We start from the raw sequence: 135,755 nt of genomic DNA, 5'->3' as shown, positions 1-135,755 counted from the left end.
CACGTAGAGCGAAATCGCGAGATCTCAAATTTTGGACTAGATTAAGAACGAGGAGATAACTAGCACAATTATAAATTCCAAGAACCGAATGGAACGAACGTCATTTACAATGCTGAGCCAATTAGATGAATTGACTCTTGAGAAGTTTATCTGAACATCAAAAAGACCAGACCAAAAACGAGTACTCTAGAGTGAAACCAATAAATAAGAATATTTCAGAGCATTCAAAACTAATACTTAGAATAATTCGCATGGAGAAACCGAACACTTCTGAGTACTTAGTTTAATGGAATTTAATATCAAGAATCCAAATGTCAGTCAAAGACTGAACACTATAGTGAACGAACCCTAAAGAGCTTGAACGAATGCTCGTATTAGAAAATTTAGCTTAAGGAGATAGAACGAGTGTCTGGTGTAAGACCAGACACTTGCTTAGGACGAACACCTAGTATAAGACCAGATGCTACTACACTTATAGAAAAGATGTTTGATAATTATACTAAGATACTATTGGAGTTGTATTTAAGAATAACTAAAATATACAATTTCATATATATATATATATATATATATATATATATATATATATATATATATATATATATATATATATATATATATACACACTTAAATTTATATCAGGATATCAAGACAGAACTATGCTTGGCCGAACGCTCAAGAACAGTATTTCGAAGTGTAGACGCTTGTCATCAACTCGGATTCTTTCTAAATGAAAGAACCCACTACAAATCCAAATTCACTAGAAAACCGAACGGTCAAGGACCGTTCAGTAACGTACGTACACTTTCTTAGTGGAATTTCTTACCAGAATCATTATTATTCAAATTCAGTTCTTAACATATAGTTTCACACCTTTATACCTTCATACCATAATCAATTTTTTTCATATCTCATACCATCCAATCATAGAAATTTCATACATTTCATGCATCATAACATAGCACAATCATTTTTCATATCCAATCAAATCAACGAACGTTCATGCAACACATAGTCATATAAATTAAATTAATAAGCTTCCCTTACCTCTGAGCGTGAACGTACGTCCTAGAGACAGAATTTCGGTTCGCCTGACTACAATCCCTTCTACCCTTACGTTCAACAATCCTTCAAACTAAATCAAATAACATAAAACCCACATTGTCTCAGACAAGACGAAACTATGCAATCAGAATTTGGTGTGCATGTACCAGATAACGAACGGTTAACGAGAAGAAAACTTACCAGTTCAGAACCCGAAACCGTTCGGTTCAATCTGAAGCTCTGGACGCCGGAAGTGCTTCTACGGTGCCTCAACGGTGATCGGAGAAGAGAAAGGGTGAGTTTTGGTAGAGAGAAGGGAGAGCTTTTAGAGAGAAGGAGGAGAATTTGAGAAAATCAGATTTTGGAGAAGAAGATGCATGCAGAGAGTGTGACGCGATTTTCAGAAAAATCAGTTTTGTTAAAACCGAACGTCCGCTCCTTTGCTGACACCTGCATTCCACTATCTGATTTCTGATCATCGTTGCTTGACACCTGACGTCCGTCATCTGAGTGTCGAGCCTCCCTCTTGACACGTGAATTCTACTAAAACGATACGTGCGTGAATTTTACTGGTTCTGACAGTTATAGAATTTATGTTTGTATTTTAATAATATATAATATATTTAGGAGTTAATTGTGCTCCGTTTGAAAATTTAAAACTATACACCGAGGAAAAAGAAGAAGAAAGAAGTATACCTAAACATTTTCAGCTTCTTTTATTGCAGAAATGATGTTATCTTGCCCGCTAGCTGGAATTGGCCTACGGTAGAGATCACCACCTCCACTTGCTTTATGGCATTCACCAAACTTTGGTGATCTGAATATAATAAATATAACGTCAAACTCTTCATAATTAATCGTCTAGTAGGAAAACAAAAACCATGGAAAAATGATTAAGGATTTATGCAATTAACTTACCTTAACAACATTGACACCGAGGCCTTTGAATTTGTCAATAAGATAGGATTTTGCAGGGTTTGAAAGTCTGGATTCCCTCGCCAAAAGAAAAGGTTCGCTTCCACGATGAACTTTCCTATGTAACCAGTGCTTCCGATCAATAGAATTCTGCTTCCCTGCCATTGCTCAGATTCCTCTTCTTACAACAAAAACTGACTCTCGATTTCACGTGGACACATGCATTTCCAGACATAACAAGGTAGTTGGAAGGGAAGAGGCTTGACTGTAATTTTTCCTTTCCGATCCTAAAATATTGTTAAATGTTTGTTTTATGAGAATGATATTTCGATGAACTGTGTTTGATTCGTCAAAGGCGTCTATTAAGCGTTTTCTAAGATAAGATGAAATTTATCATTTACACGACTCTTTTCCAAGTGCTGCTTGGAAAAGTAAATGTAATGTGTGGGCCACATCACATCACTCATTGTTTCAAAAGTAAGATTCATTCTAATCATAAATACATGATAATAATTTATAGTAATGTTAAATTTAGCTATAATTATTTTTTAAAATCATGAATACATGTGATGTTTAACAAAAGAAAGAGAGAAGAAACTGTTTTAAAAAAATTAATTAATTAGCATCTAAAATAGGCCGAGAAGATTTGGGGAAGTGGTTTGAGAGAATGGAGACAGTAATGGAAGATGAAGAATACAACTACAGAGAAGTGAAACTTCCGTCTTTGATTCCGGTGGCGCCGGAGCCGGAGTTGGAGAGGGAAACAGGGGAAAGGAGAAGAGGAAGGGACGTAATCATAGCCATAGATCACGGCCCCAACACCAAACACGCTTTCGATTGGACTCTCGTTCACTTTTGTAGGCTGGCTGATACTATCCATCTCGTTCACGCCGTTCCCGGTTTCTTCCTTTGCTTTTTTCATTTGTTTTTCCGTTTTCATCTGGAAACGAATTATCATTGTTTTTTTTTTTAATTTTTTTGCAGATTTGAAGAACCAAATTCTCTATGACACAAGCCAGGGGCTGATGGAGAAATTGGCTGTCGAGGCTTTTCAAGTAGCAATGGTTTGCATCTCTTCTTCTTTCATCAAGACTGTGATTTGAACCATGCGTTAGTTATACAAAATAATTGTTGATGTTGTTAATTGCAAAACAAATTGGAGGTTGGCCAAAGTGTTGCTAAGAATCATCTTGAGTCATATTCAAGGTTTTAAAATTTTTTGGTGATGTCTTCCTGCAATTTCATGCAATCTCAAGTTTTGGAACGATACCGGAATCCAACCACTGTTTAAAATCTTAGTCTGAATTTGGGTTATAACTTTGTACCAATTAGATCCCAAACTTGGAAGTAATGTTTTTCCGAAGGATGATTTTCATTCCAAGGTATGGCTGTTGAACCGCGGCCATTGACATCCATTTTCTAAGAAATTGAACATGGTTCAAATTTGATCTTTTCGGCCGGTGAGATGTTTCTCCTGGTATGTAGTATTAATTATTTCCAGCATTTTTTAGCTGAAAACAACGAAATCCATTTTTGTGAATGCAATTTTTTGATTGATATCAATAGATGATAAAGTTTTATCAAAGTAAAAACCGTCTTCCTGTGCTTATTCCTAATTGATATGATATAAAATTCAGGTGAAAACAGTAGCTAGGGTTGTGGAAGGGGATCCAGGAAAAGTAATTTGCCAGGAAGCAGAGAGGATCAAACCTGCAGCTGTAGTTTTGGGAAGCAGAGGCAGAGGCTTCATTCAAAGGTTTGATTTCATTCAAACCTGCAGCATTTATCATGCATTGATCATTGAACTGAAGCATCTCGTGATTTTCTTCAGTGTGCTACAAGGAAGTGTTGGAGTGTACTGCTTGCACCACTGTAAAGCAGCACCTGTTGTGATTGTTCCTGGAAAAGGTGTGCCTTCGTTACCTTACTCATTCTTTTCAACATTTTCTTACAGCTGATTTTTTAAGCACTTTCGTTTTTTGATCCACAGATGCTGGAGACGAGTCAATAGTCTAGTTAGTCACTGCTGGAATTTTGGTGTAAAATACTGTGTTATGTATATCGCCTTTCGTTTTACCATGTATCTAACATCAGTGTGGAGATCAAGAAAAGAAAAAAAAAGAATCACATGCTGTGGTTTGTTACATCTTTTCTGGAAAGTTGCCATTAATTAGTTGCTTATGTTTTCATATTTGAAAATCTTTACCTGTAACTTAATGTAACAAATAAAGAATTTATTGTTAGCTGTTTATTGGTTTTTAAATTGAACAGCCATTCTCGGTAATTAAGCTCTTTAAAATCGTGAATAATTGGTACAAAAAGACTCATGCGATCTTGATTACAACCTTTTGTGTTTTAAGTGTGTAGTGTGACGAATATATATTGGGTTAAAATGTAGCCAAAGTTCCTTCTTAAAATTTCCTTTTCAGAAATTGTAATTTATTCAGAAGTTTTCATTTAGATGGTACGGAGAAAAACATTTACCAGCAGTCCTAAATTACTAGGTTAGGTGAATATATTGTTGGTGATCTTTAAATTCAAAAAGTACTAATCTAAGGTTACCCTATATGTTCAAGGTTCTTAGTTATAATTGTGCTGCTCTTTTCTGCAGTGGTTCAATGAGACCGAGAAGGAGAAACAACGGCCGCTGAAGCGATGGTTTTGATGTTGGAGGTGTATTTAACAATTTCTTATTCTTATCAGTTGAAAGCCCAAACAAATTGGGCTCACAATACCATAAAATGAAAGCCTGTTTTCGTAAAGTCTATTTAAGGAGCATTGTATTTGTAGTTTACTTTTGTCTTATGAGTTTCACAAAAGAAATTCTATCATATAGGACGAATGATTCATATATAGGAAAATTTTGATAATATAATATTCATAAAATATTTAATTACAGTGGAGACATGTAAATTTATTTTTAAAAACTTACAAAATAAAAAAGTTAATGGGAAAATTCCGAGCAAAAGAACATGTGATTTGAAACAAATAAATTGGAAGTTTGGTGTAGAAAGGTTTGTAAAGAGATAAAATGAATGCTCTGATTTATTAATTTAGACGTGAATTATTGTCTCGTTTTTAGTTTTTTATTTTACCTATTTTGGTATCTATATTATACGTTAAGGAAAAGGTTAAATTATTTTTTCTTTTAATTTTTGTCAATCCGATTTATTAAGTAAAACGAATAAATTTAAAATATTATATATATATATATATATATATATAATTTTGTTAGGAATTCAATCATATTATATCGTTTAAATAAATTAAAAATGAGTGATAGTTTAAAATAATTTAAGAAAACAAGTCAATATATATGCAAATAATGCTCAAATAAAATTAAGCATGGTTTCATTCAACGAAGGCTACCTCACGTGACATGCTCAGTGGCAGCCGTACCTACATTAAATAATTAATGCTTGCACCTGCTCACCTCACTCACAATCATATTTAAAGTAAAAATAAAAACAAAAACTATTTTCTTTTTAGTAAGAATTTTTCTAAAAGTTTATAATATCTCACTGTACGCTTAACAAACTGAATCCTGACAAAATAAAACTAGCGGAGGGTAAAGAATTTTTGAAATAAACAACTTAAGTAATTTTTAATACAAAACTTTAAAATTTAATATTTATGAATTTTTCTGTGTGATTTTTAGTTTGCATTTGAAATTTTAATATTCTTCGTTTTACTTAGCTTTTATTACAAATTTCTGGCATCACAACATAACTTGAAAAGGTATTTTGGAGAGGGAATCTTTGTGGGTTTTGCTTAGTCTAAATAAGAATAAAAGTGGAGAAGGAGCCCCCATGTGAGTGAAAGGGCAGAGAGTGAGACATAAGAAGAGAAACAGTGAAGAGGGGCCACTGAAAGCAAATTCCTATATCATCTCTCCCTATCCGCAGGAACAAAGAATCAACAATATCTTTGCTATGAATGAGACAGCTCCACCATTGTCACCTCCCTCCAAGATAAATAACAAACCACTCCCCAATGCAACCAAACATTCAAAACTTCCTTTCATGCAAATTAACATAACACATTATTTATGTCTCTTCATTACTTCCACACCTACATCAACAAACTTACTAATCAGATTTTCATTTCTCATTATATTACATGACTACAGCCAGTATGAACCGAGCGATTCACATTCAGCAGCGAAACAATCAATAAACTGATTGATTGAATCATAAAAAAGATTAATCCTAAAACAGAGGTTATTGGTGCATAGATCCTAATTTAGTCCGTCCTAATTAGAAACCTATCACCAAACATGAATTGTTAAATTGTTTAAACAAACATGGATTTTCAGAACATTAAAGATCAAACTGTGATCTAAACTTGAAATCAGAAGATAATTTGGCCAAGAAGACTTAACCTCCGACTCCACAGACCAAAACACTGAAAAATGATAAATTTGATTGAGATTTGGGTTTTGGTTTCCATGAGAAAGAAACTGAAATGAAGAAATGGTAACATATCTTCTCCTTTTCGCGGGAGTGTCCTTTGTCAATACTGTTCTAAACATGAGAAAACTGGGGTGACCATGCATCCTTTCAACCATGGACACGTGATTAGAAAACGGGCTTTTTGGTTGAAATGAATGACAATTGTTTGGAGTAGTTGAGAGACAAAAGACCACTGCAATAAATTTAAGAGATGCAAATGTCTGCTCATCACCCTCTTCTCCACCCCATATTTAGACCTTTGTATTCATCATTCTGTGGCCTTCCTATCACTGTCCCAATCAAGAGGCCCTTATTCTGTCCCCAAAGGCCAAACCCTTCTTTCTTCTCTGTTTTCATTCTCTTTCACCTAACCAAAGTAACTCTTAATGCAGTCATACAGAGAAAGCTATGTTCGGTTAATTAATATAACTCGATTAAACAAATTTTTTAACTAGCACTGATTTTCGCTTTACCAAAACTTCTGAATGGAGGGAGGGTGACCGATGAGAAATGCAGATTAAAATCCTTATGCAAACTGATTAGATTTTTGGTCCCGGATTAGCCTGCGGCTGATCGTTATCGACCTTTACTTTTTTTCTTTTGTTTGTTTTGTTCACTGGTCTATATCGTGATTTGAACGTGCAGACGGTGACTGAAGTTAACAGGTACTAATAAATTTTATTTATATTATGGAGCAGTTACAAACAATTGATATATGCTATGTACTTGAAAAGAAAACAAAAAGAATCTTGATAAGTTGCAGAAGAAATAGAAGCTCTAGTCTACATCTCCATCTTTAGATGATTGCCAGCTTCAACCAGTCCTGCAGAGATGTCAAGCAAGCAACTTTTTCAGAATTTATATTGAATGCTCTGGTATAACTACTTCCAAAGAGTGTAAATATTTCAAGTGGTCTAAAAAAGAAAGATTGTGAAATGACAAGGAGAGACAGGTCCAATTTGCAATCCCCTAGGCTAAGATGTCATCAAGAAAACGATTGATCCTGGTCCTGCCCTATTCATCCAACTTGCCCAATAACAACTTCATTGCCAAAAGGGAACCTTGCTTCATCTTCAATATTATGCATTTTATTTCACTAATTATGACTAAGTCTCTAAACAACCTAGTCTCTTTTCCTTTTGTCATGTGATTAATGTCTTATCCTTCTCAGCGAGTTAAAAATAGACTGAGAAAAGAAGAAGAAAACTGCATGATTAAACAGATCAGTTTTAAGAAAACATATCTTTATTTTGATTAATCAAAAAGGTCTAATCGTTTATGTGCTGTTATCAACATCAGTGGGGCTTAACGTCTCTATCACGTATTAAAATCCACTCTGTTTACCTTTCTACTTTCTGCTTTTAAGATAGAAGGCTAAGGAAAAATTGATCCCACACGGCACAAAATTTTAGTTACCTGAAGACAAATGTGAAGGGAAAGATGTGGCTCGCACTTGATCAAAATCCAAATTGAAAACGTTTTGGAAATCACCTTCCCATGCTGAGGAGGGAAGCAATTGCTGCAGGATAAGAAAAATGAGATCAGATTGAGCAATATAACAAGAAGGAATAGGAAAAGAGAGGTGAAACCTACTGTGAAAGAGGATGAGTGAAGATATGTTTCAGGCACTGATGATAAATGGGCACTTATAGTTCTTTTTAGGCCCATGTAGGGAGGGTTAATCACCGTGTCTAATCCTCCATACGAAACCATTTCTTGTGGTGAATTGAATTGAACATAGCCAGAGTTCGTCAAATCCGATGACATTCCAATGTTTGGAAAATTCGCAGCACAAGGAAACACCTATAGGATCAGATCAAATATTTCAGAATCAGAAAATACAACCAAGACATAAGAAAAACTGTGACCGCATAATATTCCTTACCTCTTTTTCAAACAGATCATCAATACTGAGGTCAAGCCTTGGGTTCACAGCAGCTAATTTCATTGACAGAAACTGCATACGATGATCACATAATATACACAGTAAGTTTTTACTATCCACGCAAAATGAAGTGGGGTCCACATGAATTTCGGATAGATCAGTGTGAAAGGTAAAGAGGAAATGCACCCCTAACTCTTACCTCAACCTGTCGTTGAAGAGACTGAACATAGTTGATGATTTCATCAAGCATTCCAGCTTTTCCCGTGATTTTGTTGCAACCAGGTACTAAATCTTGCAAGTACTTCATTCTCTCGCTAATCTTTTCCCTTCTAACCTGAGTAAAAAGTTGAGACAGAAAGCCTGCTTTAAAATCCAAGAACCAAAATCCAGACAGAGAAACAAACCGAACATTAACGTAGAAAATAAAATGTTAACGAGTGCTCACTCTTTCAGCTAAGCTATGGCTATCGGTGGCTTGGCCGCGACGTGCGCGGACGTGAATGTAATCGGGCTTTTGGTTTTGAATCTCGGAGGCTTTGGAATTCTGCTTCGAATTTGAAGTATCTGCGCAAGTTTCTCTTTTGTTGCTATCAGTGTTCGCGTTACTGTTGGGGCTCCCTGTGATTTTGGATTGTTCATCGTCGGCACCCAGTTTGATCCTCTTGTCTTTCGTATCATTTTCTGTAACAAACTAAACAAAAACTCCAACCGTCAGTTTAACACAACGACACTCACAGAATGCACAACACGTTCTCTTCTCTCTTCTCTGTTCACACACCTTAGCATTGTGAAGCTTCTCGGGTTTCCTTTTCTTGGAACTCTCTTTCTCAATCGAGGAGCCAGTGGGCCTGGGCTCCACCAAAGCAGGTGGACAACTAAAAGTCCTTGAAATCGAAGAACTTTCATCAAACCCATGAACAGATGGCTTATTCATGGAGCGAGGCCGGGCCCGAGCCTGAGCCACCACTTCACCAAGCGCACAACCGGAATCAGCAGGCAGCACGAAGGAATCTTGAGAAGAAGAAGAGAAAACAGCGTCGAACGCAGAAAAGCACCCATGCTCTTCTTGCCACTTCATCCTCGCCCTCTGTCTTTCCCACACTGTCATGTCCCCAGCCAGATTCCCCGACGTGTTCTCACAGTGCAACATTTTCGCTTTTTTTTACGTTAATTAAGATTACAAAATAAGTAACAGTTATAGGTTGTTGTTGTTGTCGTCGTCGAATCGAAACAGAGGATTTTGCAGAGAGCGCGTGGAGAAACGGCAACACTTTATAGCAAAGCAAAGTAGGGTCCCACAGGAAGTTCTTGCGAAGCGAAGGAGAAATAGGAGAAGTGAAAATGTTGTTATGTTAGGGTTGGAGTGGAAAAGGAATGGGATATATATAAAGTGGTGGAATAATATAAAAAAATAAAAAAAAAGTGAGTGTGAATTAATTGAAGAGAGACAAGGAGAGGATTAGATTAGATGTTGAGAAAGAGAAAGAGAGAGAGAGAGCTGTGGGCATTGGACCCTATTGACATGACTGCCACGTGGGCATGTCTCATCCCTTCCACTCCCTCATACCCTACTGCTTAACACTAATCAACTATGCTTAACGCTAATCACCTACGCTTACTTCATCCATACCAAAAAAACACATAATTACATCTCTCTTTCATTCCCATCTTTCTTAATTCATCACAAAACTTGCAAGCTCCCTGTTCGAAAGTACAAAACGCAGACACTCCTGTTAGTCCGTTCCAAAAATAGAAAACCCCGTTGAAATCAAAGTTCATCTGAATCGAAGCTTGTTATCTAAGCCCCCTAGAGCTGCCCCAGCTACGGGACCACTTCAAAATCCGTTTTGCTGTGGATGCAGTTGTTGCATGGTAAGTGAGCGAGATAGTATTGTTGGAAGTCCCACATCGACTAGAGATAAGGCCAATTTATAATATATAAGTGAGGTGCAAACCTCACCTTACAAGCCGGTTTTGTGGGGTTGAGTTAGGCTTAAAACTCACTTCTAACATGGTATCAGAGCACGCACGAGATGTCCTTACAAGCCGGTTTTGTGGTTTTGAAAACCCACTTTCTAATAAAGTATGATTATGGTTTTGGAAAACAAGAGTGTGAGACATCTGGTTGCCACAACACGAGGCCCACGTCTAAACTACTTGAAATCAAAGACTCACTGGTCTAGATCATGCTTTGCTTGCACATTTCCACCTTCGTTTTTGCTTAATGCCCCTTGCATTTTCTTCATTTTCAACTTAATCCTCTATTTTAAGAGACGCACTGAGCAATCATTATGTATATCAAAGTAATAACTGGTAAATTTCATCGACATTTGTGGTTTGCCTGTACCCAAAAAAGGCATGCGTGATTTCAGCCAACAACACCTTTGAGTTGGATCGCGCTTATTTTAGATTTTGTAAATCACTTTTATGATTTTTTTTTATTTGGGGGAAATTTTAAAATATTCTCCATTACAAAACGTGACACGATTTTCAATAAGACAGACATTTACTTCAATATTTTTCCGATAAATACTGATAAATGACCAAAATAAAAATATATAGAATCAGTTTATTATTCGTAATGGTCTGCTGAAAAAAAAATTAACTATAAATTTAAATTTTACATATCAGATTTTATCTTATTGCCACTTCCATATCCTTCACACGATACATCTCAAAGAATGAGTAATGCCTTATAATTTAATCTTACCATAATTTTTTTTTAGAATATTAATCTTCGGTTAGTATTAGAAATTGAATTTGGATCAAAGGAAATGGTATTTTCCTTTATATATTTTAATCTTATCAAATTATTAGTCAATGTAAAACTTTCGTTGCACTTTAAATATTTCATTTAGATAAATTCAATAGATTTTATTAATAGTTATAGAGAAAAAAAATTATAAATATTTAAACTTTTCACAGGTGAAGTTTATTATTTTTTACATGTTTAATTATGGTATTGTAGTTTCTCTTTTTCTTCTTTTGATACACATAAATTTTTTATATATTTTTTTTGAAAAAATAAAAAAAAACATTATTTTTATAATTAGATTTAAACCCTTTAGTTGTCCTTGTTTACGTGGGATTTTCTTATTTTGATCTTTTCTTATGTAAAAAATAATAAATTTCACCAGTGAAAAGTTTATGCTACATTTCAGAAAATAGACACATCAACTTTCTATTTGTAAAAAAAACTTAACTCCGTTAAATAAATTTAACGACAAGAGCTTAATTAATTCAAATTAACACTTTTAAGAACTCAATTGGAGATTCTAATAAAAAAGAGATCAAAATAAGAAAATCACACCTAGGGACAACTAGAGAGGATTTAAACCTTATAATTATTTTACTTAACATGTGAAAAATTAATATAAGTGTGTTTCACTCTTTCATTACTCGGTTTATTTTGTATTGTCGGTTGAGAATCTGATGTTTTATCTGGCTCGGACCAATCACGCAAATTAAATCCCCATGTTTAATAATTGGTTTGAGAAGAAGTTCTTCTTATCCAAAAATAAATAAATAAACAATTAAATATAAACCAAATTAATAATTGCGAAGAAAGATGTGGCATGTGGCAACGCAGAAGCGCACCAGATCCAATGTATTGGAAACTATTCCTTTACTTAATATTAATGATAATAATATTAATATTAATAATAATAATAATAATAATATAACTAATAAATGTTATATTTAAATATTATATTTAGTGAGAGAAAGGAGGAATAAGTTGATACCGGATTTTCTTATGTATCAATTCTTATGGTTTATCTCTTTTTTAGTAAACAATGAATAAGTATAACATTGTCTACAGATTGTAATAAACATAGGATTATGATTTTTACAGAAATTCTTTTAAATCATACTTTGGATTATTCTTAATTAATTACTGTATGTCTAGAAATGGAAATTTAATCTTTACACCATTCCATTCTTCAATTAATAAATATTTCTAAAATATATCTCTACTTCTAAAATGTCTAACATAAATAAAAATTTACATAATTTTATTATTTCTAATAATATTTCTTGGCGATAACCTCTTTTTGACTTACAACATAACCTGACAAATAAATTGTATTTGAACACATTTTTAATAATTCTCAATTATTATTTACTTCACTGAACAGAACTAGTTCTAAAACTGTTTAAAAATTCAATAAATTTCAATCAATAATAAAATATACTCAAAATCGATCGTGTTAGAAAATTAGTTGCTGGATATTCTCAATCGCAACACAAAACTGAGTTCAAGCGTTCCAACATGACATTTGAATGTATTTATCTTTTCACGTCAGATATGAAGGAAAACGTAAAAGCCTTTTTTTTTCGTTTAAAACATACTTAAACGCCAAATCAATTAAAGAAAATGTGTTTCCTAGCACGAGTGAAACGTTGTACGATCGAGACTATGATGGGATTACAATACACTCTCACTAACCAATTTTACAAATAAGTGAAAGAAATAATTTTTTTGCTTGTTTCTAAATAACTTTTAAATATATATATCTTTGGTTAATCGTGCTTAAAATTATTCAGAAAAGATGCATTTTCTCCAAAAAAAAAATCTTTTAAAAAAGGTTGCTCTATCATAATATTATATATATATAAAGAAAAAAGTACTCAAAGACTATCACTAATCCAAAAATTAGACATTTTTTCTCTAAAGAAAAAGGAAAAAAAGGCTTTAGTCTCTTTTCCAGTTCCAATTCACGTTGGAACCCACACCTCCAAAATTTGCAGTGAAAGTTTCTACGTCTTGTCATACTAGCACTGGCACATGCATTGCATATTGCAGATACATAACGATACGTTCTACGTCTATAAAAGAAATTATGAAACACTCAAATTCATGGCGGCAGAAAGTGCTTTTGCTAATCTGGTAACGTATGTAATACATATATTTTATACATTTTCCCTTAAGATTAACAATTCCATGTAAAATATTATAAACTTTTTCTTATACTTTTATTTCTAAAATACTTTTAATAAGTCACATTTTGATCACATTAATCAAATTTCTTTTTTTTTGTTTATTTTGAAAACGTGACTCTAAAACAGTAGCAGTTGATAAAATAATTCGTAAGCATAATTGAGGTATGAGTACTCCATCCAATATGAAACTCGTGGTTACAGAGAAGCAACAAGCTAGCTGCCATGCACTATTAATTTCTCTCGTACTCTCCAAATTTCATCTAAATATATTCCTTTTGTTTTCAGTTTCTTCCCTTCCAAACATATTCTACATGTGCTGGATCTGTCTGTCACATAAGTGGATCGTTTACATGAAAATCATTTTTAAAACAGACATTTTTCTAAGAAAAGGAAAAATCAAATGCATGGTATTTGTTCTCTTTTGGTCAAATCCCAGAAGAATTCCCACATGGCTTCATAAAGTCGTTTCGTGGTTATATTCTCTAATTCTTCTGTTCATTTCACCATTCTGCGTTGGCAATTTTGTTTCAGTCTGAAAATAGACACTGTTTTCTAATTTGGAGCAGAGACTGATATACTGTCATGTACCTAGCTAGCTATCTATCTGCTACATTCATGAACTTTTACCCTTAAAGGTTTTTTCGCTTAGTATAAGGATAGGATCCATCCCTATATATGGTTATGTACACTCTCACTATAAGGGTTTAGATATGGAGTCTGAAATACGCTCAAACTATATTTTGTCTTCAATCCCACCCTAGCTAGCCATCAACCCTACTTCTGACAACATAATTCTTACTTTTGTTGTCTGTTTTTGACCATAATCCAAAATATATGAACAACTGATTGTAATGATCGTAGAGAGAGACAATTCACACCTCAGCAGTGGAAACATATACTAAACTTGCAATTGCTAGCAGTCCCACTGCAGCTGCAACTGTTCCTTTATCAGCCATCTGGGAGAAGGTGAAGTTCAACAAAACTTCTCTCTTCTAAAAAAAATAAGGAAATTAACCTTCTCCGATAAAAGTTAAAACAAGATTAGAAAGTTGTTTTGTGAAGTTCAGTAAGCCTAAAAAACACTTATTAATATGGTATGAGAGTTATTATTAGAACCTATTCCAACGAGATCTATGTGAGTATTCTGTTTTACCCATTGTCTGGTAGGTATCAAAGTAATAAGCACAAACGCACACAACATTGTCGGACCACTATTGGATCATCCATTAATTCTACTCTCACGTTCGAGATGTTTATAACTCGACATAAAGAGGATGTGTTGGAAATTCTGACTAGAGATAAGCTCAAATTATAATATATAAATGGTATGCAAACCTCATTTTACAAACCAGTTTGTAGAATTGAATTAGGCTCAAAAACCACTTTCTAATAAACAATTTAGTTTCTTTAATAAGTTAATCTTAACTTGGTATTTTTAGATGATACGAAAAGTTTGTTTTATTCTTTTTTTTTTCTCATAAATATTTATAGAGGCCTTTATCTAAACTTAAAAGATAAAAGCAGACGCCATTGTTCACAAAACATGCTATGCACAAACATGTATCAGAACATACTACGTACATATGCAGTAATAATACGACGATGGTGACAAGATGCCACGAGTCTCACAAGAGTTTATACTTTTCAGAGCATTTCCTCGATCGACCCAAGTTCAGTGCACAGGAAAATTTCTTAACTGAAGTAGCGTTTTGGACAAACACATTCAAAAAGCAATTAATTCCTTACCGATGCTTACATAACTCTTTTTCTTTAGGGATAGGATTCAAAAGTAGTCACCAAGAGAGAATATAGCACATTTTAGATTCAAATTATTATTCCAAATCCAAAAGTTGGTGATTTTCCCAGTGAATCGATATCATTTTAAAGCAGCTTTAAATTTAAAGGTGGAGCCATGCTGTTCCAAATAATTCCAGCTACTAATACCTTAATTAAAAGGGCAGTTCTCATCTAAATTCAGGCAAGTTTTTCTGCATAATGTTCAACAACTCTCACATTTCGATTTTAGAGTGTTCCTATGATCGTCCCACGACTTTAATGATGCTCCCGAACATAAATACAGTGAAGAAGGAAGCCCATGTAGGTTGAAAACTTAACGGGAGAAAAAAAAACGTGAATGGATAAAGAGAGGCAATATCACATGAAGGTTTTTGGAGCAATCACTAAGAACAAAGACACAAAAGACTGAGACAATATTACAATATAGAATTTTGGAGTGAGGAAGTGAGGGAGTATTGATAAGATTATGGAGTACAGACAAACGTGAGGGTGAAGAGAGAGACCGTGAGATCTCAAGCAGTGTCTATATTATCTATAGATGATGCATTTTATTCACAAACCATATGGGTTTGTTCCTGTTTCTTGCAGACACTAAACTAACTCATGTCATTTTATTCTGATATATTTTGTGTGCAACAATGTAGTATATGTATCTGTGTTCCCTTCCTAATAAAGATTTATACCACACTCTCTTTCTCTCTCTTTAATACACACATTTCAACAACAAATTTATTTCATGGTTATCTTGTATCTTCTTTATTAGCAAGTGGCAATACAACATGTCCTGAATGGATTAAATAAACCAGCAAGTAGCAGACACCTACTTCTTTTTCCCATATTCTAATGTTCCAAATGGGAAAAAGGAGATGGAACGCCATCAAGATTCATATATTCAACTACCATAATCAAACACGAGTGTTACTCTCTTAAAATCATTCTTAACTCAAAAATTACAGTGAAAACATTTATTCACACTTTTCTTTTAATTCTCTAACTTCCTCTTTTCGAATTATTATTCGTCTTCAAACTCTCAGTAAAACGGGTGGTACCTGTCAAGAGCATTCTGACCCTCAAGTAAGTTTATATTTGATCAGTTATCACAAAATTTTAAATTTACAACAAATACAATCACCTATCTTTTTACTTTACTTCTGTATTTATAGGTTTTGAAAGGTTTTGAAGTGGGTTTTTAATTAGAGTTTGCCTAATCACAACCCAAAAAATTCAAAAATTGATAAATATATTTATTTGTAAATATTTTCGATTTGCAATGTTAATACCTAAAGAAAGCATCACCTATCGACTTATTGAAAAATCATTCAATTCGCAGTATTCTAGAATTGAAAATGACCTTTTAATATTCTTCGAAAAACTTTGACTGTTCGATCAATGATAGATCGGTCGGTTTTACGATATAGTTATAATACTAAAATTATTCAAGTAATTAAAAACAGTTTAAATTACTTTAATAATCTGGTTAAGTGAACTGGAATTATGATACAGTTTCGTTTATCTAAATAAATATTTAATTTGATTATTTCCAACTTTTTGCATAGCCAATGACTATAATAATTTAAATTCATACATTTGTGGATGGTTAGTGGAATTATAAAAGGAAGAAAAGGTATATATATAAAGTGGAATTGTAAATAAGTGTAGATTTGAGTTGAGAATAAAGGGTAATCGGGAAGAATGGGAATGAACAAGTCGTTGGTTTGAATGAGTATATATATATGCTATGCTGAACTGGAATAAACAAAGTCAACATGCATAAAATTATTCATCTGTATGCCACTCCCGTAGGTGGAAATACATCGGATATTGTCGTCAATGTCCATTTTCAATATATGAGTGAGTTGATTTATAGAAGACATTTCATTTAGCTTCTTTACATAATTAATTCTAACTTATCCATAAATTAATTTAATTTATGTTTTTCTTTTTTAAATTTGTAACTAATATTTAAAAAAAAAATCTTCTGCAAGAAGAAATTTAGACTCAATATCTTTTATTTCAATGGATCTGATCTATCTAATTGTAAGAATTATATAAAAACAAACACATTAATTGCGGCTGTTTTATTTTAACAACTATCTGCAGGAAATTGAAGTAATGGCATAAGAAGTAACTAACCTTTATATTTCATCTTAAGAAAAGTAAAGTGAAGTCGCAGTGAATGCTTGCTAAAAGAAGAAATGCGACAGCTAGTTATTAAATCTTAAATCTTTCTCTACAATTAATAATTAAGGTTTTAATTTTCTCTCTAATTATTTTAGCGATTGATTCTTTGTACTCAGAGATCATTAACTCAATTTCTAGAAGAGGATTTTTTTAGTAATTTGACAACAAAAAGATCGCAGTTGTCGTGATGGTTTAAATTTACACGCTTTAAATTTAAAAGACCAAGATTACAAAATTATAATATCCGACACTCCAATATTTAAAGTTGGGCCAAAATCTTAAACTGTAAAAGGTGTTTATTTAATAAATTTTGATATAAAATATAAAGTTTTCTTCCTGCACCCCCATGTTTTCTTTCTGTACCCCAACTTTTGCTATAGTTCCCATTTTATCTCTATAAAATATATATTAAATAAGTTAAGGACTCCATTAGATTATAAAATTCGGTTAATGAAAATTTATATAATTAAATTTTAAATTTTGATAAAATAAAATCACATTTAATTAGATTTCGGAATCTAGTTAAAATACAATGAAACTTAACCAGATTTTAAAATTAAATAAACAACAAAAATCATAAGTAACTAAATTTTAAAATTTGATGAAAAAAAATTGACACTTAACTGAATTTCAAAAAGCAATAAATAAAAAATTCACACATAACTTAATTCTGAAATCCAATAAAAAAAATCCACACATAATAAAATAAAATTCACGTAAGCAAGTTTCGAAATCCATATAAGTTTCTTGGGTTTGGATTTGTAAAACCGGATTTTGTAAACCAGATTCTTCTTCATTTTTTTCATGTGGCATGTTTCCTTTATTTCCTTCACCACACACATCCACCCTTACATTCGTGTTGGCCATTATTCAACTTCACTCATCACAACAGGACCATTGTTTATTATTGTTGTAGGTTTTATATCGACTAGAGATAAGATCAATTCATAATTTATAACTAGATATAAACTTTATTTTACAAACCGATTTTGTGAAGATCGAATTAAACTTAAAGTCACTTCTAATAATCATTCCCGTCTTCATTTCTTGGTTTAATTGGCGTTATGAAATGAAAAAGTGTGTGGGCTGAATGTATGAATGGCAATATCATATTAATATGTGTAATGTTTTAAGCAAAAAGGAGAGACTATGAACATGGGAAAAAGAGAAGGCTGATGGTAGTCCATGTTCATAAAAAAACAAAACTGTAAATAAACATTTGGAACCATGTCTCAAAATATCTCATTCTTAACACCTCGGTGAAGTGGGTTACAGAACGAGTACTTGGTAAGAAAAATAAGTTTTTATCCGTTTATAGAAGATAACGATGAAGAAGAGGAAGTTTATTATGAGAAAGATAAAAAAGACGAAGATGACAAAAGATATGAAATCCAGAACCAGATTCATCAGAAACCGATTCCCATGATTTGGTCGTACCATGTTGTTCTTCATTCAGTGGTTCTAAAGCAGAAACTTTTGGCAACCGAGATTCGGCTGTGAGTGACCTACAACAACCCACTAATCTTCAACCTCAAGCCATTTTATTTATACGCAGGACCACACCACTTTTATGCTCAACCTTCTTTCTTCCTTCTCCATTTCTTATGGCCTCAACCACTTTCTCCAAACAAAAGCTTTCTGATTCCTTTTGGACCCCAAAACAGAACAAGGTCTTCGAAAAGGCACTTGCAGAGTATGACAAGGATACCCCTGACCGCTGGCACAATGTAGCCAAAGCAGTCGGTGGTAAAACCGTTGAAGATGTTAAGAGACACTATCAGATACTCTTGGACGATCTCAGACACATAGAGTCTGGCCATGTTCCACTTCCCAATTACAAATCCACACCATCTTCCTCTTTCACTAATTCACGTATAACATTTTCTTTTCATCTTTCATTTTCGCTTTTTTTATCCAAGTAATTACTTGTTCTTCATTTTGTTTCATTTGCTTGCTCCAGGCTTTTGAACCACTCTCTTCAAGCTCAAACTGATTTCAAGCAATGGCTATGTGTACTGTGAAACGAACCTGTATATCTTTCTACTTCTTTCCCTGCAGTTGTAATTGACGCCATTTTAGAAACAGTGTCAGCTCCTTCACCGAGCTCCACCTCTAACCACTTCCTTCACCAAAACTCATGCATGTATCTTTCTTAAATATGAAATTAGGTTATGTTATTACATTCTCAATTATAGCCCTCTTCTTCTTTCTATAAATATTTTTTTTTATTAAATTATACAAAACTTAAAATAATGTTTAAAATATTTAAATATTTTCTTTCTAATTAACTTGTATATAAAGCAATTTTAACTTCTTACTTTTATTCCTGTAAATATTTATTAAAAAGTTTATATATGTGGGTTATCACTAAGATTATACCGTTATTTACTAATCATATTTATATGGTATTAATTTATCTATAAAATGTCAAACCTAAATTATAGATGTCGTATAAAAAAGTTTAACTAATAAATTGAAAACTTAATTAAATTTTAAATTCCTAATAAATTTGATTATTTTCAATTAAATTGCTATTAATTCTTTTTTTATCTTTCGGATACTCCGACTTTTTATATTATTGGATTGAGTCCTTATAGTTATTATCTTTTCTTTTATTTTCATTTCTTGCCTAAGGAAGGAAAATATGCGACAATATAATACTTATGTCACGTAGTTAAAAGTAAAAATTAAATGACGTATACTTTAAAGAAAAATGTAACAATTTTGTCCTATAGCCTAAAATTTTAAATTTTCAAAGACTTGAAAGTAATTAAGCTTAAATTAAAATATAAATAATTTATACATAATGTTCAAAATTAATTAACGTTTATTAATTAAATGAGTTAAACATTAAAAGAAAATCTATATTTAATCAAATTTAACTTTTCTAGGTAGAAAGCGTAGAGAAATTTTTGTTTTTGTTAGTTCTAAAATATTAACTAATTGGATTTTAACCATAGAGTTGCAGTTTAGAGAGAAAATTAAAGTATTGGTTTTTTTGAGAGAAAATTATACAGTGGAAAATGATTGCGAGATAAATTACTAGAAATAAAATATTTGTGTATTTCATAATAAAAGGAAAATAAAGAATATGCCAATTTTTTGGTTTTATATGATTTCTTTTTCATTTGATATGAATGAAAAAGAATACAGAATTCCTAACACTATTCTTCTTCCATTTATTTAAAATATATACAGGAATAGCGTTCAAATTGATATATATTATTTTATTAAAGTAACTTAATATTTTTTTAAAATTTATTATATAATATATTTTATTCCTTCAATTGAGAGTTAGACAGTTCATTCTTTAACCAACAAAACAGGTGAAACTTTTTATACATAACAAAACAGGTGAAATTTTTTATAAATTGGTGCCATGACAACAAAGTAAAATGAATTAATTTAAAAAAATTATTATAATTAAAGGCTTAATCAAGATTAGTTATATTTGCCATAGGCCAACAATAATAAAAAAACCGTTACAAAAATTACAAGTAGAGATTCAAGTATGATAATAAATTATTCATTAATCACACATTTATTATTTTTTTTTTCTTGAAGATGAATTAACATTAGTTTGGAAAGGTCTTTAAACTACTCTTCAATTAGTATTGACAAATGAGAATTGAACTTTAAGATAGAAAGTAAACAAAAACTCATTGAAAATAAGAAAATCGACTCCCATACTAAAAGAGTTATAATTTTACAATAGTAAATATTTATAATTATTTATCAAAATTAAATCTATTAGAAAAAATATATCTTAATTTAAAAAGTTGTTTCCATCATAAAAAATTAATTAGTAAATTAATGTGCAAATAATTTGAGATTAGACATTTATTTAATATATTTACTACTTTTTAAAATAATATTTTTTTTCTTGATTTCCATGCCATAATTTCTTTTATTTATTTTTCTTTGTAATCGAACACGATTCATTTTCATGACTTTATGCTTGACCTTTTGTGATATCATTATCATTATAATACTTTAAATAACAGATGCTACTTTCGAATATAGAATATGCTTAAGTTAAACGCCAAGATAATAAATGCTAAATGTTGTGTCCTTTTCATGAACCATCTTTTCTTTTTCTTTTCTATGGATTACTTTCATTTAACTGATGATAACATTCATGTAATTGTGTGATTACATTTATGTTGAGTTATTTGGTGAGACAGCTTATAAATTACTCATTTTCTAACCCCCTTTTCTCTTGTTTTAATAAAGCTTATTCGGTCAGACTGAGCTAATTCATTTCAGTTAAATGGACACTTTAATAAAAAATTCAAACCGGTTCAATTCCCTTTTTTGTGGGTCAAAATAAATTTAGTTGAATTAGTTAAACCGTTTCCCATGTTTATGCAAAACAAAGTTCGTCTTTTAATCTCCTACCACCCTGTTGGGAACAAAACTAAAAAAATACTATAATCTTGTTGGTAGGTATTTACAAAGAACCACGATTCATGAGTATTGTTGGTGTTCTTGTTGACTTAAAATTTGTGGATTTGGGATTTTGATTGAATGTTGTTGGTTGGAAAATCTAAGAAAGAAAGAAATTTTATTGATGGTGTTGTTTCATCTATTTCATTTTGCACTCTAAATTTTTTTAAAATTCAATTCAAAAAAACTCTATATTAAATTTTTTATATTTCATCAAATGTAGGATAACCGTTTGTCTGAAAGTTCAGTGTGTCGAACGTCCTCCTTGTTCCTCGCTCCAGATAATCGATCGGTGTAGGGGGTGACCTGCCAAACACACTCTGATGCTCAAGTCAGAATTTTTCTTTGTAAGCCTTTAGTAACTCAATAGTGGGTAAAAGGTGAGTTACCTCGAAATTAAACCTTTATTTATAAAGTTGATAAAAATCTGATCAATTAATTTAATATCTGTCTTAACCAGCCATCAATAATCGTTACCGTATTGATTGCACTTTAACTGCGCATAATTGTTGGTTGGACCAAACAGCTGAGATTCCTACATGTTGACCGTTCGGTTCTTTTCAAGTCAGTAGATAATCGTACCTGATCGGTCAAGTCAAGTATAAGTCCATAGTAACATTATAAAAAAATTGTTTTTATTAAATTTCAAAATCTGACTGAGAGATTTTTTATTTCCTCTATCGAATTTTAAAATTCGATAAAGCCAAAAATCTTTATAGAGTTTTGAAATATGACGAAGAAAAATGTAGCTTCAAAAACTATTTTAAAAAATTGAAAGTTAATTAGAGATGCAAAGTGAAACAGTATTTATTAATAGCATATAGAAGCACTAATAATGAGGCAATATAATATTGACACCCTAGGTGGTGGTTGAATGACCAATATGCATTGTAAAAGTTATTGCCTACACCGATAGCCACGTCCATGTCTTTTAAAACTAAGTATACTCCTACCACGGAATTAGATGCTAATCAATATATCTTCCCTCACCAAACTATCCATTACTTCCATGGTTAAGATTAAAAGTTGATTAATTCTCTATGTACCCAAAAGGAACAAACATTATTAATATCTCAAAAACGTGAAGATAACCATTCTAGAGCCTTCTCTTTTCGTCACTTTACTGCTAACCAAAATAACCTACATCATCCAAAATCCAAAATATTAAACAAAATTTAGTCTTTTCACTTTTAAATCTAACTTTTTCGCATTTTCTACTTTTTAGTTACTTTTCACTTTTACAGAAGAAGATGTAAGTGGAGAGAAGTTGATATTCAAGAGAAAGGAAAGGTGTCTTCTTCTCCCTAACAAGTTGAAATTAAACAATTGTGAGTGAGATGGGCAAAGAAGAATATTATATTTTTTAAGGGAAAAATAATAATATTTTATTCAAGGGAAACATGCATTTCCAAAACGAGCAGAAATAATACCTAACCCAATCTTTTATTTGCCCCCCACTCATTTTCAATCTTATTTTAAATTTACGATTTAATCTTTGATTAAAAGAAGAAAGAGTTGCGGGAAGTAGTAAAATAAAGTGTTAAAAAATCAGGTTTCACAATCATAAAATTTAAATGGAGATTATTAAAAAAAAAATCTATTTGCTGACTAAATTTCATTTATTTTTTGTCTAAGACCGTAAAATTCTCAGAAAATTAGTAATCTATATATAGCAACTAACCAAGAGTAATGTTTGATATACGCGGAATCATATTTATACCTAAAATGAAATAAAAGACGCAGCTTGCAATCGGCATGGCCATGTGCCATTTTTTTGTTTTAGAAAGCGAGCCTTTTGAAGCTGTTAGGTTACGATATTTCGGCCATCCTCGCTTTTCATATGCTTAATTGGTAGGTACACTGCACTCATTTTGAAGACTCGTTGTTCTTCGCAATTCCACAATTTAATGCACAACAAGAACCTAATCTCTAGGGGCAGCAAAGTTCCAACAGATTTCTGACTAAATCCAAACTCTTGCACCAGTTAACACTGATCTGAAGATTTAAAAAAAATCATGTAATGATCATCATCATACAGTAATGTCGAAAGCTCAACTCAAGGAACAATGAAAACAGAACAATCGATGTCTACAATGGAGTTTGAAAAGATGTAGTAGAAGATGAGACATATATATCCCTGACGCAAGAAATCTGAAATCAAAACCCAGAATTTTTCAGATGAAACTATGCAATCTCAACTGGGTACTTATGAATGCAATCTTCCCAGGGACTCTTGGGTGAGGGATTCACGTATCTGAGAGCTTCCCACACCGCACTGTTACACTTGAATCCACTCCCAAACGCAATCTGCCACACTCTGTTACCCTTTCTCATCCGCCCCTTCGCCTCCGTGTAAGCCAGCTCGTACCAAATCGAACTCGACGAGGTGTTCCCGAATCTGTGCAGCGTCATCCTCGAAGCCTCCACGTGCAGAGGCAGAAGCTGCAGATTCTTCTCCAACTCATCGATAACGGCCCTCCCACCAGCGTGAATGCAGAAATGGTCAAACGCGAGCTTGAAATCAGGGATGTAAGGCTTCATCTTCGCATTGAAAAGCTTTTTCACAACGAGTGTGAGAAAGAAAAGAAGTTGCTCACTTATAGGCAACACGAGGGGACCCAAAGTGGTTATGTTAGTCTTAAGAGCCCCACCGGCAATTGCCATGAGATCCTTCGACAAAGACACGCCGGTTTTTCCGGCATCGTCTTGCTCCTGGTACACGCACCGAAAGGCCTTGTCATCCGCCCCTTTGTGAGTCCTCACCACGTGCAAAAGCTTGTATTTGGCTCGCCTTTTATCGGAGCTTTTGTTGGAGAGGAGAATGGCGGCCCCACCAACGCGGAAGAGGCAATTGGGTATCAACATGGCCTTGTTGTTCCCGAAATACCAATTCTGAGTGATGTTCTCGGTGCTGACGACGACGGCATAAGTATTGCGGTGAACCTGAAGCATGTCTTTGGCAAGATCGATGGCGATGACGCCGGCGCTGCAGCCCATGCCGCCAAGGTTGAAGCTTTTGACATTGCCACGGAGCTTGTACTTGTTGACGATCATGGCGGAAAGGGAGGGCGTGGGGTTGAAGAGGCTGCAATTGACGACGAGGATTCCGATGTCCTTGGGCTTGACGCGGGTGTTGGCGAAGAGGTTGTCGAGGGCGCCGAACATAACCTGCTCGGCCTCTTCCCTGGCGGCGGCCATGGAGGGGCGGGGGGGGATGGAGTGCATGGCCTCGGGGAGGTAGGTTTCCTCACCGAGACCAGAGCGGAGGAGAATCTTGCGCTGGAAATCGAGGGAGGAGGGGAGAAAGTCGCCGGTGAGGGTGGAGTGGTGGATGAACTTTTGGAAGTGAACGGTGAGGTGATTTGGGGGACGGTAGCAGGAGAAGTCGAGGAGGTAGATGGAGGTGGGGCGGGTCATGATGTAGAGGGTGGATCCCAAGGCGAGGATGGCGGAAATAGCGATGACGCTGAGGAGGTTGTACTGGAGGTGGGCCCAGAGCTCCTGAATGTCCTGCGCCTTCATCTGAGAGGCTTGTATGAGGATTACGGACATCAGAGGGAGCAGGCACAGGGTCACCAGGTGTGACATCAGGTAGTGGTACCCCAGTTTCACATACTTCAGCTTCACGCTCTGCGAAAAATCCGGTAACCTCTTTTTCGACTCCTTCGAGGTTGAGCTCGAGGTTGTCTCCTTCGTGTCCGTCTTCGTGTTGGAACTCATAATGGATCTGACCTGATCTGAAATCCGGTTCCTATGAGAGAGAGAGAGAGATTGAATGGGTGAATGAAGTAAAAGGAGAATGATATATATGTAGCGAGTACGAAAGAGATTGGTGGGGTGAGGGTCAAAGGGAGAGAAGCGCCGAGCGCTGGCTTCAATCTCACTCCTTTCGCCCTCCCTCTCTTCACTCTCTCTCTCTCTCTTCTTGACTTTCTGTCTGCAACTCTGTTTTCGGATTAATTAGGTGTTTCTGTTTCTGTCTTTTTCATCCCTTTCTCCCTCAACATTTCTTCCTCCACAACCACATCATCTGTCCAGATTTTTTTAATTACGTTAATAAATTAAACTGCTTTTTATTTACACAAATAATACTCCTTTACAAATAACCCAAATTACATACTTTACAGACAAACTTGTGTGTCAGAATATTCACAACCACAAAAACATTTTTTTTTATAAATAGAAATTCAATTTTACGTGGCCACAAATTTATCTATAAAATATTTCTTATAAATTAAAATTAACTAACTCGTAGTAAGTTGATTTTAATTTACGACTTGTGCTATAAGTTCCTTTGGCATAGCTTATGTTTATAGTATTTCTCGTTGAAATTCATAACCACGATGAGTTTGCTCAAATGTTTATATTATTGTCTATTTACCATGTCTGTTTATCTTCTTAATTTGTTTCTTTTTTAAATAATGTTTTGTAACATGGTCCAACATTCAGTTAAAATTAATTAAATTTAAAAGTTTTTTCCACGATTAAATATGGAATATTTAAAAGATATTATATTTTTTACTTGTTTTAGTTATAATGTTTTGCTAGAAAGTGAAAAAGAAGGAAATGGAGGTTTTTGTAAAATAATATTTATAACACCCACATAGGAGATTTGATAAAACATAGAACTGAATGATGTTAAATTTAGGAAGAGAATGCTATTAAATACATGAAGAATTATTAATTTGGTACTTTTAAGGTTCCTTCAATTTTATTCTTTTTCTCTTCCTCTCTCAATAATTCCCTTTCTTTTATCTTTCTAACCTTTTTCTTTTTTTATAATCCGATAGCACTTTGCAATACTTAAACAATTAAAAACTATTTTGATCAGATTAGAAGAAATAGAATAAATTTGTATTTACTCTAAAAAACTTTTATGATTTTATCATTAAATTTGATAAGATCATTTATTTATATGAAAATAATATATTTTATTCAACATAATGTTTATGTCAAAAAATAATGAATAAGAAAACCTACAATATATTATATAATGTGTTTCAGTTTATTTCATTTTTACATTAAGTATATAAACAAAAAGAAATGTGATATTCCATTAGAATACACAAATAAAAACGTTCAAACTAATAGTAATAGTGTTGTATATAAAGATTCAAATTATATCGGGACAAAAGATGTGTAACTTTGACATAAATAGATGCAAATGCTAAAAATACAAAATCGCAAATAACAACCTATAACTGCAAAAGAAATGTAATGAATTAAATGTTAGAACCATAAAGACAAATAAATAATGCTAAGAATGTAATTTTTGTTAAGTATTTATGTAATTCGCTATTTGAATAAATGAGAAAGAAAATGAGAAAAAAATATTCTTATGAGATCTCTGAACATCATAACTCCAGTTTCTAGACATTTCATTTTATCATTTGAGAAACGTTTTACATGGATGTATCCATGGTTAAGATAATTTTGTGTGAAAAAGTAGTAATCAAGTTCAAGTATATTTTGTATTGATGGTATAATAAAAAAAATTCAACGATATATTATGTAAATTTAGAAATTTGAATAATTACCCATTTTTAACATTTGTATAATTCCTTTCATATACCATGATTTTAAACTTATATTGATTTTTTTTTAAATTCTTATATTTCAAGTTGTATAAATTGGATGAGGCAAATTAATAGAGTATTTCATTTATTTAGTGAGTTTGAAGTTCTTTAAGGTAAAATGAGTTATTAGAATAAAATATTAAGAATTTTAAAAACATATTTCAAATAATTATAATAATAGAATTTAAAATTCATTTAAAAAAATTAAAATTTCACAACTTGTCCATCCTTCTTTATACACATTACATACACGTAGATATTAAAAGAAACTAAATTATTAAATATTATTTAAGCATTTAAATTTTGACTAATAATTTAAAAAAAAACTTTAAACTCATATTTTTAAATAAAAATTTATTTAAAAAAGATAAATTCTTTATTTAAATAAAAAATTAAAACACAATATATTTTAATTACTTTATCCATGTAAAAAAAAAGTCATAATGTGATTCCTTAATCCATTCATTTTCCACCTATATATTATGTAAAAGATAATATCCAAGAAAAACAAACAGTAATTTAATAAATAATAATTATAATTAGGAATGACAAAAAAAATTGCAGATACATGTATCTACAAATAAAATTCGCGACGAATAGTTATTACTCGCGGTTAACAATAGCGAGTATTTTAATACCCGCTTCTAAATGGGTCGGATGCTCACTACCCGCAAAAAAGTAATAAAAAAATATTAAATTTTATTTTTAAATTAATTTTAATTAAAAATAAAATTAATTTATATTTTATTAGTTAAATTTAATTAAAATTAAATTTTAATTTATATTTAATTTTCTTTATATTATAAATATTTTGTAATTTTATTAAAAAATGTATAAAATATATTTTTAAAATTTTTTTCGAGTATCCGCAGACACTTGTGTGTTTTAAAATACCTGCAGATATTTTCTAAGCGAGTACTCATGTGAGTAGCAGAAGGATAATGGGTCGAATTACGAATAAACACTATTTGTGTCTGACCCGACCTACTTTTATCCCTAATTATAATTAACATCCTTAAAATGTTGATTGAAAAAACTTTATTGCAAGTTATTTCAAGATTATTTAATGTTAATAGAAACAACTTTATTGCAATTTATATTATTATCTTAAAAATATTTTTAAATATTTAAAGTTAAAATAACTTTGAGATTTAATATTCATGAATTATAATAATCTTAAACTAAATTAAGATAGAAGGACAATTTTTTGAAGAAAAAAAAATCTTACTAATAAGATAATATTTTGGAAAATAATTAATTTTAAAATATTAATTCTTAATAAATAGTTTTTTATTTCTGAATTTTCTTCTTCTCTGTTAATCAGAGCAATAAACATAAATGATTGGATGATTGATATTGATTCGAGAATGAGTTATTATTAGCATAGCAGTAATGACGATTTTCGAGTCAAACCTTTCCAATCTTTTGACCAAAAGCTTTTATATTATGACATTCACACGTGAAAATGGCAGAGACTGTGACTGCCATGGTTAGCCCCACCACTATTCCTTAATATCTTATTCTTTATTATTTGTCCCAAAATTTAATTACATTTTTTATCATTTAACTTAAGTTTTATTTTATTTTTTATTTTTTATTTATTTACAACGCTTTTCTCATTCTACCACGTAAACTTAAAAAGTTACCTATATTTTAGCAATTTGTTAAATGAGAAGAAAAATAAATAGCATGATAAAAAAAATATGGACTAATTTTTTATTAATTAGCTATTGACTGTATGTTGATGTAATAAAATATTATGCAATCTGCACAAAGTTAACTATGTTCTTCTTTTTCTATTACCTAAATAAATAAATAAATTATTATTATTATTTAAATGAAAATATCTAACTTTTATATTTATTTTTAATATCACAGATAACCATGTCTATTCAAAACGTTGAAGTAGATTATTATATAATGTGGTTTAATAGAGATAGAATATCTATGAATAATCTTAGAATGATAATTACCAAAATCACAAAATGTTGAATAGAAATTCTCTCAACATGTTGAAGTAGACTATTTGATAATGTGGTTTAATAGAAATATAACATTTAAAGTCACTCTTAGAATGACAATTATGAAAATCATGATGTTAGTAAAAAAATATTACAAAATGAATTTATACATAACTTAATCTTTGGAATATAATTTCACCACATTTATATATTATAATATATTTAATATGGTATCTCTAATATATTTTCTCACGTAAAAGAAAAAATAAACTCAATATAATATTATAGATTTATGAAATATTATATATTTATGATTATTTAACACAATAATTCAAAAGAGCTTAAATTACTCTAATACTATTTTAATAAGTGAATGTATATTTAATTTATTTTTACAAAATTAATCTATAAAATAAAGATTGATCCTTATTTCTAATATTTGTAAAATTAATATAATTCCATTTGACATCATCGAGAGAGTTGTATGATGATGTTGATGTGAGTTATTGATATTGTGATTGTTTCTAATTTCTCAAAATTGATTAAGATTTAGATTAGAGGTTTTATTAAGGTTGACGCGGCTCCAAAAGAATTTATTTCTATTGTGTTTAAAGAACACAAATGCGAAATATGTATATTAGATTACTTTAGAACGCATATTATATTAGTTTCGTAACTTATCCAATATATGCTGATGTATATTGAAGACATGTTAAATCAGTTTTGGAAAAGCTGATCTAATACTTTCAACTGAAAAAAAAAAAAACCATTTTCAAAAGTGATTTCTACCCACTAGCTACATAGTTGAGAATATATTACAATTATTTGCAATAACTAATAACGAGTCGGGTCAGATACAGATAATGCTTACTTGTAACCCAATTTAGAAAAATAAATATTTGATCTGCAACCTTTCCGCTACCCGTATGGGTTTTTGCATAAAAAATACATGCGAGCATTTTAAAACTGTAGATACCCGCAAAAAATTAAAAAAATATATTTTATATATTTTTTAAATAAAATTAATATATATATATAATATAAAGTAAATTAAATATAACTTAAAATTTAATTTTTATTAAATTTAACCTAATAAAATAAAAATTAATTTAATTTTTAATTAAATTTAATTTAAAAAATAAAATTTAATATTTTTTATTATTTTTTGTGGGTAACAGGTATCTGCGTGACGGATAGTTTAATACTCATACTCGACCCGTTTAGAAGCGAATATTAAAATACCTGCTACCCATTACCCACGGGTAATAAATATTCGCAGGTACTGACTACCCCGCGGATTTTTTTGTCATCCCTAACAAAGACAGACAATGTCGCATCGTCGGTTTGTTGCATTCTGGATCCAGGTTTGTCGCTGACAAGGTGATGTTTGAATGGTGCTACAAGGGCTCGTTGCATATTTGGTTCGTAAGCTGCAATTTCTAATGTTGTTGATGATGATGTGTGGGACTTTAGTGACTTCGCAATGATGAGGCGCATTGAGTGACAATGACAACAATATTGAAGACTAAACTTGATAGTGTCCTCCTCGAGCTAGGTTGAGCCAAAGCATGGAGATAAAGTTCTGAAGGTGGAATTGGTGCGAAAGCTATGGATATGGTGATGGTACTCGCAGTTTTGGGGGTAGTGATCACGACTTTGACGAATATTTGTGGTGGGATGAAGGTGTTTGATGGATCTCGGGAGAGGTTGGGCCAACTTTGGAAAAAGGTGACTAGAGGGACCTCGTGGAATGCTTTAGCCTTGACTTGAGGCAAGATATGTTTGCATGCATTTTAACATAATAACATTCAAATTCATTAAGTGATTTTACAAGGGGAGAAGACTCCTTTATTTATAAAGAAAGGTGTCTCCAAAGTAAACAAAAAATCCTAAAAATTGTCCACTCTTAAAGTGACATGTGATAATCCACTTTAGCAAGTATTTCTCTGCTTAGAATATGACACGTGATCACTTCCTTCTTAAGAAAACTCTATAATAAGAGCTTACCATGTGGTCATCGTGCTCTACGGTGGAACATCCTTCGTTAAGTTAATATTACAAACCATACAATACTTGACCCTAAATACAAGACTTAAAATGAAATCATATACTATTTGATTCTTAATACAAGATCTAAAATATATATAATTTACTAAAAACATGTTGATGACGACAAGAGTTCATGATTGGTGTATGCCATCAAAATTGCTATCGTGATGATGGTGGTTGAGATCTCATGAACTAACATTAGTAAGAAATGATAAAGAGGTAGGAAAAAAAAGGTTTTGAAACTTAAAAGATGTAGCTTATAAAATGAGAGAAAAACTAGTTAAAAAAAAAACAAAAGTAGCATTACGGATGGTTAGAAAAGAATGAACTTGGTAAAAGTAGAGAAGATTTGTGTAATCTATTTGAAATGTTGTTATTTTAACTAATATTATATACATATATTAAATCAATTTTTTTTAACCGATTTAACACACACACACACACACACACATATATATATATATATATATATATATATATATATATATATATATATATATATATATATATATATATATATATATATATATATATATATATATATATATATATTATAGATATTTTTTTACAATCAATCTAATATATGTTTTAGCAATTACTTAATTATATCCGTGTTTTTACGTAGTTGTCATACCATCAATTTAATAGCCTGATATAGTATATTAATTTTGCACTAATGGAACGTAATATTTTTGTTCTGTTCATCAAAGTTGAGGGAGATGAATTAGGAAAGAAGCTTCCCGTTACAAAAAAATAGTTTCAGCACACACTCGCAAAATACAAGAAAATAATATGGACAGGGGTGTTGAATTGTTTGATAAATAAAAGATTAATTATATGAGAATTGTCTACGTATTTCTCCTTTCTATCATATCATCTTAGTAGTCAGTGTAAAATTTAACCTATATTTTAATTTGTCACATCGCCTAACTGAATAAAAGAATTGTCAAAACTAAGATGTAAAAAAGTACAAGTCATATTTTTTTATTTATCTTTTATAAATTTTATCTTAGTAATATTTCATAGTTGTGTGCTATTATTCATATTATTTTAAAATAATTATTACTTATCACTTAAATATAGTTATTTAAAAAAATATATTTATACTAAATTACACATCAAAACACTGTTGTCTTTTTATTATTATTATTAAAATTAGTTTATACTTTATTTTTAAACTGTTAAATTTATTTTTATTTTATAGAATTGGACCAGTTGAATTTCATGACCAATTTAGTATTAACGAGATTAATAATTTTAAGAACAATCAAAATCCATCTAAGACACGTCTCTTCCCCCAACATGTTGAAATCATAGCTGTTTTGATATTAGTCGAGAAACGTTGAGAAAAATCCCAAACAAGAATAAAAATTGTTAGAAAAAACTATGAAATATTATTTTAATGCGTAGTAATTAAAATTAACTTTACAATTTTAAACTTTTTTATTTCTTTATTTAACTATTTTAGATTAATTTTTATTATGTGTAATTTCTACATAAAATAATAAAACATTATTACTTTAATTTATAATTTAATGATGGTTTTTTTAATTTGAATCACGTAAAAATTAAAAAGCAATCTAACAAATTTTATATAGAATGTTATAATTAATTATGCGTATAAAATTGAAATAACTAATCACAACTAAAATAAAATTAAAGATATTAGAAATGAATGTATTAAAATATAGAAGATAATGGTAACATTTTTACATTAAAATAGTAACACTTAATAATATTACGTATAAACAGCTCTTATGTTTGAGTTTTACTTTAGATATTATTAAGAAGAAAAATGAGTTTTTTAATAATCATTAATCAAGCATATGTATAATAATTTAATTTTAATAATAAAACATGAAATTGCAAGCCATATAATAATTATAATAAAAATACTTAATACAGAAATATAATACCTCAAAAAATAATTTTGTACGTGGTAATAAGATATCAAGAAAAGAATCATGAAATTCCGTACTTCTCCGTCGGAGTCACGTAATGGCTCATATTCTACCTCAACTAAAAATAGAAAAATGTTTTTTTATAATTTTTTGTACAACCTTTTTACAATGATAAGTGACAATAAAATAGTGACATAAGTTGTTAATAGAACAGTGACATAGGTTGTTAAAAAAATTGTTAACTGTCATCGTCCTTAAGAATATGAATTCAATGAAAAAAATATTATGGATTATTTACTTAATTTTATTTATGGACTATTTCAATCATTTCAAGAATATACATATATTCATTATTATCTCCTAAACTAGTATGAACAGTTTACATAATAAAATTAAAATTGTAAAATAATTAAATTCAAAGGTTCATTTTTTTTAATTTTCTTCAGAATTGAGAAATGAGTAAAACATAAACCTAGACATAATAATGACTATTCATTTTTTTTGGATATTAATTTAGAGGTCAAAAACGATAACCACTGGACAGTAACACTGAAACAATAACAGGTGCTCAAACCACAAAGATATTCCAAACCTAAAATTACCACAATATATCAAGGGGAGGAAGACACAACACCCTCCCCTGTTTTCAGCCACTAAACCCTAAATCAAAATAACCCTAATTCCTCCAGCTTCCACCATCGGAAGCACCACCTCCTCTCGAGTAGCGGGACCCACCATCACCATATCCACGGTCCCTGCTACCTCCATAACCACCACCTCCGTATCCACCGCCGCCCCCGCCATAACCACCACCACCACCATTACGGTTATAACCACCTTCACGGCGGCCGCCTCCACCGTAACCACCTCCACCACCACCTCGTCCATATCCTCCTCCACCGCCACCCCCACCGTAACCTCCACCGCCGCTTCCATAACCACCGCCGCCTCCACCACCTCTTCCACGGGACTGAGCCGCGTTGACGGTGATGTTACGGCCGTCAAGGTTCTGGCCGTTCATACCATCGATAGCGTCTCTCATCGCCTGCTCCGTGGCGAAGGTCACAAATCCAAACCCTCTTGATCTTCCAGTTTCACGGTCGTTGATGACCTGAACACAAACAAAAGCAAAAGCGCGTGAGATCGGATTCAGAACCGTGAAATTCAGGGAAAATGAAGAAAAAAAGAAACAGATTAAAACCGATCGATCTTCGCCTTTGAATCAAAGATGAAGATGAACGTACCGATTGGTGTGAGTAATAAAAGAATCATTATAGTAACACAAGTATCATAGATCAAGTAACGCAAAACAGATGAGAGAGCACAGATCAAGAAGGATCAAGAGAATCCAAATCCGAATGGTGTCAGATCCGATCCCTGCGACTAACGGACCTTCGATTCGAGGATCTGGCCATACGGTGAGAAGGCTTTCTCGAGAGCATCGTTGTCAGTGGCCCAAGCAAGCCCACCGACAAAGCATCGGAACTCAACTTCTGCAGAAGCCATTGACAACACTCACAAACCCTAAATGACAGAAACAGAAAGAGCCAAGGAGATTAGCACGAAGAACAATGTTATGCCCTCCTGTCTTGTTATATAGCATCCAATCTCTTAACTAGGGTTAACCTCCACCACGCATCGCTCAACCAGGGTTAATTAATTTAGGAATACTCTCAACTCTCTACTCCAGTACTCTGGTCAATGCTGGTTCATTTTATTATTTATTTTTTAAGAAAATCAATCTCCACTTGATTCTTTATTAATTTTCCTTCACCAATACCATCTAAATAAGATATACTTGTTAAAAAAATATATTAAATCAGATCACACAAGTTGATTGGATTTTATTTTGGGAAGGTCTAGCTAGCTACGATCTAAATAATTAATTAATTTTAAATAAAACAAAACAAATGAATTATTATAAAATAGGGAAAGGATCATGATGAAGAGTTAGAGATTAGTCCTCTCAAAATATGGAAAATTTGTTGGCTGACTTCATCTCTCTCCATAAATTTTTTTACAAACCCCTAACAAGATATTTAAGATAATTAATTATATAGTATTAATAGCTAGTGATACTAATTAATGAATTAATAAAAGAGTATAATTATTTTAGAATAATGGGTTGTAGTATGATTGAAGTTGAAAGTGGACAGAAAGGGAGGGCAGATATTCGGACCGGTTCGTAAATATCTGAGTGTAGCTCAGAGAAAATATCTGATATACATAATTACAGTAGGGCCCCTGGCTGCCTAAGAAATACACTTATTTCTATTGGTGGTTCCTATACACGTCAACGGTGTCTTGTTTTACTTTACTTGGTCTCCTAATGACACTATATCTAACAAATCTTTATAATATTCTTTTTTTAAAAAAATTAATAAATTTTCACTTTAATTGACATAAGATTAAACTATTAGCTCAATTGTTTTATTTTATTAAATAAATAAATTAGAAAAATTTTAATATAATAATAAGACAGAAATGATAAAAAAAATCATAATATTACATAGTTATATATGATATATGATTAAAACAATATGGTATAAACAAACCTGTTTAACATAATTTCTAAAATGAAAATAATGTTTAATTGTCTAATTAGAAGCACTAAACCTTATTTTTTAAGTGTTGTATAATAATTAAGAGCATTTAATGTATGTTAATAAGAGTTCATAAGAAAATGTCTAGTTACCAAAATATCCAATAAAAGAGCTATACAGTCTAAGATACATATAATCTCGCTAAACGCTATATTCTAAACCTTTTAAAAGTTAATAAAAACAGACAAGGGTTAAATGTTGAGACACGTATCATGTCTAAACGCTTAAGTTGTTTAAAGCGTTAATGCATATGTTGCGTTGTACTCTCTTTTCTATACAAATTATCATCTTTATCGAAAAGTCAACTCAGAATCAGAAGGACATTAAGTTCATGTTCACTTGAATGGATTTGAGGGAGAGTGATCGAATGGATTTGAGAGGATTTGAAGGTAAAATTTTTGTTGTTTATTTGAGTAGATTTTGGAGATAAGTGAAAGTGGATTTGGAAGTAAAGTTTGTGAGAATTGGTGTAGAATTTGATTGATGTGACAGATTAAAAAAATTTATTTCAAAATCCACTCTCACTTACCTCCAAAGCCCACTCAAATAAAGAATAAAATATTTACTTTCAAATCCTCCCAAATCCATTCAATCACTCTCTTCCAAATTCATTCAAGTGAACAAGGGCTAAGAGATGAAAGGATATGCAAGGAATTTCTCTGACATGCTCTTTTGTACGTTTAGCACAATTGTTTTGTCAAAAAGTAATATAGCTTCTTACTATATTTTAAAGGCTCCCTCGAAGAAAGTCAAAATCTTTAAGTAATAGATCTTTTCCGAATAAGTATATCAAGGAGTTTGCATGAAGAGAAAAGAATAACTTTTGCTATCAAGAATATATATTGTTACGCTTTCTCGTCTCTTTCTTTGAATTCTTAAGACTTATCTTGAAATGATATTTTTACAAGTTTTCAAAAGTTTATTATATTGATTTCATATCCTCTCTAAAAGAGTTATCTTTTGTTTTGTAAGATTTCAAAAACACCTTTATTGTTTTAGATTCAAAAGTGAATTCAAACACTTGAAAACGTTTAACTCAATGAAGTTAAAAGTTGGTCTAGTATTGACACCAAAAGAGGGGAAACTCGTCTAACCAGTTTGGTTATTTTGTTACCATAAATGATTAAACTCAGTTTTTTAGTGGAACCTCTTAAGAGGTTTTAAGAAAAAATTGAATGTGATTAAGTATGAATGAACCAATATAAAACCAAAGAATTTCTTTTCCTTTATTTTAAAACTATGAGTTTTTAACAAACCTTTTAACCAGTAAAGTAATATTAAACACTATTAAAAAATAAATAAAACATTGTTCAAACCCTTTATCATGTTTTTCTGTGTTTCCGACAAACACTATTATAAAATGAAAAATGCAACGAATTTTTATTAGTTTTGTGAACATAACGTGTTCAAATATATATTCCAGTAAATATATATTAAGTTAGTAATTATTCATTTATTATAAAAATATATTCTCCTTCTATAAGGATATCTAAATAAAATTTGGATGAAGATCACTAGGTACTTCAAACATTCAATTATTATTACCTATATTATAAAATTCATTATTACAATTACAAGAGCTTCCTTTAATTACATTATAAAATTCATAAAAAAATGATTTCAACGACCCATCGAAATAACATGTAAATAAACATTGTAGGTCTATGTTGTGATTTAAGGACATGACTAACATATGTTATATTTTTGCCGAGGTTGAAAGAAATCTTAATTCTCTAACATATTAGTTTGTCAGGTGTTAGAGATGAGAAGAGTAAATATCTCTTTCATGAGCAAACTAATACAAAATCTCATTCAATATATCCAAAAGTGACGTGTTCAAGCCTTGATGCACAAATTTTATGGTAAAAATTTAAATTCAGAAGTAAATACCTTCTATTTTACCATTGAATTAGAACAAATACGAATTAGATTAATTAAGAATTAGTTTATACATGGTAGACGTTTAAAAATAAATTTGGTCATTTTTTATATTATGTATTATTTTTTGGAGAATAATGCTCTTTATGATAGGCTCATACTTTAATTATAATTCTCTTTATTCAACTTTGTACATTATTATGTCTTAGGGACATCTTTATTGCAAAATTATTATAACTTTGAGACATAAGTTTTTTAGTACTTTTCAATTGAAGTATGTTGACACTTCATAAAATTAAAAATTCTCAGCCTTAAATAAGACACTGTGTCATAATGATTAAAAAATAAATATTTTTCTTAAAAACATTAAAATATATGCTAACAACTAATTAGAATACTATTAAGAATGCGAGTTCTATAAAACTCCTTTAATAGAGTAGGAGTTAATAGAAAACATTAAATATACAGTACCACAATTAGAAACACAACGAATAAATTAAGATTTTATATAATGAATAGCATAACTTATCCTTTTTACAAGTTCTAATCCCCCTTTATTTTATTGTATTATTTGACATACATTATTATCTATCTATACACACACACACACACACACACACACACACACATATATATATATATATATATATATATATATATATATATATATATATATATATATATATATATATATATATATATATATATATATATATATATATATACATATATATATATAACCTAATTTGAATAATATTTGATAACATGAAAATAATTAAATTGAAAATTAGTATATCTTTTATGATTTATTAGAATTATACTGTTTGTTTAATATGATAACGTATGACTTAAATTATTTAACAACTTTCTAGGCCGGGTAGTAAGAGTTGGATATATAAGCCCAAGCCCACAGACCAAACAGGGTATTGGGCTAACATTTGTAAATGTTGGGTCCAAGTCCCAAGATTAGCGGGTTTCTAAGTCAACTCATTTTAAATATTTCATTCCATATTATGTGTGCATTTATAATTTATACCAATCAATGTTTTTAAATTTATTCTACGTACTTTAAAAGAACATATTTATATAAAAAACTTTCAAAAGAAAAATATTTAAATTTTGGTTTGTGAACCAACACGTTGTTGGTTAGTGACATTCTGTTAACAAAATTGCATCATCAACCTCTAAACTTTACTTTTAGAATTATATATTATTATATTCAATAGTTTTCAGAGAGGGGCATTATTGTAAGAAGAAGGTACTTTTAATCGTGAAGAGAGGTGCATTTAAGAATTGTCACTTTGAAGTAGTACATTTGGGCCCAGCAAATGATAACTCATGATGACTCACGGATACATATGGGCCGCGTGTGTCCAGGTAAACCATGTGACCTAATATGCATACTCTTTTTTTCTTACATGAACAGGTATTTGGATTTTGTACTGACTGATTCAAATTTCTTTTCTCTCTATGTTATGCACAAAAGGTCCAAATATCGACTAATGATACCACGGTACACTTTTACATTTATTTGACACAGACTACAAATGTAAAATAATTAAAAAAATATAAATTTTTGTATTGTTTCAAGAAAGAAGAGAATAAAAAGTAAGGATAGTGTCAAATTAATGTAAAATATTTAGATGTATCAAATAATCTTTACTTTAAGTTAAAATATTATGTTTCTACTCGATCCAGTAAACATAATAAAAATACAATTCAATAAAATTTTCTATTATGAAACAGTTAAAATATTTTAGACTATTTTTATTCTAAGTATAATTTATGTTCATCTTATAAATATAATATTTATTTTAAAATATTTTAATTTTTAATGTTAAAAAATCTTCTTTCTTTTTAAATAGGAAATAAACCCTTCTAAGATAAAAGAATATTAGGATAAGAACTAATTGTAAATACAAAATTGAATTGCATATTTTAGTATAAATTTTATTTTTATTTTTTATACAGGCATGTGTTATAATAATTGGCATAAGACCAGAGATGATTAAAATAAAAAAGAAATAAAAGTAATGGAGGGATAATATTAAGAAATAATTTAATATATAGTTGAAAACATCAAAGTGAAAAGGGATCTTAGTTGAATATTTAAAGATTATTAAATTCACACCTGCATAACTGAACATGTGTGTGTATATATAAAGTCAGAGTTATTGGGTTTGGAACTGAGTTGTTTCAACAAGCAACGTATTTGACTACAGATTCATTCATAATTAGCTAGCTGGCCACATTGGTAACCTATTATCAGATATCAAATTCAAAAATAAAAAACCTTTCAACGTTCAATTAATGGCGGCATGTCACTGTTAAATGTTACAACTTCCATCACTCTCAACAAAATCTCCCCTTTTACATTGCCCTACTTTTTTTTTTCTTCATTTTTTTAACAACTTTTCTTCTACAAACGTATTAAAATATTACTTTGAATTGTAAACGTTCAATGTGATGATTGATTTGCAATGGTTTTAAATCATAGAAAAATAGAAGTTGATCCGTAAAACGTGACAAAATCAGTGCTTGCATCTGCATATGACGGAATAAATCTGTTTTATTTTATTTTTTCTGGTCCAATTTAAATATTTAATTTATCAGTCTGATTTTCAAGAAACAACGTTAAACCTTTGAACTGTTCTTGGTCCTGTTTTGTTTTTTAAAAATCACAGTGACGATTTGATGACAGCAGTTGGATTAAACGTTTTAAGAATTTCTTTGAATGTACCTTTTTTTAGTAATGAGATGTATAATAAAAAGATAATGATACTTTGACAATATATTTTTTACAATATTTTAATATCATCTACGTGTCATTCTGTGATTGGTTCAAAATTACTCCACGATCAATAATAATAATCATAAACACCAATATGAATCAATCACATAATGACACATAGATGATGTTAAAATGTTGTCAAAAAAATATTGTCAAAGTATCATTATCCATAATAAAATGACAAATACGGATTTTTTTTTTCATGTTAGATTCAGTGAATTTTACTTACATTGCCAAAAGAATCAATGAGTATATTATTAAGATCCAAAACTAAGAGATACAAATTATTTTATAAACACATAAAATATTTCATTTGGTAAGAGTTTTTTATTTAATACATGTCTTTTGAATGCTTCTCGAACCAGAATCTATTAAAGTGGAAAGAACTCGTGGTTTAAGTCTTCAAATTTTATAAAAATAAAAAAATAGAACATTATATAAAATTGTAAAGCCTTGACAGGTGGTCGGTAGATAGCCAAATGAGTCATGAGAGGTGAAGAGCAAGATATGCTCAGTGTTGTGACCATTAATTGTGAAAAAGAAATATTGAATACAAATAAAATACCACATGGAATAAATAAAAAATAGACATTAATTTATATACATATAAAATACCTCTATTAATAAAAGGTTTTCATTTAAGTGGTATCAAAAGAAAAGTCCAATTAATATCTTATATTCATTAGTAAATATAAAACAGTGATCAACGAAGTGTATATTATTTAGTGAGATCTACGTTAAATTTGAGAGGAATGATATAATTAGTTTCATAAGAAAACAGTGAAACGTATATTATTTAGTAAGATCTTCCAAAGTTTCGCATAATGATAGAATGCTCCTAGTGCATACGTTAAGAAATGAAAATAAAATACTTCAAAATTCGTATTGTATCAAAATCATGAAAACATTTTTAAATTGTTAAAATACAAATGTGGTAAATATATATATATATATATATATATATGCATTAAAAACAAATACATTGTCGACGTTATTTTTTAACATATTACAACTAATTTTAATATGCTCAGTAATGTATTCTATTTTTAACATAACCATTTTATTAGTCGATATTAAAATAATTAGATAATATTTTATATTTAAAATTCAATAGTTCCTAATATACATATACTAATTATTTCATGTATTAAATATAAATAATTTATAATGTGTAACATAACTTTATTTAAAATATAAATGATTTAAAAAATATAATAAAATAAATATCAGAAATTTATTTTAAATAAATGTCTTTTATTTCAAACATGCTTCGATAACTATTAATATAATTTTTTTGTTTGATTGAAAAATAAAACAGTAGAATATCATGAAATGATTTAATTATGTAAATCTAAAATATGATTTAAGTTTAAAAATAATTATTTATTACAAATTTTAATAGACAACCATCTATTATAATATAATATAAGAAAAAAAATACCAAAAAATTTACTTTAACATCCATCTTATTTTATTGACAAATGTGTAAAAAAATAGTATTTTAGTCATTTAACATTTTAAATGTTTTTATTTGTATTTATTTTGTTGTATACGGAAGCTATTTTATTATTTATTTATTTATTTATTTTATTTTTTATTATTATATTAAAAAAATGCCAAGGAATTTACTTCAATACCTATTTTATTTTGTCGACAAATGTCTTAAAAATAATAATTTTAGTCATTTCACATTCTTAATTTTTTTATTTATATTTATTTTACTGTCACATGTACTTATTTTACCTTTCTTCTCCCTTTATTTTATTTTTTAACTTTATTTATTCATATTATTTGGTTGCCACGTTATTTTCCTTTTTTATCCATTTTTTTTTATATTTATTTTGTTATCAATGTGCATAAATTTTATTTTATTTATTTTATCATTTATTTTATTTTTAAATTATTTATTTAAAATTTAAATTTTAATATTTATTTTGCTGTCACGTGTGGATATAATTTATTTTACCTTTTTATATATGTTCATATACTGATATATAGCTTTAGATACTAGACAAATTTGTTGATGTATTAATTATACGAGCTTATCATTACATATTAAATCAATATGTTTATACATTGATTTTTTTTTTATAATTTGCTCTACGTATTTTTGCAAGATCTATTGTTTGTATTTTTAAGAGTTTACTTTGTATTTTCTTCATATCCAATATCCATTGTATTTTTACACAAAATTCACTGTTTACATTTTTACACACATATTGACTTTCTAAAGCTATAAATATTCTTTTACATTGATTTTATTCAAAATTTAATTATAAACTTAAATATATTATTATTTTTTTCTCAATCTCTTAATATATTTTAATAATATATATATATATATATATATATATATATATATATATATATTAATATAATATATATTTACTAACATAAAAAGCACAAACAAATAATAACACACGTGCCTAGTTATTTATTTAATTAGACAATTCTTACAATATACTTTAGACAAATTTGAACAAACCCTCATTAGACAATTTTGTCCATGCCCTAATTAAACGAGTTTAGCAAAAATCATTAGATATCATTTTATACATTAATTATATGAGTCTAAAAATACATAGACAAATTTGTTCCTACATTGATTAGACAAGTCTATCAACAAACATCAATTTTTCGTCCATATATTGATAAGACAAGTTTAGCAAAATAAATTACACATTTTTTCGAACACATATTAGACAAATCTATTAATACACATTTGATGAATTTGTCCACTTAGTGATTAGGTGATTCTTACAATACACATTAGTCGTATTTGAACATGCATTGGTTTGACGAGTCTAGTAATACACGTTATATGGGTGTGTCCATATACTTATGAGATAAGTATGTCAATGCATATTAAAAGAGTTTGTCAATGAATTTATTAAATGAATATAAAATGCACATTAGACGAGTATGTTCATTCACTGATTATGAGTCTTGCAATATACATTAAACAAGTGCATTCATACCCTGATTATACGAGTTTAACATTGCACATTAAAACAGTCTATCCATGCATTATCGGACAAGTATTTTATGCATAGAACATAAAACAAGTAATTCAATGCATTAATTAGATGATTTTAAAATACGCACTAGGTGAGTCAATTTATTCATTGATTAAACGAGTTTAGAATTATACATTAGACAAGTTTGTTTATACACACAGTATACGAATTTATTAATACACATTAGACAACTATATTAATTCTTTGACTAAATATGTCTTGTAATACACATTAGATAATATTTTCTCACACATCATATAAGTATAACAATATACATTAAATGTATGTATTCATATAATGATTATGCAAATATAGTATTAGATATTAGACAAATTTGTCGATTCATTGATTATACAATTCTAACAATACATATTAAATCAATATGTCCATATACTATTTTATATCTATAAAGAATAAACTCAACATGCATATTTTATTCTTTGTATTTTTAAAAAGTTTATCTTTATATATATATATATATATATATATATATATATATATATATATATATTAGTTTTCTAAAGTTTAGAAATAATTTTTTATGTTAATTATATTCAAAATTTAATTATAAATTTAAAAATATTATTATTTTTTCTTCAACATCTAAATATCTTTTAATAAACATATTTAAATAAACATCAACCAATATGTGAACATGGATTTTGAAAGGAGTTTATATTAAAAAATATTTTCAAAAATTAAAAATTATAAAATAATTTTTTATTTTTATTTTTATTTTCCCTCTCTGTGTGACGAGTGCTATCTACTCACACGTTTAATAATAAATTTAAAAGACGGTTTTAAGGACCCCATAGACGCCCGAAAGTAATTTTAATCCGCAACGCATACTCTATTTAGGAATTTTTGTCGGTTCTCCTGCTCCGTCTCCCCACGCTACATCCTATCATTTCAGAATTTATTTTCTGAAACACATTAAAATGTTAGTCCAAGGAATTTACAAGCTATATTAATTAGTCAAGAAATTGCTTAAAACAAATAACTTCAATCAACCATATTAAAAAATAGCTCTACTTAACATCATTTGAAATAATTGTGGTTAGTATCGTATAAAAATTATTTACTTATCTAAATAATGTAATGTAAATTAAACAATTTAATAATGTATTTTAATTTCCCTAAATTATGACTTATTTATCCAAACATAGCATTAATATTTTTGGAAAGGAATTATGGAACACTCACCATGGCACGTGTGATTGTTTTAGACCTAAGATTTCCTTGATTGGTGTGCGGCAGGAGAAAAGGGATGACCTACTTGCAATGTGCCCTATTAATTGTGAGGCTTTTAAAGCACTTTTGCTTCCATTTTCATGTCTCTTTTATGACTATAATTATACATTTATATAATCATGCGGATTTTAGTGAAACCAAACGCTGGTCCACATTAATGTCATAATTAACATATTAAGTGAAATGATAAGCACATAACACTGCATTATTATAATATTGTTACACTGAGTTTAGTATCTATTAATTAATTTTTAATTGGTCTGTCGTGGATAGAAACATCATTGTTTGTGTTTTATATATCTCAAACTGCTGTTAATAATATAGGCATCTCATCTAACATGGTGCCAACTAGCTGGACCCACGACGATACCCTCTATGTTCTACAATCTTAATTATCACTCCGTACTTTACTCTTAACTTTATCATACTCGAATACGCTTTTTAAATTCTCATGGTAGGGATATAACAGCAAAAAAGTTAAACTATGCCTGCACGAGATAGAATATCATTCATTCACCTAACTTAAATTTATTCAATTTAATTTTATATCTTTAGTAAATTTCTTTCACTGTCAACCAAGATGTATGTTTCCCTCTCGTGTACCCTTTCGTTGAGAATTGTGATTACAATACGCCATATATATTTTTAAGAGATTTTCTCGGTTTGAAGTTTCGTATTCACTAAAAATAAGGTCAAATTATAATATATAAGTGAGGTGTAACTTATTTTATAAGTCGATTTTGTGGAGTTGAGTTAAGTTTAAAATCCACTTTCTAATATGGTATCAGAGCTATGGTTAGAACCTATCCTAGCGAGTTCTAAGTGAACATTTTTGTTTTCATCCGTTGTCGGGCTTCTATCAAACCATCCATTAATTTTTACTATCACGCACGAGATGTCTATACATCGACGTGAAGGGAGTGTGTTGAAAGTCTCAATTTAATATATAATGTATGCATCATTAATTCACCAATTTAATATCTTCATAGTAGAATTTAAATATTTATATAGGAGTTTAAGCATGTGTATTTTAATATTTCTTTTAGCATAGGTTATTAATAATACTTATTGTTTTATTACTTTATTACAATGTATATTCTTTGCAATCTTCCATTTCTATTTTCTTCTTTATCTATTTTCTTCTCTATTTTTATATTTTTATATTTTTAAATATTCAAAATTATGAATGTAAGAAAGAGTTTAGCTATATCTGTATTCTTAATTCATGACGTAAATAGATTATTCATCATATTTGTGTTAACAGTGTTGTATATGATATCAATTGTCCTAGAGATAAAGTGAGTTGAGTCATAGTTAAACCATGATGTTTGAATTTTTACACTCTTAAATATAAAGAATTGTATCCTAACTAATAATTAGAGTTACGAGTTAGTTTTGTCTGTCTGAATTTGCTAGCAATTAATGCATAATGTGAATTAACTCAATATTATCATGATCCAACCTTCCATAACATGAAGAGATTTATAAATTAATGATGCACATTTACATTGATATTCCAACATGATTTCAAGGGAGAAGAGATATCTGTCAGGAAGCTTTGGTGAACAAGCTTTTTACGTTGGAGTTTCAACAAAATAATAAAAACAATAATATTTAATTTCTAAATATTTAACATTTATTTATTTTTTAAAATACATTGTATTCTTTATTTATTTCAATATTATTATTTTTTTCAAAACTCGTATAACCATCTTTTCCAAAAACCAATTTTAAATTAATTTTAATAGTAATGGAAATTTAATAATATTTTCTTTTATCTATTATAATATTTTTTTTAATCTGTCACATTACTTGAATCAATAACAAATTTTATGTTCAAATTCATCCACAATTACCTTTAAATATTAAAAATAAATAATACAAATTTTATTTTTAAATTCACTCAAATTTATCCACTCATTTTTCTCAAATCCATTTCATTTTAGCTATTTACTACAGTAGATGATAAAAATACAGGTGAGTGTTGGATTTGTATCAGCTTATTTGAAAAGATTTGCTGGGATGAATTTGGAGGAGTGAGGAGATTTGAGTGAAAAGTCAGCTCACTTCCACACAAATACCACATTTTATCTTTGTATTTTTTTTTCACTTTTACACTGTGTTAGCTAGTCTTTAAAAAAAATACGTATGCTTTTTTCTTTATTCTTTAGTAAATATGATGATATTTTGTATAAGTTTAATTGTATATCAGATTTATAATTCATTTAGGATTAGATTTGTGAATTAGAAAATGAATTATCAAAATGTTTAATATCGCTAAAATAATATTTAAAATTATTTCAGCTTAATAATCACGCGCATTTTATTATAATATAATTTATACATTTACAATTTAAGTTAAATTACTTTTATATACATGGATATAATAATTATCTTATTTTTTTATCAATTAAATCCTTATTTTTAATCTATTACATTTATTACATCACTCGTTAATTTTCATAAATTCTTTTCTTATTCTCCTTCAAATCTCACTGTCTCTTTCTTTATTCAAACAATCTACCTTTCATCTCTTTTTTTCCTTTAATTTCACTATAGAAAACAGACACAATTTAAAAGTGAGATTTCTATTAGGACAATTGTTAAAGAAAATATTGTTATAAGTGACATCAAATCTCCTATGATAAAGACTAATTAAGTTGACTCATAATAAAATTACAACGCTTAAATTATAATGCTTACATTATGTTTAGGTAAATGAATCATATCGAACCCAAACTCTCAAAAATCAAAAGTAAATTTTGATTAGAAAACACATAAAATTAGTGCTGTCAAAATATTGTAATCCGCGAGTCAACCCGGCTCAGCACGAGTTTAAACTAGGTTGGGTTTGAAAAACATGTAATCTTCGTACTAGTTTTTAATCCGGCTCACTTAGAACCCGGCTTACCGAGTTGAATCTGTGGTGAGTCGGGTTGGCTCACCAACCCACCTAATTTAATTTAATTATTTATTATTTTTTGTTTCAATATTATTAGTTAACATTTTTTTTATTATATTGCATATGGTGATAAAGAAGAAGATGTTTCAAAGAGAAAAATATTATAGATTTATTTATTCAAGACTCTAATATTATAAATGGACAAGTGATACAAAAATTATCAATATTAAAAACTTATTGTTCGCTTTAAATGTTTTTGGATTACGCTTAGATTATATGATACTTTTTAATTTTGAATTGTCTTTGGAGTTTAACATCATTTTAGTCTGACGTTTATTTAGATTTGAATTAAAAAATTACAATTTTTTTTATTTTTAAAAAAACTTATAATTAAATGAGCGAGTGAGTCAAACCGTTTAACTCACCAACTCGTGATGGGTTGGGCCAGATTCGAATTTTTTCAGTTTGTTAATAAATAAGTTAGATTGGATTGATTTACTAAATAACCAACACGAGATGAATCGGGTCAGGTTGAACTGGATTACCCGTTTTGACATCTGTACATAAAATTAATAAATAGAGTGTAAATGTTTTTTCATAATAATAGACATATATAATATCGCATGAGTTGCGTATGTAAAAGACTTACTCTGTTACAATCAAAACAGAAACCTGATATAATAATTTTCTACAGATACATTCAATTAATAAAAAATATATTGTATTGATAAAACTAGAATAGAATAAAAGAACTATTTCACAAATAAACATATAAAAGAAACTGTTTGTGTGCAACACAATATTTTTCTACATTATTTATTAAAAATGTATACAAATCAAATAACCAACAAAGAGAAATGCATATATGTTATTAGTATAAATTTGTCTTTTTCAGGCAAGATGTATCTACTAAATACATAAAATATATAATAACTTTCATAATGGGGGTAATTTATTGTTAATTTTAACTTATATGGAAATTATTAAACTGCAATAACTTACATGTGAAAGAATGATTGTAGATATAACTTTTAAATTAATTGTCATGACAAAATAATAAATAACAGTGTTATTTTATAGATAAACTTTGTACTAAAAAATATATAAATATCTGGAAAAAGACTCTATAAAAAGGAGTCAAAAGACACTGGTAGTGGTACACCTCAGCATTACTTTGATAGGATGTGAGCACTTACTAGCCAAATCATGATTACAGGTATTCATTATAGCTTTAACAGTATATCATAATAATACTCTGTGGTGATTTAATAATAAATTGGTAGACATAGAAAAACCTAATTTTAAAAAATTCATTAAACAAAATATTAAATAAAATTTAATTTAAGCGTAATTCAGTAAAAGTTATTCTTATTTTATGAAAGAATTTAGAGAAATAAATTAGTTTGGTGGTTGAATTAATAGAATACTAAAAGCTTGGTCAGAATATGTTGTATTATCGGTAAGGAATTTATTGTTGTTGTTCAGGTCGAATAAATAAGTCTTTTAAGAGTGCAAATTTCCTACACAAAATTGAAGCAATATTTAAAAAATTTTTAAGTATATATATATACATATATATATATATATATATATATATATATATATATATATATATATATATATATATATATATATATATATATATTATGAATTGATAAATTTAATATGCTTAGCTCATTTACAGAGAAACAAATGTTAAGCAATAATGGAGATTCTATAAATTTGTGACTCTCTTTATAATTAGGGATGTGAAAAAAAATTATATATTCATGGATAAAATTTATAAAGGTATTTAATTATTTGTTTATTATTAATGAGATGAGTATGAACATTATGTGTTTGATCTATAGACAGAGTGACTTTCACTTTGTTAATACTTCTTAATAAATTTCGTCTGATATTTTATTTTTTTTAATAATTATGTGCCAAAATAAATCATTAAAGAAAAAATATTAACAGTAAAATGATTCTTAAAATTTAATTTTATATGTTTTTACTTTTTTATATAACATATGAAATTGAAATTATTTTTAAAAAATTCTAATATAACTTATTTATATATATTTTTTTAAAAGATTAAATTTGTTTATAGTAGTATTTTGACGTGTATCTTTATTTAAATTGTATTTTTAAATTATTATTTTTATTTAAATGTATAATTTAAATATTTATTTTTAAATAATTTTATTTAAAATTAAAAGTTCTATATGGTATGGAAAATAGACCATTAAACAAAATTTTCAATGATACATAAAAAAAAGAAACTTGCAAATGTAATACAATTTTAATTTTATATATCTTAGGTTGTAAGTCTATATAAAGCAAAAAATATGTGAATACTTGTAGTTGTAAAAATGCTGTATTTTGATGTAAAGTGTGCAGGTTCTGTAGGGAGTTGCATGTATAATCTTTGTAATAATAATATTTAGACCCTTCTTAAAATAATATTTTCATCTTATAAACCATTTTAATAATATAATAATATATCTCAAAATTTTAATTTAAGGAATAAAATAAATATAATTTAAATATTACTATTATGATTTATCGTGATATAATTATTTCATTTAAGAGTACCCAAATATCGTTGGCTGACACTTTATGAAAAAAAACCTATCACCTTTTAAAATATCGTGACATTTTGTTTTTTTCCATCTGTTTTTTTTTCTCAAATATATTAATTTTTACTTTTTAAAATTTATCTTCCATTCCAAAATCTCATTATTGAAAGTAGAAAATCACGCGACTACGAAAACCTTCTCAACAAAATATCTCTCTACCATTTTTGACCTCTAAGCAACTGTGTCGATTTCAGTTCAGCCATGGAAGATACGAATCATACTATCAGAACTCAGCCACAAAAACGGGATTGACTTTTTATTCCACGTTGACTTTCTATCAACTGTCACAACTCCATCATTATAATAATCATTATCTCATTTCCTTTTTGTTGACCTGTATATCTATTTTTATATTTCTTTTGGACATTTATTTTTTATTTTTGTGGTCATATATTATTATGCTGTCAATAATGCTTTCTTGTTTTAAAAGCCACCAATTGTTTGACCAAAATTTAATGTGTAGCTAACTATTTGCACCAGAAAATAAATTAAATAAACAATCGATCTGATAGCATTCCATGAAGGTAGCATGATTTTAATTAAATAAATTATTTTAAAATTTGACTTCATTTATTTTATACACAAGTTTAAAATGAAATAAATCAAATTTAGACTGTTCAATAAAGAATATATTGTTTCAACTTCTTAAAAAATAAATAAATGATTTTGCACCACTTTTTCTCATCTCCTTTAGACAAGTAATTATAAATTAAAGTTTTTTCTTTTTTAAATAAGTAAATATGTCATTAAAAAATAGTATAATTGTGTACCTACATAAGCTATTGTCATTAAAACAGCAGTTAAATTAGGAACCATGGAAACACTTCTAATGCAAGAATTCAACTACTCAATCATTAATTTATACGCGTTTCTACATTATCAGGTTCATCCACACGTTGTCCTTTTAACCAATCTTATTTCCGTTTACTCACCCAAACGTTAAAAATCATTACTTTCTGTCATTTAATTTCCTTGTATTTTTCCTTCTGGGTGATGGTGAGAAAAGAGTAGGGTAATTAAGTTTTTAGAAAAGGATTACTGAACTAATCACAGCTTAGGATAAGGTAATTATTTTTTAACCCTAATTGGAGTAAAAGGTGGGACTGAGACGAAAACTGGAAGATCTGATTAATTATTTGTTAATAGTAGTGTTACAAGGATAGCATCGATCCCTATGCATGATACTGTATACTACTATTATAAACAACTGGATTGTATTTATTAATGCTTACTAGTGTGCTATTAAAAAAAATTAAAATCTTTTTGACATATTTAGTTCTAATAATTTTATATAATTAAAATAACCAAAGGGAATAAATTAAATCTCGATGTTTAGAATGTCTCCAAAGTTATTTCTAACTAAAACACGTATGTTGAAAAAGGAATAAGAATGGTGAAAAAGTAAACAATATAATGTTCTTTAATTATTATCCAGCGTTTTTTTTTATAAAAAGCATAATATTTATTGTTTTTTTTTTCAACTTTGACATTGTGAAGCTGTATTTAAAAACTCAGTTGAATGGAATTAATTATATATTATGTTTTTAATGTTTTTTCTAAAAATTAATCTTTCATAATAATTATTCTGTGCATAAAAACAGGTATTATGACACTTTTAGAACATTCTATATAAATCTGGTTCGTTGGTAGAGAGGTTAAAGTTAGCTAATATAAAACGAAAAACAGGTTTACAAAAACAAAGATATTCTCAAACAAATTAAAAAAATAATGTAATAAAATATAGTGTGAATTTAACACGGATAACACTTCAATTATGTATTAAATATTAATCAAAATAAAACAAGGATTCCATCAAATAAAAAAACCAAAAAAAAAAAACTTTATTGTATAAAATTTAACAATCAAGTAAATATTACATAATTAAGCATGTTTGATTAAATTTTACAAGTGCAATCTCATAGGTAAGGTGAATTATTGTATAAAATTGTTCACTATAATTTTATTGTAGTGTGAAAAAACTTATTGTTGGCTTCATTAAAAAAATTAATACATATGATTTAGACCATCATTCACACATAGTGATATTTCCTTTAATATAGTTTATGTGTTTAATGTTTCGAATAATCATTTATATTGTCGTATCATTCTAAATATGTGATTTTAAATTATTTATGTCAACATATATAATTTATCACCTTAAGCATAATTATTATATAAACTGTTAATATTCAAAATTAATATTATATATATATTGAGTGTTTCATTGGCTTTTCTACTAAATAATTCTCACCAACTTTTGGTTTTTAAGATTATAATTATTTCTTAATTGACTTTTGCATCTTTTAAATGCATATAAGTCACTTCATGAAATACATAATTTTACAAGATTTGTAAATGATGTAGTAAAATAGAAAATTGAAACTTTGAAAAACTTTGATGTTTAAGTGGTATTATATGGTAAATTTTGTTTGAAACTCTCGTCACTCCTGTATATAAAATGTTATATATATATATATATATATATATATATATATATATATATATATATATATATATATATATATATATATATATATAAAGATGAAACTTTATCAATTTAATAAAAAGTTAAATAAATTTTTAGTTCATAAATTTTAAGACAAATTTGAAATTAATTTTTATTTAAAATTTTAATATTGATCCTCAAATTTTAAAAATAAATATATATAATCATTTTAATTAAAATATGTCAATTTTGTGTTTGATACCTCAAAAAGAATATTAACATAAACTTGTGAAACATTTCACATACTAAAAACATATATAACGTTTTAATAAATATAAAGTTTCAAAATATTATATAAATATACTAATAAGTTTTTTCTTTTTGTTATAGATTTTATATAAAAATAAAAAATATTTTAACATATTTTGAATATTTATGATAACATTTAATATTTTTTCAACCTTAAATTTGTAATTATGTTTTTTATTTCTTTTTCTTTTTACAACAATGCTTTTATTAAATTATTTTTTAATTATTTATGGAATTGTTTTAATACATATTAAAATTATTGGCTTCTATTTGAATAAATAATTTTCTTCTCTTATGAAATTATTAATGAACAATAATACGATTTTTAATTAATTTTAATTTTGTAGTTAATAATTAAGTTTACTTAATTAATATGGTATATAATCAAATATTTGTAAATTACCACTGCCGTTATTTTAAAGACTAATAATTTAGTTTCAAAACTGTAACTGGTTTAAATTACATAAAATACGTTAACTTTTTACGTATAACTTAATTAATGAAATATTTATTTTTTTATTTAACTTGTTTATATTTTTATACAAAATTACTCTATTTTTATAATTATTGAGTTATTACTTAAAATATATTTTTATTCTAAAATTTATAATTTTAAATCAATATAATTTATTATTTTTTTTTACTTTTCTTTTAAACATTTTGTAACATCTCATTTTAATATATAGTATATTTATTAAAATAAAACATCATATAGATCTAATAATTTTTACACAGATAGACCATGCATTAGAGAAATTCTATTATAATCATTCGAAAATACAAATCATAATAGGAACACATGTATCATAAATTCGTAGGATCTAAAATAAAACATAGATCAATTAATATTTTTTTTAAAAATTAGGTATAAAACAAATGCTGATAAACTAACATATACATAACTCTTTCATCATCTTCCTCTTAATATGTGTCTAATTATGTATATCGTGTTCACTGTTGAGATTTTGAGAAGTATACTAAATCGTTTCAAGTAATAAAATCGGTAAGACCGGATATCATTTCTCGAGAGACTCGTGTCACCAAACAATCGTATAATTTCCAACTAACTTAGACTAAAGAATGCTTCGTAATTTGGGTTTTAGTGCAACTAAAGTACACATGCAACGTAAATGATAAAAGTGATATTTGATATTCAAACACTCGGAAATGGGAAGATTTGAAATGAAATGATATTGTTGGGGGTATGATTTCACCTACTTCACTCTTATGTAAAGAAAATCACTTCCTCTTCATTAATATGCCATTGTCAATATACTAAATTACTCAAACCCCAATCCCTTGGTAGAGAGAGTCTAGACTTCTTTATTAGGCTCCAATCCCTTGGAAGACCTAACAATTATTTCTGCATTAAGAATTGAGATTTAAGACAACCAAATGTCCTAGTTTTATCCCTAGATACTATTTCCTTTAGGTGTTTAATCAAAGTCCAGATTTACCCAACATTTCCCAATATCAAGCAAACCCTAAAATCATGTCATGAGTAGCTACTTCACAACAAGCATTAAGAAAAGGAATTAAACACTCACAATCAATGAAAGGGGCATATATTCATTCAAAACAAAGTAGTTTACATAAGATTTCAGTGGTTACATCAATCCCCCAACAACAATGAAACTAGCTCTCCATGAATGGAGAGCTTGAACTTACAACAATGGTGGAAATGGAAGAAGGAAGAAGACCCAAGGGTGAAGAAGGACTGTTTTCACAGCTTATAGCTCGCCTCCAAGAGCTCCAAATGAGAGAAATCGTTTTTGGGCAGCAAAAGAAGTAGATCCCCTTGCGTTTCAGCCCTAAATAGACTAAATTTGCCACATCAGCGTCGCCACCGCTCAGCTGCATGCCAGCTACACCCTAGCGACAACATTCCAGAGACCTAGCGCTCAGTTGCACGCCAGCTGCACCCCAGCGGCAACATTCCAAAGAGCTAGCGTTCAGTTGCACGCCAACTAAAGCTATAGTAAGTCTGGACGAATGGGGCTCAGTTGCACGCCAGCCGCACCCTAGCTTCAGCATTTATCTTTGCTCTCAAAACTTCTTCTTTTACCTTCATTATTGCTTATATGGTTATTCAATTCTTCAGTTTGGCATATAAGCTTGGATGTAAATGACCAAAACATACTAAACAATGTGAATTAGTGGTGAAATTGAATCATTAAAGTTTAAGATGCAACCACTTAAGAAACTAAAAGAAAATTAGGATTTACAAGACAAAAAGCTAATAAAGAGTTGATATTTTTTCTCAATTGGACACTGAAATCATGGTAAAATATGTCATTATCACTCACTCGAAAAAATGATAATCATTACAAAAGAAAAACACACAAACACCATTGATCACAAATACATTAAAAGAAAAACTAATTTACAATATATATATATATATATATCTTAAAAGTTATAAAATAAATTTGTCTTTTATTTTTAGAACTCTCGATTCAAACTTTTATTTAAAAGTGAATTTGAAGTAAAAGAAATAATTAAGCCAAACACTATTTAAGTCTAAAATAAAAATATTTAAATGTTTTTTAGACAGGTTTATTTATCTTTCTTAAACATTTTTTTAATGACATTTTCTTTCAGCCATCTATGAATGCATGGCATGGGTAATAAAAAAAGTACATTAATCGACAATTTTAATTTTAAGATCAATGTAGTTTTTAGGGATAAAAATGTGCATAAGTAAGTTGGAGAGAACAAATGAACGACAAAACTCTGTTTTCAGGTAAAAATAACACCCAATTCTGAATTTGAAATAACTGTTATTGTGGAACAATTCTTTGTTCAGTTTTAATCGTTGATTTAGTATTAGTTAATTTATTATTATTATTATTATTTTCAGCATACATACGCTTATATATAAGTTGGATTCAACGACAATTAGTAGCACAACTAAGTAGGATTCTTTTGACGCAAAAAGATAACCCCGTTGACCCCATAACTTTTGAAAAAAGAACATGAAATGCATGCTTAAGTTTGAACCCTGGTTAAAGTACAAATAAAACCTACTTTTCTTAATTACTTTAATCCCTTTCTTTCAACAATGATTAAATGGTATGAAATCCTTGTTTAAGATGGCCAATAGTCAAATTTAGGAGAGACATACATAAGAACAACAAAGCTAACCTTAAGTTACATTGAGTTGAAGAAATTCTTAGAGAGTTTACCTAATTTTGACAAAAGTAAATTAATTACACAAATTTGCATATCAAATTATTGATGGCGTTTTAAATTCACATATAAATATTTTTATCAGTCACATTTTAAATTCACAAATTCTTAAATTTATGTCCAAAATATGATTCAAGAAGATATTCATTTAAACCCGAATATTGTAAATTTAATGTCCGTAAATATGAATATTATCGAGCTATTAATTAGGCAAATATTAGGATCCATAAAAATCTTACGACACAACACAATATTACTAAGCCCACCATTTTGTAGGTTCCTTGGATGAGTAAGACGTCAATTAGTCAAATGCTCTTAAAGAGGCACATAATTAATTTCCCAAAAGACTCTTGTAATAGCTCAACAAAATAACCACTGAAACACATTTTCGAGATCGATAACAATAAATTATACCTGGTAAATTAGTCATGGAGTGTTGAATATAATATATATATATATATATATATATATATATATATATATATATATATAAATTGAAATTGGCTTAAATTTATTTACCAAAAGGTGTAGAGAGAGGAAGAGAGGGGAGGTTAGAAGAAACTGGTGTCCTGAAACAGAGGGGTACAATAACATAAACATATAACACAGAGACAAAGGTGCAAAAGAGAAGAAAAGGGAGAGAAGAGAAGAGAAGAGAAGCTTGCATATTAAGGGAAGAGATTAGAATAAATAGTTAGAGTTAGAGTGGTCTTTGCTGGACTTGGCGGGATTTCCGGTGCCGGATTCAGTGTCGGCTTGCATTCCTCACTCACTGCAATTTTCTCTCTCTCTTTCTCTGTCTCAACCTCAGAGAGAAAGAAGAAAACAGTCACAACCACAGCCGCAGAGAGCTACCTACTACTTCTTTGTCCCTGTTGTTAAACCATTCTCTCTCCAATTTGTTATTTTTATCTCAGGCCCCCATCGTCACAGTATAATATCTTTTTCTCTATTTTTTTTTCTTTTCCAAATTTAAATATTTTTCTTTTCGTCTTCCGTCAACTGAAGGAGGATTCAGAGAGACAGGCAGAGAAAGAGAGAGAGAGAGAGAGAGAGAGAGAGAGAGAGTAGGTAGAACAATATAACCTCAGTCAGACACAGAAGAAAGGAAGAAGCATAGAAAGCGATACAGATTTGGCAGCCTTGGAAACTGCGGGGAGGCGAAATAGAACAAGGTTTGTGATTCCGGTAAGACTCGTTGGGTATTTGTTTTTGTTTTTGTCCTCTTTTTATTTATTTATTATTTTTATTTGGGGGTATGTGATATATTAGAAAGTTGAAGACTTTTGGGAGAAAGAGAAATGTAAATGTGTTGGGTGTGTGTGCAGACATTTGATGGAAATGGATGGATCTTTGGGTCAGCGTTGGTAAGAGATGGGGATAGTGTGGTTCCGGTTGTTGTTGTTGCTGGTGGTGAGTCAGGTGACATTGGAGCAGATTGAGCCACTGAGTTCCTCTGAGGAGCGAGAATCGTTACTTGAACTGAGGGCTTCTCTGGGGTTGAGGAGCAAGGAATGGCCAAGAAAACCAGACCCTTGTTTACTCTGGGTTGGCATCACATGCCAGAATGGTCGAGTCGTTGGGATCAGTATCTCTGGGTTTAAAAGAACAAGACTTGGGAGGGGGAACCCGCAATTTGCAGTGGATGCTTTGGCCAATTTCACTCTCTTGCAGTCCTTCAATGCCTCTAATTTCCTCCTTCCTGGACCTATTCCCGATTGGTTTGGTCTCTCCCTTCCTTCTCTCAGAGTGCTTGATCTTCGTTCTTGTTCCATTGTGAATGCTATTCCCTCCACTCTCGGCAATTTGACCAACCTCTCTAGTCTCTATCTTTCTGACAACAACCTCATTGGGAATGTTCCGGAGTCTCTGGGTCAACTCTCTGCCCTTGCGGTTCTTGATCTTTCCAGGAATTCTCTCGCTGGCTCCATACCAACATCTTTTGGCTTTCTTGGGAATCTTTCTTCCCTTGACATGTCTGCCAATTTTTTGTCGGGGCCGATTCCCCCTGAAATAGGGTCTCTTTCCAGGTTACAGTACTTGAATCTTTCCAACAACGGACTTGCCACTTTGCCTAGTCAATTGGGGGGTCTAACTAGCTTAGTTGTCCTTGATCTTAGTCAGAATTCTTTTGCCAGTGGAGGACTGCCTCAGGATTTGGTTGGGTTTAGGAACTTGCGGCAGATGATACTCACAAACAGCATGCTCACGGGGGCCCTGCCCGGCAGATTGTTTACTGATTCATTGCAGTTGCAGTTCCTAGTGCTGAAGCAGAACAATTTTAGTGGTGCTTTGCCTGTTGAGTTGTGGTCTCTGCCAAGATTGAGCTTCCTTGACGTGTCTGCCAATAATTTCAGTGCTGTGCTTCCTAATTCGAGTTTGGCTGCTAATGCTACTGTTGCGGTGCTCAATATTTCGTACAATAAGTTTTATGGAAACCTCTCTCCTGCTTTAAAAAGGTTTGGGTTTATTGATCTTTCAAACAACTATTTTGAGGGCAAGGTTCTGGATTTCATGCATAATGTATCTCTAGATAGCAATTGTCTCCAGAACGCCACAGATCAGAGATCAACGGCGGAATGTGCATCGTTTTATGCAGAGAGGGGGCTCAGTTTTGATAATTTTGGACAGCCGAATACAACAACACCTCCTGCCTCAAAAAGATCTGGGAAGAGCAATAAGACTAACATTATACTGGCTGCAGTCTTGGGTGGATTGGGTTTAATTGCACTTTTGGTGTTGCTAGTGGTTCTGCTGCTTCTGTGTATTCGTAAGAGGGGTAACTCAAATCAGAGAGGAAACGGTGTGGGTCCTGCGCCTGTTGGCAGCAGTCCTCCAAACCCTGGTGTACCTATCGAATTTCCAAATGTAGGGGACTCATTTACATATCATCAGCTGCTCCAGGCAACAGGAGATTTCAATAATGCAAATCTTATCAAACATGGACACACTGGGGACTTCTTCAATGGTGTTTTGGAAAGTGGGATTCCTGTCGTCATCAAAAGGATCGACATGCGTTCAGCTAAAAAAGAGGCTTACCTGTTGGAGTTGGAGTTCTTCAATAAGGTTTCTCATCAGAGATTCGTTCCATTGTTAGGTCATTGTTTAGAAAATGAGAATGAGAAGTTTCTGGTATATAAAAGCATGCCAAATGGGGACTTGTCTAATTGCTTGTACTACAAAAACACTACATCCGAAGATGGTACTTTGCAATCACTGGACTGGATAACCAGGTTGAAAATTGCTACTGGAGCCGCAGAGGCCCTGTCGTATCTACATCATGAATGTGTGCCTCCCATTGTTCACAGGTATTTCCAGCATTCCTTCTTGAATTTTATTTCTATTTCCCTATTGATTGCTTTAACAATCCATTGGATTCTGGAGCCTGATGAAGTGCCTAATTTCATTAACTCTCAACTGCTCATCCCCACTTCATCCTTGGATGCATCTTTTTTAAGAGTTCAACCTTTTGAACTGATCCTCTTTATAATTTATATGGATCCATACTCTTTGAAATAAATTTCCCTTGAGTTTTGGTCATTGAATTTGAGGTTGCTGTCATAAGTTTTGGCATTTGATTTTATATCTTTTAGGTGATTGAATATAAGTTTCCCTTGAGTCTGGACTTTTTCATTATTAAATGTTACTATGCATTTTCCATCTAATGGAGCTGTAAAATAGAGGTTGGGAGAAAGTCTCACTTGGGGGTGCATTCCCTGTATTTGATTGGGCATTTCAACACTGCATGCATAGGATGAGTTTTGTCACAAGTTTTCCTCTCAAAGTTCAATCTAAAGTTTAAATGTTATGGTAGAAGTGACATGTCTATCTTCTATATATTGTAGGGATATTCAAGCAAGCAGTATACTTCTTGACGACAAATACGAAGTTCGGTTGGGGAGTCTAAGTGAAGCCTGTGCTCAAGAAGGTGACATTCATCAAAGTAAGATCACCCGGTTTCTGCGGTTGCCTCAGTAAGTACTCAACCAACAACGTATTCAATGAATCTCATGAAAAATGTCTGACAGGTCAATCAATTATGCATAGACAGTATCATTCTTCTTTTTGACTTGATCCTTTTGGCTGTTTGTTGAAAAATGCTTACACGTTGAAACTTTTGCTTTTGGATTGCTTATCTATTTCAGACCGGTTATCATGTCATTTTTAATGTGGGTGTTTTTAAATAAGAAATGTCACTTAAAGTTGTCATTTTTGGTTTTCATTAATGACTGCTCCAAACTGAAAGTTGTCATTTTTGGTCTCTGCAACTAAGAAGTCCTTTATCCTGTTCGTTCTCTCGCAAATTCTTCCACTATGTCATTAATTCATGATTTGGTTGCGTTATGATTTTTGAACAAGTTTTGTATTCCTTATTACAAATTACAAATCTATATTATTTGTTATATTTTTTTCTAATTTTCTTTTTAAATGTGCAGGTCCTCAGACCAAGGCCCATCTGGTAAGTAGAAACTCAATTTTAATTTTTGGTTTAGTTTCGTGATCTGTTCTGTCCTTGATTGTATGTTTCTTCACTCATACCTATTAAGAACTGAACTTTAAGCCAAATTCAATCCTACAAAACTATCACTGTGGACATCTAAGTTGAAAAAGAAAATGTTTTGGCATTACCATTTATCCGTGATAGTTTTGTGCCAGCAAAATTCATTTTCAGTAAGGCAGTTGGAAATCCTTCTGATTATCTAGAATTATGAGATTCTATTCACTCTGAAGTAGTTAAGTGGTCAATATATTGTGCTGAGATGTTCTTCTGTTTATTCACACGAAAAGCTCAGTAGAACTCCGAGTGGTTTGTGGTTGTCTTTCACAAACTGTGATGGATAATTTGATCATGTGGTTTATTGTATGTGCTTATTGTGAAGTATATAATCCTCTTTTTTGGCTCTAGCTTTGTATGAATACAGATAAATGCATAGTTTTGACATGGATTTGATTTACCGTGAAACAGGTTATTCAACAACAATTTGTGCCTATGACGTTTATTGCTTGGGAAAAGTTTTACTCGAACTGGTGACCGGTAGGTTGGGAATGAGTGCAGCCAGTGAAGCCGAAGTAAAGGAATGGTTTGATCAGATTCTGCCTTGCATTAATATGTATGAGAAGGAGCTCGTGACGAAAATTATCGATCCATCGATGGTCGTCGACGAAGATTTCCTAGAGGAAGTGTGGGCTATAGCCATTGTTGCCAGGTCTTGCTTAAACCCCAAACCTTCAAGGAGACCCCCAATGAGATATATTCTGAAGGCTTTGGAAAACCCTTTGAAGGTGGTGAGGGAAGAAAATTCCAGTTCTGCGCGGCTCAGAGCAACCTCTTCCAGAGGTTCTTGGAACGCTGCTACTTTGTTTGGGAGTTGGCGTCAGAGTTCTTCTGATGTAGCGGCAACTCCAGCAGCCTCAGGTGTAAAACTAGAAAGAGCTGGTAGTTTGAAACTGTCAGGAACCACCGGGTCGCGGTCGCAGTCGCAGGGTAGTTTCCACAATGGCGGCGGTGAGATTTCGTTGTCGCGGAGACGACACTCGAAGGAGATATTCCCAGAGCCATCAGGGGTTGATGATGTAGAGAGGTTGGAGCTGGAATAACAGAGAGTTTGGTCGTAAATTTAATTCTTTTGGTAATGAGAGAAAGCAGATGATGAAAGCTCTGAAAGGGGTGATTTTTCTTTTGTTTTCAGTGGTTTTCGATACAACAAAAGTGATGGAGTGGAGAGATAGAGATACAGAGAGGAAGAAGAAGGCCAAGCGCTGTGGTATAGATATGGATTCTTCTTTGACTTGCCTTGTTTCTGACTGAAACAAGCACCATTTTTTCACCTGTAATTGATTTTTTTACCCTTTCTCTCATGGAATGTAAATTTTAATGTCTTAGGATATCTTCATTCAGATCATATTTGTTTTTATTCTGGAAAAGAAAAAGGAGACACCATCAAATTTCAAAGAATGAAAAAGAAAACAGCTTATACTTGACTTTGTTTTTGGCTTTCGAAAGTAGAATATGTTTGTTTTTGAAAATCAATGTTTGGATGTTTTCGTATTCTTAAGGTTATGGTTGTTTCGATCAAGAAAGAGAAGTTTTCAGATTTCTATTTCACCCTCCCATACTTAGTAATCTCACCCCTATTTCAGTTTTTTTTTGTTACTGTTCAAAAGAAAAGTCCAAAAAAATCTAATCACTATCTACACCGCCCAAATACTATTTTCACCTTTCAGCGTAAAAGCAAATATTATTATCTAATAAATTTTAAAACTAATGCATCTACATCTTATACATATCTAAATATATAATTAAAGTTTTAACATACATTTAAATTTAGTTATCACTTTGACATTTATCTTATATCTAATTATTATATCAAGACACGAAAACATGGATTATAATTTCATGATCTTGAATTTCAGTTGTAAATTTGATCTTCTAATCACGATTAAGAATAGTCTTTTTATGTTATAGTTATACTAATGAGATTCTCCAGGAATCAAGGTTTTATACCTTAGTTCTATTAAACATGTTTTAAGTAAACGTGACAAAGAATTTTACGGTTGAAATCACACAATTGTGATTCATATAGATCTAGTCGAAATAGCTAGAATTACGGCATTAATCACACACTTAAGAAAAAAACAAACAATTAAAATATAATAAATTTAATAGTAAGAGTTATGTTATAGACCAAAAGTGGAAATAAGGGGATAAATAAAACAAGGAAGTGAATAACTTTCTTTTCTAATTGGGTAAATTTTTCATTGTAAATTTTGATCAAAATGTACTTAATATATTTTTGAACAAATTAATTTCAGTTTATTTTCTTAACCATAAGAGATACATTAATGATACTAACTATGTTTTTAATAATAATTTACTGTTAATTAATTGTTGATACGATGGTTAACAACCATATATGATTTGAATTATTTTGAAAATAGGGTTGAAGTAGAGGGAATGCAATTCATACCGACACATTTAATATCTATGAACTGATAGCTCACGACAACTAATTTTTTCACGTACTTCCACATTCCTTAATTATTTGGACACGCGCTCAATAACTTCTCCATCATCGTATACATAATATTTATAAGAAATACGTCTATTAATATAAAAAGATTAAAAAGCTCGTTTTTATAAAAGTGATTGTGGTATGAATAAGTTATTTAGCAATGTATGGGAGATATTTGAGTTGCATGTGTAGGGCATTGGAAGTTAGTTACTGTAGGTGGAGCTAGTTGAGTTGGTGAAAGTAAATGGGAAGTATGAAAAGAGAATGAAAATGGCATATTGAAAGAAATGGTTTGGTGGTGAGTTACGTTGGATAATCACGTTTACGAGTCAATTTGTCATCTACATATATAAGATCAACCCTAGTCCTTTTCATCAAATCACAATGGATAATTCTGTTTCAACTTCCACCATTCGCTCCAATTCAAAGCAAACCAAACCCTATTTTCTTCTCAAAATATTACAAGTTAGTTACTATATATTATTCCAGATATTATCTATTTTAAAGACTACAATTTTGTCATAATTTTATTTTTAGAAAACATATTACATTATTGAAAATAAATATTTAAATTATCTTGCCTACGATATTTGATCACTAATATTGTAAAAGTAATATCTTAAATTAATTATTTTTTATTATTAGTGTTTAGATTAAATGTATTTTTAATTTCTAATATAAAATTAATTTTTTATTTTATTTTAAATTTTGATATAATTTAATTTTTAAATTTTATAAATGAATAAATACATTTTTTTTTCAAATCTAATCATGTGAATTGTTAAACAGTATTTCAAGCTAAGATTAAAATTATTAACACAGTTTAACATGTTATTGATAAAATATCGTTCTAAAGTCTTATTTAAGACATAAAATTATATCAATTTATTTTTTAAATTTAATAAGCAAAATATATTAAAATTTTAAAACAATAAATTTTTACTTTCGTTCAAGATTTAAAAAATAAAAACATATTTCATTATTATTATTTATACCAATTCATCATGTACTTGAGTTGTAATTACATTGGAGTCCCCACGGTGATGACGTGAATGGGGAAGTTAAGGGAGCGTGCGCGAGTGGCATTTATGTAAATAGAGTCCCAATCGGACCCAAAAAGCAATAACTACAATCCCGGTTCTGTCTTGCTTTGCTTTAGCTTTTGTATCCGTTGATGAAAGTTGAAACTTCACACTTTTCCCAATATTCTCGCTTCTTTTCTTTTTCTTCTTTTCTTCTTTCGTTCATATCATTTTTTTCAATTCTGAAGCAACCACTTCACTGCATCACAGTTTCCACAACAGCAACAACCAAACGCTGTCAACACTACATTCTCTCGTTTTCACTCCATTCCATTCTCGCTCCAAATAAATATCAGCAATGGCGGCATCCGCCACCGCCTCCGGCGGTGTGTTGACGGATCTAACTCACCGAACCCCCTTTCTCGGTCTCAAACTCTACGCCCTGATCCTCATTCTAGTTATAATGGTGGTGGCAGCAGTGCTCCTGATCCTCCTCTGCTTCCGCCGGAGCTCGAAGAAGCGGAAAATGCGAGTGAAGCACAGCTCCGGCGCGATCCCGCTGGTATCGAAGGAGATCCTGGAAGTGAATACTCTGGAACTGAAAATCGAAGAGGCGGATGAGGAGGATCCGAAGAAGGAGGAGATGAAGCTTGAAGATAGTCCGTCGGTGGAGTCACCGAACATAGGGTGGGGACGCTGGTATAGCCTCAGTGAGCTTGAGGCTGCGACGCAAGGGTTCGCCGAAGGGAATGTGATCGGAGAAGGAGGGTATGGGATTGTGTATAGAGGAAATTTGCTCGACGGTTCTGTCGTCGCGGTCAAAAATCTTCTCAACAACAAGTATGCATTTCTCTCTACGTTTTTCTGTTTCTTTTTCATTTTTTTTCTCACGTTGCTGTGTAGTTTTCTTATATTGGTTTGTATATAATGCAAATAAAAAGCAGCTAAGAGAAACTGTTTTCTGTTCTGGGATCCTACACGTGAATTGTGGAACAGGAATTTCACATGTGTTTCTAAACATAACTATAGACAGAAATTCCTTAAATAAATCTTAATATATCAAGAAATTAGAATCTGAATATCGATTAGATTAGAACTGGCGTAAACAATGAGTAGCTTTTTAGTCTCCGACAAGGATCGTCTCGAATTTATAATTATGAGTTGTTACTTGTTTTGGGGAGTATTAAGGACTAACGTGAGTGGATGGTCAATGTGCTCTTCTTCTTTGCTTTTTTCTTTGGGGGGCCTCTGGGTGATGTTATTTTAGTATTTTACCTTTTTCTTTGTCTACTTTTGCTTTTTTGTTTATTTATTTATTATTATATTGTTCGTGATTTCTGTATCTCAACCTTTTCTTTTCTAGGCATGTTAATTTAGCTTAATCTGGATAATACTTTAGTTTAAAGTTTAAACAAACGTGTCAGTTGCTGTGAATTAGGTGGGCCAGCGAGAGACTGATGGTAGTATTAATTAATAGCTTCATATTACTCTATACAAAAATGAACTTGGATCTTCTCTCTCTAATTTTTTTTTTCCAAGTAAAGTGCGATAATCACGTTAGAAAGTGAAAAACACAATTGTTGTCAGATATAATTATTGGATCTTATTTGTGTTCGTTTTCAATGTCACTCTATATTGAAGAGATCTAAATCTAACCAAAACGGCAGCTACGCATTTGCATGACATTGGAACTCGCTGCAATAAATTAAGTAGCATTGTAGAACTCTAGACTAGAGGAAAATATGCGAAGGTTGTTTTACCACAGCAACTTTGCTGAAATCACGGAATGTTTTCAATACTCTTTCTTCCTCACCATCCTGCAATGGCTTATTGAAACTCATGTGTTATTGTATTGTAACAAAGGGGGCAGGCAGAGAAAGAGTTTAAGGTGGAGGTTGAAGCCATTGGAAAAGTGAGGCACAAGAATTTGGTGGGGTTAGTTGGATATTGTGCAGAAGGTGCTCAAAGGTAAAATATGTTTAAGCATGTGGCTTTAATTATTTCTTTGAAGGTCTTTCAAATGAAGAAACTTGTGAATATGACACTTTTGCTGACTATTCATTCAGGATGCTTGTTTATGAATATGTTGACAATGGAACATTGGAACAGTGGCTGCATGGTGACGTAGGACCTGTTAGCCCCTTGACATGGGATATACGAATGAAGATTGCTGTTGGGACTGCGAAAGGGTGTGTTTATGGAGTCTCCTGTGTCGTTTTATTGAACATATACCTCAAACTTTCACTCATGCCAGCTATCTCTAATTGTAGTATAATTCTTGTCAACTGATATATTACTATTTTTTACAATACGTATTTCTAGTACAACTCTTATCATGATCCCTTAATATTACATTTCTATTACTTTAAATATTTTTTCGTGGAGTATTAATTAACCTTCCTACATTACGAAACAGGCTAGCCTACTTGCACGAAGGATTAGAACCCAAAGTTGTCCATCGAGATGTAAAATCCAGTAACATTCTTTTGGACAAAAAGTGGAATGCTAAAGTATCAGACTTTGGACTGGCCAAGCTCTTAGGGCCTGAGAAAAGCTACGTGACAACGCGTGTAATGGGGACATTTGGGTTAGTTTCATTCTCAAGTAAACATTCTCTTACATGGAGGTGGATACTATTTATCTGTTTCATTCAACGCCACAAATTTTGTGCAGATATGTGTCACCTGAGTATGCAAGCACGGGTATGCTTAATGAAGGCAGCGATGTGTATAGTTTTGGGATTCTACTTATGGAGCTAATTACAGGGAGGAGTCCGATCGATTATTCTAGACCACCTGGAGAGGTGATTCTATGATTTCTCTATATTTTCTTACTGTCTCCCCTGAAACTCCAATGAGTCTTATGTGTGCGTTTTGTTTGGTGCGCTCAGATGAACTTGGTTGATTGGTTTAAAGGAATGGTTGCAAATCGTCTTGGTGATGAACTAGTTGATCCTTTAATAGATATTCAACCCTCTCAAAGATCTTTGAAACGAGCTTTACTTGTTTGTCTGCGCTGTATAGATTTGGATGTCAGTAAGCGACCAAAGATGGGCCAAATTGTTCACATGCTTGAGGCTGACGATTTTCCCTTTCGTTCTGTAAGCCTCCTCCCATGCTTTCATCCTCTGTGATTTATAAGACAAAAACATGTGATGCAGCGTTACACACAGTTTTTGATACTATATGTCACATCCTAATGTGGAATATTTAATTTCACAGTAAATTTGAGTATAGCTTCACCAACTGAAATGACTTGCTTTGCTTTCTGAATAGGAACATCGAACAAACAGAGAGAAAGATCCTGTTTATTCTAAAGCAGCTGGTTCCAGCAAGATTCCATATCCAACAAGGCATGTAGAACCAGTAGATAAATCAAACTGGAGATGATATGACAAATCGTTAGATAAAATATTTTTTCCAGCGATTTTCAATTGTTGTGATCAAGTCAGAAGCCATTGTGCATATAGTGTAGTTTCATATCTGTAGGAGAGGTCTTAGCATATTCTGCTGTATGGCATTATCTTGTGAAGAAACGAGCCTTGTAAATAATATTATCCGTCTGCATAATATTTCGGCAATAATATTGCTGATATTTATTCGTATATTTGTTTACGAAATTTTCATTTATCCAAACGAAGATTTTGTTTAATTAAACCTAAATAATGTTTCAGGTCGAATGCAACTCCCTTCTCTAATTATGAAGAAGACAAAAAAAAAAAAGTAAGTCTGTAGAGTTAAAAATTTGAAGAAGAAAGGATACATATTCCTGATCTTTTAAAGGAATTGATCTTTTGTTTTTTATTAAAGAAAATTGTTTATATTTTAAAAAAATTATATCGCTGATAGGCATTTAATTTAATTTAATTTAATTTTTTCTATTAAGACGCTTCATGTGTCTGAAGTATTAACGTAGTCTTTTTGCAGTAGCAATATAACTACACTTTTATGCTCAAACATTTAATATATATCAACACATCCCTATACACGTATACTTTTTTTTTTACAGTTTAGTATATATACACATTTTTTCTTGATAGAATAATGTGTCAAATATTTATACATAGAGCATTCCTTTTATCAACTCTTGGAGACATTTTTCTTCAATAGAATAATTATGTCAAAAATTTATATAATAACTTTTTTTGAGGATAGAATTTGAAAAAATTATTATAAAGTATCACAGTTTCTGAAAATATTTTCACATATTCATAATATTTATTTCAATAATAATCACTGTTCATGATCAGAAAATAAATTAAGAATTTTACTTTAACATATTATTACAAAAAATAAGTTAGAATTTGATTATTTGAAAGTAAATTATGAACTCTTTTTTTCATTTTTTATTTTAAAAACTTAAAATTACAAAAAAAAAATTAAAATTAAAAACTAAAAATATAGTAATTAAATAATTAATATTTCGCGTAATAATTCAAATGTATTTTTTAATAATTGAAATAAAATCTTAAATTTAACTAATATAATTTAAATTAGTTTTTTAAGTTAATATTGTAAATATGTATTTATTTAAATACATTAAATCATATTTAATCTACTAATTAATATGTCTTTAATTATTAATAAGTTTATAAGCCTGTTTTTGTAGATATTATTGATCTTTTTCTAATTTAAATATATAATTTTTTTAAGATTTTAATAAATAATATGTTTAACATTTATTCTAATGTTGAAAGAACATGTTTTATGTTGAATTTCGCAAAACACAAATACTAATTACTTTATAATTTAATTTAGGAACAAAACACAAATTGTAATAATAGTTTGGGAAAAATTAAATTAAATTATTTAATAATTTATATAGAATTTATAAAAAAATATTTAAAATATTAAATTTCTCGTAATTTTTATTTGTAAAACAAATTAAAAAAAGTAAGTTCTTATTCTATTTGTTGATCATCAAAACTGATGAAATATTATGAATAATGTGAGGGTATGACCGTACTTATGCGGATGAATATCTAGTGAACATTTTTTCTCTAGTGCAGCTTGCATGCTATAGTTCAACTGAGTCAAACTTCTCTAACACCTTCAGTATCAACTGGATTTTCTAATAATGATAAACAAACGAGAGTTTATAATAAATAGTGCAGAAATTAAACTTTCACGAAATTAAAGCCTAAATTATATCACATAATAAAAGAATTAATATATTTAAAACACGAGTTTTGTAATAAATAGTACTGAAATTAAATCGTCACGATGTAAATGAAATTAAAACCTGAATTATATCACAAAACAAAACAACTAATATATTTAAAACGATTAAATATACCTTTCGAAAATATTTTAAATTTTTTAAGATAAGCATAATTATAACCATTAGTTATAAGTAAACAAAAAGTTCATTTTCATGTAAATCATAGTAATCACACTAACAAAAATTGAACAGTCATCTTGAAAGATTTATAATTTTATACATATTTTCTAACCTATACATTCATTGTGGACCCCCATAGTATTACTTGGAGAAAAGAATCACTTTTTTTTTAATAAACTCTCAAATATAAGCTCCGTCTTCAACTCTGAAGTAATTATATTTAATATCATGTCAAATATTTTGAGAAAATATAACGATACAATATTTTTACACGTGTCATTTTTAATAAATTTAAAATAAAATAATATAATAAAATGTAAGTAATAAATTAAAGAAATTTTTTGTCAGAATATTTTTTTTAATAATTTTTACGTTGAGTCTGTTGGATGCATATATAGAAGGATATAATTCAAACCAATACATGTATTATTTATTGTACGGGTTCAAAAGTAGTATTAATTGTAATGTTTGGTGTTGTTTAAAAGTGTGATTGTACAAATTGGGTAGACCATAAGGTGAATACGGTAAATTCCTAGAAAGCACAAAAACAGTGGAAAAGTTTGAGTAAAGGGTAATCACTTTCTTCGCTCAACGATATCCAAAAAGTAACATCAATTTTTTCTTTTAACATTTTTTTTTCAAAGTTATGTGGTACTCTTTTATTATTAATAAACGAATTAATTGTAAATTTTTTTAAAAAAAACATTTTTCATCAAAAAAACAAAATATTGGATTAAGTGAGAAATTTAAAGAAACTTTTGAATGAGCTACTATTATGAGCATAGCAATGGCGCTACGTAAATTTCAGAAAGTGGCCATTTGACAAGGACACCTTCTATAACTTTGTCTTTGGAATATTTCTACCGTTACAATATTACAAAAATAATTATTATAGACTCCTACTATACTTTTAAGTCTTGGTAAACTCTTTTATTTTAATATATTTATTTGTGGGTTTTGCCTTTTCTCCTTTTATATAACAACACAACATCTCTTCCTTCATACACTTCCCAGCAATGGCTAACATGGCACCTTCTCCTTCAATTTTCCTCTTCCTTTCTCTATTTGTCATCACCTTCTCCCTCGCTAGTTAGTTACCTCTTTTTCCAACCGTTACTGTTTTTACTGTTGCCTTTTCAACCGCTTTCAACAAAATTAAAATCTTTAATTTCTTTAACTTCTTCTTGCAGACTCTCAATCTTTCGTAGGAGTAAACTATGGCCAGGTCGCCGACAACCTTCCGCCGCCGGACTCCACGGCCTCGCTCCTCAAATCCACCTCCATTGGAAAAGTCCGCCTCTACGGTGCCGATCCCGCAATCATCAAGGCCCTCGCCAATTCCGGCATCGGAATCGTCATCGGTGCCGCCAACGGCGACATTCCGAGTCTGGCCTCCGATCCCAACGCGGCCACTCAGTGGGTTAACGCGAACGTGTTGCCCTACTACCCGGCCAGCAACATCACTCTCATCACCGTCGGCAACGAGATTCTAACCTTGGCCGACCAGAGTCTTGCCTCCCAGCTCGTGCCGGCGATGCAAAATCTCCAGAATGCCCTCAACGCGGCCTCTGTGAAGATCAAGGTCTCCACTGTGCACTCCATGGCCGTGTTGACTCAATCGGATCCGCCGTCGTCCGGGCTGTTCAACCCAGCGCTCCAGAACACGCTGAAGCAGTTGCTGACGGTTCTGAAGGATAACAAATCTCCGTTCACTATCAACCCGTACCCGTTCTTCGCTTACCAGAGCGACCCGAGACCCGAAACGCTGGCGTTTTGCCTCTTCCAACCGAACTCGGGGCGGGTAGACTCCGGCAACGGAAAACTTTACACGAATATGTTCGATGCCCAGGTGAGTACAGTAGCTCTCACTGTTTTTTCGCTTTTAAAAATATTTTTTTATTATAAAAAGTTGACGTGGGAGTCAAGTAGACAATCATCCTCTGCTTTCTACATTCCGTCCACGTGTCCACACTGTTTCTCCTTACACCCACACACTATTTTCAAATCAAATCTTGCTCTTCAATCCACCGAGTAGATAGCTAATCTTGTCTTTCAGCATTAGAAGGACATCAAGGTTCAAAATTTAATCATATATTATTATTGATATATTTTATAACTATAATAACTAATAATTAATAGTTAATGTCGATCTCATTCTCACCCACATTCTTGGTTCGAATTCAATCCACAGAGTAGATCGCTTGCTTAAATTAATTTCTTATCCATGACGTGATCTTTTTGCTCAGTTTGTTTTTTCCTGTTATTGCTGTCGTGAAGATTCATATAATAATACGATGACGGTGATTTCTTTCCATTTTTCAAATGGAAAGTCGTTTGATTCGTCTACATACATGACTAAATTGTTTATCAACGTTTTATTTATTTTTGCCCGTGATGCTGCAATGAGAGTCATGTTGCTGAAACAACTCCATCATTCACAACATTTCATTTTATAATAAAATTCTTATTTTATGATGCAGTATGCTTCATCTGAGTTTATGTGGCTTGAACTTTCAGGACTAAACTTGAAAGTAGATGTAGTTACTCACACGTAGATGTATGACTTCATATGTAAGAATAAAGAAAAATTGACAAGGATTCTGGATTGACTCACTCCGGTGTAATAACCCAAGATAAGAGTGAAGTTATTCTTATCCATGTATAGTTGAGTAATATTACTGCATACTCTCACTCTGGTTGGAAACAGGCTGGCACACAGTGTGGTCACAAAACAAGTCCTTCCAAACCATCAATAATTGTTGCCATGTTGGGCATGGATAAAGAAAATGGGTCACAGTGAGTGAATATGGTAGGTAGGTAAACCCTTGTCTTTTTGAACCTGTGGGAATAAAAAAGGTAGGAAAGATTTCAATGTCGAGGAACACCGTTGTGCTACCAACAACCTACCACTTGTCCTTGGTCCAATTCAATTGCCCCTTTGATTTTAGCATATGCAATAACTCTGATTTACCCAAACGCTAGCTTTTGGTGGCTCCAAAACTTGGTTGGTGCAGGAACTATGCTGCTAACCGTTTAAGGATCTCATCTGGTTTATTAAATAGTGGCGTGTGAATGTTGTGCAGGTTGACGCTGTACATTCTGCTTTGACTTCGATGGGGTTCCAGGACGTGGAGATCGTGGTTGCTGAGACTGGATGGCCCTCACGTGGTGACAGTAACGAAGTAGGACCTGGTATTGAAAATGCAAAGGCCTTTAACGGGAACCTGATTAATCATCTTAGATCATTGGTTGGGACACCTTTGATGCCTGGGAAGTCTGTGGACACTTACATTTTTGCACTCTATGATGAGGATCTCAAACCCGGTCCAGGATCTGAACGCGCCTTTGGGTTGTTCAAAACTGATGGTACCATGGCATACGATGCTGGCTTAGCCAAGTCGAGCCAGCAGGTGAGGAAATTGCTACTTTATAAAAAGGCTGATAAGTTTCATAAAAGACTTTTCTATAACGTGCAGCCTCTTTATATTGTGTCCACAGGCTCCATCAACTAGTCCAAAAACTCCTGTTACTCCAGCACCCAACACTTCTGGATGGTGTGTACCCAAAGCAGGAGTTTCTGATAATCAGTTGCAAGCCAATATTGACTACGCCTGTAGCCATGGCATAGATTGTGGACCAATTCAACCGGGAGGTGCTTGTTTTGAGCCTAACACAGTAGCATCCCATGCTGCATTTGCGATGAATCTCTACTACCAAACATCTGGCAAAAATCAATGGAACTGTGACTTCTCCCAATCAGCAACACTGACATCCCAAAATCCAAGTAAGTTCTCAATTTTCAATTTTTAATCATTCCACTTTGAACGAGGAATAATAATAAAAAATAGTTCCATAGTTACCTATCAAGGCTTAATCCAAAATGAAAACTAGGCATGAGAAGTTAAAGTGGTGAAGAATACTGTTCTCTGATAGGAATAGAATCATAGAATCGGAAGAAAAAAAATAAAGTTGTCTTAGCTGTCACAAAGGTGTGATGTTGAAGTTACCAACGGCCCTTTTTTGCAAAAGGTTACTTTTATTATAGAAGAAAAAAGACTAATGCTTTTGACAGTTTAGGTGGCGTATGTTTGGTGAACTATTGGAAATTGAATTATATAATATACGGCGTTGTTCTGGTTCCTAATCTACGGCATGGTTATGGTATAATAATACGTAATACGAATACCTATACGGTGTGTGTGGGTTGTCTAACTCGATTTCCTCCTCATGGTAGGTTACAATGCTTGCACATACGTTGGTGGGAGCACCTGAAATCAGAGGCTTCAGCTTTGTGTGAAGAAATAAATTATGCGGATGGATGTGTATTTAGATTAAATTAACGAATAAGAGCGTATGCTTTAATTGTATTTTGTTTATAGCCTTTCAGTTTTATATAGCTTTAATTTATAGAGGCATGCCCATTCTGGTTTTTGTCTTTTGTCCACTTCTTAAAGTGGCAATCAACAATTGTTTCCTTCAATTTTACTTCTCCCATTTTTTCAATGTGATTATCTCATCATCTCTCTTTTATTACTTAATTTTCTCTGTTTGTATTAAATAGTACAAGGACACACTTCTAATACTGCCATGTGTAGTGCAATTGACCTCATAAAATTTATTACATCTGAATAATTTTATCAATACCCTGGGAATCTTTTTGGATAAGTAAGATTTTAGGAAGAAATTCAATCCTAAATAAATTGAGAATTAACTGCAAATACTTAACTACTTGTAACAAATCCATGTTGTGTGAAACCACCAAAATAATGACTTTCGGTAATCTAAAGGATTGAGGCATTTAATGTCACGCTGGGTGTAGAGTTAACACGTTGATTGTTATTATCAGTAGTAGTAATAAGTTACTGCTTTAATTTGGAATAAAACAATTTTTTTTTGCTAAATTTGTTTACTCTTTAATACACTTAAATTATGATTTCATATAGATGCTAAAAATGTGTGTATATTTGCGAGGTGGTTTCTTTCAAAATAACAAACGGTACAACTTATCTGTTATTATTATATTTGTCAAAATGATACCATAATCCGTTGTCGTCCAGCGGTTAGGATATCTGGCTTTCACCCAGGAGACCCGGGTTCGATTCCCGGCAACGGAAATAATTTTGTTTTATCTATTTTATGCATATCTGACCTTATTTTAATATTCCTAGGGTAATAAAATTTAAAACTCCAGTGAAAATCAATATTCGTTGTCGTCCAGCGGTTAGGATATCTGGTTTTCACTCAAGAGATCCTGGTTCCTGGCAACGGAAGTATTTTTGTTTTATTTTATGCAATCTGACGTTTTGTTTTTTATTTTATTTTTATTTATTTTATGAAATCTGACCTTTATGTCTTGCTTATAAACACAACTTATTTATTTATTTTTATTACGAAATATCCAAATTCATAATTTTGAAAAGAAATTGCAATTAAGATTTTGATGCTGACATGTGGACTTATGCCTATCATGCACGTTCTTCCATAAAAGCAGGGATGGAATTAATACTTTTTGTCCATGGGGTTTCAAATATACATAGTTAAAGATCTGATAATTACACCATACACGTTTTGTGCGAAATATACAATTTAAGTTTGATATAAATAATTGTTAGCTATATTAGAGGAAAAACACAATTAATATTTTCTTAATTTTCCAAATTATAACTATTGTAAATCAAATTAATAGGAACGAACTTTCAATTTATACCTTAACACATTTTATGAATATAAGAATGAAAAAGCACTTCCTAGAAATCATGATATTCAAACATAAACATGTCTACGTCATTGTCATAATACAAGAAAGCGTAAAGGTCGATCAGGTGAAGAAACATGTCTCCTGTACTAAACAAATTATGTTCAACAAAATCCAATTCTTTGATGACACGAACATTATCCTCAAATATTCATCTTAGAATGACTGCTAGGCGGAAAAATGAAGGGTATGAGGCCGGCGGCGATTGAGTTGCAGTATCGTTGCTAGTCTAACAAGAAATGCAGTGAGTAAAGGACAAAACAATTACAATTTTGAAATTCTTTACAAACGTCGATCTATATGCCTGCTCAACTCCAATCTCATTAACCAAAAAAGGGTTGAATTGAGTCAATATTTCTTGACTCAATGGACTAGCCGCTTGCGACGATCTCATGAATGGCATCGCTGACAGTTTCATCCTCCGATCTGACAGACAGTTTCATTGCAACATCCTTCGGACCATCAAGTCCAAAAGACAACCGTACAAGCACCTTTACATTCCCTATGAATACACCTGACAATAAGCATGTGTGTGATCTTGAATTGGGAGGAACCTCCTCTGTTCCCTGCACACACTCATCAGAACAATCATTACTTTACAGCATATCCATCAAGTACAACAAATAAGCTATAAAAACTGTACAATCACATGCTTTTTCACAATCCCTTTAATAATATTAGACACTAATAGTGGTCAGTAGCGAGGGTTTAAGGCAATTAAGGAGAGTTCATAGGTTTGAAATGTTTGTGTTGAACACTACATGCAATCGTTCTAAACCAAACAAGGACATATACAAGTGGTCTCAAAAGAGTTACCAAAGCAGCAATTCAAATCACGGGCTTACCTCGCAGGGCTGCAAGCCAAGCAGGTTGATAACAGTATTTACAGCTTCAGCCAAGCTCTCTCTAGGTCCAAGACCGTACTCATCCACTCGCTCAAAATCAGGGCCCAAGCTTTCCCAAGCATTCCTAAAATTAGACACCCCCACTTTCAACACATAATCTGCAGCAACAACCTCCAGATCCTCCAGCTGGTATTCATCTTCAACACCGTCATCTTCAGTCTCGCCAGTGGTAGGGTCAACCTGAAGAAGATCCAGTTTATCTATGGATGAGATTGCTACAGAAATATTATAGGTCATTGAAAAATAAAATAAAATAAAATAAAACAAATCTAGATATTCATATAATAAAAAAACAAATAAGCTTCCCAAAAGTAAAGAGAACAATACCTCTTTAACAATAAATTTCAGAACGTTCGAAAACTTTCCAACTGCTGATACTCCCTCTGGCTTCTCAAATGCCACAAAAGTCTGTCCAGGTGAATCATAAGGAAGAGACCTGATAGGCTTGGAGAACACCTCTGAGAATTCTTCTGCTTCAGAAGCATCCACATTCACAATAACCTGTAATAGGAAAAAAAAATTACAGACCTGGGAGTTGGGTTATTTTGTGGAATTTGAAGCGTCTAGAATTGTAATTACATCTTCCAATAATTGCTCAGCTATTGTGTTGGTGCAATTGTACTGGAACACAACATGCCTATCAAAAATGTGTTTAATGACATTAACAGCATATTCTGTCTCGGCTTCAGTGAGCTCCACAGGTGCTGAGGACTGGTAAAAAAAATACATACTGCGTTAGATATAGAAAGAACAACATCACATATAGAATATGAAAGAATCTAAATTTGTCTTCTATTTAGCACACGTGTCTATCTATATATAGACACATGCTAAATAAATACACGCATGTTAGTATGCCATTAATTTTAATGCAATGATGTATACAGTAGATAAAAAAAATTAAACAAAATCCTCTGTCAAGAATAAAATGGAAGAACCTTGAAAAGCTTCCCAAAGTTTGCACACTCTGGAATGGTCAAAAGCATCTTCTCATATACATCTACAGTTGATAGGGGACCACTTGGAGGAGCACCCAAACCAGATGGCTTTTTACCAGGGGCTTTCTTTTCTGCAAGTGGCTGGGACCTGACCTCCTTGGGCACAGAGTTAATGTCAAAAGCTTCTTCTGAAGGCTCCTACATTCATATTAAAAACATGAGATCATGCACTCTGTGGTAAGCAAGAAAGATGCTGAGGACTTACATAATTTTTCAAACTATTCTCCAGATTAACAAGTGGGATATCAAATGACCCAAACAGGAAGTCTTTTACATCCTTATCAGTCTCAACAACTGAACCATCACCTCCAAGTGTGTTCAGGTAAAGTGTTGCCCTATCGCGAACCTGAAAGAAATCAAAATACCAAATATATATTGAAGTGGTTAACAATTTAAAAAGTAAAAAATATCCAGAACTGAACATCAGTATCCGAACACAATGGACTCTTTTTCTTATTCCCGCATATTTGACAGACCTGGATCTCCCTCCCCAAGCAAATCTAAAACCTCACCCTTATTACTTTCCCTCTTTTTCTTTATTTTGTGCACTGTTCTAACTGACTAACTGTTGACACAACAAACATGCATTTGTTTGAAAGATTTAAACAATTGAAAATTGAATTTTAAACTTACAGGTATGAGTAACAAGATATACAAAATACTTAGACAACTAAAACACTTCAAGCCCCATAACTCATATAAAACGTTAAAACAAGGTTAAGAAATTCACCTCATCATCACTGTCAAAAAGACATCGCCTTAGCAGAACAAATATACGGGGCTAAAAAAAAATAGTGAGATTCAAGTTAGCACCAAATATCCCCAAAAGTAATATAAAACATTTAGAGAAAACCAAAGCAAACAAAAACAAGTAACACCTTCAACGCATCAACTGCAGCACCAAATTTTGCCAGTGTACTCACGGCACTTGCCCTAACAATGGCATTCTCGAGATGTACTCTATTATAAATGTAACGAATGTATTTGCTTGGGTCTGATGTTTTAGGTCCTTCAATCCCCAGGAAGTGAAGTATCTACAGTGTGCAAGGGGGAAAATGGTTACTGACAAAATGCAAAAAACTGTGAATGATGAAGCACAGGATGGAAGTAGTACCTGTGTAGACAAATAAGTGAACTCACAATCTTCAATGAACTCACAAAGATGAAGCAACCCAGCTTCCTTAGCATCAGGGATATCACTAATGAGAATCACAATTGAATCCACAATTGCCTTCTTGTAATCAAAACCACCTTCCTCCCTAAGAATATTACTCAGGAAGTTCATCCTGAAAACAAATGCAGAATACAAACCATCAGCAGAGAACATTCATCTAAGAAATAACTATCTAAGATGTAACATGGTATACAGAGGAGTTGAAAACCATATACAGGGACACATACAGAGATCGATATTTTAAAGGGAACTTCAGGCACAATGATCTTATTGCTTCAACAACAACAATTTTGAACTCATCAGCAATATCAGACATGAAATTTGTAATCTGCTTCATAAGACGATCCACACTAGATTCATTTCCTGTTTTCAAAAGTGTAGTAATAGCAAGGGTAGCAATGCTTCTGTTCTGATCAGAGATTAAACTTTCCATATCAATGTTGCAGTTGGTAACTGCCATTGGATGTGTCATTGCCACCTGTAAAGTTTCAAAGTCACACTTAATGATTAAACCCTGTCCAGTTTGACCATCACAAATCTCATTAGAATATTTAGCAAACACTGAGAGTATTGATTTTCTATCAACTCCTCCAAGTCATAAAAGGAAAAAGAACACAGGCAGGGAGCTTTCAGACTTGAGTGACATTTCAAATATCCCATTATTCTGCAGCAGCATAAAAATTAGTTCAGTAAAATTTGAGAAATTATTACCTTGTTCAAGGTGCGGACAGCAGCAAATCTCAACACTGGCTTAGAAGAACTTAAAAAGAGTTGAAGAACAGTAATTGCGGGAGTTAATTCTCGACTTGTTACACCATTGAGCTCTGTTATTGCTCTAGCAGCTTCAAAAATCACCATCTCCGACTTGTGACGAAGGCAACTCTCAAGATAATCATAGAAGGGGCGTTCCCCTGACGCTGTGTTATTGCCTGATTCATAAATAACCTACATAGATGACGGAAGAAAGGATTATGAAAATAAATACCACCCCAGCAACAATGTACATATGGAAGGAAACACACCTGACTAGTGTAACGGATCAAAAGGCACTGCGCTAAAGGTGAGCGAACACTCCCCCTTGTCAAACTAGTAACCAGCTTGCTTACTGCCAATCGATCATTCTGTCGTATCTGCAATGGTTCAAATCACCATGTACCAGTAACTCTCTTTAGAATTTATACTTGTGTTTTGTTTGATAAGAAGAGTCAGCAATGATACAGTAAAAAACTTAGAGGACGGTGTTAAAGGAATAGGATTTCCTATCATGATCCAGCCTAAACTAATTCTACAAGATAATTACGTTAGATGTGTAACGAGTCAGAAGGTGCAAAAATTTACAGCACTATACAATCAATGAAGGGGACATTCAACTTGTTTACCAACATGAAGTTCAAAGCATCTAAAACTTGGTTTAGTTGAACTAAGATACAATACAGATATCTGAACAGAAACTCGAACTTGAAATTTTTTATGTACTATAAGAAGCAACACTTCTAATTGATGCTGAAGTTGAAGTTAGAAATATAATTATGAATATGCTAAAAATTCCAGCTGCAGAGAGAATGTGATAATATAACATGAACCAGGAACCAAACAAACAAACATTAATATCTTCAGGTGAAATTCAAGAAGTTTTGCTTTCTCTATGTATAGTTAAATTCATCACCCACATAAGCTCATTTAAGTTAAGCTCACAAAGAAATGTACTTAATTGGTGGATGTTGTAAGAGGAAAGAATGAAGATAAGTTCATTCGTGACATTTAGCTGTGATAAGCCATGAAGAGTAGTGATGATTCAAGAAAGTGCACTGGCAGTAGAAAGATACAGGCCACCATACAAACCTTGACACACTAAATGACCCTAGAATGATGACAGTTTTAAGGTGCTTCAACACCTACAAAACCAGTGCATAACCAAACTTGTCTGGAAGCATACCTGATGTAACAAAGCCAGAGCATGAAATTGTACAAGGGCTGCCCTTGATTGAACAGCTTCCTGAACCTCATTGCTCCATCTTTTTACAATTTCAGGATTTGTCTGTAAAAGGGGCACAAAATAAGTGAGCAGCATACAATTCGAGCATTCAAAAAGTTTCAAATATATATATGTGTGTCACACACACACACACGATTATTACCTGGAGCAGATGAAAGCCACTAATTAAAGCAGCACTTGCAACAACTGGATTTTTATCTACAATAGCTTGTTTTAAATACCGCTCAATTTGGGAAAGGAGTGTTCCATCAGTGATTCGACAAAGCACTCGAATAGCATTGGCCTTATACATGTCAATTTTGCTATTCATATCTTTCATTAGAGAGCTTGTCACGATGATAACCTATTTTAAAATTAAGGACATAGAACAATCAAAATCTAAGCTAGTAGCACAGATCATAGACGACACAAATAAATCTAAAAAAAAAAAAAAAAGTTGCATGAGAACATGTAACCTCGTCTGCAGATGGAGATATCTCCTTTATCATCAAATAGACCATTCTCCTTAATCCCATATCTTTAGACTGGAAAAGCTTAGTAACAGCAAAGAAAACTTCTGTTGCTTCAACCTAGCAAAAATAAAATTTCTCAGGAAAGGATTAACAGCGGTCTCTAACATAATTCCATAGATAAGCATGGTGATGGATATCATTCTAGACCTTTGTAAATGTCTCTCCCTGATTCAGCAGGTATAGGAGTTTTGTAATAACCTGTAAATAAGATAACAAAACAAGCAGACTGAGAATTCAACCACTGAATCATTTACAGAAACGAGATCACAATATAAGCATCCTTTAGTTCACGACACAAACCTGTGAACATCTCCTAGCATCTAGTTGAGGGTCATTAAAAACTCTGGCCTCCTGAAGAACAGACCCCTTTTCAATTCCCATAAAGGGGGAATACTCGGCTGCTCAACAACCAAAATCACATCACAATTAGTAACATTAACAATTTATTCTCAATTAAATCAATAATTATGAGTAGGATTCGTGACGATGCAAAACCCTGACTTGGTACCCAAAAAGGGAAGGAAAAAAATGTAACAAAGAGCTAAATATCTGCCACTATCACCTAATCCAGGGAAACTTATTCCACTATCTGCATTGTAAATTATCTGTCAAGATCAATTCGAGCTTTTACAAACGATAAGGAATCGAACCAGATCAAACTAGAGACCATTAGGAAAGTCAAAGAGGAACAACATAAGATTCAATATAAGGATGTAGAGAATTGAGATATCTAAGTACGAGGAACTTGAAAATTGAAATATCTAACTAGGCGAACCCTACTCTAGTATTCGGAAATGGAAATGAAACACGGATCTGGAAGCAAAAGGAATTGATCCAACAGTAGCAATGAGAGAACGGAAAACGCTAAGAGCAAATGAGAGAGAAAACGGATCGAATTAGGAAAAGAGAAGAGAACCTTCGTCGTCGCGGTCATCGTCCTTCTTCACTAGCGGCTGAGCCATCACCAATCACCGGTGAATCTGTGAGATCTCTGTTCTGCGAATGCACCACTCGAGTTTGTGAATGAATGAAGGAATCAGTGGTGAATGCTGAGGAGACGAAGGAAAATGTTGTGTTAAAAAGCACGAGTTCTTTTGTACTCTGCGATGCAGATCGAGTTCAGGTTCCAATTAAAATTTAATCACATTTTATTATATATTTTAATTTTTTAATATAATCATTCACAATATTGTGTAAATATTTTTTATACTCTTTTCACTTTGTATTATTTCTTATTTAATCACTTTGTTTTTCTAAACAATCTTATTCATTGAAAAATTATAATTTTATGTTTTAAATTGTTTACGTTAAATAATATGAAATTTCCTTTTTAATTTTGTTTTGTTACAACTTACATGTTCTTCCATTACAACCCACACAACATTTTTTCTTAATCAGCATGAAAAAAAGACAGCAGCTTTGTTTTCATTGTCTGCTTTCCCTAATTCTTTTACTTTAATACTTTTATTAATTATTATTTCCCTCATTCATCCATATACTATATATACACATTATTTCTAATATTGTAAAATTAAATAAGTTGAAATTAATTTTTTTTATACATTAAAATAAACATGTTGCGTCACATGTAGTAATGATGAATATATAAAACATATAGATATAATATTTGTTATTTTTTATAAATTCAAATAACTTTTAAGTTTGAACAGAAATATTAAAATTAAAATAATGTGCATTTAACACGATGTAAGTTTGTTCAGTAATAGTTATTGATAATTGTATTTAAATCATACTCTGCATTGCAGGTTTTATAAATGCTTATAAAATAATATGTTGGATAAAAATATTACATAATAACGTGTGATATATTAACTAAATGATATATTCAAGGTATGTATTTCTTAAGATTAATAGATAAGCAGGTAACCAAGGTAACCAAGGTAAACAGGACATGTGAGTGTTGAATTATAATTGAATCACTATAAATATTAATTTTATTGAAACAATATCAATTTAAGGTCCATAAAATATCTATGTTATTGGGTTAGTATCACTTTAACACAAAATATATATAAATATAAAGATAAATTACATATGTAAGGTGAGTTTAATTGATTTTTCATACTTAATTATGAATTAAGCTTATTGATTAAAATCTGATTGCCGGAATAGGTTGAATTGTTTTAATTAATTTAAACTATTATTTTTATTAAATAAATTTAAATTTTAAAAGAATAATTAATCGCAAACTATATGGTGTATTTAGGGTTAAAAAATCTAAATAGGGTTTAATTAGAAACAAACAAAATGTAAGAACGTGTTTTATTAAGAAAGGATTGATCTTGCTTAATCCTAAGTTAGTTTTAATGTAGGATAAATAATTAATTCATTACGACAAATATATATATATATATATATATATATATTACTTTTAGCATACTAAAAAAGTTATAATTTTACTAAAATTTTAATCTCGTTGATAATTAACGTAAACGAAAACATGTATAATATTTTACAATTATCACCTGTTTGGTGTTTAATACATTTATGAATTTTGGATCAAACATTTTTATATGTTTTTTTTAAATCTAAACTTTTAGGCAAGGAATTTTATTATAGCTCTTTCATTGTATACTTTTTTTTTTGTGTTTCTATAGCATGTAAATAATTTACTTTTGGTTTATTAAATACATTGTTAAAATTTAACCAGTTTAAAATGAATAAAATATTTCAAGGATTGCAAAAATGAACATTTTACGGAAAACAAAATAAAACAATAAAGATCGAAATGAAAAATTACAAAACTCAAAAAAGAAAATTCAAAACTACAAGAATAATTATATTTTAAAAAAATTATTAAGTCAATTTCTAATTTAATTTCTTTTAGTTTTAATCAGAAATTTTCTTCCCTAATTTTACATTCTCTTTATGTGACATTGACACTGGGATATTTTACAATCACTTTTAAGGAAAAATGTTTTGGGTGTAGGGCCGGGCAACTCTACAAAACACACAGTCACGCTTTAACTCTTTAGCTATATGGGTTTTTATGTTCGTTCTAAATCCAAGTCTTCCTTCGTCAGTTCTCCAAACACAAAACACATCTTCACGCTTTAATTCTTTAGCCATAATGGTTCCTATGTTCGTTCTAAGTCAAAGTCCTCCTTCATCAGCTCTCCAAACCGATCGAAGGTACTGCCAAAGGTAGTCCGATGTTTAAGTCAGTAATTAATTCAAAAAGGGTAAGAAAAAGTCTTAAATTCACAATAAATATGATTAGATACTCCTTACCTTTAAGCTCTATTTATAGTTTTTGAGGTGAGCCTAAAATTAGTGAAAATCTAATCACAATTCAATCTCAATTTATTACACATATTTACTTTTAATCTCGATTTTTAAAGTTTATTTAAGAAGTACTGTTATTAAAACTACTTTATCATTGGAACTCTCCATTCACCCTCTACTCATGGGTGGTCGGATGAGGTTCCTCTTATCCGAATTTGGAGATTAAAGCAAATCGCTCATCTTTTTGTGGGATAAAAAAAATGTTTTTTAGATTAAATAATGAATATAAAGTTTCTGTAAAAATTTGTTAAGTGGGATAGAAAAGTATTTCCAAACATGCTTGGTACTGATTCTGAATAAATTATGGGTGGTAACTTTGAAGAAAGAAACAGAGACATGAAAAGACATATTTGGCCCTCAGATTATTTTCATCTATTTTATATTATAATAACATATAAATCCGAATCCGAAAAGAAGTACAAAGGAGCTTCCACTAATTAATGTTACAACACATGTTCTACATTACATATATTCCCTTCACTGTCCAATGTTTACAAATCTATCAGAGTATCCTACTCAATCAATCACTCACTAAAACTCATAAATTGAAGAAATGTGTCTTCCATTTCTTTAACTTGTTGGATCCCTCTTATGCCAAATGAGAACATCATTAAAAACTTGTGGCAAGATCAGGAGTTAATATCCTTAAAGTTCAGTTGATGATGAAATCACAAATGGCATGCATGAATTAAGGAGTGTGCATTCGGGCTCCTACCCTCCTGCCGGCATTGCCATATTCAGCAGATGATTGTTCACTGCCACTCTCTTCTAACGCTAGTTTCCTGAACTTCATCATGTCAGCTTTATATTCCCCGCTTTCGCCGCCGAACCCAGGTTTCACTCCCTCGTAACCAAGCACTTCTACTGACACATCACCCTCCAGCACTCTCACAATCTAATTCATTCATTCATATCCATCATAATTTAAGTTAAAAAGAGAACATGAAAGTCAAATGAATGCAGTATGATAAATAATAAACCATGATTAGTATTACCTGACTCATTTTCGGTCGCTTCTTTGCCGAGTACCTTACGCTAAATGCAGCACAAGCCACCATACATGACATTTGGCGCTCGTCATAATTACCCTCTAAACGTTGATCCACAAGCCCTTCAAAACTTCCATCCTCCATTGCCTTTGTACAGAGTGGTCTAGCCTGTTCATGCACATAGATAGATATGGAACAAATAGACATTATTATATTATAAGTATGGGAAACATTCACAAACTCCCAAACTGAAAGGTTCAAATTAATTATAAATCTAAAGTTATTGAAAGTACGTGGGAATTAATTAAAAACTATATATACTTACCCAGTCGGCCAAACTATCTTCAAATTCCCCAGTGTTATCCACAGGTTCCCGACCTGTTATGAGCTCCAAAAGCATAATACCGAACGAGAACACATCAGATTTGTCAGTTAGCTTACCGGTTGATGCATATTCTGGAGCCAAATACCTGAAATGTTTGGCAAACTAATTCACTTTCATTGCTTGAAACTTGAAAAAACGTATCATACATAATTTACAGTTTAATTTCTTACCCGAATGTTCCCATTACACGAGTGGAAACGTGAGTGGAAGTGTCTTGACTAATCTTTGCCAACCCAAAATCTGCCACCTGAATGGATAGATCCAATTGTTAATTAAGTAATCCCAGAAGAAACGCTTAGACATAGATAACTTACTTTGGCTTCGAAGTTGTTTTCAAGTAGAATGTTTGCACCCTTTACGTCTCGGTGAATGATACGAGGGTGACCTAGTTAATGTTAGAGGTCATGTTAACGTTGGCCTCCTCGTTAATCATTAAAAGAATAGTCAGAGATAACTTACAATCCTCATGTAAATAAGCAAGTCCTTTAGCCGATCCGATCGCAATTTTTAGCCTGGTATTCCAATCCATCACAGGTTGACCCTTTCCTGAAAAAAAGTTGACAGGTTTTCATCGTATAGATACAATAAACGGTGTAAAGAAAAGTATTCATGGAACCCAGTAGTTGAATTATATAAAACTGGTGAAGTTAGGGCTAAGAGGAAAATTGAAGAAATTTTAGAAAGAAAGAGAGAACGCACGATGAAGGTGGTATTCGAGGGTATTGTTAGGCACAAACTCATAAACGAGGAGCTTGTTGGATTGTGAGATGCAATAGCCGACGAGAGAGACGAGATGGCGATGGTGGACGCGGCTGATGATGTCAACCTCAGCTTGGAATTCTCTGTCTCCTTGGCCATTAGTGGATTTGAGGCTCTTCACTGCAATTTCCTTGCCATTGGGTAGAACACCTTTGTGGACGAATCCGAAGCCACCCTGGCCCAGCAGGTTGTGTTGGCTAAAGCCAGCAGTGGCAGCCGAGAGCTCCTCGAAAGTGAAAGAGCTTTGGTTGAATCCGAGAGCCACCGTGGGGTGCGGAGGTGGCAAAACGGGACCATGGGGCCCAGAGTAACTGGCAGTGCTCATGTCAGAACTAACACCCTGGGTTGCTGACCAACCTCCAACTGGAACTGGATATGGAGGAATATGCATAACATGCTCAACCTTATTGTTGTTGTACCCAAACTCGCTTTTGTGAAACCCATCTGCATGTACCCATTAATTATTCGTCAACCATCTTATAATTGTTCGAAGAACACAGCAGTTCACAAATTTTAAATGGAAAAAATAAGAATGATATTGACATCATCTATAATTTCTAAGAACTTTGAAGTGATAATAAAAGAGTGCTCAAATCCAAGTTCATCACATGGATTTGTCTTTAATATAAAAAAAAAATACCATCAGGTTGATTATGGCAGTAATCAATGGGTAACTGAGATTTCTTTTTTTTTTATACACGCAAAGATGACCATGAGGAGGAGAAGGAGAAAAATCACAGCTGCTGCTGCGATTACTATTATAATTGGCGTGCTCAATGATTGGTTTCCACTGTCTCCTGACGAGCTTGAAGATGATGACTTGGGTGGAGACAACCGGTTCTTTGAAGGTGGAGGAGGAGAAAAATGATGGCCAGAATGTGGGGGCGGCGGTGACTCGCGGTTACCTGATTTCTTATCAGGAGGAGGAGGTGGTGGTGGTGGTGGCGGAGGTGGAGATGGAGATGAATTAGACGGCGGGGGCGGAGATTTCTTATCGCTTGACGAGGGAGGAGGTGGTGAATTGTCCTGTGACGGTGGGGGAGGAGATGAATTGTCCGGCGGTGGTGGGGGTGGGGGTGATGAATCTGGTGGTGGTGGGGAATCGGAATTGGAATCAGAAGCCATTTGGAAGGATGACTTCTTCTCCAACGGAAGGGAAGGTTAAAGAGAGAGAGAAACCTGGCCCTCTCCCTCACGTAAGGATTCTGCAACTTGCGAAACCTGCCACAGTAAACAAATTGTATAAACATATATCCTTGTGCATGTTTTGATTTTGAAGGCGGGAATATACGAAGGTGCATGCTGATATTTTTTGCATGCATGCATGCACGAGGGGGTACGTACGTAAGAAAAAGAGAATGCTACCTGAGAGCAAAGGACAGGAGGTTATCCACAGAAAGAGAGAAGCATGGTGAATAATTATTATGCAATATTGTAATATGGAACCAAAAAATGTCACCTACAATGCAGCGTATAATTCATTTTTCACTGCAACGTTTCTCTTCCTATCTTTAACCTAATTAGATAATCCAGCCATGCATGCTTTCAGTTTTTTTATCTACTTTTAGCGTTAATAGTTAAACCAAAACTTACGACAATCTTCGATAAATCGCTCATATTCCTTTTTCTGGATTCTGTTGGTCGCAACCAATTCAAAATGTGCATCTTATTGCTTTGTTGGAGGGCAGCGTCGGACCCATTACAGAAGATTCAAAATCGATCGTGTTGAAGTTGAATTCGACTGTCTGGCCCGATGACTACGTGTTGGCCAAAGTTCATTTCTTTTTTCATGGAGCGTGATGAACTAATATTATGTTAAATTAATTATACAAAATAAATCATTTAAATATAAATATGATCCTGATTTAGACTCTGATCATAAAAAATAGATGTCAAATATTAGATACGATTACTAAAAAATGTCTATATTTTGCGTGAAAAAATATATTAGACGGGCATTTAGATTTTTCCAAGAAACATTTGTCCAAAACAACTGACTGGTACTAGAGAGTGAAATTTAGAGAAGGTAAGACAAAAAAAAAAGAGAAGTGTAAGAAAAATTGGTGTGTAATATTTTTTTTTCTATGCGACAATCAACATAGGCATCCTCAATTAGCATTTGAACAATGTGTATAATATACTATGAGATTTTTGATTTTGTTGCAACGTGTTCTGAAATTTCATTCCAATTTTCTTTATAAAGTTCTAATGCTTCATCGAGCAAGAGAGTCTCCTGAGTAAAAACTCCAAGGAAGACATGCCAGAGCCAAATTTTCCATTACTGAAGCAATTGGTACATAGATAAAAATCTGCGCGTCAGACACATCATACAACTGAGTAGGAAATTAACAATCATAACCCTGGTCTTCCAACAAAACGCAATCACTAGCTAAAAGTTCAAAAAATGTTTAAACAGTTGATCATCTTATTGCTAACTAAATGACAGACAGCAAAATCAATCAACACAAACAATGACAAAACAGCCACAGAACTCCTTATAAATCAACAGATACAATGACCATCAGCAGAAAACACCATCTCTTGATGATGCATTTTGTAAAATTTGGAAAGGTCAGTGAATTTTCTGAGCTATCAGAACTCGTAGAGTCTTCAAATAACCAAATTATGCAAGTGCTACATGCCAGAAAGATTTAAGTTAATTCAGAAAATATTTCAACTGATTATTGATTCCTTGAAAAATTATGGTAGAGAATAGGTTTTAACTTTTCAAAAAAAGTTAAAACAAAAATTTAATTCCATTTTGTTGTGATTTTTGTATTAATAATCTACCTTCAAATAAGTTATATTTTTTATTTTCTTAACCATAATAAGCAATCAACTATAATCATAATTCTTTAAATAAAAACCATAATATACTATTTCATATTATTCATTGGATACATGGCACACAAACTTTATTATTACGTGATATCATTAGTAGTTATAGCTTTCTTCGTTTATTCGTCATAGGTAAATTGAAAATTTGGTATAATTTTATCCTCTTGCTTCTCTTTGATGTTATCATTATCATAACCTGACACATTAGGTCTTGGTTCAAAATCTCCTTCAACATCTTTCTTTTCTTTGCGTCCATGTTGTTATCACCATAAGCTGAAACATTAGGTCTTGGTTCAAAATCTTTCACAACTTTCTTCTTTTCCTTTACACCAACTTCATTGTCACCATATGCTGAAACATTAGGTCTTGGTTCAAAATCTTCTTTAACTTCTTCTTCTTCTTTGGATCAATGTCGTTGTCACCATAAGCTGAAATTAGGTCTTGGTTCAAAATCTTCTTTAACTTCTTTCTTCTTCTTTGCATCAATGTCGTTGTCACCATAAGCTGAAACATTAGGTCTTGGTTCAAAATCTTCTTTAACTTCTTTCTTCTTCTTTGCATCAATGTCGTTGTCACCATAAGCTGAAACATTAGGTCTTGGTTCAAAATCTTCTTTAACTTCTTTCTTCTTCTTTGCATCAATGTCATTGTCACCATAAGCTGAAACATTAGGTCTTGGTTCAAAAATTTAACTTCTTTCTTTTCTTGCATCAATTGTCACCATAAGCTGAAACATTAGGTCTTGGTTCAAAAATTTTCATAGCTTTATTTTTTTCCTTTGCATCAACTTTGCTTTCCCTCTTAACATAAACTTCATCATTTTCATAAGTTGGAAGACCTTTAAATTCTTCTGGCATATCCTGATGTTTCGTGACCATTTTCCAATATTCTCCTCCCATTTTTCTTGATTCCACATTTGTTGCAAACTTCTCGAATAAAGAAAAAAAACAAAATTAATTACTACCAAAAGGCAAATCATAGTATACTATATCTTAAATAAATTATGTCACTGTTTTCGTTCGAAAATAATTATTATAATTCGAGTCACATTTAAACAAAAAATAAATAATATGATAAGTAAATGTAAAAATTGGCTGGATATTAAACAACAATTTACTTAATTAAAATGTATAACACATTTAAAGATTGAAGGTATAAATATTGTTGTTCACCTTAACATAATCTTGTTTTAGATTTCGCATGACTTTTTAAAATTTTCACTCGTGATATTAATTAATTAAAAATCTTATTTGGCATAAAGTTTTAGGCATATATATGTACATAGCTTTATGTTTATAGATATTAATAAACTAATAGCCCCATAGAAAAATTCCATGTAAAACAAACTAGAAAAGAAAATGTAACTACTACTTACGGCATATAGGATTAGGTAGAATTGTCTCAATTATATATTGTAGGAGATAAATCTAACTTTCCTTACATGACATAATTTACTTAATTAAAATAAGATCTTTACACATGGAACAATTTTATTGTTAACAAGCTTATAGGTTTGACTCTTTATAAAAATGCTTAAAATTTATGAATAATATATGATTTTAAGAAACTACGATATGACTTCATTGGTGTCTTTTCTATTTTTCTAATTTTATTCTCTTAATTACTATTTTTTAAATTTAAATAATTATTCATAATAAAAAAATATTTTTTAATTTTATTATTTTAGTAACTACTTTTTAAATTTAAACAATTACTTATTATAAAATAATTATTTACACTTTTATAACTATATTTTCAAATTTAAATGATTATTCATAATAAACAATTATTTACATAATATTACTTATAATATTTTTTATTTTAAGAACTAAAATTAATTTTATCCATAACTGCATACATTTTTAGTTTTTTTTTTAAATTTTACCATTTGAATTATTATTTTTAAAATATAAATAATTTATAGATATTAAAAAAATACTTACATACATACACGATAACACCTGTATTTATGCTAATTATAATAATAAACGTTTATATATATAAGTAAGTATGTAAAACGAACTTTTACTTTTGAAATTCTTTTTCAATAATATAAATTTTGACTTTTTACTACATAAAATTTTATACAGGTCTTGATCTAATTTATGTCTTATGATATTTGAATTAGCATAGGTTGTAATTTCTATGGGAAGGCTTATGTGCCAGTAACGTTCAAAATTTAAGCCAGTAACTTACTTGGACATTAAATAAAATTTTCATTCATAGAAAAAAAAATAGGACAAAGTTGTTGTTGAACGTAATTTATAATGCAAATATTTGACAATTATAAAGATAAATAGAATGGTAAAATTGAGTTGGAAATAAAATGTAAATGTAAGTAAAGTTAAGGCATAAGGTAGGAGAAATGAAAACATACCAGGAAGACGAAAAGGACAAGCAGAGCAAGAAAAGACCTCATTTTGAAGAGTGTTGAAATGTGAAGGACTTGCAAGTAACCTTCTCTATTTATAGCCTATTCTTAGCTTAGGTATCTCTTTGCACGTTATTGCTGTTGAATACAAGCAAAGTTTCACATTAGATAAAATAAGATATAGATATGAGTTTATATACACATAAAATACCTTCATTGGTAAGAAGCTTTTTGAAGTGGTATCAAAAATAAATATGTAAAAGCTTAACCTAAAACGGACAATATCTTACCAATATGGAGATCTATGTGTATATGTGTGTTGTCCCTCTCTACAATTGTCACAACAAATTCTTTCAACCATACTAGGTTAGAAAATAGTAATAAGAAAAAAAGAGTTTATACAAGTAAAATGATATTTTGAAAAAATTAACTTTTATATTTTTAAAGAAAAAGATAATATTAAATAGCGTAAAGTGACCAATGCAACCTTTAACACTTTAATTACACCTCCATGATTCGATAAATTCTTCAGATTTATGGATTTATTACTCAATAAAATAATAAACGTAAATAAAATAATAAAAAAATTAGCTTCATTTTTTTATTCATAAAAATTGAAAACTCACACGATTGTTTAACAAACTAATGTAAATTCCTTAATAAGTATTCATTTCAGAGTAATCGAACTTACATCCCTACTTCTTTAACGTACAATCACAATTCTTTTACTAAAATGATTTATTTATTATGTTTAATGATTTCTAAGAAAAACTTAAACGGCAGTTGAAAAGGAAGAGATAATATCTAAGCATTATCGTCGTATATATTATAAAATATTTAAGCTGCTATGTATGATGTTATCAAATTTATAGTAAAATAAAATAATTGAGTGAAATTATTATCAGATAGAACAAACACAGTCAATACTAAGATTCGCTGAAAAAGATCCGATCAAAGTGGACCTTCGTGTAATTAAAGTACAATAATAATACGTGGATAGCGTGACATCAATTTTTAAATATTAACAATTTTATATGCAAAAAGTAAGAGGGTTACTCCCTCGCCTCTTCATTTTCGTTTTATCTTATAGTTAAAAGTTTTACTGAATTGATGTAAAGATTTACTGAATAACACATCTTCCAACCTTTCACTTTTTTAAAAACCTAATTCAGTAGCTCTCATTTCCTCACTTTTTTCTTTGAACAATTTGTTTTATTTTTAAAAAAAATTTTATACACAAAAAATATTAAATTATGTAAAATCTACACAAATAAACATTTACAATGTTCAAAAACTAAAATTTACAAAAAAAAATTAATAAACTAAAAACAAGAAAAATTAAAAGAGTTGTAACGCAGAAACTTGAATAAATGTGAAAAATTCGTCTAGTTTTCAACGGATCTCGATATCCGTGGACAAATCTCAAGATCTGTTGAAGACTGAACGGATTTTCCACATCTGTTCAAGTCTTCACATTTCTCTTATTTTTTCCCTAACACAACACACCACATACATTCATATACAAAACACATATAAAAAACAAAAACAATGAAGTTTTAACCACAAAAATGTTCAATGAAAGAATAAACAAAGAGAAATAGGGAGGGAGTCAGGACTCTATGTGTGTGACTAAGAGAGAAAGAGAGAAAGTGAAGGAGTGAGAGCTTTCTATTGAAAAATTAACCTTGAAATATATACAAACATATAAATTTATAGGACATAATATTTATTTAATCATTCAAATATATTACATATTGAAACAAATAATTATTTTGCACGTTTTTATTTTATTTTATAATATTATCTACCTAGTATAAAACACGGTCATAAAACCAATCAATGATACAAATAACATACTCCATAAATGAATTGAAATCAAGCACATGTATAAAACAATTAATCATTTTAAACATTTAATTAACAACACTGATCTAACTTATTAAATTAATTCATAAAATATAGATTATTCTTGGAAAAAGAATTTGAACCCATCATATACCGCGTGTTATCAGATTATTAGATTTCTTACTAACTTCAGTCTTTGAGTAAAACTCATTAATTTAAATTTATGATTAAAGATAAATGTATTATGAAAGATTAATTGTGTAAAAATTATAAATAATATTTTAATTTAACAAGAGATCAAATTAAAAATATTAAAATTAAACAAACAACTTACCAATATTACATAAAGAAATTGTAGTTATCGTCTCTAAATACATACATATTAATGCTTCCTTCTTTCATCTTGGTCAAAAAAAAAATTTAAAAAGAAATGTAAGGTGCTTAATAATGTGAAAGATTATACATTTATCCATTTACATTATTATTAATAGTTGTGTGAAAATAGGTTGTAACCCGCGAACCAACTCGGCCCACTAGAATTTGAGTTGGGTTGGGTTTAAAACAAATGTAATATTTTTATGCGGGTTAATTTTCAATCTGACTTACTTAGAACCCGACTCACCGACTTGAACCCGTGGTGAGCCGGATTGACTCACAAACTCACCTAATTTAATTTAGTTAATTATTATTTTGTGTTTCAATATTATTAATTAACAATTTTTTTATTATATCGTAGATGAAATAAAAAAAAGATGTTTTAAGAGACAAAAAATTTTATAGTTTTATCTATTCAAGACTCTAATATTACAGATGAACAACTGATACATAAATTATCAATATTAAAAACTTATTTGTTCGTCTGTTGTACTTATTTTTTTATTACACTTGAATAATATGATATTTTTTTATTTTGAATGGTTTAACATCATTTTAGAGTGAAATTTATTTAGATTTGAACTAAAAAATTATAATTTTTTTTATTTTAAAAAACTTATAATTAAGGGAGCGAGTGAGACAACCTATTTAACCCCAACCAACCCGTAGTGGACCAGACTAGGTCGAACTGGATTACTAAAGCTTTAATTATCAAGATCAATCCAAAATATTATTTGATAAAATCTTGAAAATTACTGAATTGATTAAAGAGTTTAATTATTTATTTATTATTAAATTTTTTTCTATACATAATCTAACATCAATTACTATCTCAAACTAAACCTAAGGGATAAAAATATTACATTTATTTATGTAATTTTGAATAGGGTACACATTTTTAATAAATGTGAAGGTTTTTAGTTGAGTTGTTATTAGATTTTATTTTTATTAAATATTTCAAAATTTTTAAATTTTTAATAGAATTTCTGATATTTAAATATTTGTAAAAGAGAAAAAAGGACAATAGACCAAAACATTAATAAAAAAATTGAAACAACCTAGTCATAGCAGCACATATGCCAAAATCTCTCCATGTTTAAAATTAGTGATAATGTTAATTATTTTATGTCCATGTGTCATGATCTACCTTTATTTGTCGACACAAAAATCTACCATAGAGATCCGACAACAACTTGCCACTTTATTCATTTAAATACAGAATAGGTAAATATTTGGTTTATTTGTTAATTCAATCATACGAAAAGTGTTAGCATTATGTACAACTACTACCTTGTTTGAATCTGTTGTCGACTTGTTTTGTTGCATCCCAGTTAGATTCACCCAACCCCACATTTTCATTAAGTAAAATCTTTATATCGTGTTACCCATGAATACAGAAAAATAAAATAAAATTATTTACTATTAAAAAATATAAAATTAACTTAATTTTATAAAATTAATTTGTAAAATAAAATATACATTTATATATTTTAGTCTTTCTCTAATATAAGACTTTCAACATATATTTTTACATCCATATATATATATATATATATAAATAAAGTAATTATTATAAAAAAAATATTGTCAAAAAAAGTATCATTATTTTTTTTTTCTTTTGCTATTTCCCAATTTCTTTGTTGCAGTGTTCCTATGGATGCAAGAATCAGAGAATTCTTGGAAGTTGTTCTTGAAGAGGGTCATATTCAAGATATTCAAATATCCCAGAAACCCAACACTCATCTAAAAGAGAATGGGCTTGGAACTAGAGCCCAACACTCATCAAAACCCAGACATAATCAATTGGGCCTTTTTTCTGCTGCACCATTATTTCTCTGCGCTTCCCAATTTTCTCACTGCCAATGAACTTTTTTGCGCATTCCCAATTTTCTGCACCGCTACAAATTTCATTGTGCATATCAATTTTCTGCACTGCCATAACTTCTTTGCGCATTCCCAATTTTCTGCACAGCCATAATTTCTTTGCACATTCCCAAATTTCTGCACCCTCATAACTTCTTTGCGCATTCCCAGTTTTGAAAACCAAAGAGTTTATTACGTGGAGGTGCAATTAATAATGATAGGGTGCAGCAAGGAAAAATCACCGAAATATCCCTACGTACCCGAAATTCAATCTTTGTGCATAAATTTGTTTATTATAGAGAGAAGGAATAATATCAAATATTTAAAGGAAGGCCGAAGCTACACGTAAGACTTTATGTCATCTAAGTATTTTATTGCATGGAATAAAGATTAAGGCGAAAAGCATCTTTCCTTAGCCACCAAGTACAGAATATGTATATCGTCTTTTCATGTGTTCATCATTTCTCACTTTCATCTTCTTCTTTTTCAACTAAAATAACTCATTCTTCACACACCATTCTGATAAACATAACTTCTCCTCTCCAACATGGAAAATAATTATCATATCAGTATTATCATATAACTTCTCTTTAGCTAAAATTGTGTATCATATATATTTGTTAAGACAGAAACACTTATGCGACTTTTGTTCAAATTTGACTATAATAATATTTTATATTAAATTTTGTAAGAGATTAAGCACACGTGAGTAAATCAATATAAACAATAAATATATATATATATATATATATATATATATATAAGTATTAATATTCTTTAAGTTATCAATTTATTCGCTCGTATCCTATTTGAGTAATACTTATATTATGTTCATGAAATAATTATAATTTAAGTTTAAAATGTTAAGTGGGTGATACATAAAATGAACAAACAAAATTTTTTGTTAAATTGACTTATGTTAAATTAAATTCAAGCTCACAAAACTATTACATCACAAAATTATAAAGTGATATTAACTACTTATATACTCTAAACAATATACTTTAAACTGATTTTGATGTAAAAAATAATGAATGCTTCACTAAAAACATAACAAAAAATAGTGAATTATTATTATTTTTTTTACAAAACTTAATTATATTGTTATTGTGAAACCGAACGAGAATGTTTCTTGTTTGTTTTTAACTATTTGATTTTAAGAAAATGGTTTTATATTCCTTCTTTTTCTGTGTGTTTGTGTTTCCATAGAAAAATCTCAAACAAATATAGAGATGAATACGTGATAGATGGAGTAATTTCATTAGAAGTTTAGAGCATCATCCAGTTGAATTTTTTCTGGACAACTATGTATTAATTGTGAGATTTAGAAGATAAAAAAAATGTATTAATTGTGAGATTTAGAAGATAAAAAAAAACACGATTATTTTAATCTGTGAGATCCACCAAACAATCTATGAGGATTCTCAACAATATCGGGAGAGGGAGAGTTGAGAAAAGTATGTATTCTGCAGTATTATTGTGAGAAATTGATTAAAAGCAAGATGCTGCAAATTTATTAAAAGAAGGATTACTACTAGATAAACACCAGGATTAAAAGCTATTACATCTATACTAAAAGGGCTTCAAACTTTTAGTAGAAATTTAAAAACAGTAATTAATCTGGTGCTAAACAAGACTTCTATCCCTCACATTTGTTGCATATATGTGTATGGGAGCTTCAGTCTTGATTCTTCTGCTGCATCTGTTTCATGGGGACAACATGGGTGTGATATAGTATGACATTAGGTTTTACATCGAAGTTCCTAACAAAACGATCCTTCCCTGCTTCTGAAACATGGGAATCCTCGATAAGGTCTTTAATTGCTTCTGGCATAGCTTCTTCCTTCATCGTCTCTTCCCAATATCCTTTCAGGTCTTTTCTTGCGCTGCTCAAACTTCCAACCTATGAGTTTCAATGAAGACAAAACTTTAAGGTATTTTAAACACAGACAGAAACCTTAGATTTGACAAAAGTAGAAATCAAAGTACAAAAGAGCAACATAGTTTGTGAAACAGATTCAAGAGGTACCAGTAGAAGAGAGAAAAGTACGAAAACACCAAAATTCGACTTCATGTTCACGCTAATCTGTGCAGAGTCGTCAGTCTCTGGATATTTCTTTAACCCACAACTGACCCACTGTCCACACATATATATGTTTATCATCACAGCAGTTGAAAAAGAAAAAAATCAACTACATAGTATATATTAAACGATAATGGTATTTTGATAATATTTTTTAAAAATATTATAATATTATTTATGTGTTATTTATGATTGGTCTAAAATTGTTTTATCATCAATAATAATAATTATAAATACTAATATAAATTAATAAATGATGTTAAAATATTATAAAAAAAATAGTATCAACGTATCATTATATTATATTAAAACATTAAAATCATCCTTCCGCGTAAAAACCATTTAGTAAAAAATATTATAATTCTTAAATAAATTTTAGTGTTCCAAGAAATTTCGACATATTTTTTTCTTCTTTACCGACATCATTTGTTACATTCAATATTTTCCTGAATTAAAATATTAATTAAAATATGGAGATAAGAAAAAGTTGCTAGGCCGCACCACATTCAATCTTCACTGTTCATGTACACGCCACACAAGAAATAAAAGTTTTGACTGAATGAAGAAGGCCAGAAGTCTCACTTGTATTAATTTCTAATTTTCCAAAAATTTTAAATGTTAAATAATTTTTTAAAATTATTTATTTAGCATAGTTGTAATTCTCAAATATTTGTAATAATATCATCACTTTGTATTGAAATAATTGATTTATATGATTTTCTTATTTTAAGTGGTTGGCAGTGTTGTACAAACTTGAATGATGTTTTAATGCATAGGTAGGAAAGTGGAAATTTCAACAGAAAAAGAGTACCGAGCATCTAGATGGAATAGAAATAGAAAAAAAAATAATATATATATATATATATAAATTTAGGTATACTAGGAAAAATTAATTATCATAAAATGTTTGACAGAAATGAAATTAATAAAAAGGTAAATACACATTATACATCTAATAAATATTATTTTAATTATTTTTATAACATGTTTAATAATTTTATATCACTTAAAAATAAAAGTTTAAAATAATTTATTTTTTTTTACTAACATCTTTTTTGAAAATAAAAACATAATAAATAAAAATTTCAAAATTGATAATATTTTGAATATCTAGTAAATGATCATAACAATATTATTGCACAGACTTGATATTAAAGAATAAAAAGAATATAATTATATATTTAAGGTGATCATATAAACATGACTTTTAATTTAATGTTGTCTGTGTCTTAAAATTGTGAAAAAGTCTCTATTACGCGCTTACACAAATAATATTTTATAGTATTTAGTGAAAATCAGTTATTGACAAAATTATTCAATTAGTTAGAGACACATAATCAACCGCCACACACGTGCAAAAGTCATACCAATTTATTTTATATATATATAATTTTCTATAAATAATTTATAATTTGCTGTTGTCAGTGCAAGCCCATGGCATAAAGCAATCAGTTGGTTTTTTTTCTTTAATTTATAAATGTAGTGAAAATGGGAGGCATCCCAATGGGTATTTTATATAAGGGTTGTGAGCTATAACATGAAAAAGATTTGAATCCACTCCAAGAAAGGTTTTTTTTTTTTTAAATTATCTATTAGACTTTTTAGTGAATATTTATAGAAATATATCAATATATTTTTAATATATCAAAGTTAATATATATTGGTTTAATTGTTTAATTTGTTCCTATTTATATTATTTTGTATCAATTTAGTTTTTATTTTAAAAAAAATATCAATTTCGTTCACATGTGCCATATAAACTTAATATATTTTAGAAATTATAACAGAAGAATAGTATCAAAATTTTATTAAGAAATTCTTATTTTGGTGTCTATAACTTAAATTAGTTTCTTAAGGAAAAATAATTTTGGAAATTAACCTCTTTTCATCTAATTTAAATACAATACAAATGTTAAACTTCATATATAAATTAAAATCATAAAAGTATTTAAAACTTATGAATGAGTTTATCACTTTTATAAAGCCTTTTTGTTTTACTTTTGGTAACATTTTAAAAGATTTCTTATTAATGGAGATATCTTATATGTATATAAACTCATGTTCATCTCTTATTTTATTCGATTGTGAGACTTTGTTTGTATCAACATCTGGTTATTTTTTGTCTAAATTAAAAGTTGTAATTTTTTTAATCTAATCTGATTTAAACGTGTAACAAGTCTAGTTGATTCTTGAATTTGAACTCATTCTAACAACACTAATAATTTGTAAGTAAAAATAAAATAAATTTTAAATTTTAATAAAAAAATGAGCTTTTTTTGTCTATTACACAATAAACTCAGGTGAGAATGAAATGCATATTTCTTTATATATTATAAATCGGTAATAATTTTTGTAGTGTCACTTTCAGTCGAGCCTTTGTATTAAAGAAAGTAAAGAAAACATATGGATTTATTTGAAAAGTCAACTTGAAACGTGCAAACTAAGAAAATGAATGTGATGGTGATAAATAAATGGGATAAAAGTGTAGTTGCAGCACTTAGTTTTGTTCCCTTTCACATGTTCATGCACGGCATACCTATTTGGCATATATGCTTGTCTTGTACTTTTCTTTTTCACAAAGTCAACTATATTTCTGCATCAGGTGCCCTACTTCTTCTATTTTTCTTCTTTCAAAAAAGGGTTTTCATCACTTTAAATTATAAATTCCTCCAATTAAATAACACCTTACTCTTTACCTCACCACATAAATTAAAGACTTAAAATTAATACATCCTTTAAAAAGGGCGTCAATTATGTCCTTACTTAATAAAATTTATATCAATGAAATCCCTTCCGTTAAATCTGTACAAACGGCGTTAATTATTTTTCTCTCTCTCCTATTAACGTCGTTTGTACGGATTTAACGGAAGAGATTTTATTGATATAAAATTTATTAAGTAAGGACGTAATTGACGCACTTTTTAAACGATGGACTAATTTAATATAGGATATTAATATAGGATATTAATATAGGATATTAAGCCTATATTAAATCAAATTCCATACACATCTTGCAAATAACCCCTCCAACTTTGCCTTCCTTTCAACTTCTTCTCTTTAAATAAATAAGTGATGTTGAAGTCATTCAAAATAAATACTACTTATTTCTTTTATAAAAAGAAACCATCTGTTATGTGTTAAGTTAATATCTAAAGAAATACTATTTTTTTTATCGCATAAAAAAAAAAAAAGAACGTGGGGTGAATAAAGATGTAGATGCTTTTTCTGAAAAATTTGATATAGTGGAAGAAAGGTTGAATATCTGATACAGTATGTATAGGTTTTCCCATTTTCCACATGTTCTGCAGCATTTGCTTGATTTAACATATGCTGGTGAAAATGAGAGGCAGAAAATAGTTTGGGTTTGACGAAAATATTGTGGTAATGGCGTGAGTGAATTTGATACGATAAGGTCAAAAGGAGTTTATAGAAAAGGTTTTGGAAGAAATGAGAATGGTTGAAAACGAGATAGTTTGGCAGATTCGATGATAATGCTGTGTTTGTGCATTTCAATTAGTTTGCATTTCAATTTCAGCCATTGAGAAAAAGTTGAGTGGCGCAGCAACAACAGTTTCGTCAACGTTCTTCGTTTCCCACTATACATCACACTCTCCATAGTCAAAATATTTGATTGTGACACAAACGAGACAATGGGATTCCATCCAATTTAGTCAAAACCAATTTTACTTTAAAAGTGTCGTTCATGTTAAGAAATGAACTTTAAACCTAACTCAACCTCACAAAACCGGTATGTGTGGTTAGATTTGAACTTCACTTATATATTATAATTTGACTTTATTATCTCTAGTCGATATGAGACTTCCAACACACCTCCGTCGAGGTATAGACATCTCAAGCGCAATAGTAGAATTAATTAGTGGTCTGATAGTGACCCAACAATGGGTGAAACAAAATGTCCACATAGGTCTCGTTAGGATAGGCTACAACCATGACTCTGGTACCATATTAGAAAGTGATTTTAAGTCTAACTCAACCCCACAAAACCGGCGAAGGTGGGGTTTGCACCTCACTTATATATTATAATTTGACATTATCTCTAGTTGATGTGGAGCTTCCAACATTTATCTGGACATAAAACCTATATATAACTTCATCTTAGCAATAAAGAAAATTTTACTACAAATAAAGAAACACATGAAAACAAAATAAATCTATAGATTGTTTTATATATATATATATATATATATATATATATATATATATATATATATATTTTTTTTTTTTTTTTTCTAGTTAGAAACATCTATGTTAATAAATATCATGATAATTTAGTAGGTGATGAAAGTAAGAAGTTATAATATTTTCATTGTATGAGAGTTAGAACAATTTTGTTATCTTTATTCAATATATTTGTTTTTAATAAAATCCCTTGATTCAACGTCATTTGTTATTACTAGTGTTTGAAGTTCATGCAACTCAATAGGGTTTTTAAGTCATAAGAAATATGGAGTTTGGTCAAACAATATATATATATATATATATATATATATATATATATATATATATATATATATATATATATATATATATATATATATATATATATATATATATATATATATATAGACTTGAAATGTTGAACCAACATGATTTGTTTATACGAGTCAAGATAAGCGTGGCAAGAACTCAACACACATAAAAATAGAGAAATATATAATTAAATTAAAACGAAGAACGAGTAAAGAAAAATAATATTATCATATTTTTTATTCATTTGCCTCTTTTCATTCCACTTTAAAAAAAACGGTTGACAAAAAATTAAAACTGAAAATACTTAATTAAAAAAAAATACGACTAAAAGTAACTAAACAATATATAAAAATAATAATACCACGAATTTCATATTTTTAAAAATTATTCTGACTCCCTTATTTATTATCAAATAATAAAAGTTAATTTCATCTTCACTCTTCCTTTTATTTATTCTCAACTAATCAGATAAATCATTAGTATGTGTACAAACATTAAGAACACCTTTTGTACGACATACTTTTCTTTCCTTGCATCACTATACCATAATTTATTTGCTGTATGTAATTAAGTTTGTATAAAATTGTGTATACGGTGCGTGCAATTAATATCTCTTATTAATTTTAATGAGATGACTTAGGTGAGTTACATGTATGTTTGACAAAGAAGAAAGGTGATAATGTATTTAATTAACATGATAGTTAACCTAATGATATTATTATTAGAGCAATTAAAATAGATTTGAGTCTACCATTAGACGTGATCATTGCTTACAAAATTAATTTGATCAAACTATATACAAGCTGTCTCTTAAATTGTATGAGATCATTGTTTATTTGAATATTTTAACTTACGGTTTGAATGGTAATTAATTTGGATGGTAGGTTGGTAGACTTAGTTGACCAGCTTTATAAAATGATTATATATTTTTATTTAAAGTAAATGTAATATTATTCTTTTAAAAAGCACGAACACAAAAAAAAAAACACACACACACACACATATATATATATTAATCTATATATTGAATAATTATATATAAAATTAACATAATTGATTTTGTCTAAACATCTCAATTTTTTATTTAATAAAATCTAAATTATTACAAAATTATATAGTTTAGAATAAAATTTTATTATTATTTTATTGAAAATTTCAATTACAAAAATATTTTATTAAAAAAATCTAAGACATGTTATTTATTTTAATGAAACTTTTTTAATAACTTTTTCTTTAATCGACCAATAAAATTAATATAAAATAAATAAATAAATAAGTTGTTTTCATAGATCTTCACACAGCATCATTAAAGAATAATTACTGACAAAAAATAAAAATAAAACAGTCATCCAACAGATAGTCTTATTAACTAAAAATGAAACATATGATCCTCGTACCATACCTTCTAACCAAAAAGTATAAGAAAATGAAATTTAAAATAATAAAATTTGAATGAAATAAACGAGAATAGTTTATAGTCTATGTATAAATTTTATATTCTTTATTTATGTGTATTTGAGTGAGAATAATAAATAAATTAGACGTCACCGACACTGTATATATTATATATTACCCCAATAATATTATTTCTTCATCATGTGCTTTTATTCCCAGGATTTAAATTTCGTATAAAACTTAACTCCAGTTTGATTTTTTTTTCTTTCTGAACAGGCATAATTTCGGGACTAATGAACGCTTTATTCAAAATTTTCTTCCATATAATGTTAACCGAGTTCCTACATTTTATAATTACTTAAAAATGGCCAAAATCCATAACAAAAATACATTTCATATATATAAATGTATTTTTCGTTATTCTTTGTATTCTTCAAATATAATGTATAAAGATAGTCATTTAATAAAATTATTGTATTTTAAAAAATGAATAGTGAAAATGATAAGAAACCGTCTTGTATAATTCTTACATATAATAAATTTGATTTAACTTAGAATAAATTCATATTCTTTCTTAATTTACTATATAATCAAACATTAAATTATGTTTAAAAAATGCTTAAGAAAAACTTTTTTTTATTTAAAAGAAAAATGATATTTTGACAGTACAAATATTTAGTGTTGTCAAAATGGTTTATCGAACCAATCCGACTCACTTATTATTAACGAGTTGAAAAAATTAGAACTTGATTTAACACATTATGATTGGCAGATTAAACAAGTTAATTCACTCATTCATGATTTATTAGTGATAATTTTTTTTAAATTCTAAATAAATAATAATAACTTTCTAATTCAAATCTAAATAATTTCAATAAATATATCACGTTAAATTCAAAAATTTATTTAAAATAAGAAAAACAATAAAATCAAAATATATTCCAAAATTATTTTAAACTCTAAAATATAAAAAATCAATTAAAAAACAAAATGAGGTAAAGTGATGAAATAATTCAATTCACCGCGAATTAAACTTGAAAAATAGTAAATCAAATTTAAAATTCACTAATATTAAATTTTTTTATTTAATCCAACTCAAACCCATAATAAATTTAATAAATTGAATTAAATCATTAATTTCAACCTATTTAACAACATTAATAAAATTTTTATATTTATTTAAATCATTTTTCATATCTTTTTATATTTTTTAATCTTTAAAAATATAAAAAATTATTTTCTATAACTATTTTATCTTATATTAACTTTCAAATAAATATAAAAATATATCACCTTACCATTAATTCATGTAAAATATAAAATAGGAAGATATACCACCAAAGCAGCTCCATAAAGTGCAGAAAACTGTGACACCAGAAGGTTCTGAATATTGATTTGCGAGCTTTCATGTTTTCCTATAACCCAATATCTTGAATGGTCTCTGCTCCTTTTCTCATACAAGCTTGAAAGAAGAAGAACCAGAAATTTCAAGGAAAAGAAAAGATGAGACTTGGATTTGCTTCTTGGAGCTTCATCCTATGCACCCTACTCATCTTTTTGGTAAGATCCAGTTGTGCTATTCAAATAAACTAAGCCATATCTCTGTTGACTTCCATAGACAGATCTTACAACTTGGCTTTTCTTCCTCTGGTTCTTGAAAATGTTCTTTTGTCTTTTGCTTTTTTTCCTTTGCTTGAAACGATTTTGCTTCGTTAGTTAATTTTTATCATCGTGTTGTTGATCTGACAGCGATTGACTTTACAGAAATTTTTTGCATGGTCTACTTCGATTATTAAACTTTCTTTGTCTTCTTGGTTGACGTTGCAGATTCTGCAAGAGGGTGGAGCTAGAAAGATATCCACAACATCAAGCAGAGAAATTGAACTGAAGGAAGCATCCTATAATTTGCAGAAGTTTGCAACAGAGGGTCTTGTACTCGACAGCATTATTCAGCTTGAAGGCGCTGATATAAGCTTGAAGAAGAAGAAGAAGCATGTCCATGATGAGGGCGAGGATGAAAATGATGACGACGACGATGATGACGACAAGAAGAAGGAGAAGGGGAAGAAATATAAAAGCGAAAAGATCATTGAAAGTGATAATCACAAACACATGGCCCCTGAACTGAATGTGTTTTTCACCCCAGATGATTTGAAGGTTGGGAAAATCATGCCCATCTACTTTTCCAAGAAAAACTCTTCAAAGTCTCCAAAATTTCTAACCAGAGAAGAAACTGACAAGGTTCCCTTCTCCTCAAAACACCTACCATACCTTCTGAAATTCTTCTCCATCCCAAAACACTCACCCCAAGCCAAGGCTATGAAGTATACACTCAAACAATGCGAATTCGAAAACATGGAAGGAGAAACCAAGTTCTGTGCCACATCTTTGGAGTCCTTGTTTGATTTTGCACACTATCTGTTTGGTTCAAACACACAGTTCAAAGTTCTGACCACTGTCCATCTCACAAACTCAACAGCTGTTTTACAGAACTATACCGTATCAGAAGTGAAAGTGATTTCGGTTCCAAACGTTATAGGGTGTCACCCTATGCCTTACCCTTATGCAGTTTTTTACTGCCACAGTCAGCAGAGTGACACCCGTCTCTACGAGGTGTTGGTGAAGGGTGAAAATGGAGGAAGAGTTCAAGCTGCAGCTATTTGCCACATGGACACCTCTAAGTGGGACCGAGATCACGTGTCCTTTCGTGTTCTCAAAGTTGAACCTGGAACCTCCCCTGTTTGCCATTTCTTCCCTTCTGATAATCTAGTCATGGTACCTTTATCTGGGGCTCCATAACTACTTTTCTGTTTTATGTTTCTGTGTACCAACCTGGTTCTACTAGGAAAAATGAAAAACTAGGTATCTAGTTTAATAAGGATGTCTTTGTGGCGTGCTTTGGAATAGAACGTTAATGTGATGTTTATCTTCTGCGTATGCTTGTTCTGTGCATGTTTGTTATTCTGTCCTGCACATGTTCATGGCTACTCAATAGTTTGCTTGAACTTTTGTAGGCCAGTATCCGAGACATGTTTTGGTAGGAAAACAAATAAGTTAACAGTTTCATTAGCAAAAACGATCGAATAGGATTAAGGAAATAAATTAAAGTTGTGGTAAAAATTTCTTAAGATCCTTTTATCTTAAGTGTCTGGGAAATTGGAAAATTTTGAATTGAATGGTCTATATGAGACTCAAACTCGTAAAACAAGAAAGTTGCTATATTTTTTTGTAGTGGATGAATAATTAAAGAACTATGAAAGAAAATCATAAATTTATTTTTTTAAAACCAAGAAAGTTATTATATATTTTTTTATTTTAGAATATAAACTTAAGAGGTATAAAAAATAAGTATTATATGCGTAAATGCTTTTTCAAGGTAGTTTAATCATAACTTTTTCTTTTGAGCATTGATTTAATAAACTTGTATAATCCAAAAGTATTTTAATTTTTTATTTGAGTCTAAATTTTATAAAACATCTTGATTTAGGTGAATATTGTATAAGCACTTACAAAAAATAAATATAGAAGTATTTAAGGTTGTGTTCTTTTGGGTAGATTTAGGGGAGATGATTTGGGGAGATGATTTGAATGGATTTGAAGGTAATTTTTTAGTTGTTTTTTTGAGTGAATTTGTGGGTAATTGAGAGTGGATTTGGAAGTAAAGTTTGTGAGAATTAGTGTAGGATTTGATTGATGTGATAGATTTTAAAAATTAGTTTAATTGGTAGAAATTAAAGATTACCAAAATGCCCCTAGGCATAAAAGTAATATAAAATGTTATTTATAAATGTTATATTTAATTGTAAAATTGTTTATAAAGAAAAAAAATATGAATAATTTATAAAATTAATGTTTAAAAATTATAAAAATTAAATAATCAACTTATTTTTAATAAATTAAAAAATATAATATACCTAATTTTATTAAGACGTAGATCTTTTTAAATTATAATATTAAAATAATTATACAAAAAACTGAAAAATAAAATAAAGAGGTGTTAGTTTGGAAAAGGAAATGATCTCCCTGTAACCGGTTACCGATTACACATGTTGCTTTGGAAATTATAGCCCTGTAACCGGTTACGCGTTTGCGTAACCGATTACACATGTATACGGTATTATGGAAATGGCTTAGGGCAAATGTGTAAATGTGATCACAATCCGCGCAAATCATCTCAGTAATGCGAAGATGGATCGAACCGTGCTTTCCTGCAAATCCATCGTTTTTCGTCTTCGACAATCGTTGCAAACGAACACCTTCAGCTCCTTACAGTGAATTCCCTTCAACCGAACACACCCTAAAACTCTAAATGCAATGAGTTGAAAGGGTTGGGTTACACATTCCGTGATAAACTTTATTACTATTTATAATATTTGTTGTATCTATAACAATTGTGTACTATTTATGGATAAAAAATTAATATTAAGCGATATGTGCTGTAATCAATTAAAACTCAGAATATTAAATTAAAATAACGATCTTCCTTAAGATTTAGTCAAAAAAAGATTTCTAAATTTCTTTACACTTTAAAAGTTATTGCAACAAAACATGTGTTGGTCTTATGTGTCACTTTCTTTTGTTGTGAGTTTTATTTTTAGTTATTCCTATTGTCGACAGACGATCATAGTACATTAATCACAATACATCACCACTGATATACACTTTACATTTTAATATAACCACTATATCTATGCAATACAATATTAACTAGCATACACTTAAACACAAATAATGTTTACTAATATGGTTAAAGTTTAAGTTGGAACTTCTACATTATTGTATTAAATAAGAATAAATATCACAGTTTAATATCACGTTAAGATTTCAAACATTCATCTCCTTTAAACAAACATGGTCCATAAAATACTCGTTATAAATTGAAGTCGAACTAAGAATCCCTTACTGATCAAAAAGAATTTTAAATTTTGATAAACTAAATCTTGAATTATCTTTGATCAGCCAAAAGACTAAACAGATATTATTACATAAACAAGTTTGGCTTTTTGGCCTTGTATGTGGTCTTGAGCTTCCTGGATGGTGGCCTGATTTTCTTGAAAACTAATGGAAACTTGATTTTGGAGTTGTGGAATTGCTTGGTGCTCTCCCTCTTGCAAAGCTTAGCCGGGATGGTAGCGGTCTTAATAATTTGGATGCATGGGCACCTCACCCTGTGACGAGATGCCATCTCATTGTACATCTGCTCAACTGCACCATTTAGAGTGGTGTCACGGTACTCCTTGTACATGTTGTGATAACCGGTTCTACTTTGATACCTCAACCATATCCCATAGTTCTTAATCTTGGTTGGGTTCTTCTCAAAAATCTGCACAACAAAATATTAAGAAGGCTAAAGGTTCAAAACAATATTACAACAGAAATCAGGCGATACAAAATGTATTTTAAACAAAGTAGATGTTATAAATAATAAATCCAAAGGCAACTTTGATTTAAAAAAACAAAAGGATGCCCATTAATAAATGTAACGACAACAATAGATCAACGAATTATTAATAGAGCAGGAAAAGCGTCCGCCAAAAACATCATGAGAATTCTGCATAAACACTATGAATATAATAACATAACAACCCCAAATGACGTCCAAAAATAAATTTCAATAAAAACTAACTTATCAGGTTATTGAAAAAGCAAAACAAGCATCTAAACTAAACATTACGGAACTTCTGTATAATCATTATGGATTGATTGAACTATACAGGGCAGTGCACAAGAAAACAGCATCACTGAAAGTATTTCAAACAGAAAAAACATCCACTGAAGGTTACTTTATTTAAACAGTTACTTTGAAAGCCGATTTCAGGTAGTAAAGGTTTCCCTAAACGGAAAGATACTTTGGGCAAAAGCAAACTTGAATGTAGTTGTGTTTAACAGATACTCTTGAGCTAAGCCAGAATCAATAAAACAAATCCGAATATGTAAGCAACAAAGACTCAACACTTAAGAAGTAAACTAAATGCAAAAATATCCGTTGTAAAAGTAAAATAAAAAACCATAGCAACAAATACTTTTTGAAGTAATTCATTTTAAAAAATTAAATACAAAGAATACAGCTCAATCCCTCCATGATACACTGCATACGTGGAAAATAAAGAAATTCCGTCTTTGTGATAAAAACAATCTTTCAAAGGAAAATTAAGCTATGCTTATACATTTTACTTGGTATAAGAGGAGTTATCCTTTATTCTAATTATGCGCAAAGATGTTACCAACATGAAATACTAGTAGCAACTATCCAAGCCAATAACTCAATTAGCTCTCTCAACACATTCCATCAGACAATAACAATATTCGTACAAACATCACGGAAAAACCATAGAACAAGTTGGCCTGATACCATTAACCACCATCCAAACTAGCAAATAATACTAACAATAACTAGAACGCAAAATTATATGTTGAATAAGATAACAAACACGTTTACCACTAAATTTTCCATGAAATCGTGACATTATATCATTATTTTCAAGAACTCGAAAAACTTGATCATCTGCATAATGTGAATTCAAAAGTTAAAAAAGAATGTCTCAAGAGAGATAGTACCTCATTGATAGCGAGCATTTGACCATTGCTCTTCTTGACCTTCTTCAGCTTCCTCAAGAAGTACCTAATCAGTAGAAAAAATAAAAACATAAAAAAACTTCAAATCTAAACAAACAAAAGAATCAGAAACGGGGTCAACTAACTCCGATTGTCCGAAACTAACTAAACCAGTACACATCGAGCGAGAGGAGAATATTGCAACAAGGATCTCAGAAATTAAAACGAATGATTGAAAAGAAGAATGTGTTTACCAGAACTTGGATTTTGCCCGAACCTCGTTGGTGGCCCAAAGTTTCATGCGGTAAATCTTTGGGTGCTGATCTGCTTCCGTTGGGAGAGCCCTCCCAACGACCTGGTACTGGTGAAACTGCAAAAAACAAACAAACATTACACGATGAAAATCTTTATCCGAGTTATACGAGATCGAACACTAAGTAGTGAGAATTATACACACCCTGAACGTAACCATTTCTGAGAGAAGGCAACAAACGATTATCACACTCTCGCTCCCTCCCTCACAGTCCTACGACGAAAAGGAAAAAATCTGGGTTTTCTTTGTATGTAAAGAGCTCGAAACCCTAACTTTTAATTTGGACCACTGGGCTCGGGCTCGGGTTCGTGTTGACCATTCTTGGGCTAGACTACTACAAGGCCCAAATATTTTGTTTTCTTTATGACAATTTTGTTGGCATTGTTCATCAAAACTTTGAGAATTGTGATTGAACGAGTTAATTAAATTTAAATTATTTTGTAAAATTTAAGTTTAAATTAACTAAAATTATAAATTAATATTAAAAGCGTATGTTTATACTTTTTTTGTTTAAATTCTATTAATCTATACATAATTTAATTTGTATATATTACGTTATTTAAAATTATTAGCCTTCTTAAAATTTAAATATTATTTTATGTATAATGGGTTATTTCAAACTATGAAATAATGAATTTGAAAGAATGGCTTGGCATTGTTTGTGTTCCAATTTTACATGATTTATTTATGCAATAGAGAATCTGTGTTTAATTCTCAATATTGAAGAGAAAACCTTTTAGTATTTCTATGACATTTTTCATATTAAAAAGTCCAACGTTTAAGAAAATCAAATATATAGATAAAGATAAAAATGTTTGAGATAGTTCGTAATTATTTTAAAACTAGTTATTAAATTAAATTTTAAATTTAAATCATGAATCATTTGATATGCATTAATTTTCTCCTAATTCTGAATTCTCCCTTCACGGAATGCTTGTTGAATGATGAAATTCTGAAACCAACATGCTTACTGTGGTCAAAGTAAATATTTTTCACATTTAATCACTCTCCACTTTTTAATTTTCAATTATATTATGATTTATTTATTATAAATATTTATCAGTTACAAATTTCACTGAAATAAAAAAACATATATCCTAAAAAAAATACAAACTAAAGTAGTAATTGTTAATTATCAAAATAAATTAAACACAACATTGGCTTCCAACCAAAGTGTGTGTGTGTGTGTGAATTTTAAATATATTTCTATTTTTACAAAATTAGCTTAGAATAATTTATATATTTTAAATTTGTTTTATTTCTAATTTATATAGAATATTTAATTAATATTATTTATATCAATGTTAGTATTCTTAAACATCTCCCCTTATATTTGTATTGTTTATAATATTTCTACCTTGGAAGGAAAGTTTCCGATTCATTTGTTTAATTGGTAACAGATTGTAGGTAATATTTGATAAAAAAAAGTTAGTATGATTTAATATATTTTTTGTATTATAATTTAAATTATAAATTTATAAGATTAAGATTATATGGAAATTATAAGTTATAAGATTATATGAAAATTATCCTATTATAACATTATAATATCGTAAAAGTATAACTTTATAAAATAAAATTTGGTAACAATAAAATAAATTGACTTGACAAGATAATAACTAATTACTCGGTTAGTGTAGACATATTGAAAAATAACAACTCAATTAAAAAGTACAAGATATTTTGATACTATAAATCACAAAAAATTATTAACAACTCAATTAAATATATATATTTTTTATTTTTTAAGAACAATATAAATAATTTTACGTTTTATTTTTATGTATTTAATTAGATATTTTTTTATAATAAATATAAATGATTTATGTTTCGTGAAATTAAATTTTATTTAGAGTTTGGTGTTGTCTTCTCATGTTATGCATTATTTTATATTTTTAATATGATAACAAAATATTAATAAACTTTGAAATATTATGTGAAATTTTAAAACTTATAGTAATGTTTAAGATTATCTTATTTGAAATTAAGCTTATAATTAAGAAGTTGAATTACATTAACTATTTTAATTTTTTATGCACAGTGATCAAGCAACATTAGGCTAAAATAAACCTGAAAATTCTCATTTGAAATTGAAGTCAGAATCAGAACATAACACAGAGACTTATTGGAGCAAGTTAAATCTATATAATCCGGAAATTATAAACATGCATGTAACATAGATAATTATAGGTACATTTAATTAAGTATAAGACACGTTTGCTTGCAATAAGTAAGACTTAAACAAGTTTTGAGAAAAGTATTAAGTTAATATAATACCAGCACTTCTCATATCAAAGTCTTTTGGATATATAAAGTTACTCACATGAACTTAGGATATTTAGTTGCACACATTCAATAAAGTAATGCAATCTCCCTCAAATTCTTACCTTCTATACATTTGTTTTTGTATGTGGATTATATATATACATGTTATATTTATTTTCTAGTTTCAGGTAAACGTTCCATCAATATATGTAGTATCATAATATTATAAATAAATAAAAATAATACTTTATTGATGAAAAGTTAAAATGATATCTATTGATTTTTTTTTCATGACACCAACGTATTAAAATAATAATGGTTAAAAATGATTGAAATCATAAATAAAATTCCGTGATTGATATATGTTGGTTAGAAAATAGATCTTAATTATTTTTTTAGGTGATCAAAGAACAAACATTTATTGATCTTCAAATTCATGAAAATCGAAGCATCAATATATTTCGAGAGACTCATTTGTTGGTTAGTTAATTGCTATTTTAACATTTGGTAAAATATTTAAAAAAATAAACGTATGTTAATCAGAGAAAAAGACGTTAATTGTCTTTTTAAGTTGGTAAAATAACAAAAGTTTATGTGTTAAAAATCATAAAAAATTGGTTTCTGTATATATATAGTTTGTTGAGATAATTTTAATTCTTTAAACAAGTGTTATTGCCTCCTCTCCAACGTCTTTAATAATTTAAAAAAATTAAAAGAATAAAAACAGAAGAGAGAAAGATAAGAGTTGCATGACTTGTAGGTGAAAACGGTTAAAAGTAATACATATCGGAGTTGGTTTTGATATTCAGATTTCCGAATATTAACTACCTAGTCTATTATTTTTTTGAAGTTTAAGAATAGAGTTTCTATCACAGATTTCGAACATCGAACTTCCAATGTTTGAACAACCCAACACGTAAAAGAAAGGTACAGTAGATGTATATATCTTCATCATCTTCTTAGTATACCGCTAACCAATTGTATATATATATGTATATAGATTTTCATCTTTTACCAAATCCTATTTTGCTTTACAATCAATGGAATCAGAAGAAAAAGAACTAGATCTCACCCTCTCCCTCCGATGTGGGAGTTCAAAGGAAACTCCCACCTCTTTCCTTCCTCTCGTAAGCCCTTTTCAAACAAACCTATCTCTCATGGAAATACAAGAGTATTGTTCTAACCTTAACCCTAACCCTTCGTCAGCGTCGGTCTCTTCTCACCACAGCGTCAACTCTCCAAAGGCGCCTGCTAAAGCACCCAAAAATAGACGCTCTTTGGGTAGTTCTCGTCGCATTTCGCGGGGCAAAGAAACGAGCAAAGCGATTACTGCACCGTTTCCTTGGGCCAAGAATCAACGCGCCACCGTTCATAGCCAACAATATCTATTGGAGAATAATGTGGACACGATCATAGGAAAAGTGTACTGCAAGAGGTGCGAGCATGAGTTCGAATTGGGTCTGAATCTAGAAGAGAAACTTGATGGCCTATGCGAATTCTTTAGGAAAGAGAAGAATAAGTGGCATAAAAGAGCTCCACGGGTTTGGATGAGTCCAGTGTGTCCAAAATGCCCCCTTTGCGAACGAGAAAGCAGCACCAGACCTGTAATTGCGCCAAACAAAAAGGAGATTAATTGGTTGTTCTTACTGCTTGGTCAGATGCTTGGTTACTGCACACTTGAGCATCTTAAATATTTCTGCAAACACAATGAGGTTCATCGAACTGGGGCCAAAGATCGTCTTCTTTATGATACCTATAAAACCCTAGTCAATCAGCTCCTACCTGATTATTTATCTGATTCTTGATTCATCCTGTTGTCACAATATTAGGAATATTTGTTTAGGTCATCTCAGTTTGGATGTTAGTTTTTTAATTGAAGTTAACTTCAATAGATATTTACATGTTTTGCAGTATCACTTTCATTCTAAAGTTATCTTATCTCGCTATCTTTCAACCATATCATTATGATTATGTAGTTTTTCACTTTCCCAGCGTGAATTATTATAAGATTTTTGTTGTTGTTATTTTAAGGTCATGAATTATGATTGTATATAATATTTTCCTTGATAACAAGACTTTTGAAGTTTAAAAAATAAATTTGTAAGAGTTTGACCAAACGGACAATATATCTTACTATTGTTGAAATAGTATCAATAATAAATTTGTGAAACTAAAGTGAAGCCTTGACAGAAATACTACAATTGGTATAGAAACTTCACAACTAACCACTTTTGCAATTTCGATCTATTTTTTTATTGGACTTTGATATATTAATAAATTTTTTATAATAATTTTTTGACAACGGCTATGTGTCATTATTTTACTAATCAGTTTAAATTTTTTTTAAAAAAAAATATTTAAAACAGACGAATCACATACGTTCTTAACATGGTATAAAAAAATTATTAAAGAAACATTTTTCTTTTTCATTTGAGTCTTCTTTTATTAACTTTCTTATAACTTTCTTTACCGCTCTCATGTAGTAGGTTAGGATTATGATTGGTCTATTTTAAATAATTTTTTGAAAATAAATTCAAACATACTAATAAAATTCGTTTCAAATATATATATTTTTAAAATAAATTCAACCAGTACTTTTTTAAAAAAGTTGTTATACAAAGTTGTGAGTCCTCTTAATTACGCTTTTATTTTCAATTTCTCAGGGCTCTCGGATTCAGCTAAGATATAGGTCACTTTAATTATGATGAATATTTTGAAAGCTAACGTATATAATAATCAATATACAAACCATACAAACATAGTAGAGTAGTAGTAATAATGGAAGGGTTTGATAGTAGCAATAGAGGCTCTTATGTCTCGGTTATGCTATTAATCGAGGTCGTAGCTTTCTGTCAGCCGAATCAGTATAAGATTATTACTTTTTTTGCCTCGATTTTTTCTACACTCGAAGCATATAACTTCATCTTAATTTCAAAACTGTCACCGCGTCTTTAAATGCTTCGGTTTTTACGAAACCACGACATATATAGCGAGTTAAAAAAGTATTTTTTTACTAGTGTCACCATCTACTCTATAATAAAAAAATGCTAACTAATAGTATTGAAACACAAAATAAAAAATAATTAATTAAATTAGGTGAGTTGGTGAGTCAACGCAGTTCAACACATATTCAACTTGGTGAGTCGGATTGAAAACTAGCCTGTATAAAAAATTATATTTTTTTCAAATCCAACATGGCTCAAACCTTTGGTGAACCGGATTGACACGTGGATTACAGACAATATTTTTAATAATTCATGATCTGTTACACATATTTACGTCCGAATATTATTAGATTAATAGCTCATTTATGGTTGAACTGTTACTTATGATTGGGAATATTTTTTTACAATATATATGCTTTTCAAATATAAGTTCAGGGTCTCGTTTCGAAACTTAAGAATACAATATATTTGTAATACATTATACATAACAGTTTTTTATTTTTAGTACTGTAACATAAAGTTGTACATTCTTTTATATTAATTATAGTTCATTTGAGTTTTAATAACTCTTGTTTAGATCTTGTACAGTAGAATAATATGATATATTATTTCACATAACAAATATTGTCAATATTTTTTATTTTAGTAACTATAACATTATTAATATTAGATATAATTTTATTCATACGTTACTTGCATGTATTGTAACATTCCAATATTGGATAATTCATAATTTATATATTGTAACATTACATTTACGGTAATCTCATACTTAAAATTTCATAGTTGATATATGTATATACATATTTTAAACTCAAATTTCAACTATAAACTCCTAAATATAACTTGAATTCTTCTAGCTTATTCTTCGATCTCTTTCTTCATTGGTACTGGATCAGACAACATTTCTTCATCTACTCCCGTATAACGAATTATACGATCATCGTACATACCCAAACACAAACAAGTAGGGTGAGCTAACATGTAACAAATCATTTATAAAACATGCATAATTGCTTTGATACTAACATCATATAATAATTATGTCATACACCCTCAAACCATCATACCACAATTCCTATTAGACACTCGTTCCACAATACCCAATGAACACCACAATACCCAGAAGACACTCATCCGGATGATACGTTGATGAGCGGTCACGAGAGGTTATGCACTTGTGATGACTTCTACTTTTTCTTATAAATATACTTCCAAAATACTCCATACCATTCACAAGGTAAATCCTCAACACTATGTCCAAAACCGGCACATAGACCAGGACCTCCTGCTCCTCTCACCACATAATTCATCCCTCTCTACTTGAGACTAGATGATTATTAGAGTATCAGGATAACTTCCAACTACAGGACCCTCAACATCAACATATACATAATTACCACATCATTACAGAATCTCTCCACGAGATTCAATGCTCACATTCCTCAACTCATATTATACCATTACGAAATCTCCCCATAATACTCATATCATGTTCAGACGCATAAATTCAAATTCAATATAATAAATTACAATCATCACAATTAAAATTCATAATTTTGTATCTACCACAATAACATGAATTCATTCCAACGAGATATATTGCACAATAGTTTAACAGTACATAATCTGTTCAACAAGATTTAAGTTAAAAGCTTGTCGAGTAGACTTCCAGGAAAGAGAGGTGCGTCACAATGGACAACTTAAGTACCAAGTCTTTCCTTAGTCAAAGTGTTCCTCAACTAGTTTTAACAAATTTCTTATCTACAGATTCGAAATAACAGCATATAATATTAACACAGAAATTCAATATAAATAAATGTACAGTAAGCATTAACAGTATTCACACAGAATTTCAAGACATGAATAGTAATAAAACAATACTATATCATAACATAAAAGCTTAGAAAGGTTAGCTCCCCTACCTCTATTCCAGACTTCTCTTGCTCCGAATTTGTTTCCTCGAAAACTCTTCAGAAAGGTAAAAATTTTTACTATTCATTAATTTTTTAATATTATTTATTATTTTAATATTATTTTAAAAATAATATTTTAATCATCAACTTGATCAAATCTGATCCTAACTCCTTCCATGCTACGTAGGAATTCTTATCCTTTCAATTTCTTTTTTTTTTTACTATTTACTATTCACTATTCATTGTTCACTGTTCACTGTTTACTGTTCACTGTTCACTGTTCACTATTCACTATTCACTATTCACTATTCACTATTCACTTTTCTAAAAAAAATCCTAAATAAGTTATCAACAATTTGAACCTATCTTTCTAGAATTACTAAAATTTTATATCCAAAAATTTAAATTTTTCTATCCATTAAAGTTATTATTATTACTAATAAAATGCTAAAATTTACTATTATAACTATTTTTCAGGAGTCTTACATGTATGTCCACTTAAATTTATTGTAATAAAAAATCATTAAAAATAAATAATATATGGTCAAGTTTAAACAAAATCTGTCAAATGAAAAAAAATGATTAAATTTAAAAATACAATTATTTAAAGAATACAATCCATAAAATAATTATTTAATTTGAAAAAAACTTTTATTTAAAGAATGAAGTTGAAAAATAAATGTAAATAAAAAAATAATCTTCTTTATATATCTTTTTTTATATAAATAGATACAAACTAGAAAAAACACATGTGTTACGTTCATATGTATTTTTTTCTATGATAATAAAAATTAATAAAATTATTATTATTAATATTACTATTATAATTATAAAATTAGTTTTAAATCATGTTCGCAAATTTATCCTAGGAAATTTTTATTTTTTTAGATGATTTTTTTTAATAAAAATAGTTATTTAAGTTTTAAAAGTAGGTAAATTTAAGAAGAGGGGGGGTGGAGGGGGGGGGGGGGGGGGGGGGGGGGGGGGGGGGGGGGGGGCGAACAATGGTTATGTAAAATAATTATTGTGATTAAAAAAATAACTTAAAGGTAAAATTATAAGAAGAAAAAAAAAGTACATCAAAAGAGAACTGGTGACCTATATATTTCAACAATTTGTTTTTTCAATTATAGAAATATTGTTACAGTGAATTAGTTTTCGTAAAAATCTTAGTGTTATCTACGAATACTTAATGAGTTTTATGACAAAAAATGTTACGCTAAAATTAACCTTAAGGTTTATCTACGAATAGTTAATGAATTTTATAACAAAAATGACAAATCTTTTTCTATAGTTTAATTTAAGTTTTGTCAAAAATTACAAAATTTTTCCTATATTTTTTTAATAAATTTTTAAATCTTTTTATTTAATTTTTTTAGACAAAATTATAAATATTTCAGATTCAAATTTATTTTTACAAAATTGTAAACTTTTCACATGCACATGTCTCTCTACACATCCTTGTTTTTCACAACTCATCCATGTTTAAAGTAATATCTATCAACAACACTCTCTATCACCAATCAGTTTCCATATATATATATATTATATATATATATTATATATTATATATATATATATATATATATATATATATATATATATATATATATATATATATATATATATATATATATATATACATGTTAAATTATTTATCTTCCACCCTTTATTATTTATTATCGTATAATAGAAAAATAATTTTTTCAAACAAAAATACAGCTACAAATAAAACATAAATAAACTCATTTAAATATTAAAGTCAAAATATCCCTACCTTATATCCTTTCAGTCATGGGATTAATTAACACATTCAAATTGGTAGTGAACATCCTTGGCAAACTCTTAAGAAATTCAAATTTATAGATTACAAGATAAATTTTTTTGAGATAGTTTATATATTTTTTAAAACTAGTTATTAAAGACAACTTAAATTAAATCCTGGATTTTATATACATTGATTCTCCTTTCATTGAAGACTTAACTGTTGACTATATTGAAATGCTGAAAGTAGCATACTTACTGCGGTCAAAGAAAATGTTTTTAGCATTTAATACTTCTACCTTCCTTTCCATTTTCAATTATAAAATATTTTATTTATTTATTAAAAACATTTATCTTTTACAAATTTCACAAAAAAAAAATAAAGATTATTCTAAAAGCATACAAACTAAAATATTAAAAAATTTAAACACAACACTAGCTTCCAGCCAAAATACTATTAATTCGCACATTAGAAGTTGAACTTTCTGATATGGGAGTATTAGTTATTATAATATTAAAAACAACACAGGCTTTCAACTACTTCCTATTAAGCTGACTAAAACTATTTTGATCTTACATTAAATCTAAGCAAGCATTCCCATTTTCACCAATCAACCATTTAGACACCAGGGAAAACAAACCTTTTTTTTTTTATTTTTAAAAGGTAATTTAAGCCTATCAATATTGAATATTACAATTAAGATTTATAAAAATTAACTCTTCAAATTATACTTAATTTTTTTGGGTTTGTTCAATGTAAGATACAATGAAAAATGGAAGTTAAGTGAAAAGTTTGTAAAAAAATTTAAGAATTATGAACATAATTATATAAATGAATATGGTAAAAATGAGGGAATCTCATTATTTTCGTATTATATCGTTAAAAACTAATCTAAAAACAAATAGAATACAATTTCACATTTTTTATCACAATTATAAAATTTGAAATTTAGAACAAAATCAGAGTTAAATGAGTTAAAAAAAATTACTCACGTTTTTTTAGTATACCCCTTACCATGAAAAATAAATAAATAAATAATATTATACATGTTTTTTCCGAAATAAGTAGGTTTGAATCCGATGTTGAAGTTTTTACAAATATTAGAAAATTAAATAGTTTATTTCGCAATCATACTGAAAATCATACTGAATATGATGATTTTTGTTTTTTCGAATGAGCATTTTAAGAGTTGAACTGTTGTCTCTTAATAAGAGAGTTTTGGGTTTTTAAGGGAAGCAAAACAATATTCATTATAAAAAATTCTTTTATGTTTAAGTTAATAAGGAAGTAAAATTGTTATAATATAAGAAGGATATATAGAAAATATAAAACATAAATTTCATGGTTAAGTATGATAATTAAGTCTTTACTCCTTACAGTGGAATTGTATTCATAGGTTTTCTAAATCGTGATAGATTATATTTATTTAAAAATAATTAAATATTATATATCTTAGAAATATTAGATAATCAAATATTTATTATAATATTTGAAAATATAATAAAATTGATAAAGATATTAAATAATTTGTTATTATGTAAATAGTATATTGGAAATATAATAAAATCTATTTTATCTTAAATATATTAAACAATCAATTATTATACTATAAAATTTTAAAAATATAATATAATATAATAACAAATTATTATATTATAATAACTATCAGTAAACATTTTAGAAATATTTCATAATATTATTAAGTTGTTTTGAATTCAATTCTTTAAACAAGCTTGCATAGAATTTCTCAAATATTTACAACAAAGTTGTATTGCCTTGTAATAAATTAAAATAATATTAATTAGATACATGGAATGGAACCAACAGGAATGATTTTCAAAAGGTTTTAACTCCTCCCAGACTTATCTGTGAAAAGGAGTTAAAGTCTTATACGTAATCAATGCATCAATGGGAAGTTTTATACTTTTTAATTCGTTATTTGATTTTGGACAAACCAGATTCCAAAATATATTAACTACCTTTTTAATACTTTCTCAAGTTTCAGAATCCAAAGAGATAAAAGATAGTAAGAGATAGCAAATATTCTGTTACTCCAAACCAGTTTCATTAATATCAGATTTCGAACATCCAACTTTCAATGTTTGAACAAACTTGAAACAGTGTCTCAAAGTTACTGACATCGATCCAAACAATAATTTTAAATAACACTTATCATCTATTATATTTTTAATAATAACCAAAAAATCCTTTATCTTTATTTTTTTTGTCAAATTCTATCGTAATATTCTTTATATTCTTCAATTGTCTCTGCTTTTGTCAATTTTGAACACGTATCGGAAAAACTCAATGGAGGGAAAGATGAGTTAGATCTCACCCTCTCGCTTCGGTGTGGGACTTCTGAGGAAACTCCTACCTCTTTCCTTTCCCTTTTCCCAGTACATTCTTTTCAAACAAACTTACCTCTAATGCAAACACTTTGTTCTAATCCTAACTTTAACCCTAATTCTTCTTCTTTGTCGTCATCTTCCAACAACACAACAACAACCTCCTTCGTTGACATCTTGCAACGACAACACCAACCCTCCAAATGCACCTACTGAAGCGGCAAAAAATGTTTCCAAAGATACATGCTCTTTGGGTAGGTCTCGTCGGACTTCATGTACTCGACGGAGCAAAGAAGGAGCGAAACTGTTCCTGCGTTGTTTCCTTGGGCGAAGAATCAGCGAGCTAGCGTCCACAGTAAGGAATATCTATTGGAGAATAATATCAACACCATCACAGGAAAGGTTCACTGCAAGAGGTGCGAGCATGAATTCGAGTTGAGTCTGAATTTGGAAGAGAAATTGAATGACTTATGTCAATTTATTAGCAAAGAAAAACATAGGTGGCATAATAGAGCCCCACGGGTTTGGATGAGTCCGGTGTTTCCAAAATGCCCTATTTGTGGAAGAGAAAGCAGCAGCAGACCCATCATTGCCAAAAACAAAAAGGAGATTAATTGGTTGTTTTTATTGCTTGGTCAAATGCTTGGTTGTTGCACTCTTAATCATCTCAAATATTTCTGCAAGCACAATGAGGTTCATCGAACTGGTGCCAAAGATCGTCTTCTTTATGACCTATAAGAGCCTAGTCAATCAGCTTGTACCTGGTTTTTTTGTTTGATTCTCATTAGACTTTGTCTTGTTAGGAACCACTTTTGTCTCAAGATTAAGATTGTTTAGATGTTTTCAATTTTCGTGTTAGCTTTTTAGTTGAAGTTAGAGATGTTTACTTATGATTTCAGTATCACTTTGATTGTATATACGTTTTCTTTTCAAGAGATGTTAGCTTTTTAACTTAACCATTATAGTTAAAGATTTTTTGGTTTATGAGTTGAATCTCAAGTACCTTTAAAAAATGTATGCATTTTTTTCATTAGAATTCCACTAATCTGGTATCATGTCAAACTAAAGGGTTTTTTAGAATAGTGCACAAAAATTAAAGTAGCTATGAGTTTAACTCAGTTGTTATTATATAGCTTACCTCTCTTAACCTTAGAGGAAAATATATCATTTATTCTAAAAGCTGAGTGATAATAATGAATATATAAAATCATATGAGAATCATATTTTCTGATTCGTGAAGTGTTGCATATTCAAAGCAAATTGCACAAGAATTAATAAACTGTTAGTGTTTAACTATATTTATAATTTGGGAAACACATTTTACAATCTGTTTTTGAAATTTAAGTTGGTTTTCTGTACAATATACATTAACAACTTTTTATTTTGAATTCAATAATATCAAATTGTCTAATCGATTTATAGCAATCATAATTTGTTTGAGGTTTAACCACATTTGTTTATATCTTATACGGTGGGTTATAGTTTTTTCATATAATAAATATTGTTAATATTTTTGTTTTAGTATATAATAACTGGTACTAATATATTACCTAGGTTTCTGTTTATATTTTATTCACCCAAAGTTAGATGGTTAATATATGTCTGACTTATGCAAATAATTAATCAAGTGACTATTCTTTATATTATTTTTAACTAAAATATTTTTTTTTTCATGTATCAATATATTATATAGTCAGTTAGATTCACAAAAGTCTTGATCTTTAAAAAAATTAATTGAAAATAATAACTTTTTTGTATTTAATTTAATACTAAAAAGTTAGTATAATTTAGTATAAACTTTTTTTAATATAACATAATAAAACAAATTAATTGTATATAATAAATTTTGTATTTAAAAACAAATTAGATATAAAAAGAAAATCACAATGTAACATTCCAATTTTAAGCTGTTTATCACTGATAAAATAAGATGTTATAAAATTGATAAAACAAAATATTTATCAACATTTGTAAATACAAGATTAATAAAATTATCTAGAAAAAAAAACTATACTAAGGAATATATCTAAAAGTACTAACATAACCACTTATACCATCAAGATGACTCTACACATCACTGTTCTTCACTAAAATATAAATTATAATGAGTTAAAAAAAATCAGAGCTAAGGTATACCTTTCCCAACTCTTACCATGAAATAACAATATACATGTTTTTTTCCTAAATAAGTAGGGTTGAATTAGATGTCGAAGTTCTTACAAATTTTAGAAAATGAAATAATTTATTTGGCAATAGTACTGAAACTATTATTATTTTTTTTTTATAGTTTGTCAAGTTGATTTTTGTAAAGTAAGTTGAATCAGATTATTTTTGTTTTAATAGAATGAGACTTTCAAAAGTTGAATTATTGTATTTTGGTGAGAGAGCTTTGAGTTTAAAGAGAAGCAGAGGGGTTTCATTAAAAACAACTCTATAATACTTAAGTTAATAAAAGAATAAAGATATTTTATAAATTATAATAATATGATGAAGGTAAAACATATCAAAATTGAGATTTATAGTTGAATATGATAATTAAGTATTTATTTCTTATATTTATAGATTTTCTAGGTTATAATAGTTTCTATTTACTTGAAGATATTAAATATAATATCCTATTGATATTAAATAATTAATAATTATTATATCATAACAATTTGAAAATATAATAAAAATTATTATATCTTAAAAATGTTAAATAATCAATTATTATATAATATTATATTAAAGATATAATTAAATATTTTAAAAAATTAAATAATCAATTATTATATCATAATATTTTAAAAATATATTATAATAATAAGTAATTATATTATGACATATTATCTTTAAAAAATTTAGAAATATTTCATAAGATATTTAAATTTACATATTTTAAACACCTAAAATTTCTCAAATATTCCAACAAAGTTGTATTGCCTTCTGTCAAACGCCTGTAATAAATTAAAATAATATTAGATACACAGAATGAATCCACTGGATGACTGATTTTCAAAAGGTTTTAATTCCTTTTTATTACTTTTTGAATTTCAGAATCCAAAAGAGAGATATATAAGATAATAGGAGATAGCAAATAATATTCTGTTACTTCAAACCAGTTTCATTAATATCATCAGATTTCGAACCCAACTTTCAATGTTTGAAATAGTATCTCAAAGTTACAGACATCCATGGAAACGATCATTTTAAATTACACTTATTATCTATATATCTCTTCTATTATCTTTTTAATAGATATAACATAAAAAAAATCCTATATCTTTATCTTTTATCAAATCCTCTCATATTTTTCTTTCTATATATTCTTCTATTCTGCTTGTTTTTTCTCAATTTTGAAGACATACACATATCACTTTAATTTCTTGAAGCAATGGAAAGGAAGAATTCAACGGAGTTAGAAGGAGAACTAGATCTCACTCTCTCACTCAAGTGCAGTGGATCAGAGGAAACAACAACAACACCTTTCGTTTTCCTAGGATCAAAGGAAACAACAACATCTTTCCTTGTTCAAGGAGACTCTTCACAAACAAAGCTACCCTCAATGCAAAGAGATATTCCTAATCTTGATCTTAGTCTTAACCTAAGCCTTAACCCTAATCCTTCTTTGGCGTCATTTTCCGACGATAACAGCACCTATCTTTCATTAGCATCTTGCAACCACAACGCAAACCCTCCAAACGTACCTACTAAAGCAGCTGAAATTGTTTCCAAAGTATTTTCTCTTCCGAAAAACTTATTCTTACTCAAAATGTTTTTTTCTGATCCTAACTTTAACCGTTCTTGGCCGTCATTTTCCAACCACAACAACACCCGTCTTTCGTCAGCATCTTGCAACCACGACGCCGATCCTCCAAATGCACCTGCGAATTAGACTTTGTCTTATTATAACCCACTTTTGTGACTAAGTTTTGTCTTAATATTAGGATTTGTTTAGATGTTTTAAATTTTCATGTTCGTTTTTTAATTGAAGTTAGTTTCAACATATGTTTAGTTATGATTTCAGTGTCACTTTGAATAATAAACTTTTAAGTATATTTATAATTTGAGAAACACCTTTTAAGTATATTTATAGTCTTGTTTTCTGTACAATATACGTTAACAATTTTTTTTTGAATTCAATAATATCAAATTGTCTAATCGATTTATAGCAATCATAATTTGTTTGAGTTTTAAGCACATTTGTTTATATCTTATACGGTGTGGGTTATAGTTTTCTCATATAATAAATATTGTTAATATTTTTGTTTTAGTATATAATAACGGTACAATATCGGTTGGTACTAATATATTAGATAGGTTTCTGTTTATATTTTACTCACCGGAGTTAAATGGTTAGTATACAGCTTATGAAAACACTTAATCAAGTGACTATTTTTTATTATTTTTAACTAAAATATATATTTTTTCAAATATCAATGTATTAAATATTGTCAGTTGTATTTAGTTTAATACAAAAAAGTTAGTATGATTTAATATAAACTTGTTAAAAACAAATTAGGTAAAAAAAACAAATTAATTGTATATAATAAATTTTGTATTTAAAAACAAATTAGGTAAAAAAAGGATAATTTAAAAAGTACATTATGTAACATCCAAATTATAATCCGCTGATAAAATAAGATGTTATAAAATTATATAACAAAGCATATTTGTCACCACTTATAAATACAATAATAGTACAATTATCTAGAAAAAATAACTATATTGATGAATATATATCTAAAAGTACTAAACATAACTACTTAGGGCTGTAAAAATCGGTCACAACTTACGGGTCAATTCGGTCCACTACAGGTTTGAGCCGGATTGGATTTGAAAAAATTGTATTCTTTTTATGCGGGTCAGATTTTAACCCGACTCATTTAAACCCGGCTCATACGGATTGAACCCATGGTGGGCCGGGTTAGCCCACCTACCTAATTTTATTTTATTAAAATTTAATTTTAATTTTATAAAAAAATATTTATTATTTCTTCAAAAAATTATTTAAATTCCTTATTTTCAAAATTAATTAAACACTCATGTTGAGAATGAAATTTGAAAGAAAAATTTGTTTAAATTTGAATTATAGAAAGTTTGTAATTTTTTTATTTTAAAAAAATTGTAATTAAGTGAGCCAACCCGTTTGCCCACCAACCCGTGGTGGATCGGGCCAGGTTCAAATTTTTCTGACTCGCTAATAAATGAGCCGAGTTGGGTTGGTTCACTAAGTGACCAACCCGTGGTGGGTCGGGCTAGGTGGCCCGTTTTGACAGCTCTAACTTAGACCACCAAAACTTTATGTAACATCACCATTATTCAGTAAGCATACTTCAACACATATCCCTCGTTTGCTCCCACTAATAAAGTGATCATCACAAAAGAAAAAACAACAAAAGAGACAACACAGTGAAATAGTGTTTAAAAGAAAACTCCATAAAGAATTTCATTAATCATATGTTAGTTCAATAATAAAACATTATATAACTCATAAAAACATATAATTAGTTGACTTTAGACTCAATTATGTCAATGAAGGTGTGCACTCATACTACTATTTATACTCTACAGAGTTATAAATAATGGTAACTCGATCTACTGACATGAGGTTAATCTTCCACTCCTAAAATTCAAAAATTTAGGATAAAGACCTCCTACAATTCTCCTAAAATACAATAAAAAAATGGAACTTAAATGAAAAGGTTGTGAATAAAAGTTAAGAATTATAATTTATGGAGAAAATATATATATGAGTATGGTAAACGAGGGAATCCCATTGTATTGGTATTATATCGCCAAAAAAGCAATTTCAAAACCAATTAAAAGAAAAATTTGACATTTTTTATATCACAATTATAAACTTAGAAATGATTAGAACAAATTCAGAGTTAAAATATAAATTATAAATGAGTTTAAAAAAATTACTCACGTTTTTTTTCTACAGTATACCTTTCCCAATTCTTACCATGAAATAATAATAAATAAATAATATATACATGTTTTTTTCCTAAATAAGTTGGTTTGAAGATGTTGTCGAAGTTTTTACAAATTTTAGAAAATGAAATAATTTATTTGGCAATGGTACTGAAAGTATTATTTTTTTTTTTATAGTTTGTCAAGTTGATTTTTGTAAAGTAAGTTGAATCAGATTATTTTTGTTTTAATAGAATGAGACTTTCAAAAGTTGAATTATTGTATTTTGGTGAGAGAGCTTTGAGTTTAAAGAGAAGCAGAGGGGTTTATTAAAAAAACTCTATAATACTTAAGTTAATAAAAAAAATAAAGATATGTTATAAATTATAATAATATGATGAAGGTAAAACATATCAAAATTGAGATTTATAGTTCAATATGATAATTAAGTATTTATTTCTTATATTTATAGATTTTCTAGGTTATAATAGTTTCTATTTACTTGAAGATATTAATATCCTATTGATATTAAATAATCAATAATTATTATATCATAATATTTTGAAAATATAATAAAAATTATTGTATCTTAAAAATGCTAAATAATCAATTATTATATCATAATATTTTAAAAATATAGTAAAATAAATTTTATTTTGAAATATTAAATAATCAATCATTATATCATAATATTTTAAAAATACAAATATAATAATAAATGATTATATTATGACATATTATCTGTAAAAAATTTAGAAATATTTCATAAGATATTTAAATTTAAATTTTTTAAACAACTAGAATTTCTCAAATTTTCCAACAAAGTTGTATTGCCTTCTCCCAACGCCTCTAATAAATTAAAATAATATTAGATACACATAATAGAACCACTGGATAAATCATTTTCAAAAGGTTTTAACTCCTTTTTATTACTTTTCGAATTTCAGAATCCAAAGAGATATAAGATAATAGGAGATAGCAAATAATATTCTGTTACTTCAAACCAGTTTCATTAATATCAGAATTCGAACATCCAACTTTCAATGTTTGAAACAGTATCTCAAAATTACAGACATCCATGGAAACGATAATTTTAAATTACACTCATTATCTATATATCTTCTATATTATCTTTTTAAAAGATATAACATAAAAAAAATCTTATATCTTCATCTTTTATCAAATCCTATCATATTTTTTTTTTATATATATTCTTCCATTCTGTCAGTTTCAAAGACATACACATAGCGTCTTAAATTTTTTGGGATCAATGGAAAGAAAGAATTCAATGGAGTTAGAAGGAGAAGTAGATCTCACTCTCTCACTCAAGTGTGGTGGATCAGAAGAAACAACAACGTCTTTCTTTTTCCTAGGATCAGAGAAAACAATACCTTTCCTTTTCCTAGGATCAGAGGAAACAACACCTTTTCTTTTCCTAGAAGACTCTTTTCAATCAAACCTACCTTTAATGCAAACAGATTTTCCTAACCTTGATCTTAGTCTTAACCTAAACCCTAACCCTAATTCTTCTTTGGCGTCATTTTCCAACGACAGCAACACCTATCTTTCGTTAGCATCTTGCAACCACAACGCCAACCCTCCAAACGCACCTGCTAAAGCGACCGAAAATGTTTCCTCAGAAAATTCTTTGGCGTCATTCTCCGACAACAGCAACACCAATCTTTCATCGTCATCTTCCAACGACAACACCAACCCTCCAAATGCACCTGCTGAAGCGGCAAAAAATGTTTCCACAGTTAGACGCTCTTTGGGTAAGTCTCGTCGGACTTCATGTACTCGACGGAGCAAAGGAAGGAGCGAAACTGTTCCTGCGTTGTTTCCTTGGGCGAAGAATCAGCGAGCTAGCGTCCACAGTAAGGAATATCTATTGGAGAATAATATCAACACCATCAAAGGAAAGGTTCACTGCAAGAGGTGCGAGCATGAATTCGAGTTGAGTCTGAATTTGGAAGAGAAATTGAATGACTTATGTCAATTTATTAGCAAAGGAAAACATAGGTGGCATAATAGAGCTCCACATGTTTGGACGAGTCCGGTGTTCCCAAAATGCCCTATTTGCGGAAGAGAAAGCAGCAGCAGACCCATCCTTGCCAAAAACAAAAAGGAGATTAATTGGTTGTTTTTATTGCTTAGCCAGATGCTTGGTTGTTGCACACTTAATCATCTCAAATATTTCTGCAAGCACAATGAGGTCCATCGAACTGGTGCCAAAGATCGTCTTCTTTATGATACCTATAAGATTCTGGTCAATCAGCTCGTACCTGGTTTTTTTGTTTGATTGTCATTAGATTTTGTCTCGTTAGGAACCACTTTTGTGACTAAGTTTTGTCTTAATATCAAGATTTGTTTATTTGTTTTAGATTTTCATGTTAGTTTTCTAATTGAAGTTAGTTTCAAGCGATGTTTATTTATGATTCAGTATCACTTTGATTGTATAAAGGTTCTTATATATGTTGCCTTTTCAAGAAATATTAGCTTTTCAACACAATATTTTACCTAATATATGGTTGGAAGTCTTGTTTGACTAAAAATAAGACTAATTTATAATATATAAGTGAGATCCAAACTTTACTTTATAAGCCGGTTTTGTGAAACGAGTTAGACTGAAACTCACCTTAGAATCAGCTATGAGTTTATCTCAATTATTATCATATAGCTTACCTTGGGTTAACCTTGCAGTATTAGAGGAAAATATATTCTAAAAGCTAAGTGATAATAATGAATGTATAAAATCATATAAGAATCATATTTTCTAATCAGTGAACTGTTGCATATTCAAAGTAAGTTGCACCAGAATTAATAAATCATTGGTGTTGAATGGGAAACATCTCTTACAATCTTTTACAATCTGTTTTTGAAATTTAAGTTTACAGTCTGGTTTTCTGTATACATTAACCATTTTTTATTTTGAGTTTCATAATATCAAAATGTCTAACTTGGTTTGAGTTTTAATTTATATCTTATACGGTAGAATAATAGGTTATATTTTTTTCACATAACAAATATTGTCAATAATTTTGCTTTAGTATATAATAACTGTAAATATATCGGTACTAACATATTAAATATGTTTCTGTTTATATTTTATTCAGCGGAGTTAAATGGTCAACATGGCTGACTTATACAAACAATCAAGTGAATATATTTTTATTGTTTTTAACTAATATATATTTTTCGTTTAGTTTAATACAAAGAAATTAGTATACTTTAATATAAACACTGTTTATTATAACTTAAGAAAACAAATTAATTATATATAATAAATTTTCTATTTAAAAAAATTATTTTAGTAGAGAAGGGAAAATTAAAAAAAAAATGCATGCGACCATTCAAATTTTATTTGGCATGGTTTTATTTTGTTTCTTTGACAACCATAGTTCACACCAGGGCGACATAATAAAAAATAGTAATAATGACTATTTAACACCCAAATTTATTCGTGTGAAGAAAAGTTTTTATTTTGAAAAAATAATAATAGTTGTAAAATTTGCAATGCAATATTTTTACAATTAATTTCAAATTAAATAAAATTAATTAAAAATAATAATAAAACAAAATACAGATTAATTAGGAATTAAAAAAATGTATGACGGAAATAAAATAAATTAAAGAATTTTCGTTTATTATACTTTGTATGTGTTATTCTATGCACTTCCACATATTTCTGCTCAACGGATTCCAAAAATCTGTTAAAGAAAAAATTATTTAATAAATTTTGAAATTTATTAAAGAGTTTTCAAAGATTTTAACAAATTATTGAAAAAAAAATTATTAAAAAATTTTAAAATCTAATATTGAAGAAAAAAATGTTGAACTGATTTTGAAATATGTTGAAATACGAAAAAGATATAGGATTTTTTGAATTGCGAAATAATTTTGGAATTTTCAAAAGATATGAGGGTGCAGAGATAAATGTGTGGAGGTGCAGGAGAAATACTCATGTGGCGGGGTTGTGGTTTGGGTTACGAGTGGGCTGGATCGAAAAGCCCAATTAGCCAGCGAAATAGGGGTCGAGGCATTCACCAGCAGAAGGTATCACTCGTTCTTCTCCTCCGTTCTCTTCCTCCCTAGTCTTTCTTTCCTTTTCTTATTCTTTCAAACCCAAAACCCTCCGGCAGCTATAGGAGGTTGGGCGGCCAAGGGCGAGCGGTAGGGCATTGAATGCTGCTGGTAACGGTGGGTGAGTGAATCGGAGTTAAGGCGTGGGGGTTTTCGTTTTGGAGGCGCTAGGAGGAATTCTAGGTGGGTGAATGCGGGTTTCCGTTTAAGTCTCGGTGGTGATGATTTCTATAATTGATACAAAATGTTAAGTTGGATTCTAATACATGATCAGTGTTATCAGATTTCTTGCTATATCACTGAATCTGCAACTAACGAGATCTTTTACAGGGACGCGTCTTATATCTCTTTATACCGTAACTTACCCTTCCATTATACAATCAATTCTGTTTCTTCATGGGAACTATTCAAACCTTCGTTCATTTATTAGCATGGGTTTCTATTACATGGTCGCCTGGAATTGCTCATTCACTTTCACCTCTGGTTAGTAAAAAAAACCCTTTCTTTATAAATGATCTTCCCTTGTCTTTGATGAAATAGAAATTGATGGCACAACCTTGCAGCATTATGATATGTTTTATTTTCTTTTAATTTTGTCAAATGATTTCTTGCATTTTCAGGTTATGGATTCCGAAAAATTTTCTCCCATGAATAAATTTCTGATGCAGTCCTATTATGACAGACACACCAATTTACACAATTCCGATTTCGAAAACTTTGTGTCTCAAGAAGTCACTTCTAGCTTGTGTGAAGTGCTTCCAGATAATCATGATCTTGTTTGGAGATTGTCAGATATAAAGCGCAATCTTACGGGTGAAGGTTCCCATCGTAGTGTGTCGACAGTGATCAAATTTCAAAGCCAACATTTAAAGTCTCTGTCTGAATTGTTGAGCCACTCATGTGAACTCATAATTATTGAAAGACTTCCTTCCGGAGTTTTTGCTGACCCATTTGAGTTACAACATCTTGTTCATCGTGGTGGTAAATACTCTATCTACATTTGTTATTCATATTTGTACAGAAAAATGTAAAAGAATTTCATATTTGTAATTTTAGGATTGTCAATTTGTTTCTTTTGAGTTAGTTACACTTTGTATTGCAGTGTTCAGTGACATAGCTGTCTTTGGTGATACAAATTTGGAGCTACCTTCATTTTTGTCCAATCGTTCTGTTGTTGAAATTCACTTAGTTGTAGACCCAAATATATTTCAAAAGCCAACTGATATCAAGACTGAGCTTCCCTTGCATGCTCGATATCAAGTAAGACTGTTATGTTTCAGTTACTTTACCACATTCATCTAAGCTTGTCTTTGAAATCTAATGTTCTACAAAAACAGTAGCAAATTACGAAGGAATTGTCAGTTTATCACCATGATAATTGCTTCAACTAGACATCCAAATGATAATTATAAACAAGTTGAAGCAACATCACCTAGGCTAATTACTTTTTATTTACCACCGATTCTTAAATTGTAATACTATGCTAATAACACTAATTTGTTCCTCTGCAAATAAAACGAATGTGGCTTTAAAAAAATACTATAGCAGTACGAGGATCGTTATCAACTTCTAAATTTCTCCCTTCTTGTTTGAAATTTACTCGAGTTCTGTTAGTTTGAGTATGAGACGACCAAAAAAAGGAGGAATGAGACTGCATATTTAGTTATAGTCACAAAACTTTACTTAACATAAGAGAATATATTGGAAAGCAAATGTGAGAGGTGTATTAGTAACATTTGTCATACTAGTGTTATTACATGTCATTTAGCAGGGTACACTATAGAATATGACACTGCCTTTGAAAGGTTTTTTGATAGGAGATTTTACGAAAATTTAGTACTAATGAAATGTGAATAAGTCCATATAAGAGGTCAAGACATCATTTTCAATAAAAAATCTTAAGACAATAAGTCTGTGGATCATTTTACTTATATATTAGTCATTTTATTCACTTTTACATAACGTGAAACTTTCAACTTACCTTGAGTTCTTAACAATGTCTCTCTTTAAGTGTGAGTCGGAACATCTTTCCCTCGAGTACGAGTGTCTTAGTAATAAACTCTTAAAACTTTTAGGATTTTTCACCTACTTTATACTTTTAGAATGAACCATCAGCTCTGGTATTATTGTAAGATATTTTGATAGGAGATTATGAGGGTATCAATAAGGGGTGAAGCAACCCATGTAAGAGACCAAGACACAATTTTCAATCAAAAACTTTCAGACAATAGATTTGTATGTTTTATATATATATACTGGTTATCTTATTTTGCCAAACATAAAACTTCCTACTCACATTGAATTCTTTAAGAGTCTGAACTAAATCATTTCTCTCTCTTTTTGCAGTCTCTAAATGAAACTGGGTACTCAACAGTTGAATTTGGTGCACCGGATATGTTAGTTCGTTGTAGCACAAAGGACAAGGTGGAAAATCACTATTGCTTCTTCCAATTGGAAAAAGGTGATGCTAATGTCTACGACAGTCATATTGTTTGGAGAATACCTTCTGGCATAAATAAGCATGTTGGTCTTGTTTCTACGGTTACATTTACTGCAGCTTTGTTATCAACTCTTACAATTGTTGTTGCATCGTTATATTATTTCAAATAAATGGTTGAAAAAAGATTTAAGAACATCGTGACAATATTGATTTAAATTAAAGAAGAAAAGTCTGAGAGGAATTTTAGCATTGGAAAGGGGCAGGATGATCCAAATTTAAGCATACAATGGATAAAACAATTAATAACAAATATTAAAAATATGAAATTATAATATAGTTGACTAAAAACAATTAATAACAAATATTAAAAAATATGACATTATAACATAGTTCCTTAAATGTATCATGTATATATATTTAGAGATGGCAATCTGTTTTTGAGAATAATATTGTTTAAATTTCTCTTTGTTTTAATGAGAATCTTCGTATTGACTGAATATAACCACATATATGAGTAATATTATTTTTTTCAATTGAGTGATATTATTTTTTTCAATTGAATATAAGAACAGAAATAACTCTATACATATATGTTCCGTGCTGGTGTTCATACTTTGTATTCCATAGTTTTTTTAAGTAATATATATTAACATTAATATGGGTATGAGAATGAGACTTAATATGGTTCTTTTTCTCATACTCAGGTTGATGATGATATATATTTATCCTTGTTTTGTTTTTGTTTAAATTAAATTGTTTATTAATATATATATATATATATATATATATATAATATATATATATATAAGATATTTTTCATTCTTTTTATCTTGAATGAGAATTTGTCGCACTCCACCATGTAAATTACTAATTGGAACAATCACATTGTTTCGACTCTTTATGTTGCTCTGTTGATATTTCACTAAATCATATAAAATTGAACTAAGAGTACAATGAAATAAAATAAAAGATAACCTCTATTTGTACATCCATGGGTGATTTAGAATTACACTTTTAAATCAAATTTAACTCCATTTTAATCTATATTTTATTTTACAATCTTCTAAAAATTTGTTAGTTTGTTTCAATGATACATTAAGTTCAGCTTAAGTTGGATTCCTAAGGCTATGTGAATTTTGTCAAAATCTAAAATTAAACTCAGAATTTTTGTCAAAATCTAATATATAATTTTATATGACTTAAGGGTTAATTACAGAGAATTTGAATATATTTTTCTGTTATAACTTTTTGACACACCTTTTCTAAAAAAAAAAATTTAATTTATTATTTCATAATTATACAATTTCATAATTTTCTAATTTTTTGATTTTAAAATTTTAAAAATTATAATTTCATAAGTTTATACATTTATAGTTTTATAAAATAGTAAAACTATAAAATTATAAAAATTGACTTTAAATATTTGTATTTTTTTATTCAGATATATAGTTTTTACTGTCGATAAATTTTGATATATATTAACTTCACCTAAGTGTTATAACATAATTGATTTGAATTTTTAGGCTTTATGTGTGTAGTTGGATGAACTGATTATCACACCTACATTTTGGTATGAGTTGGGTCAAATTTAATAATCACCCCACATCCCATAAATACTCTTTTCTAATTGTCCTCTTTTGAATGAATGAAAGAGACAAAACTGTCCC

At 29.9% G+C, this 135,755-nt stretch overlaps 15 protein-coding genes, 1 long non-coding RNA gene, 1 other non-coding gene and 2 pseudogenes across 22 annotated transcripts; 10 read left to right on the top strand and 9 right to left on the bottom strand.

Annotated features, from left to right (window-relative positions):
- Positions 1-627: 627 nt before the first annotated feature.
- On the bottom strand, positions 628-2,103 carry LOC148195800 (uncharacterized). The gene is made up of 4 exons (XR_015780577.1): positions 1,963-2,103; positions 1,741-1,861; positions 1,246-1,584; positions 628-1,135 (listed from the first exon to the last, which is right to left on the bottom strand). It is a non-coding gene; the product is annotated as an uncharacterized LOC148195800 (long non-coding RNA).
- LOC148195799 (universal stress protein PHOS32-like) lies at positions 2,050-4,753 on the top strand. Of its 4 annotated transcripts, none has more exons than XM_088093863.1 (6): positions 2,050-2,200; positions 2,595-2,858; positions 2,944-3,023; positions 3,597-3,715; positions 3,791-3,867; positions 3,950-4,243. In XM_088093863.1, the coding sequence occupies exons 2-6, from the start codon at positions 2,627-2,629 to the stop codon at positions 3,973-3,975; spliced, it is 534 nt and encodes a 177-aa protein (XP_087949989.1). In that variant the 5' UTR covers positions 2,050-2,200; positions 2,595-2,626; the 3' UTR covers positions 3,976-4,243. The 4 variants fall into 4 exon arrangements, 3 of the variants coding, with proteins under 3 accessions (XP_087949989.1, XP_087949988.1, XP_087949987.1); XR_015780576.1 differs by lacking the exon at positions 2,050-2,200 and adding an exon at positions 4,571-4,753 and having other exon boundaries at positions 3,950-4,095; XM_088093862.1 differs by lacking the exon at positions 2,050-2,200 and having other exon boundaries at positions 2,489-2,858.
- Positions 4,754-7,063: 2,310 nt separating this feature from the next.
- LOC148195798 (transcription factor bHLH63-like) lies at positions 7,064-9,798 on the bottom strand. Its single transcript, XM_088095578.1, has 7 exons — positions 9,074-9,798; positions 8,741-8,986; positions 8,495-8,629; positions 8,296-8,367; positions 8,004-8,213; positions 7,827-7,929; positions 7,064-7,233 (listed from the first exon to the last, which is right to left on the bottom strand). The coding sequence occupies exons 1-7, from the start codon at positions 9,443-9,445 to the stop codon at positions 7,193-7,195; spliced, it is 1,179 nt and encodes a 392-aa protein (XP_087951704.1). The 5' UTR covers positions 9,446-9,798; the 3' UTR covers positions 7,064-7,192.
- An 8,760-nt stretch (positions 9,799-18,558) lies between these two features.
- On the top strand, positions 18,559-19,391 carry LOC124847772 (protein RADIALIS-like 6). The gene is made up of 2 exons (XM_047325330.2): positions 18,559-19,086; positions 19,175-19,391. The coding sequence occupies exons 1-2, from the start codon at positions 18,819-18,821 to the stop codon at positions 19,180-19,182; spliced, it is 276 nt and encodes a 91-aa protein (XP_047181286.1). The 5' UTR covers positions 18,559-18,818; the 3' UTR covers positions 19,183-19,391.
- A 4,265-nt stretch (positions 19,392-23,656) lies between these two features.
- On the bottom strand, positions 23,657-25,624 carry LOC124847771 (3-ketoacyl-CoA synthase 4 pseudogene; annotated as a pseudogene).
- Positions 25,625-33,607: 7,983 nt separating this feature from the next.
- On the bottom strand, positions 33,608-34,721 carry LOC124842526 (uncharacterized). Its single transcript, XM_047319030.2, has 2 exons — positions 34,540-34,721; positions 33,608-34,258 (listed from the first exon to the last, which is right to left on the bottom strand). Exons 1-2 carry the CDS (start codon positions 34,651-34,653, stop codon positions 33,824-33,826), a joined length of 549 nt encoding a protein of 182 aa, XP_047174986.1. The 5' UTR covers positions 34,654-34,721; the 3' UTR covers positions 33,608-33,823.
- A 21,968-nt stretch (positions 34,722-56,689) lies between these two features.
- Positions 56,690-62,136, top strand: LOC148195797 (putative LRR receptor-like serine/threonine-protein kinase At2g16250). 2 transcript variants are annotated; one of them, XM_088093852.1, is made up of 5 exons: positions 56,690-57,329; positions 57,483-59,462; positions 60,000-60,128; positions 60,591-60,613; positions 61,121-62,136. In XM_088093852.1, exons 2-5 carry the CDS (start codon positions 57,529-57,531, stop codon positions 61,750-61,752), a joined length of 2,718 nt encoding a protein of 905 aa, XP_087949978.1. In that variant the 5' UTR covers positions 56,690-57,329; positions 57,483-57,528; the 3' UTR covers positions 61,753-62,136. The 2 variants fall into 2 exon arrangements, with proteins under 2 accessions (XP_087949978.1, XP_087949977.1); XM_088093851.1 differs by having other exon boundaries at positions 56,690-57,342.
- Positions 62,137-64,259: 2,123 nt separating this feature from the next.
- LOC124842525 (putative receptor-like serine/threonine-protein kinase At4g34500) lies at positions 64,260-67,578 on the top strand. Its single transcript, XM_047319029.2, has 7 exons — positions 64,260-65,029; positions 66,053-66,157; positions 66,256-66,378; positions 66,606-66,776; positions 66,863-66,992; positions 67,080-67,289; positions 67,465-67,578. Exons 1-7 carry the CDS (start codon positions 64,548-64,550, stop codon positions 67,576-67,578), a joined length of 1,335 nt encoding a protein of 444 aa, XP_047174985.2. The 5' UTR covers positions 64,260-64,547.
- Positions 67,579-70,461: 2,883 nt separating this feature from the next.
- Positions 70,462-74,067, top strand: LOC148195796 (glucan endo-1,3-beta-glucosidase 7-like). The gene is made up of 5 exons (XM_088095028.1): positions 70,462-70,618; positions 70,720-71,378; positions 72,613-72,939; positions 73,028-73,313; positions 73,764-74,067. The coding sequence occupies exons 1-5, from the start codon at positions 70,546-70,548 to the stop codon at positions 73,799-73,801; spliced, it is 1,383 nt and encodes a 460-aa protein (XP_087951154.1). The 5' UTR covers positions 70,462-70,545; the 3' UTR covers positions 73,802-74,067.
- A 504-nt stretch (positions 74,068-74,571) lies between these two features.
- Positions 74,572-74,643, top strand: TRNAE-UUC (transfer RNA glutamic acid (anticodon UUC)). The gene has a single exon. It is a non-coding gene; the product is annotated as a tRNA-Glu (tRNA).
- A 709-nt stretch (positions 74,644-75,352) lies between these two features.
- Positions 75,353-81,962, bottom strand: LOC148195795 (coatomer subunit gamma). The gene is made up of 18 exons (XM_088094624.1): positions 81,786-81,962; positions 81,170-81,267; positions 81,017-81,067; positions 80,813-80,926; positions 80,500-80,700; positions 80,298-80,399; positions 79,384-79,491; positions 79,073-79,306; positions 78,589-78,839; positions 78,302-78,473; positions 78,066-78,221; positions 77,918-77,968; positions 77,393-77,533; positions 77,128-77,325; positions 76,769-76,900; positions 76,517-76,690; positions 76,130-76,369; positions 75,353-75,850 (listed from the first exon to the last, which is right to left on the bottom strand). The coding sequence occupies exons 1-18, from the start codon at positions 81,829-81,831 to the stop codon at positions 75,656-75,658; spliced, it is 2,664 nt and encodes an 887-aa protein (XP_087950750.1). The 5' UTR covers positions 81,832-81,962; the 3' UTR covers positions 75,353-75,655.
- A 2,652-nt stretch (positions 81,963-84,614) lies between these two features.
- LOC148195794 (proline-rich receptor-like protein kinase PERK4) lies at positions 84,615-85,748 on the bottom strand. Its single transcript, XM_088094606.1, has 4 exons — positions 85,720-85,748; positions 85,490-85,634; positions 85,171-85,332; positions 84,615-85,070 (listed from the first exon to the last, which is right to left on the bottom strand). Exons 1-4 carry the CDS (start codon positions 85,731-85,733, stop codon positions 84,864-84,866), a joined length of 528 nt encoding a protein of 175 aa, XP_087950732.1. The 5' UTR covers positions 85,734-85,748; the 3' UTR covers positions 84,615-84,863.
- Positions 85,749-89,265: 3,517 nt separating this feature from the next.
- On the bottom strand, positions 89,266-90,050 carry LOC148195793 (uncharacterized; annotated as a pseudogene).
- Positions 90,051-97,087: 7,037 nt separating this feature from the next.
- On the bottom strand, positions 97,088-97,760 carry LOC148195792 (uncharacterized). The gene is made up of 2 exons (XM_088094866.1): positions 97,630-97,760; positions 97,088-97,503 (listed from the first exon to the last, which is right to left on the bottom strand). Exons 1-2 carry the CDS (start codon positions 97,747-97,749, stop codon positions 97,279-97,281), a joined length of 345 nt encoding a protein of 114 aa, XP_087950992.1. The 5' UTR covers positions 97,750-97,760; the 3' UTR covers positions 97,088-97,278.
- A 7,152-nt stretch (positions 97,761-104,912) lies between these two features.
- Positions 104,913-106,506, top strand: LOC148195791 (BURP domain-containing protein BNM2A-like). Its single transcript, XM_088094089.1, has 2 exons — positions 104,913-105,129; positions 105,397-106,506. The coding sequence occupies exons 1-2, from the start codon at positions 105,073-105,075 to the stop codon at positions 106,366-106,368; spliced, it is 1,029 nt and encodes a 342-aa protein (XP_087950215.1). The 5' UTR covers positions 104,913-105,072; the 3' UTR covers positions 106,369-106,506.
- A 1,861-nt stretch (positions 106,507-108,367) lies between these two features.
- On the bottom strand, positions 108,368-110,715 carry LOC148195790 (large ribosomal subunit protein eL20). Its single transcript, XM_088095532.1, has 4 exons — positions 110,582-110,715; positions 110,379-110,494; positions 110,128-110,191; positions 108,368-108,892 (listed from the first exon to the last, which is right to left on the bottom strand). Exons 1-4 carry the CDS (start codon positions 110,594-110,596, stop codon positions 108,551-108,553), a joined length of 537 nt encoding a protein of 178 aa, XP_087951658.1. The 5' UTR covers positions 110,597-110,715; the 3' UTR covers positions 108,368-108,550.
- A 3,027-nt stretch (positions 110,716-113,742) lies between these two features.
- LOC148195789 (uncharacterized) lies at positions 113,743-114,507 on the top strand. Its single transcript, XM_088094304.1, has one exon. It carries the CDS (start codon positions 113,743-113,745, stop codon positions 114,505-114,507), a length of 765 nt encoding a protein of 254 aa, XP_087950430.1.
- Positions 114,508-129,036: 14,529 nt separating this feature from the next.
- LOC148195788 (uncharacterized) lies at positions 129,037-129,867 on the top strand. The gene has a single exon (XM_088095290.1). The coding sequence runs from the start codon at positions 129,037-129,039 to the stop codon at positions 129,865-129,867; it is 831 nt and encodes a 276-aa protein (XP_087951416.1).
- Positions 129,868-131,626: 1,759 nt separating this feature from the next.
- Positions 131,627-134,344, top strand: LOC148195787 (uncharacterized). 2 transcript variants are annotated; one of them, XM_088094811.1, is made up of 5 exons: positions 131,627-131,831; positions 131,979-132,131; positions 132,269-132,629; positions 132,751-132,908; positions 133,995-134,344. In XM_088094811.1, the coding sequence occupies exons 2-5, from the start codon at positions 132,045-132,047 to the stop codon at positions 134,256-134,258; spliced, it is 870 nt and encodes a 289-aa protein (XP_087950937.1). In that variant the 5' UTR covers positions 131,627-131,831; positions 131,979-132,044; the 3' UTR covers positions 134,259-134,344. The 2 variants fall into 2 exon arrangements, with proteins under 2 accessions (XP_087950937.1, XP_087950938.1); XM_088094812.1 differs by having other exon boundaries at positions 131,627-131,894.
- The last annotated feature ends 1,411 nt before the right edge of the window (positions 134,345-135,755 follow it).

This window comes from Vigna umbellata, chromosome 7, assembly GCF_029865625.1.
Source record: "Vigna umbellata cultivar VRB3 chromosome 7, Vumbellata_1.0, whole genome shotgun sequence".
Classification (NCBI taxonomy): domain Eukaryota; kingdom Viridiplantae; phylum Streptophyta; class Magnoliopsida; order Fabales; family Fabaceae; genus Vigna; species Vigna umbellata.
Note: the sequence above shows the minus strand (reverse complement) of the source record. Positions and strands in the feature narration are given on the sequence as shown.

Bases quoted from the DNA above. Each gene is read 5' to 3' on its own strand.
- LOC148195788 (XM_088095290.1), top strand. From the start codon at position 129,037: ATGCAAACAGATTTTCCTAACCTTGATCTTAGTCTTAACCTAAACCCT.
- LOC148195791 (XM_088094089.1), top strand. From the start codon at position 105,073: ATGAGACTTGGATTTGCTTCTTGGAGCTTCATCCTATGCACCCTACTC. The intron at 105,130-105,396 runs GTAAGATCCAGT...TTGACGTTGCAG, and splicing joins GCACCCTACTCATCTTTTTG to ATTCTGCAAGAGGGTGGAGC.
- LOC148195790 (XM_088095532.1), bottom strand. The intron at 110,192-110,378 runs GTAAACACATTC...TCTACTGATTAG, and splicing joins CGGGCAAAATCCAAGTTCTG to GTACTTCTTGAGGAAGCTGA. The intron at 108,893-110,127 runs GTACTATCTCTC...TTTGTTGTGCAG, and splicing joins AAATGCTCGCTATCAATGAG to ATTTTTGAGAAGAACCCAAC.
- LOC148195797 (XM_088093852.1), top strand. From the start codon at position 57,529: ATGGGGATAGTGTGGTTCCGGTTGTTGTTGTTGCTGGTGGTGAGTCAG. The intron at 59,463-59,999 runs GTATTTCCAGCA...TATATATTGTAG, and splicing joins GTGCCTCCCATTGTTCACAG to GGATATTCAAGCAAGCAGTA. The intron at 60,129-60,590 runs GTAAGTACTCAA...TTAAATGTGCAG, and splicing joins CGGTTTCTGCGGTTGCCTCA to GTCCTCAGACCAAGGCCCAT.
- LOC148195796 (XM_088095028.1), top strand. From the start codon at position 70,546: ATGGCTAACATGGCACCTTCTCCTTCAATTTTCCTCTTCCTTTCTCTA. The intron at 70,619-70,719 runs GTTAGTTACCTC...TTCTTCTTGCAG, and splicing joins CATCACCTTCTCCCTCGCTA to ACTCTCAATCTTTCGTAGGA. The intron at 71,379-72,612 runs GTGAGTACAGTA...AATGTTGTGCAG, and splicing joins CGAATATGTTCGATGCCCAG to GTTGACGCTGTACATTCTGC.
- LOC148195794 (XM_088094606.1), bottom strand. The intron at 85,333-85,489 runs GTAAGTATATAT...GTGCATGAACAG, and splicing joins AAGATAGTTTGGCCGACTGG to GCTAGACCACTCTGTACAAA. The intron at 85,071-85,170 runs GTAATACTAATC...TGAATGAATTAG, and splicing joins AGCGACCGAAAATGAGTCAG to ATTGTGAGAGTGCTGGAGGG.
- LOC124842526 (XM_047319030.2), bottom strand. From the start codon at position 34,653: ATGGCTTCTGCAGAAGTTGAGTTCCGATGCTTTGTCGGTGGGCTTGCT. The intron at 34,259-34,539 runs GTCCGTTAGTCG...GTTTGTGTTCAG, and splicing joins GCCAGATCCTCGAATCGAAG to GTCATCAACGACCGTGAAAC.
- LOC124842525 (XM_047319029.2), top strand. From the start codon at position 64,548: ATGGCGGCATCCGCCACCGCCTCCGGCGGTGTGTTGACGGATCTAACT. The intron at 65,030-66,052 runs GTATGCATTTCT...ATTGTAACAAAG, and splicing joins AAAAATCTTCTCAACAACAA to GGGGCAGGCAGAGAAAGAGT. The intron at 66,158-66,255 runs GTAAAATATGTT...CTATTCATTCAG, and splicing joins TGTGCAGAAGGTGCTCAAAG to GATGCTTGTTTATGAATATG.
- LOC148195799 (XM_088093863.1), top strand. From the start codon at position 2,627: ATGGAGACAGTAATGGAAGATGAAGAATACAACTACAGAGAAGTGAAA. The intron at 3,716-3,790 runs GTTTGATTTCAT...GATTTTCTTCAG, and splicing joins GGCAGAGGCTTCATTCAAAG to TGTGCTACAAGGAAGTGTTG. The intron at 3,868-3,949 runs GTGTGCCTTCGT...TTTGATCCACAG, and splicing joins TGTGATTGTTCCTGGAAAAG to ATGCTGGAGACGAGTCAATA.
- LOC148195795 (XM_088094624.1), bottom strand. From the start codon at position 81,831: ATGGCTCAGCCGCTAGTGAAGAAGGACGATGACCGCGACGACGAAG. The intron at 80,701-80,812 runs GTTACATGTTCT...ATTTTAAAATAG, and splicing joins TATCTCCATCTGCAGACGAG to GTTATCATCGTGACAAGCTC. The intron at 76,691-76,768 runs GTAATTACAATT...TTCCTATTACAG, and splicing joins CTGAGCAATTATTGGAAGAT to GTTATTGTGAATGTGGATGC.
- LOC148195787 (XM_088094811.1), top strand. From the start codon at position 132,045: ATGGGAACTATTCAAACCTTCGTTCATTTATTAGCATGGGTTTCTATT. The intron at 132,132-132,268 runs GTTAGTAAAAAA...TTGCATTTTCAG, and splicing joins CTCATTCACTTTCACCTCTG to GTTATGGATTCCGAAAAATT. The intron at 132,909-133,994 runs GTAAGACTGTTA...CTCTTTTTGCAG, and splicing joins CCTTGCATGCTCGATATCAA to TCTCTAAATGAAACTGGGTA.
- LOC148195798 (XM_088095578.1), bottom strand. From the start codon at position 9,445: ATGTTGCACTGTGAGAACACGTCGGGGAATCTGGCTGGGGACATGACA. The intron at 8,368-8,494 runs GTAAGAGTTAGG...CATCGTATGCAG, and splicing joins CTCTTCAACGACAGGTTGAG to TTTCTGTCAATGAAATTAGC. The intron at 7,930-8,003 runs GTAGGTTTCACC...CTTATCCTGCAG, and splicing joins TTCACTCATCCTCTTTCACA to CAATTGCTTCCCTCCTCAGC.
- LOC124847772 (XM_047325330.2), top strand. From the start codon at position 18,819: ATGGCCTCAACCACTTTCTCCAAACAAAAGCTTTCTGATTCCTTTTGG.
- LOC148195789 (XM_088094304.1), top strand. From the start codon at position 113,743: ATGGAATCAGAAGAAAAAGAACTAGATCTCACCCTCTCCCTCCGATGT.
- LOC148195792 (XM_088094866.1), bottom strand. From the start codon at position 97,749: ATGTGTGGACAGTGGGTCAGTTGTGGGTTAAAGAAATATCCAGAGACT. The intron at 97,504-97,629 runs GTACCTCTTGAA...TGAAACTCATAG, and splicing joins TACTTTTCTCTCTTCTACTG to GTTGGAAGTTTGAGCAGCGC.